The sequence below is a fragment of the Gallinula chloropus genome (assembly GCF_964237585.1).
Source record: "Gallinula chloropus genome assembly, chromosome: 4".
Classification (NCBI taxonomy): Eukaryota; Metazoa; Chordata; class Aves; order Gruiformes; family Rallidae; genus Gallinula; species Gallinula chloropus.
The window spans coordinates 45,313,243-45,436,092 of NC_140088.1; the positions used below are offsets into that span (position 1 = coordinate 45,313,243).

Genomic DNA, 122,850 nt, shown 5'->3' on the forward strand with positions numbered 1-122,850 from the left:
AGATGAATTCTAACTATTTCTGAACTCTTACCTTAAAAAGCAAGCAGCAGGTAAGTAACTCTCTGTAGAAACAAGAAGTTCAGGTCTAGGACTAAGATTCTAAAGCCTTGCATATAGTAATGGCTCCAAGTCTTTTTGAGTTGCCTGCCAATACTTAATCCATTTCAATAGTAAGCTACCAAATGAAACGGCAAGACTTATTTCACCTGTTTTGGGATGATATGCTCAAACAGAAACCAGCAATGAAATCTTACATTACATAGGTGAATTTAATACTAATCAGCAGAGATTGTTCTGGGAGAGGAACCAGCTCTTTAATGACCAGAGACATTGCTTACTTCTGTGACTTCAAATACAACGCATGATGTAGAATCATGACTAGGAGAACAAGAAGGAAGGTAGTTGCTAGCAAGTACTAAGGTGTAGTGACAATCATTGTGAAGACTATAGCTATATTGCATCATTAGATCTTTGTTACATACAGTACACACTAAACTCACTGTCAGACTAAGACATTGAAAAAAACATTCTTTTGAGGTGAGAAGTTGTATTCCTGCTTCTTGCAGTCTGTCTTCACCTGTGATTCCATTTCCATTGCTTAAGACACCTAAGGCTTTAAAATTCTCTCTTGAGATCCTAGAATTTTGCTTGTTTACTCTTCCTTTGACAGCACATTTAAGAGAAAATTCACACTTTTGAATCACTTACCTGTTGCTAGAACAAGTTCCGGCTGAATTATGTCAATTGTTTCAGAACAGAATTTTTCCAAGTCAGAAGCTCGTTTGGGATCACGAAATCTACTGATGTGAATATCTGACACCTGCAAAAGATGAAAATGAATTCCTGAGCAGAGGGTTAGTGCTGCCCATGTTGTTCTGCAGAGCCGAGCACCTAAGAGTGCAACATAAGAGCAGTCATAGTCATTGACAGCAGTATAAAGGATACAGGGAGAAACAAGTGGATAACTAGGGGAGCACAAAAGCCAAGCAAGCATATGATATTGCATCTCAAACCCCTAAAATCACATTTACATCAAGACTATTTCCTTAAATCTAAGGATATAGAATAATATGGGGAAATATTTAACTATCTACAGTAAGCTTTGATGGCTCTCAGTGGCCTGTTGACTTTCAAATCCTGCAACCTTCTGGTCCAGTGCAGTGATCTTGCTGCACAAGGGAATACTCAGTAGTTCTGTAAAGCAAGAATAAGTTAAAGTTACCTAGGACTTCAAGCATACAGGTAATCAGTTTCACACCTGGTACAACATTTCTAGTAGCTGGGTGGAAGCATTTACAACATTCAATCCTTGCATTTTACCAGAGCTAATGAGTGTGTTTAGGTCCCATTCCATGTGCCTTCATGAAGGCAAAGATTGCCCAGGAAACAGTGATACCACTGCACATAACTGTAAAAGATGTTGCTCATTTCTGAACCACTCAAAGCCCTCACATCCAAAAAGCTGTATGGGCCAGGATGGGGAGAGTAAGAAAAGTAAGGTTTATTTATTAAGATTTCAGCTTTTCAGCTATGTCCAAAATAAATGTCGTGTGAATGCTTTCAATTCCACTTCAGCCAATCAATTAGTGAATAAATTATCCTCCTTGGCTGAGACAAATGCTGTTCAATGGTCAAAAACCAGTGAGCATATATATGGTCATGGCCATCTTACAGTATCACTACCTGAGAAAGAAAACCAGTAACCTTTACATTCAATTTAATAAACCTGGCTCTTGTAAAGCTTCTTCCTTTCTGAAGAATCCAAATAAAAAGACAAAAAGCCTTAGCTTCTACTTATTAAGTCATTTGAGTATGTAGAGAACATTGCCTGAATACAGTTTTTAATTCTGGTTGGGAGAATTCCCTGTTTGTCTATATGGAACCTTTTCCTAGATTAGATGTGGATGCTATAAAAGGGAAACCCTTTTAAACATAACATTAACTTCACTTTTATTGATACATTCAAGCTACTGTGAATCAAAAACACAGTAAAACTACCTCAGTACATCAAATCATTGACAAGGACATGACATCTTATTTTGTTCTTCTCAGCCTGTGGATTTGCAATTCATTTGTTTCATCAATTAAACAGAAAAAGCAAAAACTTCCACTGTTGCTGTCTCCAGATTCTTGAGCAAAAAGTCTTACAAGAAACCATAATCCTGTTTTACCAACTGTGAAGAATATAAATTGCCAACTAAAACCCATGAGGTATAAAGACCTTGGAAGTGGAACTTATCTAATTTTTTTTAAAATTAACTGCAAGAGATGTCCCCATAAAAGGGCAGTCAGTGGGCAAGGGGAAAAGTTTGCAACGTTCTTATTTAATTTCCCAAAATGTAAGTAAAAGCCCACTTGCTGCTTCTCTCTTCCCCCTCCCTCTGATTGATGTGGTAACCTAGCTTTTCTCACTGCATCATAGACAGTATCTTTCACCAAAATGGGTTGAAAGAAACTTAGGAGTGAGGAAAAGTCACCATTCACATTCCTCATCTATAGAAGATGCGGCTCAGGATAGGCATTAACAAGGGGGAACTACAAGGGCTACAGCAACAGTAGAGTGCATCCAGCTGACAGAAACAGGAGAAAAATCAAAGGTAAGCTTGTCAAATATTGAACTAGAGTGCCTATTAGGCACTGGGTAAGAGAGGAAGTGCTGTTATAAGAAAGGTGGAAGAGCCATTGATACAAGGCTATAGCACAAAGAGTGCAATTTAGTTCAGTTAAAGAAGCAACAGTCCTGCAGATGGGAGGGAAAACAAGGCAGGAACTCTTGGGGGAGGAACTGATCATTTTGAGCTCTATCCAGCAATTGAGGCTAGACCTATGAAGTAAGTCACCAGGAAGCCTGAAGCCTGTTTCCCACAACATCATCAGCACAACACTGGATTTTCAAGTCAGGTGAATGTTAAAGCAGCTGTTGAAAGGCACGTCTGAAAGAACATAACCACTTGGAAAGTAAAGCCAAGTCTCAAAAGAGCTGTGCCATGACCTATCCTTGGGAGAATCCTCTCAAAGTAACACAAACAGAGAGTACATGGCAAAAGAAGCATGGAGCTGTGCACGCTGCATATCAGCATAGATCTGCAGCTGCTGTATGGTGTTGTAGTTCACCCTCTTCGAGATAGCAACTCTAGATTGGGGCTTTATCTACATTAATTCAAGCATATCACTCATCCTGAAATCTGCTCTGCAGTAAATATATGCCTACGGAAAAACTACAGGGACAACTGACTTTGAAAATTTGCAGCAACTGGAGAGAACAAAAGGACTAATAATATGCCAGCTTATATACTACGAGCACTGCCTGCAGGTAATGTGTTTAGGCAAAGTGTCCCTGAGCTGAAGAACAAGGCAAAATAGTAAAAGTAGCCTATTTGTTAGAGGGGCCACAAAGATGATCGGGGGCTGGAGTACCTCTCCAATGAGGACAGGCTGAGTGTTGGGCTTGTTCAGCCTGGAGAAGGCTCCAGGGAGACCTAATTGTGGCCGACCAATACTCAAAAGGAAAGTGGGAGAGGGGCTGTTCACCAGGGAGTGCAGTGACAGGACAAGAGGCAATGGCTTCAAGCTGAAAGAAGGCAGGGTTAGGTTAGATTTGAGGAAGAAATTATTTACTCTAAAGGTGGTGAGGCCCTGAAACAGGCTGCCCAGAGAGGTTGTGGGAGCCCCCATCCCAGGAATTGTTTAAGGCCAGGTTGGATGGGGCTTTGGGCAACCTGGTCTAGTGGAGGGTGTCCCAGCCTATGGCAGAGGTGGGGGGGGGGGGCAAGGTGGAACTAGATAATCTTTAAGGTACTTTCCAACCCAAAGCATTCTATGATGAGGAACTGCACAGCAACCCCTGTGATATCTCAGCCCTCGTTTACCAGCAAATATGCAAACAGCTTGTGATTAGCTACAGACAAGATTATGACAGGCTAATTTGGAATTAATGTTTAACCTGGAAACAAAGCTGTGTAGGTCTAACCTAACATGCATCACTTCTTTCTCAGTCATACAACTCTTCCGAGTTTTGGAAGGGGAAAGGAACAGGCAGCGCCTTCACTTCTCACTGGAGCCTTAGATAATACCGCATCAGGCAATAGACAGGACAGTGTAATTAATTAGGCGAGTTTTAATGACCTGCTTCCACCTGCACATCTGAGGGCTGGGGCAGCCTAGCAAACCAGCCAAACACCCGTCCCTCCGGTTTGGCTCCGGGCAGCAGAGGTGGCCGTGTACCGGGAGAAGGTGACACAGCTTCTCACCGAGTGCGGGAGCACGGCTGCTGGGGCTTCCCCATTCGCCTCCTCACCCAGCTCGGGAAGGGGTGTGGGGAGCACCGCCACCCCCGCCGCTACCGAGCCCCGAAAAACGGCGGGCGGCCGTACCTCAGCGCGGCGGGCCGTCAGTCAGACGCGTCCCTCTCCCCGGCCCCACTCACTTGCACTACCCACAGCAGATTGGCGGCCTCCGCACCGGGGACGGGCTCAGGGGACCGGCGGCGGCGATGACCCACCGGCAGCGGTGCCGGCGTGGAAGGCGCGTACCAATCCAGCAGCAGCGCCAAGGCGGCCGCCGTCAGCAACCCCACGGTCAGCTTCAGCATACTGCGCCTCGCTGCCACCGTGCGCTCGCCCCGAGCGGCCTCTCTCGTCCGACGCCGGGCAGCTCCGATGGCTTCAGCACTTCCGCGTCGCGGCCCACCTCCTCGGCTTGTCGGGCCACCCCCGCCGGTCCTCTGTGGTTGGCTCGGAGAGCCGATGCCGGCGAAGCGCCGGGGGTGGGGGGGGGAAGAGGGAAATGGGCGCTTGCCTGCTTTCGGCGAGGCTGAGTAGCTCATCTGACGCTTCCCGCCCGCCTGCGCAGGCAGCTATAGGCGGCTCTAGGCCGCCCCGTGGCTTGGGTTCTGAGGGTGCCCGCTGCCCCTCTGGCTGCTGGGGTGCCTGGGCTAAAGCAAAACAGGCCGGAGCCTCATCTGAAATTCGGTCTGTGTTCGTCCTCAAGCCCTCTTCGTGATCTGGTGTGGGCAGGGTGCGCTGCAGGGAGGCCTCGGGCCAGGAGAAAAACCGTGGAGAGACCAGTGTCCCATCCTGCTTGCTGCCAAGTGCAGCTGGGAAACATTCTTTTCTCCCCTCTCGCCTGTATTTATAGTTCCACCTTCTCATAAATCCAGGCAATTGACTTTTTTGTCTCCTGGTGTACTTAAGAAGTCTTTCCATGCGCTTTTGAATGTATTTTATTTTCATATGCATTGATCTAAACCTTACTACAGCAACTATACAGTTTCATAATTGGTAAATTATTCTTTGCTATCAACTCTCTCATTTTCCCCTAACTACTCCTCACATTTACTCTTGAGGGCCTTTTTTTTCCTTACCATTTTAAACTGGAGTTTAGCTGAAAAGTCCGTCGCTTTACATCACTGTTTTCTTTGACGGTTGATGTAGTGCTCTCAGCTTTTCAAATAGTTAGAAGCTTCTGATTGACTATTGCTTAATTTTAATTATATTTCCTCCTGTATTTTCTCATATGACAAAGATTTAATTTTTAACACTGATCAAGAGAAGCACTTTTAAGATCAGTTACACTTTATTAATATATTACACCACTTTTCAGCTGTTCTTGATAATGTAGCTGCTTTTTTTCTGGGATTTAATGAATGTTTGCTTGTTGTTGGTTTTTTTTTCAGCTGCCTTCCATTTTGGTTCCTACTTCCCCACAAAGAACACCTCAAACAGTCACTTTTAAATCAACAGCAATCAGTAACCCTGGTAATCTTGGGGAGTAATATTGAAAACAGTGGTTTGCTCAGTTTCTTCCTGGCGTTCCACCATTTTGTTTTAGCTCTAGCAGGATTGCTAAGCTTCAGCATTTTGTTTCTGTTAAAATTTATCTGAGTTTCTGTTTTGTTCTTCTAATTTCTTTAGTATCCATGGAGATCTTAGTGTTTTGTGCCATTTCTGCCTCGGTAGCAGTGCCAACTTGGGTTTTTTTCCCTGAGGTTTGCTGTCACTTATTTTGCTGTCTTCCAGCATATATGGGTTCCAATTTTTTGTATTAATATATTTTTAAGAAGTCCATATTGTTGTGCAACTAAAGCAGATGGTTTAGATTAGCTTATCTTTTACTAAAAGTCCCACAGTAAAGTCAAGCCTTACTGATACCAGTCTACCCCCTGCTTCAGTGCGTTTGCTGCTGTCTTGGAATCACTGCCTTGTCCCTCTTGCTCAACTGCATCAGAAGCTGGATAATACAATTGCTACTCTTGATGCTAAAACATGAGGAGGACTCTGGTAACCACAGTCTAAACTTGACTGTTGTGCAAACATTGCTGGGTATGCAAACACTGTTGGCCATGCTATCGGAAAGGGTTGAGTACAGATCTGCAACACAGAGAGATGAGACTAGATGAAGCTTTGAATTGAGTAGTTCAATGGCAAAATTCGCTTTGTCCTTTTTTATGTCTTGCACCTAAACCTTTCACAGTGACAGTATCTACCTGGTAATTTTAAATGACAGGTTTCAATAGAGTAAGTCTGCAGTGGTTTCTTAAAGTGAAGATAAGTGATAGCTACTACAGAAGAGCTACGGTCAGCTGTTCTGAAGACATGAGAACTCTGTGGACACCTGTGGCCAACTACAGTGAGAAAAATATATTGAATACACCTGAAAAGGTAACCTGCAAACTTTATCCCATCCATACTGGTAACTAAGGAACACAGAAAAGCTGCTTGGAGGCTTGAAGACTATGATGGAAAGAGGCCGAGGTAGGAGGCATTTGATTGGATGTAGGTATGTATGCCTGCAAGGTCCAAAGCCATGGCCATTTGCCTATTTCACAGGCCCTGCAGAGGTACAAACAGGGGGAATTGCGCAAACAGACTGACTTGCAACACTCTGGAAAACTTCCAGCAGTACTTAGGCCAGGTCTGTCATGAATCAGCCAAGTTTCCAAGTGCATCAATATTCTGTCTGAGCAGCAAACTGGGCAGAGCACCCAGGATGTTTATGCTGTAGCAAGGAGGCCTGGAGGAAACAAGTTGACCTGGGAGACAGGTATGTGCCTAACGCTATCGCCGCCTCCTATGCAAGTTTTCCTGCCCGACTGTGCTGACGGTGCCGGGTAAGCGTTGTGCTTCGGCCTCCCGCGGGAGGCAGGAGGCGCTACCGGACGGGCCTGGGCCTCCCGCAGCCCCTCACAGCGCTCCTGAGTGGGCCCAGCCGGGCAAGGCGACCGCGGCGGCCTCACCCCGCCTACCGGCCTTCAACCTCCGGCCGCCTGTGCCCCGCCGCCCCGGGGACGGTGCTCGCGGCCCACTCTGCCGCCACCGCCCCCTCTCAGTCCTGACCGAGACAGCCCTACGGAGCATGCGCGCAGGCCGGGTGGCGCCTGCGCCGTGTGGTTCGTGCCACCCGGGGGACTGCTTGTGGAAGCGACGAGGCGCAGCGGCCCGATGACGGCGTCGGCTCCTTCCGGGTGGTGACGGCGTCGGCCGGCTGCCTCTTTCCCTCTCAAAATGGCGGACGAAGCCGACCGAGGACCCAGAGCGGTGGGAGCAGCGGGCGGCCGGGTCCCCGTACTGCCCCAGGAACGAGCCACGGTGAGGCTGCAGCCCGGCGCGGCGGCGCGGTTCCCCATGCCCCCGCTCGGGGGCAGCCTGTGCCCTGCCCGCGCTGCGACCTCGCCGCTCGGTCGAACCTTTCCGGCTGCGGGGCAGCCCACTACCGCCGTGAAGGGAGCCGATGCCCCTTTCCCGCCTCCCCCCCCCCCCCAGCCCCCTCGCCCGAGATGCGGCGCCGCGGAGGGCCTGTGTCCTCCGTGGTGGGGCTGCCGTGTGGCGCCGCTCAGGAGAGGGACGCGGAACGGGTCGCGGCACTCGCTGAGGCGCGTAACGGCCGCGGGTTGTGGGGCACGCAGGGAGGAGAACGGGCAGCCCGCTGTTCCCCCCCTCCTAGCGGGGCGGGAGCGCGCACCCGGTCGCTGCCCGGCACGGCCCCGGTCCCGGCGGCCTGAGCTGGCTGCGCCTCCGGTGGCGGCCGGCTCTGCGTTGGGGAGCCAGCTCTGCCCGGAGCCCGGTTGTCAGGCGGCCCAAAGGGCAGTGGTTTGTCGCCAGCTCCCCGCAGCATCTCCCACCCCCTTGTCCCGCGTCTCCATTTGACCTCTACGCAGTTAAACCAGATCAAACGTTAGAACGTGTCGGTGACTCTCCTGCGCCCTTAAAGCTCTGCACCTTTTAGTTCGTGCACCTTTTGCCCTTTTCTGAGTTCATTAAAGGTGACTTTACTGTGCAGCAAAAAAGGCTGAGTAGCAGATCATTGTTCTGCAGAATGTGAATGAAGCAACAAATAGTTAATTTTAGAAGAGATGTAGATGAAGGCAGTTGTTTATCTGCTAAACAGAAGTACCTGTTTTCCCCTGTGAATTAATTTAATCACCTGTGGATTTAATATTCCCATACTGAACACAACTTAGTGTTCAGGCTGTCTAGTGGTAGTAGGCAAGGGTCTTCTGTCCTTTTCTTCACAACCTTGTGAAGTGATTACTATGTTATGCTTTGGCTAAAGGGGTTTAGAACCCAAAGTCTGTCAGTTTAAAAAAGTGAGTCTGAATGCGTATGGGAGCCCTCACATTCTATGTTACATTTCCCTGCAATAATCTGGATACATAGTATGTTTTTGAAGCTTGATTGTGGCTGTGTAATGGGTGGGCACTGGCAAACCTGTAGAACAGCTAATTTTTGCATGATGCTACACACCATTAATAAAATTAGCAAGGTAGGTACAAGTAGGGAATTGTTTATTCATGGAACTTCTCTTGCAGGTGATTGTGCTAAGCCAACAACAATGATTCATGGTACCTTTCCTTTCATAATTGTAAGGGTATCTGCAAATCATAAGGATGCAGTCTATGACTGCAGAGCCCGTTTCTGAAGTCTCTTTCTGTGGCCATATCAGGCCTATTGTGGATTTTTTTATATGTTAGAAGCATTTTATTTTTTGAACTAGTAAAAATGTAATTTGGTTGTATTATAGTGTCAAAAATGCAACCTGAGTCATGCAGCTTCTTGAGAGCCATGTGTAGAGTCATGGAGGTACTGAAGCGGTAGTTGCCATCAGCAGAGAAGCAGTGCAGTCAACCTTTTGGTTTCTGGAGACATAAGAGGCTGAGCTAGCTCTGGCAGTGTGTAAAACTGGTGATAGTGGTATTGTGAGAAACATGGGGAAAGATGTTCAAGACGTTCTCAGCTGAGTGAAGTCAGCTCAGTTGGCTTCAACCAGTTGAGAGTTTCTGTACCAAAGTGACTGTTATTCCAAGAGAGGTGGGGTGGCCACCAAGGCTGTGTTGTCTGTCATATAGCCAAGCAGGAATTTTGACAGAGTATGGGGTGGGGGTATTATATTATGGGATAAGGGGAGCTAGGGATATGGACTTAGGTTGGGCCTGACAACTTTCATGAAGTGTGATTGGCAACATGACTGTACTACTGCCAGAGACAGCTGTAATCTGGAGCAGCACACCCAACGTACTGCTGTGTTAAAGAGGTACTAGTTAGGTGGAACTAAAGTATCCTGAGTTGTGTTTTCACTGTGCACAGCTGGTCTGAATGTCCTTTCACTGTGATGCTAGAATCAGGACGTGGAGTGAGTGTGGAGCAGAAACAACTGGCTGAATGATCTTATTGACATTGTCAACTCTGTCTCAGAGCGTCAGCCCAGTCCGACTGATTCTTGCTCTCCTTTTTCATCTCTGGCTCTGGGTGTGGCTGGTTTGCAGTGCAGCACTACAGCTGGCTGCATGACCAGTAAGCTTCCCAGAGTGCTGGGTGTGTGATTCAGGATTACCTGAAGGAATAATTCTGTAGGAGCCAGCCTAGTTTTGGAATGGATGGTGATGACTCAGGTAATAAACTCTTCTGTACTCAGCCCAACTCCATGGTTTGTTCTGCGCACTTAACTCCAACTCTTGGGTTGGATGCCCGTTGTTGGAAATATCTAAGCTGGTGTTTCACTGCAGTAGTTGAAGTCCGGTCCCTTCTTTGCCCTGTTCTTCACTATAGTGGCTGTATTGCTGCCCCAAAATGGAGAGGGCTAAGTTTGGGCTGCACTGGCACTGACCTAGAAGTAAACCCTAACAAATTTGTTTTCTTTCCTAACAGCATCCACAGTTTGCTTGGCTGACTAATGGGATGGACTTGGCTTGTCTGGCGGTTGGCTATCAGGCATTGCTGGTGGCCTAATAAAAGCCTGCTTTGCAGGCTGGATCCAGCCCTTTGGTTGTTTTTCCATCTGTATTCTAAACAAATTCCAGTTAGACTGCTGCCTGCTTTGGTGGCTGCTGTGTGGAATATATGAGCAGTATTTAGATATTGAAATAGTTCCAAGGTTTTAATTTAAACTAAATCTTCACATTTTGATGTATGTTCTTAGTAACATTTGTGAAGAAAAGGGATTTTTTTTTCAGAAATCCCATCTTTTGCCATCAGTCCGTACTCATATACAAAAGTATAGATGTGAGGTAGTGGCCTTCAAGAAGATAAAAACTTTATTATTAGAATATTTCCTTTACAGGCAGGTTCCTTTCTGTCCTAAGGAACCTGCTTTGGCAGAGGGATTGCACTCGATGATCTCTTGAGATCCCTTCCAACTCCTACAATTCTGTGAAAGTAGTAAGCCCTGAACTGCATGGAGTCCAAGTTGCTGTACTTAGAACAGTGCAGAGTATTAGCAGAGCGGTGTGTAAAGTATACTTGTATCAGTGCCCGAGAAGTGAAGTCGGTGAAGTTGCAACAGGTAATGAGCATTGCTAAGGTCTTGCTTACATCGCTATATATGTAGCATATTATTGAAGTGCTTTGATTTTGTTATGGCATTGAGCAATGCTGTGGTTTTTACTTCTGTGCCTGCTTTCATGTTTACTTGTATTTCTTATAATTTTTGTGGCTTTTGTTAGTACATGAGCGAACTATGACTGTGAAGGTATCTGTCATCTTTGCTCAAGTCCATGTAAAGTACACAAATCATGGTTACTGTAATACTGCTGTAATGCTCTTATGGTGCCGTGAGAGGTACATGGCTCCAGGAGAATGTAGCTGCATGTGGATGTTCCTGATAGCATGCAACTGTGTCTTCAGAATCCCAGAGCAGTAGAGAAGCTAAAGAGGTTGGTTTTGGTGTATAGGGGAAAGTGTTTAGGAGATGCTGAGTTTAGTGCTAGATACAGACGGGTCCCGTTGAATTTTATTATGCATTCATTCACTGCAGAATTAAACTGCATATATGATGAATCTTATAATTCATGATAACTGGAAAATTAAACGGGTGCAAGATAAGTTGGAGTACGCAAGCCTTAATATGAAAATCTAATACACAAATGTCAGGTTTTGTGGTTTTTTTTTTTACATAATAACTATACCAAATTAATTAATTGCTAGTTGATATATATCCGCTGTAGCTGCAAGTTTTGAAGGGCAGTGTGGTGCTAAGAAATTTGATAGATTCTGTTCGCTCAAGGGTAGGATCCACAGCATGGATGCTAAGCAACAAAGAATCAAAGCCTGTTGTTTCTCTAGAAATAGAATTAAATGTCTGTCAAACCACTAGTCAGAACTTACAAAGTCTTACAAAATACTACAAATAACTCTGCAAAGGTGATGATTTTGCTGTTTTTCTAGGGAGAGTTACTTTCCCCCCTCCCCAATGCATGTATTTTGTATGTTGTTTTGCTTTAATGCCTGATGTTGAATTAGTGTTTCCCATAGTGTTGATGTGTTAATTGTACATTGCTATCTACCCAACATGGTTTTGACCAAAAAATTTGGGACATGAAAGTTGTGTAGATTGCATGCCTCAAAGACTTGGGAATTATAGAATTTCTGGCTGCTTTGTTTTGCCTGTTGCTCCTTCTTAATAGTATCCTGCTAATTTTATAGGATATTTAGGCTAGAGTGTGGTGTGATTGCAGTATGGTATCTACAGCATGGTAGAGAGAGAACTACAGGCCATTTGAAACATCTCTTGTGCACCTGTTTGTGTCCAAGTGCTTATCCCTGTGAGCTGAAGCTGCACTCCAGTCATTTTGGAGATGAGTGTGATCTGACCTGCAGATTCAAAGAGGTCGAACTGCCTCGATCTGTGTATTATTTACACTGAGGACAACATTAGTTTTACCTGCTTTGGCTGTCACTGGTTTGCTGTGGTTTAGCTAAACTAGTAGCTGTTGGAGACTACTGGAATCAAGGTAGATTATACTGAAGACAGAGTTTTAGTAGTCTGTGGTGTTACAAGTCTCATTGCCAGTGGGCAAACACCTGCATCATTAAACATCTTTTAACATTAATTGGCACCCAGCTTTGGCTTGGGGGTGAAAGTTTAAATGAGGGTAAAGATCAAATAGCTCTTTTATGTCTTCAGGTCAGAGTTGAAGTTTTGTTAGGACAACGTTAGACGGTCTTGTGGGTTACCTGTATTGTGCCAATAGAAAATAACTTTTGAAACCAAATTTGCTTCTTTCAGTGTATATCTGATAGCCAGAGCAGACCAAAGTTTGGTACGTGGCTGGTTACCAGTAATGTTATATAAAGGAGCCATGTGAGTGACGTGTCAGAAAACGGGTTTTCTGTAATTGAGTTCTAAGTGGTCATTTTTAACCTTAGATTCTGTACTAAAAAGTTGACTGTACTTTGTTGGGGAATGTGAAACGTGCCCTGAACAGCTACATATGTTTATGTGACAAAAAGCTAGAGTAAGCTTCCATTTTTAACTCCCTGAACTGTGCTGCTCCTGAGATAGTAGAATTTATGCTCCTAAAAAAGTTCAGTTTGGTTTAAGGCTGGGAAGAACAAATATGCTAATGATTTTCTAGTTGTTATTTTTGCAGCTTCTTCTTTGGGGAATATATATCTTTAAGGTTGAAATAGATTGCCTCGTCTCTTTGTTATTTTTGGTAAAAATAATTCCTAATTGTTATGTGCTGCAGTTGAATCTTATTTTCAGTGCGTTAGAAACCTGGTAATTTCAAGCCAAAATAAACAGAAGGAAAAATGGAACAAAAATTTTAAAAGCAGAACCTTGCATGAAAATTTTAGTTCAAGACTCTCTTGAAGGTTGCTTCCTAAAGAAATTTTAAGTATTCTGCGTACTTATCTGCATGTTTTTCTTTCTAAAATGTCTTTATGGTTGCTCAGTTGGATAGCCAATATTAGAATGAAAGTTTTCTGGAATCTGTTGTTTTACTAATCTCTGTTTAATTATTAACAAGAGTTCTGTATGTTAAAGTAAAGCAGCCTTTTGCATTTGGTATTTATGTTGAATGGCACCTTCTGGAAATCAATATGTCCCCAGCATTTTATATAATTACTTTTAAAATTCTACTTCTAACAGCTGTTTTGACAGGCAGCTGGGATTGCCATCTTATGCTTGACAGATCTATGTCATGTACAAACTAAGCTTTTTTTACTACTCCTTTAAAATGGAATATTGGACCGGGTGCAGGTTTTAGTTTGTGCTACTGGCAACATCTATTCCTTCATGTTCTTTATCTAATGTTTAAATAATAATATTGTTTTCATTTATTACATTAATGTGTATTTCCAAAAAAATATAGTATTGAAATTTGTGGAGTCCCTTGTGCTCTAAAAGAGTAGTGTGTCAGTCAGGGCAATTAAAATAGAGCCGCTTTTTATAGCGGTGCCTAATGCAAACGGTTAGTTTGAATGGTTTGACCTGAGAATTCAAGCAGAACGGTGCTTAGAATGTAAATCAAAAACTGTCATGGAAGTGATGGCTACTGACTTTATGTACGTAATAAGCCTGTTGCAAGGGTTAGGAAATTCTCTCATAGTGGTGAGAAATCTCATTTGATGCTTGATCTATAGGTGAAAAGTAATTTTTGTTCTCTTTTTCCTTATATACTTCCTTAGCTCTCATTCCTATTATTATTTGCAGTATTCGTAAATGAATGCATGTGTGAGTGACAAAATTGGATCTACATATATTGGATATATCAATGACGTATTTTGCTCTTTTTATAGCAGTATTTGTAGGCAAATATAATTCTTCATCTTCTGACCTTTTCTGACATGAAGTTTATTCAAAGGGTTTGGAAAAAGCCTACAAACTGTTCATTTTAGATGCAGGAGAAAACCCTTTTGATTGGAATTGACTTCTGGGAAGAACTCTGTAAGGTTACAAATGGAAAGAAGTACTGGTAGTTGGATGTCACAGAGGAGGACCCGTTTCCAATGCAAGATAAAAGATTATCTCTTAATGATTCTTTCTCAAGTGGCATTGTGAGGTATCTCTTCTGTAGTCCTATTCTTCTGAAGAGCCATTAGAGATCATAGATTGCTGCTTTTCTTATACAAAACAAATAAACAATCTTGGACAAAATGGATGCTGTCTCTGCTCTTTTGACAGAAGCAGTTACACTTGAGAAACATTCCCTACCTTGCTTTGCAATTCCTTCTGGTTGTCTTTGTCTCCCTTTTCATGTAGTTGGAGAATGATGATCACCTTAAAAAAGAGAATAGGATAGGAACACCTGGTTAAAGGAAGGAAAGAGATGGAGCTGGAGAAGTTTAGAGATGCAAAGTGTAGAAAAGAGATGGGAGGCAATGCGTGTCTTTTACACAAGCTCTTAGTTAGTGTTGGTTTCTGTGTGTCATCTTTGCCTGCTGTTTTCAATACCTGGGAATGCCGGTGGACATGGTGTGGATGATGGTCACACTCCCTGCCAGAAGAGTGGTGGTGTGCTGCTGCCATAGTTACTCCTCGAGCTTCTTCTGGTCATTGGTTTTACTGTGACAGCTGTATTTCTGGACTGTCCCTGTGCCTGTGTGGCCCATCTGATGGCATACATGTTTCTTCAGGTAACTTAATACAACTGAGAAAAAAAATTAAACCACTTTGTTAATCCAGATATTTTTAAGGGAAAAAATGTAAGAATTAAAATTTGAGGTGAACTCTTAGTTCACGCTGCATATGTGTGGAGGTGATTTGTTTTCTAAAGGGACCTCTGGAGATCATCCTGTCCAAAGAGGTATTGGACAGTCAATCTTAAGTTAGGCATGTGCTTTATTTGGTAGCTTCTGTATTTTTGATAGCTTTGAGTGTAATTTTATACAGTTAAATTTAGTATATTAAGCAGGTTTTGCCGCAGGGAATAAATTACTTATCCTAGGAGACACAGAGATTATGGGATAGATCTGAAGTTCATCCTGACACAGCTTTAGAAATATGAAAAAGGATACTCTTGTTTCTCTTGTGAATATAATGGACAATTTCCTCGATGATGTATAGGTTGAAGATAGGATTTAGTGTGCTTACCAGAAGATGGCTAGCTTGCTTGAGAGAGTTTACTCCCTTTCTTCTCTCTCATTCCCCTATTTCCTGTCTTTCCTTCTCTGGACAACATTTAAATAGAATTAAAAGCTTTGTACAAGAATTCTCAAAATGCTTGTGAGTTAGACAGTGTGAGAACCCATTCTACACTTCTGGCAGATTTTCAGGGAAGCTTAGCCCTGTGTTTCTTGAGGCTATGATGTGCTCTGTTCCACCAACAGAAGCTAAACTTAGACCATCTCCTGGGAGCATGGCTTATTGAGAGAGAAAAGCCAGAGACTGGGATTCTCTTGTGCATTGGAAAGAGAGCATGCCAAGGGGTCATGCACACCCACCTTCTGCCATTTAAATAAATACAGTAATTAAATTGGGAGGGGAACTTGCTAAAGCCATAACACAGTGTAGTTAAGTTAAAGCAACAAACAAGTTATAGGAGGAAATGTGTTTAAGGGGTAGGATTGAATTACGGAGTTTAATTATGGTAGGAATAATTTACTTCCATTCATCTTAAATCAGCCATATAAAAAAATAGACACTTGTGATCAAGGTACTGGGTTTTCAGTTAGTTTTAACAATTCTCTATCTTTCTTTCAGCCCCAGTGTTGTTATGCAAGCATTTGATAAATTTGTATTTAATTTCTGTTGCTTTTTACAATTTGGTGTCTTTATGCCCCAGGCAGGCACAATTTTTATTAAAAAAATTTTGTTAAGTAGTTGAAAAATTTCAGCAAATTAATGTAAATTAAAACATTGTCAGCTCATGTTTCCTTTTCCCTTGTTCCTTAAGACTGTGAATATGTGAAAATCAATACATACCTATGTGTCTGAGTGTGTGTGTGTATACAGAATGCGTATATATTATATGCTAAAGTTTTTGTGACAGACATAGTCATCACAGTGATGCTTGCTGCTTAAATAATAAATCTCTTCTAGATCAAGATTTTTTGTTAGAATGGGGTTTTAAATAAGTGATTCCCTTCATTTCATGGGTGGATTTTCATTTTCAGATTTTTGAGGATCAGTTGAATGCTTTTGTCATTCAAGAAATCTGATTAGACTGGTCAACCTGCACTTCTAAAATGAGGATGTTCTAGGATGATTCAGGACACATTTGCTCTCCTGCTTGACCACACTGTCCATAGCTTCTCATGTTCATCAGTGCCCGCCATGCAGTTTCTTCCATAACTTTGAGTTCACTGATAACCATGATAAATGACATAATGGACTACCTAAGGGTAATGCTAAGGAAGATTGATGGTCAAAATATCAATAGAAGCCTCAGGCTAAAAGTGACTGACACAAAATGTAGTGTGTCATCTTAAAGTCATAAAGCAAGTGTTTCAAGTGACTACAATGTGGAACAAATCTCCTTTAACACATTAGTGTTGGGTTGTCAATATTATTATTAATCTAGGATGTTTCAACCTGGTGTCTTATTTCTGTTTCTTCTCTTCAGGTTTTGTATGTAGACAGTTGTTTATATTGGGTAGGCATACAATTTTTTAGGGAAGAAAAATCATTTCTACATGATCCTTTTAGATCTGGCTTTCAGAGTTCTGGGATTGCAGCATTGTGGACTCAGCCTGTTCTAGATGAATTTCTTTTTTCAGACAACTGTTCTAATCTAGGTAGTAAATTAGGAAGCTGTAGCCGTATAGATTTATTATTTAATCCCTTATCCCCATCAATTTCTGGAGGAAATCCATTGATTCAATTGATGTAGATTTATTTTAAGTCTCAAATTGGTATTTCTTGCATTTCACATAAGATGATGTGCCTTTGCATCCTTTTAAAATAGTAGAATAGCGTGCGACTTTGAACCTTCTCTCAGTCTGAACTGCTTGGTGGATCCTTTGCTCATTCTCTGCTTGCTGCCTAGAAGAAATTCCCTTTAGAGTCATTTGTGAAGTTACACACCATTTTTTTCTTGCAAAAATAAATTTGTGGGCATAAATCAAGGCTATGTCTGAAAGGCGCTTGTCTTTAAGAGACTTGATGGGTAAACTTGTTATCTGAGTTGCAATGAGCAAAACCAAAAGGTATTTCTAAATAATGGAAATAATGTGAAAGAAAGATTATTCAGACTTGAAGGAGAGAAATAGAGCAATTGGATGGAGAGAACTGACCAGAGAACTAGAGTAGCTGCAAGTGAAATTAGGGACTTAATTTAAGAAAACGAAAGTACTTACGTTTTGTCTTGTGGTTCTTAGTTAAATGTCTTATAAATATGAAATTACATTTTAGTCTGTTTTCACAAGGGCATTAAGGTTATATAATCAATTTGGCTTCTTTCTTCCTCAGTAACTATTGAACCCTGATCACAGAATCGTAGGGGTTGGAAAGGGACCTCCAGAGATCATCAGGTCCAACCCCCCTGCCAAAGCAGGGTCCCTAGGGCAGGTTGCACAGGGAGGCATCCAGAGAAGGAGACTCCACACCCCCCTGGGCAGCCTGTCCCAGGGCTCTGTCACCCTCACTGTGTAAAAGTTCTTCCACATGTTGATGCGGAACTTCCTGTGCTCCAACTTGAGGCCATTGCCCCTTGTCCTGTCCCCACATACCACTGAGAAGAGGCTGGCCATTTCCCCCTGTGTCCCACACTTCAGATATTGATAAACATTGATCCAATCCCCTCTCAGTCTTCTTTTCTCAAGGCTGAACAGCCCCAGTTCATTCAGCCTTTCCTCATAGGCGAGATGCTCCAGACCCTTAATCATCTCTGTAGCCTCTTCTGGACTCTCTCCAGGAGATCCCTGTCTTTTTTATACCAGGGAGCCCAGAACTGGACACAATACTCCAGGTGGGGCCTGACCAGGGCACAGCAGAGGGGGAGGATCACCTCTTTTGACCTGCTGGCTATGCTCCTTTTAATGCCCCCCAGGATCCCATTGACCTTCTTGGCCCCCAGTGCACACTGTTGGCTCATGCCAGCCTGTCACCCACCAGGACCCCCAGGTCCTTCTCCACAGAGCTCCTCTCCAGCAGGTCATCCGCAGCCTGTACTGATTCAAACGGTTATTCCTTCCCATGTGCAAGACTCTACACTTGCTGTTATTAAACCTCATTTGGTTTCTCCCTGCCCAGCTCTCCGGCCTGTCTAGGTCTCACTGAAAACTGATGACCAGTTTCAGCAAGATTTTACTGAAGGGTAACCATTCCAGAGACCATTAAATTACTGGATGTTTTGTAACCATCAGCAGGTTTAGGAATGAATCCCAAACTTACTTCCCAGCTAAGACAGAGAAACAGTCAGCTGCTTCTCTTCCCATTTGTTGGCAGATGAACAGACATCAAGATTTTTGCGGTGGCTTTCCTGTTGGCAAGAAAATTAATTAGTGTGTGGGTTGCTTTACAGTAGCATAATACTTGCCTACTCTTGCCTTGGAGTGTTTTAGTAGAAGCTTCAAGGGAACAGAGGTTACTGTGGTGGGGTACTGAAGGGAAAATAGCAGGGAAATTCATGGGAAGCCATGCTTTCTTGGGTTTTATTGCTCTCACAACTGACTTGTGATGCAGAAAAAAGTTCTAGATTCACAGTAGAAGTGCTTAATCCTGTTTTCTTGAAATTTATTTATTCATTTACATTTATCCATGGATGTGTGTTTCTTGCAGTGGTGTGATGAAAGATTGGACTTCCAAGCTACATTTTTACAGTGCTTGGCGAAACATGTGCCAAATATTTATTCAGCTGAAATGGACCCCTTGCTGGAGAAACAAGAAGAAATGGTCCAGGCAGCAATATTATACCCCCTGGAATGTTATTTGTTTGGGGAAGACCCTGATATATTTCTAGAGAAGTTGCAACAGAGTGGAACCTCCCAGCTCTGTGGGAAGGTGTTCAAAGGAGGGGAGACAACATACTCTTGCAGGTAAGAATGAAGGTATGTTATCATGAATGTATCCACGGCAGGTAATGCAGAGTGGTTTAGTTAAATTAGTCATGTTGCTGACTAGTCATTGCTGGTACCGTGGTAGGTCTTTGCTTAACTGAAATGGAAAGCATGCTAAAGATACTGAGAGCCATTTAAGAGGTTGGATGGTAGGGTATGAGTATGGGGTCTGTACCTGAATTGGGGGGGCACAGTCCTAAAAATATGTGTATTGTATAGAGCTCACCCTTTGAAGGTCTGAAACAGAATCCATCATTTCTGAACATGATCAGTTCTTTGCTTAAGCAATAGCTGTGTGACCAATGGTTGCTTTTTCATCTTCCTTCTCATACTAGAGTATATTAACAATGGCAGCCCATTGACCTGATAGTATTTTATTAGTTCATATTAATACAAATATATTAATATTAGAAAATGAGAAGTTATTTTAAAGTTGATGTAAAGGTTACAGCTGTGCTGGCACTTCATTCATAATACAAAGCTATTGTCACAGTTTGTTGTAGTTTCCAGTTTATTTTAAAAGCCCAGAAAATTTCACTAGAAATAAAAACATTATTAAGGATGAAAAATCTTATGGCCATCCCTTAGAATTTAGAAAATGTCAGTGTGAAAGATGAAAGCTCTCTTTAAATTTTGTGTTTGTGAATTACACTGTGAGGTTTTAATCAACCACATACTCTTCAGGTTTTTCTAGGAATAAGTTGTTATTGTGTACATAAGAATGGGCTTTGAAGAAGTCTTTGTGTGTTTGCTAGAAAGTGCATAATGAATGCAACATTGCATTGTACAAGGGAAAAGGATGGTCAAGGCAGTTCTGTGCTGCTGTAACAGGAGTGATTCTGTTCTTACCTCTGCAGAGTTCTTGTATGGTACTATTTTTACATAATACTGTATTTACTGCTGCAACTGAAGCTAAATATATATGTATTTACTTTAGGCTTCTAAAATGCTAAAAGTAATAGATACTCTGAAATATTAAGAGCTAAATGTCTTGAATTGGGTGTTTCAATCTAACAGATGCTTCTGGCTTAATTTTTCTTTCTTTCAACTCGCCTTGTGATAGATTTGCAGTAATAAATGCGTATTATTGAACTGTTGCATTATTGTGGTGAGGATTATAAATGAAAGCTTAAAATTTGAAAGGAAATTAATTCTGTAATTAGAATTACCATACTATTGTATTGTAAAAGAGGCTTGAACTAGATGTTGAAAAACTTTGTAAAACAAAGAACTTGTTGTTAAACACCTGGCATCTAAGTTTTGCATAGGATGAAATGGCATTTAAAGAAAAACTCACCATGTGGCCAGTAGGACTGGCTTTCATCTTCTTTTTGTGAGTCTGAGTAGCCAATGTTCTTATAATTTGAGTCTGTCAAGATTAACAGTATTGATTTTTCAGAGCAGCATTTTCTTTTGTACATGAAAATACCATGTGCTTGTTATAGAAAGTTTCCACTTACTGTTTTTGTTGCAGAGACTGTGCAGTTGATCCAACTTGTGTACTTTGTATGGACTGCTTCCAGAACAGCATTCACAAGAATCACCGCTACAAGGTAGAAAAATCTTGTATTAAGAAATTGTGCTTGTAGTTATAGAGAAGATTTTTAGTGGAGGATATAATTAATTGCATAAAAACCACTAGTAATTTTTATTTAAAAAAAAAATCTGTTTTTTACTAGTTAGTTAATTATCTCGCTCATATTTTGAACTACCTAAAGCTTTTTTTAAGAACAGTAGTTTTCTAATTCAAGAACCAAGTGGTAAGGGACTGCTTATGAATGCATACATTGTTCCTGTCTTTGGCAATATCACAGAAGTGTATGTCAAAGCAAAAAGCTGCGGCTGAGAATGACGGTCCTGTTCTGAGGCCCAGCCAGTACTGTTTGGAAATTTAGAATGCGTGTGCATACAGGGGCCATTGCTTCAGCACTTTTGTCACTGATGCAGCCTACTTTTCCACTCCGTTTCTCCATTTAGATTTCCACAAACTATTTTGCACTTAGCACGTAATTTTAAAACAAAGGTTAAGCATCCATTTTTTCCCTGAGGAGATTGATCTAGAACTGGATCATCTCTTTCTGATATCTTTTTGATTCTCTGAGTCAAATCTTATTTTTGAGACATTTCCATGGTTTAATTAAAGAAGGATCTTTTAAATCTTAACTCACTGCCTAAACTGTCACTGCTATTTAATTTCACCCCCATTTTTTTACTTGCCTTCTTCACTGAGAGCTCCATAATTTCACAGGCTCGGAAGCAGAAATGGAAAACAATATATTAAGTCTAATTTTTAAAGTAGGTCTAACTCTGTTGCAAGAAGCAAGAAAATACACAAAACCAATATGTATTACATTTAATTACTTTTCATGACCAAAGAGTGGATTAGATTATTATTTTTTTGCAGTTATTCCTTCTATTCATTGATATGACATCCCTTTAAGAGATTTCTCTCACTTGTATTACCAATTGGTCATAAATCCCCCTTAAGTGGGTATGTTTCAACAAGAGACAGTTTGGAGGAAGGTCCTAGCACTCTCAAAATTTACTGGGACTAAAACACAACATTCTTCCCCTCTGTGTGAGTTTTTGTATACTGATCTGTGAATATGTTATAAGGACCAATTTGAAGTTGTACAGAGCTACTTGGATAATGCAATTATAACTTCCATAGACACACACGTGCACACACAATTTATAGAGAGGTGAGGACTAGGGAAAATAGATTATAATGGCTATAGAGCAATTTGGAATCACAGCTGTACTGGGAAGTTGTCCTTTCCCTGTTTTTCAGTAACTTCTTTAGGCAAACCATCAGCTGTGGAAATATGTAGTCAGACGGCAGTAGATTTGCTGCATTTTCATTTTAAAGATGTGATTTAAAGAATACAGATGATGCCCTTCATAGATTCATAGAATAATTTAGGTTGGAAGGTACCTAAGGAGGTCACCTAGTCCAACCTCCCACTCAAAGCATGGCTAATTAGATCAGGTTATTTTAAAACTTCTCAAGTAAACAAATTTTCTAATGTCTTTTTATTAGGTCACTTAGTATTTTTATAATTCTTTTAGGATTGGGGATTTACACTAAGCTAAGGATGATTATTTTTGCCTGAGTTTTGTTGGAACTTTTTGCCCTGGTGACCAGCCAGAATTTGTACTTCCTTGAATGTGTAATGCAAAAGTAAAGTGGCAACAATATATTTAGATGCTGAATGTATCTCTTTGGTTAGAATTGGAGGTGCTAATAAGTAACCGTTCAGTATACACATTCTTGGTTTTTTTCAGATTTTACCAACTCATTTGTAGAGCAAACATTAAGCAACTTACCTATAATTTTGCTAGTTATCCCAGAAATTATTATTGTGCCATTTATGAAGTGCTTATTCATCAGTCATACCCTTTATACACTTGCTTTCAAGTCAAATTTGTTTAAGACTTGCATACATTTTTTTTTTTCCAGGAGCAACTGTATTTCCTCAAAAACATTTATACTAAACCTATACTCATCCCCCCTGCCCCCACTCCTCTGATGAGTCTCCTTTTATCTAAAAAAAAAGAAAAAAAAATATTGTGGCAAGTCTGTTGGTTGTGCAGTATTTCTTGTCTTTGCCAATAAGAAGTTATACTTGTGTTTGACTTAAATAGTGCACATTTCTATTTTTGTTTTGCTTTTTATCTGCATATTTTGGGACTGAAATTTTTTTTTTTTTTAACAGATGCATAGCTCCACTGGAGGCGGATTTTGTGACTGTGGGGATACAGAGGCATGGAAGGCTGGACCACTATGTACTAAACATGAGCCTGGAGCATCAGGTTCTGCAAAAGAAGTAAGAATATTGCTTAAAGTGAAAGAATAAATATTGTAAATACTGACATGGAAAAACAAAAAGCTTAAAAGGTTGAGTGAGCTGGATTGTTTGGCCTAGAGAAAAGAAGACTAAGGGGGGACCTTATTAATGTTTATAAATATATTAAGTACAGGATGCAGAGGGAAATGGCCAGCCCCTTTTCTGTGCTCTTTGGAGACAGGACAAGGGGCAATGGCCTCAAGTTGGAGCACAGGAAGTTCTGCACCAACATGCAGAAGAACTTTTACACAGTGAGGGTGACAGAGCCCTGGGACAGGCTGCCCAGGGGGGTGTGGGGTCTCCTTCTCTGGAGAGATTCCAGCCCCGTCTGGACGCCGGTCTGTGCAATATGAGCCAGGGAGCTACTTTGGCAGGGGGATTGGATGGCATGATCTCTCGAGGTCCCTTCCAACCCCTATGATTCTATGATTCTATGAATCCTGTATATCACAGAATCACTAAGTTGGAAAAGACCTTTGAGATCAAGTCCAACCATACCTGTGCTCTACATATGAAAGTATGTATTTTGTATAATTCATGTAGCTGGTCCGATTGAGTTGAATCAGGATTTCCTTGGTCAAGTTATTTGTTGAGGTCAAACTTTTGTATTGGACACCCTTTGTTTCCAAACAAAAGGGAGGCTTCAAGTAGAATAGTTCCATTTACCTGTCTTGTGCATTAAAATTGTGGTCTCTTGCTCTTTCCTTTGCTGTGTAATACTTCTTATTTACCAATAATTGGTTTCCTAGTGATTAGTAAATGTTTAGATACAGTACTTGATTTTAATAATATGTTCATTTCTGGACAACTTTGTTTTGACAGTTAGGTCTGGTGTGTGACCTGTCATTATGACTAAAAAAGACCTTATGCTTTAAAACTAACTTCTTATACTAGCGCATCTCATCCTTATTGTATCTCATATAGTATTGTATTAATGAGAAATATGCCATCTTGTAAGTAGTTTTTGAAGAGATTGTGGGCAAATCAGTTCCTTTAGAAAAAAAACCCTGTTTTTTCTGATTCCTACATTCTGACGAAATCAGGACAAAAAAGCCCTCATCGTTTGTCATTGTAGATAGACCCCTAATTCCTCCTGGTTCTGTTGCAAAAGTACTGTTCTTTATGATCTGGCAAAAAATCAAATGGTAAAGGAATAAAGAAAGAAGTATCAGCCTTACAGAAAAATGAGACAGTTTTCCTTCATTTATTTGTCCTTCTCAAAGATAAAAATAGTTGAGGTTCCAAGAAGGGGTCATCTGGTTGCCACTTGGAGCTTCTCACCATAATGTTCCCTTGCTTCTACTTCAATAAAGACTATTCTCCTGTGCTGTAATTATCCCCTAGTACTGAGCCATCTGGTGTATGTGTGGCTGATACCTGCATATTACTTATGAAAACCTGTAATCAAAAGAGCCGAATTGTTTCCCTAGTATTAGAATATCCCAAAATAGCTACAGTGTGGTTAATTTAACTGCTGTCACAATTACTGCATACGTGTTTAATATTTCCTCAGCATGTTCAGGAGGTGCTTCCAGAATAAGAAACTAACACAGTTAGTTCCTCTTTGAGAAATCTTAATTTTCATCCTTGTGTTGTGAAGGAAAATAGGATTTTTTTTTCCAATGCTAGATTCCTGGTGCTGTTGATAAAGACATGTGGGAAAGCAGAGAACTTGTGTCTACGAGCTTCAAAGCCTGGAAAATTTAGGTTACAAGATGCTCAGTATCAGATTTCCATCTGATTGCTGAAAGGTCCTTGTCATATTAGAAAGAGTATGTAGCAATGGTCTTAGGACAAAATGTTTGGGTCTTGGTTGAGAATTAAGTACAACAACTCTGACCAGAGTCCCTGAAATGGGTTATGAAATGTTGTCTTCCTGCTGAGGAATACGATATGGTATTGGCAGCTGTGACAGCATATTCTGGTTTCTAGTGCCTTATCCTTTAAAAGAGTTTTTTTATAACAATCAAAGAATCCAAACCCAAATGTTTGGGAAAAAACCCAAAACCTTTACCAACATTCTACCTAAAAGCTGTTTACCTCTTGTTAAAATCACATTGTTCAAATTTTGTGGGCTTTTTATCAAAACCATATTGAAACAAAGCTTGCAGGGAAGGCATTCAGAATCTGCAGATTCAGAAAATGCATCCAGAACCTGCAGCATTTTATTTCTGTTTGGATGAAGATAATCTGCTCAGAATATTCCTTTGGCCACTTGTGTCCAATGGAAATAAGGTTAAAGGATAGATCATATCACTACTGATGTATGTCTTGGATTTAGACTTTATCGAGAACTATAATCATACCTGTGATGGTAAAGAAATGGGGAGCCTCCCCTGCTTCTTTGAGTAATGTTTCCCTTCCAGTCTCCCGTAAGGTGTTTGATTGGTTTGCAGTGAATTTGTTTGATCATCACTTCGGTTACAGAGTTGTGCAAGTCCAAAGCTATGTTACAACTGCTGTCAAACTGGAACATACCCTTACAATGAGCCCTAGGCAAGAGTCATGAATGATAGAAAACGTATAATTAGATAATTATATGAATTTGAAGTAGAAAGTTAGTTCTTATCATAGTTCTTTGTTGTCAGTATATGTAGTTATTATGCAGTTAGTATATGTAGGCTCTAGTAAAAGGGCAGAAGTACAACCACTACAGCAATTAAATGCATCGGTATATTAATTACCTATTTGATACATTGCATTACATGACCGTCTTTCTTTTTTAATCAAAGACTTGTCTATCAGGGACTTTTTATGATGAAGAGGCTCATGGCTGTTTGGATTACATCATAGTTTGCTCACTGTTTTGAGAATCAAGGACAGTCATAATGAGGGAATTTTCTCACCATATTATTATCTTATTAAAAGAAATGAGTTGCAAAGCATGTTTGGAACAGACATCTTGCATAGTTCTTTTCCAGCTTGCTTTCTGATAGTATAGAAGTTTAGCACATGCTTGTCCAAAAGCACTCTGGCTAATCCTGACCAGTAGTCCTTTAATTTGCTCTCAGAGTTGAGGATTAATCATGTTAGGGTGTTGATAAACTTACTCTTTTCAGGTAGGAGCAAATAAGAAGAGGGGTATATTTGCAGTATGTTCTTCTGTTATGCAGAATGTGGTAAAAACGTGCTTAGGAGCTGGCTGCTATTTTTACAAGGTAGATTTAAGTTTAGGGTTTGATCTACAGAATGACCTCCTTTTAATATGAGCCCTCAGTACAGGACAGGTTTTAATCTACAACACTGAAGATAAGCACCAGGGTTTTTAACATTTCTGAGGTAATGAGGGGACCATTAGTAAAATACAGTATCCTTACAAAAATCCTAATTAAACCTTAGTCTATCCTCGTTGTGAAACTTTATTTTTTTATTTACAACACTTGTTATGTATGTAATATGGGGATCAGAAAAGCAATCCTTCATTTTAGAATCCCCTACTCCAGGCTTTTAGGAATGATCTGTTCCCTGTTGATTCCAAAATAATGTCTTCATTATGCCAGAAATATAAAAACCTTTCTGCCTGACTGTGTCCTTAAAACCAGATAATTTTAACAATTTGTGTCTGAGATAAGGCAAAACTTTCCAAAGTTGGTTGTTACTTATTTTTAAACTGTGATATCTAAATATACTTTATTCATTCATCCACAAGGTTTTTTTGGTTGGGTTTTTTTTGTGGGTTTTTTTTTGTTTTGTTTTGTTTTGTTTTGTTTTGAAACTTCACCTGAAGCCTGAATAATTATACATTTTTGGGAATACTTCTGAGTAAATTTTATTTTTCCCCTTTTGATTTACATTAGGGGTATCTTAATTTCATTTCACTGGGACTTCTGTTAATGTGGACAGCATGGGAGGTGGCATTGCATCATTTAACTTTTCACTCTTTCTATGAGTGCAATCCCCACTTTTAATACTTTATAAATCTTTCGATGTGGTTTCCTTTCATTTCTTCTACATGTTGAGAGAGAGCAGCACGTCTTACGACAAGGTTCTTGTTTGGGGTATTTCTATGCACAGCTTCGTACTTTCCTCCAGCTTCGCCATTTTTGCTCAAAATGTATTAAAGCTTAAAAAGTCAAACTCTTAAGAAACACTGAGAAAAAATTAGTATATTTACAACTCATTTAATTAGATTGTTCTTAGCACTATAGGTTGTTTTTTTTTCATTCTGCTTCAAACATTATGATGATGCTTTGGAAGCAGTTAGACATGTTAATGCATTTTTACTTCCACTATGTTTTTATCTTTTCCAACATATGGATGCAACAAGATTTTTCCATGATTTTTTTTTTCCTAAAAGCAGTCTGCTTCATAAACAATTAAATGGGACTGTGTAGTTGATTTAAGAATTTTTCAGAAATGTGATTCTTGGCTCTATTCAATACAGCACTCTTTCTATTCTTTTGTATTTAACATCAGCCAGGTTGTGTATTGCAGATATGAGTACCCATAGGGCTTTGGGATGAAAATTCACACGTGAAAAGATTTATCCTTGCAAAGCATCTCGGTGTCTCATCTTTTCTCACTCTGGCCAACACATACATATTCAGATTTTTAGGCAGGTTGGGCAATACTAAAATTATAGGAAACTTTGTCTAAATACTCCAGAAAATACCATCCTCTGTTTCTGTGTCATATTTGTATATGAAATTACTGAATTTGATTGCATTAACACTAATTACATTATATGCTATTTATATGTGTATATGCTGAAGGGAAAGAGGTATATGGAAAAGGAACTTTGGATTCAAGTCCTCTTTTCACACAATGCTGTTGCAATGTATCTCTGTCTGGTAGTTGGAATTGATTGCTTCATTCTTAAGTGCAGATTTGGTAATGATTTTCCTTGCTTATAACCTTAATTACTGTTCTGCATAAATGCTTAGGGAACAGATCAATAATGTTATATGATATAGTCGATTCACTTAATGAGCTTTTTCTGGGTGAATGGGAAATATGTCAGTTCACAGGGATATTTTGAATTATTTTTATATCTGGGATGGCATCTCTCAAATTAACCGAGTTAGGTTCTGTTCAAGGAGTGTCGTAAATGTTTGACAGAATATGCCTACAGAATAGCAAGCAGCGTAGGGAAAGAGTTTTGCTCTGGACTGCAAACTTTTCAGGGGTACAGAAAGCTGTTAAGCAGCTTTCTTAGAGTTAAAAAAATTAAATTGAAGTTTTGTCGCAGTTTTGTGTGGTTGGGTGCTGGAAGAGAACGGGGGTGCAGAAAATGGCTGCTGTGAGGAGCTGCTGGGATTCTCTGTGGCCCCAAAGTGTAAGCAATTCAAGGCCAAAGTCACGGCCTGAGAGATAGTCACAGCGCCTCTGAGAATCACATATAGGGGAAAAAAACCTGGCAGCAGCTGCATTTTGCCACCAGAGAAGGGAGCGAGAAGATGTAACGAGCTGTGCAGACACCAAGGCTGGGGAGGGTGGGGGAGGAGGTGCCCCAGGTGCTGGAGAGAAGAATGCGCTTGCAGCCCGTGGAGAAACCCATGGTAGAGCGTGTGTCCCCATGGAAAAAGCCAAGACCCCACCTGCAGCCCGTGAAGGGGCTCCATGCTGGATGGAACAGGTGGAGACATAGAGAAGACACTGTGACCCTGTGTTGGAGCAAGCCTCTGCCAGCACTTGCAACCTACAGAGAGAGAGATAGAGGGAGAGATTGATTTGCACTGGAACAGGCTTGCTGGGGGGAGGCCTGTAACCCTGTGAAAGATTTACTACCGCTCGCCATAGCAGTGATCCACGGCAGGGCAGCTGAATGAAGAGAGATAAAGCCCTGGGAGAAGAGACTCAGGTTGGAGAAGTTTGAGGAGGACTGTCTCCCATGGGTGGGACTCCACGGTGCAGCATGGGAAGGGTGTGGAAAGAATGTTCCGTCCCCATCCCCCCATCCTGAGAAGGAAACCAACTTGCAAGGGACTGACCAAAGCCCCCATCTCCCAGTCCCTGCCCCGCCCCCCCGTGCTGTGAACAGGAGGGAAGAAGGGAGCAAAATTCTGACTAAAGTCTGCTGAGGAGGGAGTGGTGGGGGGAAAGTGTTTTAAGATCTGATGGTGCTCCCGACTCCGGTTTTCACTGTTTTTGTAGCGTAGTGTAATAAATTAGATAGTTTTTTCCTTCATTCTGTGTTGAGTCTGTTTTGCCCATGTCATTGCTGACAGAATGATCTCTTCTTGTCCTTATCTTGATTCCTGAGCCTCTTGATATATATTTTCTCCCCTGTCCAACTAAGAAGGGGAGTAATAGACTGACTTTGGTGGGCATCTGGCCTCCAGCAAGGGCTAAACCACCACAAGTTTCCTAACACATTTGGTGAGACTTTTCATAGTCAATTCCTAGATAAAAAACGAATGTGTTAAAAAAATGTACATGAAACTCTTGGAATACTACTGAGAGTCCTTGGGATGGAGTAATTTTGAAGAAAAGAAATCAGTTGAGATTTTCTTGCAAATAATGAAAAGACTAATTTTTTGAAATACCATAATAAGGTATTCTACAACCCTTTTTAATTTAAAAAGCCATTTTCCATGTTAATATTATCACCTGTTTTGCAGAATTCCAAATGCCAGTTGAATGAAGAAATTAGGGAGCACTCTAGGAGAGTGTTTCCCTCTGTGATAAAATACATTGTGGATATGCTTATATGGGAAGAAGAGAAGGAACTGCCTCCAGAACTTACAGTTAGGTAAGGAGTATTTCCAACTTTCTCTTCAAGGCACTAGACACTTTGATAACAAATTTGACTGTAGTATTCTTACACTCATGCAAACATATCAGTGCCAAAATGCCTGTTAAATGCACTGTAACGTTTTTGACCTAAAGTTACATTGAGAAAAGCTCTTGATACTTCATGGATCAAGTAGTGCGCAATCGTGTGTAGTGATAATCAAAATAGAGAAAGACTGTTGGAAGTCATATTTAAAAGACAACTGGGATCATAAAACAGCAGAGAAGGGAAATAATAATGGAATAATGAAATAATTTAAAATCTCTTTTATACTTGGTATACGTTTTCTGGGCCATTTTTTGGTGAGGGAACTTTTGAGTGTGCTTTTGACATGAAGAATGTACTTCATTTTCTTCAATAATTGTTTTGTATTTGGCATTTCTCTAAATCTGTAAAGTGAGCTGTTGCTTGTATTGTATAGGACATGATTTACAACTTCATTTGTGTGCTGATCACTTTTTCCCAGCAGAGAGAAGGTAGACAGCTACTACTGTGTCCTTTTCAATGATGAACATCATTCTTATGATCATGTCATCTATAGCCTGCAGAGGGCACTTGGCTGCGAACTTGGTGAAGCCCAGTTGCATACTACTGCCATAGATAAAGAGGTTAGTGCATTCTACATATGGGAGAAAGTAACTTTTTAATCCTTATAGCCTCTTGATCATAGAATCTTGGTTTCTGGGATGCCAGAGCTTGAAGAGAGAGAAAGTTATGTTGCAGAGTAATAGTAATTCAGCACTTGCTTCGAGAAAGTATTTAAACTGTATTAATTCTTTTTCTTCAGGACAAAATCAAGTATCTAGTGAAAATGAAGAGCTGATTTGTCTGGAATCGCTCCTTGCCTGTTTGGCATATTTTCCTTACATCTATTTTTTATCCCCACAGCTGAGATTAATGTTTTATTTTAATGGTATTTGTCTGGAAAAAAAATCCCAAGTCAGAAATATATATATTTTCAGTTATATTTAATCAGCAGTGTAACTTACAGTTTGCAAGAGCTAGTGCTCATTCTGGCTCAGACTTAAATTTGAAAATCTTAAAGCTTCAGGTTAAGCAAGTGAAACCAGGAAGAATCAATGAAAGATGTGAATGAACATGACAGTTTTACTATTTTTCAAACTCATGTCCTGTGTAAAGACCTTACACTAGTAATGTGAGCTTGTTTCTTCTTCTCCCCCAGTGGGGGGAAAAAAAGGGTGAGTGAATTATCTTAACTGCAACCGTATTTTTTTACCTCACAGAAGTAGAAAACTTACACATTTGCACATCAAGAAACTTTGTCTACAGCTGTATATGTATTTGTTGTATCTTTACATAGAAAACATCTTACTCCTTAGTATCACTAAACATCTTACTAATCACTTTTTAATCTGTAAAAACCATGCTTTCTTTTTTGTGTTCCCATTTGTTCAGGTAGTGAAAGTTTATTTGCATTTTGTAGTCTTATGTAGTTACAAGGCTTGTCCTGAAATTGCATGGGTTTTAAATTGTGTTTATCCTTGCATACTTACAGAGTAACTTGTAAAGGTTTCTGTTTGAAGATTCCTTTTGATTGAAACCTAAATTTGAGATCCAGAGTTGATCAGACTTTCTGTTCTACAAGCACATAGCTAGGTTATATTGTTTTAATTACAACAGTTCTACAATATGCAGCTACTTCCTCCCTTGTGTGAAATTCTGCTGTGTGGAAAACTTGTTTTAGAAACTTGTATCTCTCATTTCCTTTGAGTGGAATTTGAGGTTTGAGCTGGATCTGTTCTTGAAAGCGCTATCAAACCCACGTTTAGCATATACCTTGCTATTTCGTATGCAGAAGTCAGAAATAGTAGGCAAGATTGTAGACAAGCAAGTAAGGATGAGTGTGCTTTGAAGTACAGAAGAAGGAACAGAAATTAACTCCTTTCTTTAAAGGAAGGAAGTTGATGGTGGTTTGTATTTAAATCATTCCGCAGAAATCCCACTCATTTGTTTTAGTGTGTACATGAACATCCTTATCTAATTAATATTAAGATACCTGGACTTGACTTTGCTCTTCTATTGTTTAATTAAAATAGCTTTTTTCTAAAGATAATTATGTTAATTTTGATTTGCTTCTCTCTAAAAGCACCATAGTGATGTCGGTCTCTGCTTTCTGTATAAAAAAACGTAGTAGGGACCAAGCTTGTGAAATTTTGGGTTTGTTTTATGTTGGTCTCATGCTCAATATTTTCTTTCAACAGGGTCGTAGAGCTGTTAAGGCAGGACATTTTGCCTCTTGTCAGGAAGCAAAAGAAGAAATCAAGGTAACTTCCTAAAATATTTTTTGCATTGAAAAAACACAACATATCAACCTCATAATTATTAATACTGAAGACTTATTTGTACAGTCTTTAAATTAGTCTATCTGTGTTTTCGTAGCCATGCTGTGAACTTTTTGACATTGAATTTATCCCACCACCTTTGGTATGGATAGGTATATTCAGAAATAAAACATCAAACCGATTTCTTTTTTTTTTTGTTAGAGTTTGCCAGTAACATGTGCTTGGGAGAGGTAATGGGTGGTAAAGGCAAATGTGAAAATTCATGTTATCTTTGTTTATATCTACTAATATTTACCTGACTCCTAGAGACATTCTGAAAATGTTTCTCAACGACCACTTCATGTGGAGGTTCTGCATGCTGATGTTATGGCTCACCAGAAGTTTGCCTTGCGCCTTGGTTCTTGGCTGAACAAACTCATGAGCTATTCAAGTAAGCATAACTGATTTTTTTTTAAATTAATGATAATGCCATGACAGAATTTGAATGGCTAATACTCTCTCAAAAAAATGCCTTTACCAGTGTTATATATGATATTTCCTTATTAAAACACTTCCACATTTCTCATAACTAGAAGATAAATACTACAGTAGTATGGTTGCTGATATCCATCAGTATGGTTATGAATATCAATCCTTTTCTGTTCCTTCTTGCTAAAATAAATGTCTTTCCCTGCTCGAGCTCTGTCTGTTCCTCTAGAAGTTTATTATTTTCAGTTTCAGCATTTCAGGCCTATTTTAGTGACTTCTTTGCTTAAAAGCTGCTGGTGGAAAGATGCAGAACACCTCCATCACTGAAAGCATACATCCTCTGCTTGAATTAATTCCTGCTTCAGATTTGATAGCAATGATTAATTAGGCAGTATCAGTAGAACAAACAAACAAAAGCTTTAATTAAAAAAAAATATCCAGTAGTGGAAGGTCTATTGTAAGCTTTCAAGCATTGTTCTGGTGTTCAACGATGCTCGTGGTTTTAAAGACGACTTCTGAATCAGTGTAATTTTTATTTCTGATACTGGTTTTCTTTCATAGCTGTGTTCTGCCAAACTAAAGTCATAATACAATTTGGTTTCACCATACAAATATGCTCTGCTTACTGCTTATCTTCCTTCTTGATAGGGAAGTCCATTAGTCTGCTTTAGCCTTTTTTGCAAGCTTGGATAAAAAAGCTAATTCCTTATTTTCTTTTCCTGAACAATTTCCAATTTTTCCCTTGAAATACAAATACCAGAATTTTACCTTTTTGTAATTCTTTTCGACATTTTAAAGGATTTTCACTTTCTGTTCTTTTCAACTTTGTATTTATTTTACTGATGGTATTTTCTTACTCAGGTCCTCAGACATTTCTAACCAGTATGAATTTTTGACTGTGTGATTTGTTTGTAGTGAAAGCTTGATTTTTGTCAATGTTTTTATTCCTAGATAATTTTTCTTACTATTTTCAATTTTACAAGGTTACTCTATTTAAAATACTGACAGCTAATGATTCAGCTGATGACTGTGAGTATTTTAACTGACAAGTTGGTGTCAGTGCCCCAGCAAATCCCCCAAATTTTAGGATTTTAAGCATTAACTTTTTGCTGATGAGAGAAACTAAGAAGGAGTTAGGAAATTCTTATAGGTTAATTGTTACTTTAATATGTTTTATGAGATTGAACTCTAACATTCCTGTCATTGTTCTTTTGGATTATATACAGAGATGTGTTAAGAGTCTGATGTTCTGTACTCAGTTGGAATTTTTTGATGGTCTGGTGGTTCCTGTTCTTTTCCTGGTTTTGCTCTGAGTAGTAGAACATGGATCAAGAAGCATTCAACACTGTTTCTTTCCTGGTTGTCCAGAAATTGATTTGTGACACTCCACGTTTCCTTTTGAAATATGTATTGTAAGACCTTATTTCTGAACATAAGTAATCCATGACTGGCTCTGATATGTTGATTCCCAAAAACTGCTTCAGCATGTAGTGTATTTACTGATAGGTACAAGCAGATCATAGAATCATAGAATGCATGGGTTGGAAGGGACCCCAAGGATCATAGAGCTCCAACCCCCCTGCCACAGGCAGGGACACCAACCTCCAGCCTGGATCTACACAAGGTTACCCAGGGCCCCATCCAACCTGGCCTTGAACACCTGCAGGGACGGGGCATCCACCACCTCTCTGGGTAGCCTGTTCCGGCACCTCACCACTCTGTAAAAAATTTCCCCTTAATATCTAATCTAAACCTTCCTTCCTTTAGTTTTAATCCATTCCCCCTTGTCCTGCCAGTGTCTACCCTTTTAAAAAGTTGATTCCCCTCCTGTTTCTCTGCTCCCCTCAGGGACTGGAAGGCTGCAATGAGGTTCCCCCACAGCCTTCTCTTCTCCAGGCTGAACAAGCCCAGCTCCCTCAGCCTCTCTTTGTAGGGGAGGTGCTCCACCCCTCTAACCATCTTCATGGCCTCCTCTGAACTCTCTCCAACAGTTCCACATCTTTCTTGTATTGGGGGCCCCAGCTCTGGACACAGGACTCCAGATGGGGTCTCATGAAGGCAGAGCAGAGAGGGACAATCACCTCCCTGTCCCTGCTGGCCACCCCTCTTCTGATGGAGCCCAGGATACCATTGGCCCTACGAGCTGCAAGAGCACTCTGCTGGCTCATGTTAAGTTTCTCATCTACCAGAATCCCCAAGTCCTTCTCAGCAGGGCTACTCTCAAGGAGCTCTTCTCCCAGTCTGTATCTGTGTCTGGGATTCTTCCAGCCCAAGTGCAAGACCTTACTTTGCAGTGTTGAACCTCATTAGGTTCACCTGGGCCCACCTTTCCAGCCTGTCAAGATCCCTCTGGATGGCTCCTTTCCTTCTATTGTGTCAACCACACCACTCAGTTTGGTGTCATCCGCAAACTTGCTGAGGGTGCACTTAATTCCATCATCAATGTCATTGATAAAGATGTTAAAGAGCACCAGTCCCAAGACAGACCCCTGGGGGACACCGCTTGTCACCGGCCTCCACCTGGACATAGACCCATTGACCACCACCCTTTGTCTGCATTCTGTCAACCAGTGTCTTATCCACTGGATGGTCCACCCATCAAATCCACATCTCTCCAGTGTAGAGATAAGGATGTGGTGGGGGACTGTGTCAAAGCCCTTGCACAAGTCCAGGTAGATGACATTGGTTGTCTTCCCTTTATCTACTGACACTGTCACTCCATCATAGAAGGTCACCAGATTGGTGAGGCATGGCCTTTCCTTGGTGAAGCCGTGCTGGCTGTCCCAGATCACCCACTCATCCCTCGTGTCATCCAAGAGGATGTGTTCCATGATCTTCCCAGGCACAGAGGTGAGGCTCACAGGCCTGTAATTCCCTGGGTCTTCCTTGCTCCCTTTCTTATAAATGGGAGTGACGTGAGCTTTTTTCCAGTCCCCAGGGACCTCTCCTGACAGCCACGACTTTTCAAATATGATGGAGAGCGTCTCGGCAACCACATCAGCCAGCTCCTTCAGGACCCTGGGATGCATGTCATCCGGCCCCATAGACTTGTCTCATGACTCAGTCTCATGAGGCGGTTTTGGACTTGCTCTGTCCTTACAGTGCAGGGGGATTTACTCCCCCAGTTCCCACCTAGAGGTCCAGGGATGCAAGGTTCTGGGACTTGAGAATTATGAGAATCCTGGCTGCCAGAGAAGACCAAGACAAAGAACTCATTCAGTACCTCAGCCTTCTCCACATCAGTTGTAGCCAATTCTCCTTTCTCATTTACCAAGGGGAGTATGTTCTCTTTGGCCTGTCTCTTCTGGCCAATGTACCTGTAAAATGCATTCTTGTTGTTTTTAACATCCCTCACCAATTTCAGTTCCATCTGCGCCTTGGCTTTCCTGATCCCATCTCTGCAAGTCTGAACAGCATCCTTGTATTATTTCCAGGCAACACACCCTTGTTTCCAGAGCTTGTATTTGCCTTTCTTTTCCCTCGTTTTGGCCTGCAGGTCCTTGCCTAGCCATGCTGGCCTCCTGCCCCTCCTGCCCACTTCCTTATTCAGAGGGACAGAGAGCTCTTGAGCTCTCAGAAAGGCATCCTTAAAGAGTAGCCACCTTTCCTCAATGTTTCTGTCTCTAAGGACCAACTCCCAGGAGATCTTGGCCAACAAGTCCTTAAACAGCCTAAAGTTTGCTCTCCTGAAGTTCAGGGTCCTGATGACACTCTTTGCCAGGCCCACATTCCTTGAGATCGCAAACTCAACTAGGGCATGGTCACTGCAGCCCAAGCTGTCTCCAACCTTAATACCTTTAATGATCTCCCCCACACTGGTGAGCACCAGGTACAGCAATGCATCACCTCTGGTCAGTCTGTCCAAAACCTGAACCAGAAAGTTGTCATCTATAGACTCCAGGAGTCTCCTGAATCTCTTGTAGCTTGCTGTGTGGTATTCCCAGCAGATACCCGTGTGGTTAAAGTCCCCCAACAGGATGAGTGCCTGCGACCATGATGCCTCCTGCAGCTGAAGGAGGAAAGCCTCATCAGTAGTCTCACTTTGATCAGGTGGCCTGTAGTAGACCCCTATCACCAGATGGTCTTTATTAGTCCCATCCCTAATTCTGACCTACAGGCTCTCAACCTGCTCCTGACCACTTCTTAGAGAGAGCTCCTCACAGTCTATCCTCTTTTTAACATAGAGGGCAACTTCACCACCCTTCCTACCTAGTCTATCCCTTCTAAAAAGGCGATACCCTTCTACAGGGGTATTCCAGCTGTTGAAATCATCCCACCATGTTTCCATGATTGCAACTAGATCATAATTTTCCAGTGACATCACGGTTTCCAATTCCTCCTGCTTATTACCCATGCTGTGTGCGTTTGTTTAAAGACACTTCAGCTGGGCTTTCTGACTCGCTACCTTTTTTAAGGAGCCCTCCCTCAAACCTCTGGGAGGAAACTGAAGTTTTACCCCACTGCCTCCTAGAGGGACGTTAGAAGGTTCTGGAAGGGAGGTCAGAAATACTACCTCCTCTGAGCAATCCCCAGAAGTTTCTATGGGACACTTTAGAGGTATTTCCCTACAATCTTGTAGAATTTCAGCATCTCCAAGCCCTTCTCTATCTCGTTGAATTTCACCCTCTTCATCCTTTGAATCTAGTATAAAGCTAGAGGCTACTTGCTCTACCCTAGCAAGCCTCACTGTACCCCCTCCCCCCCTTCCTAACTAGTTTAAAGCTCCATCAATGAGACCTGCCAGCTCTTGAGCAAGGATTTTTTTCCCTCTTGGAGACAGGTGGCACCCGTCTGCTGCTGTCAGGCCAGGCGCTGAGTAGACTGCCCCATGATTGAAAAACCTAATTTTCCTAAGGTGGCACCAGCCCCTCAGCCACCTATTCAACACCTCTACTTTCTTAGCCCACTTCGTGTTCTTTGCTGCCCCAAATGGGGTAGAAGAAAACACCACTTGCACTCCCGCTCCCTCAATCAGCCTCCCTAAACCCCTGAAGTCTCTTCTGATACTTCTCAGACTTTGAGAGATTTCATCACTGCCTGCCTGAACAATGAGTAACAGGTAGTAATCAGAGGGGTGAAACAGATCCGGGAGTTTTCTAGTTGTGTCCTTGATCCGCGCCCCAGGGAGGCAGCACACTTCCCTATGGGTAGGGTCTGGTCTGCATATCGGGCCCTCTGTTCCCTTGAGAAGGGAGTCCCCAATCAAAATCACCTTTCTGTCTTTCCTGGTGGAGGCAGTCTTGAGGTATGGAGTTGACTTCCTCACTCTTGGCCTCCTATTAGGGGGATTGACCCCCACGTTCCCATTTGCCTCCTCTTCAACTCCCAGCACCTCAAACCTATTGCTTAGGGGGACCTGGGGAACCAAGGTAGGCAGGGAGGAGGTTTTCCCATGGCGCCAGGCCAGGACTATCTTCCAGCCCTCTCCGTCTTTCTGGTCACCCACTTCTGCCTGTTCTGCCTGATAGGGCTGGGGATCCATCATTTTTTAGGGAAAATTTCCCTGGTGACTTTCCTTCTGGCATGCCAGCGAGTTGCTCCACCAATCAATCTCTCTCTCACACTCCCTAATGCTTCTTAGTCTCTCCACCCCTTCTTTGAGCTCTGCCCCCGTGCTAAGCAGATCTTCCACCTGCTCACACCTCACACAGGTGGAATTGCCACTACCATCCACCAGCAGGAGCAGGCTCAGGCACTCCCTGCAGCCAGAGACTTGCACAGCCTCCTGGGCAGGCCCTCGGTCTGGGTCTCCATGCTGTTAATGGGGCAAGCCCTCTGCCTGGTGGAGGCCATGTTAATCTGTGGTTGCAGAGACTGTCAGTAGGTGAGACAGTTCCCCACGTGTTGAGAGCAAGAACGTACCTGCCCTGCCTGGCTACATGAGCTTATAGGTTCATCACTGCACACGCACTGACCTCCCTTCTCTGCGTCAGGTGTCGCTGCCCTATCTATCGCTACAGCTCTGGCTATGCCGGTTCTGAGCAGTCGACTTCGTGGACTATATATAGAATCATAGACTCATAGGGGTTCAAAGGGACCTTGAGAGATCATCGGGTCCAACCTCCCCCGCCAAAGCAGGGTCCCTAGGACAGGTTGCACAGGGAGGAGTCCAGATGGGTCTTGAATATCTCCAGAGATAGAGACTCCACCACCTCCCTGGGTAGCCGATTCCAGGGCTCTGTTGCCCTCACTGTGTAAGAGTTCTTCCGCATGTTGGTGCGGAACTTTGTATGCTCCAACTTGCAGCCATTGCCCCTTGTCCTGTCTCCACAGACCACTGAGAAGGGGCTGGCCATTTCCCCCCTGCATCCCGTACTTAAGATATTTATAAACATTAATAAGGTCCCCCCTTAGTCTTCTTTTCTTTAGGCTGAACAGTCCCAGCTCACTCAGCCTTTCCTCATAGGGGAGATGCGCCAGGCCCTTAATCATCTTTGTAGCCCTTCTCTGGACTCCCTCCAGGAGATCCCTGTCCTTTTTATACCAGGGAGCCCAGAACTGGACACAATACTCCAGGTGGGGCCTGACCAGGGCAGAGTAGAGGGGGAGGATCACCTCCTTCGGCCTGCTGGTCATACTCCTCCTGATGCACCCCAGGATCCCGTGGGCTCTCTTAGCCAGCAGCGCACACTGCTGGCTCATGGCCAACCTGTCATCAACCAGGACCCCCAGGTCCTTCTCCACAGAGCTCTTCTCCAGCAGGTCATCCCCCAGCCTGTACTGATACAAGCGGTTATTCCTTCCCATGTGCAAGACTCTACTCAGCTTTGTTATCAGGATGTCATGGGAGACAGTATCAAAGGCCTTGCTGAAGTCAAGGTAGATGACATCCACTGCTCTCCCTCCATCTACCCAGCCTGTCATGAGATCGTAGAAGGCTATGAGATTGGTCAAGCACGATCTCCCCTTGGTGAATCCCTTCTGACTACTCCTCATGTCCTTCTTCTCTTCCAACTGCTTGGAGATGGCATCCAGAACAAGCTGTTCCATCACCTTTCCATGGACAGAGGTGAGGCTGACTGGCCTATAGTTGCTAGGATCCTCCTTCCTGCCCTTTTTAAAGATCAGAGTGACATTGGCCATCCTCCAGTCCTCAGGCACTTCTGCTGTTCTCCAAGACCTGTCGAAGATGATAGAGCGGCTCAGCAATCACTTTTGCTGGCTCCCTCAGGACATGTGGATGCATCCCATCTGGGCCCATGGATTTGTGTGCTTTAATTAATCCCTTTGAGCCACCCCTGGACCCCCCCCACCTCAACCAGAGGGAAGCTCTTCATTTCCCAAACTCTATTACTTTCTCCAGTGTCTGTGGGTCCTGAGGGGCCTTCGAAGTGAAGACTGAAGCAAAGAAGGCTTTCAGTATCTCCACCTTATCGTAATCCCACGTTACCAGGACACCTGCCTTGTTCAGCAAGGGACCCAGATTATCCCTGGTCATTCTCTTACTATTCACATATCTAAATAACCCTTTTTATAATCCTTTATGTTCCTTGCCAGTTTCAATTACAAGTGGGCTTTAGCCTTCCTAGTCACATCCCTACAGTCCCTGACAACATTCCTATGTTCTTCCCAGGTGCTCAGACCCTTTTTCCACAGTTCATGGACCTGCTTCCCTTTGAGTTTACTCATTCGCTCCCTGCTCATCCACGCAGGTCTTCTGCCTCTCTTTCCCGATTTCTTGCTCAAAGGGATGCATCGGTCCTGTGCTTGGAAGAAGCGCTGTTTAAATGCTACCCAGCTCTCACAGGCTCCCTTACCTTCTAACAGCGTAGCCCAAGGGATTAGGTTGCGGAAGAGATCAAAGTTAGCTCTTCTAAAATTGAGGGTAGCTATCCTACTTTTGCCTTGCTTCTTCCACTCAGGATCTTGAACTCTACCATTTCATGGTCGCTTTGTCCCAAGCTGCCCCCAACCTTCACTTCCTCAGTGAGTCCCTCCTTGTTGGTAAAAACAAGGTCCAGTACCCGCCTTCCCCTTGTAGGTTCCTGCACCATCTGTAGCAAGAAATTGTCTTCAACATACTGCAGAAATTGTCTAGACTGCATACGACTGGCCCTGTTGCTTGCCCAGCAAATAATCTGTGTAATTGAAGTCTCCCATAAGGACCAGTGCCTGGGATCTCGAGGCTACTTCTAGCTGCTTGTAGAATGCACTATAACTCGCTCCTCCTGATCAAGTGGCCTGTAGTACACACCCACAACAGTGTCACACGCACTAGCCTCCGCCTTGATTCTTACCTACAAGCACTCAACTGATGGATCATCCTTCCCCAGGTGGAGTTCAATAGATTCTAGCTGCTCTCTTACATAAAGAGCAACTGCTCCACCTCGCCACCCCAGCCTATCTTTCCTAAAAAAGCACATAGCCATCCATGACAGTGTGCCAGTCATCCAGGCTGTCCCAATACGTCTCTGTGATTGCAATGAGATCGTGGCCCTGCGACTACACAAAGATCTCTAACTCCTCTTTATTACCCATGCTACGCGCATTTGTGTATAGGCACTTTAGGGGGGCAGCAGATGCAGATAACCTCAACAGGTCACAGGGACATTTCCGATAGGGATGGGCAGTGGTGGCTCCACTGAGGAGTTCTCAGGGCACTCCATAGTATTTTCTTTACTATCACGTGAAACAACATTCCCAAGTCCGTATACTATATATATGCACTATATATGTATGCACACACTATATATATATATATGTATAAAAAAAAATATATACATATATAGTGTATATATATATTATATACTATAATGTTCTGAAAACCTACAAAAGACTGCCTTTTAAAGCCCGAGATGGAGACCAGCGTAGACTTTGCGAAGATGATTAAGGGCCTGGAGCATCTCCCCTGTGAGGAAAGGCTGAGTGACCTGATGCTGTTCAGCCTTGAGAAAAGAAGACTGAGAGGGGATCGGATCAATGGTTATCAATATCTGAAGTGTGGGACACAGAGGGACATGGCCAGCCTCTTCTCAGTGGTCTGTGGGGACAGTACAAGGGTCGATGGCCTCAAGTTGGAGCACAGGAAGTTCTGCACCAATCTGGGGAAGAACTTTTACACAGTGAGAGTGACAGAGCCCTGGGACAGGCTGCCCAGGGGGGTGTGGGGTCCCCTTCTCTGCAGAGATTCCAGACGGGTGTCTGGACACCTCCTTGTGCGACCTGTCCTAGGCACCCTGCTTTGGCAGGGGGGTTGGACCCGACGATCTCTTGAGGTCCCTTCCACCCCATATGATTCAGTGATTCTGTTACTTGCCTAGCCTGTGCATTTCTGTACTGACTTGGTGAACTCTTCGTATGGATCTGCTTTGCAAAGCTTTTTAATTTTAATTTTTAAAAAGCTGTCTTTTAATTTTAAATCACTCTTGTGCTTTGCTGGATTTATTAAATAAAGAAAGTAATAATAATAGGAAGAAATTAGTAAAGGGAGAGTATGTGGGGGTTTGTTCACTGAGGAAAAAAACTGTTAGAAAATAATTCATACAGAAGTGCCGTCTATTTTCTTTATTTAAAGAACAGAATTCTGTCATTCTTATCTTGTTGGCTCATACCGTTTATGTAACAAAGCATTCTTGTACAAATGAGTGATTTTATTCCTATAGGTGACTTTCGCCAGATCTTCTGTCAGATATGCCTCAGAGAAGAAGCCGGATCTGAAAAGCCCTGCCTCATAAGCAAGTTGATGTTATGGGATGCAAAACTTCATAAAGGTTCGTGTATGCATGATGCTGAAGAGGCAAATTAATTTTTCCAGTGTGTAACAAGTGTGTAAAAAGTAAACAAGTGGTATGCAGGTGCGGTTACATTTCTTTATAGTTATTATACTGTGTTTTTTGATATAGCCTTTATTTTTATGATGGAGATAATTGATATTTTGGTATGTATTCACCTCCTAAATGTTTTCTGCATTATGTAGATTGAAAAATCTTTTCACAAGATGTGATCTGATGCTTACTTGCATTTTAAATATATACCAATAAATGTTAAAAAATATAAAAGAAATAGGAGTAATTTTATTCATGTACTTCATAACCATTTCAAGGTTTTTAATGATTTTTTAGTTATAAATAATCGTTCCTCTCTTGTGCAGGAAGCTCATCTTAGTACAATAAAGTGATGTGCTTTGTATTGACTCTTCACAGGGGCAAGGAAGGTTCTTCATGAACTTATCTTCAGTAGCTTTTTCATGGAAATGCAATACAAAAAACTTTTTGCTGTGGAATTTGTGAAGGTAAATGGTTGGATTTTTTTCTAAGAATTTTTACTGGTTTTGTAAAACTTCCCCCAAACCTGAAAATTGTTTCAGGATAAATAATGAATTTTCAACAAGCAGAACTTCTACAACTGTCTTAGCCTTTATGGAGTGTATTAATTCTGATGTCATTGGTTTGTTCCTTATAATCATCCAGGGATATATGCTGTTTCTGAATGCAGTAGTCTGTGTATCTTTTGAAATGGCAGATGAACTGCAACTGAAACTGCTCTGTTTTATTTTTAGAAATTTGATACAATAGTTAAGATATACACAAAACATAAGATCAAGTGATTTTTTGTTTTAGAGTGAGACACTAATCCTGATAAAGGTGATTGACACTTCATGTTTTTCACCGGACTGAAACAAAGCAAACAGACTTACTTACCATGCCCATCTTTTATAGAAAGCTGTTGAGTAACAGTTCACTGCAGGAGCAAGATGTGTTGTTATATGAAGTTAATGTCTTTACTGATCCTTTTTGACAGATATTTAATTTTCTTGGGGAAGATTAGTTGTAAGAGAAAAAATATTTTGGTTCCAGTCTGGCAGAACAATTAAATATGTGCTGATCTTTCGTATTAAGGCAGCAGAGAACATGTTTAATTGCTTTGGTGCATTGAAGATGCCATGCCATTTTTGTTGTTTCTATTAGAAAGGAAGAAGGGCATTGGTACTTAATTCTTGCAAAGAAAAAAGGTAATAAACATTTTAATTAACACTTGTTTTATTTATTTCCCCAATACTCTTTCTTTTTCCTAGTATTACAAGGCATTGCAAAAAGAGTACATCAATGATGATCATGACAGAGTTCTTTCTGTGACAGCACTCTCAGTTCAGATGTTCACTGTACCTACTCTGGTATGTACAGCCCATCTCTGCTAGAAATGTAAAATACATTTGAGAATTGCTAGTGGTCCCAGCTTTGCAGACTCCTGTACTTGACAGAGAGTCTGTGCATTATTGAGTTGAAAATGAATGATTTGGAGATTTGTTAGGGCCCGTGTGAAAGCAGGAGCTTGAATTTATGTGGAAATTCATTATAGAAAACAGAGGGAATGGAAATAAGTGGAAGTTTTAGACAGCATCATTCTCTGCGTTAATTTTCTGTATTCATTTACTGTACACGCTTGCTTTCTTAGGTAACTTCAAAAACTTGGGGGAACGGGGCAAAAAATGGTTAAATATCTTTATGTGGAGGTGAAATATGTTGAATCCTATGTGGGAGGAAGTATGCCTGTAGGATTTGAAGTTTCTTGCCTGAAATACTAATGTAAAAGTCTTTTTCTATGTGAACTTTTTAGAATAAGCAGCATGTGTGTTAAGTTGAAGCTATCAGAGGGAAAAAGCATGCTAAGATGATAGAAACTGTACATAATAAATACTGTGGAAGTTTTTGTAGCTTGGACTCCCTACAAATGCTGAGAATAATTTCTAATCAAAAAGAAAGGAAAAATTATTTTGACAGTCCTCTTCAACAAAAACAGGGAGAAAAACGTTCCATTTTCTTCTTGCAGGCCCGACATCTTATTGAAGAGCAAAATGTCATCACCACCATTACAGAGACACTCCTAGAAGTGCTCCCTGAGTACCTAGACAAAAATGACAAGTTCAATTTCCAAGGTTATAGTCAGGACAAACTGAACCGGGTATATGCAGTAATATATGACCTCAGGTGAGTGTAGAGGTGAGAAGCTTGAGCAATACTTACAAAGCTGTCAGTAGGATGAGGTGTTTCAGTTCAGTAATCTGATGATGAAACTGCTTGAAAAATAAACCCATCAAAAAACACACACTAAACTTTAGTGGTTTATTTTTCTGTGGAAACATAACATTTTCAAATACTAAAATTATAATCTATGAAGACAATTTTTGATGATTTTTCCTGATATCATTCCAAGTAACAATTGAATTAATAAAATGCATCTACTGTAAGACAGCATGGGAAATCTAACTTCTATTCATTGGCATTCTGGGAAAACTGCATAACCTTCATCTGTAAGAGTGCAAAACACTATTGCAGGTCCCAAATTGCTCCAATAAACTGAATAATGTGAAAGCAAACCACCCCCACATACCGTGGAATTAAAAAAATTCTTTTAATTTCAAATGATGGGGCCACACCAAGCAACTCTGGTGTGTGGTGAAAATTTTAAAAGGAGTTTGAGATAGGGAAGGTGATGTAATGTGATGATTCAGTTGATTATTTTATTACAAAGAACAGGTTAAATAGAAACATAAGCAGAAAAGAAGTGTTAAGCAAAAGGTGATAATGTTTTCTTTGGGGACAGGTATGTCTTAGTCAGCAAGCCTACGTTATGGACCGATCGTCTGAGGGAGCGGTTTTTAGAAGGATTTGTCTCTTTCCTAAGGATTCTAACTTGCATGCAGGTACAACACATATAAATAATTTCTTTCTACTGTTATAAAGATGCTACAGCACTTCTGTTCGCTCATCTTTTTGTCCATAACAATATTGTGGATATAAACATGCAATTAAGGTGGTAATTCTTCGATCCCTTTCTTGGGTGGATGAAGAAGTCATGTTTTCTTTGCAGAAGTAATATTCATCAATTTCTAACTACTTTTATTTTAACAACCTGTATTTTCTCCTTTGCTTATGGGATTTTTGTGATGTTTTAAGCCTGCAATCACTGATTTACCTGGAGTATTTTGTGGCATCTCTGTTTCAGGGAATGGAGGAGATAAAAAGGCAGATTGGTCAGCACATTGAGGTAGACCCTGACTGGGAAGCTGCTATCGCTATACAGATGCAGCTCAAGAACATTCTTTTGATGTTCCAGGAGTGGTGTGCCTGTGATGTAAGGATATGCATTTTCTGGGGTTCTTACATGCATGCCTTTTTGTGAATATTCCAGAGTACTTTTTAATTAGTGGCTTTAAAAAAAGCTCCTTATTCAATACAGATCTCCATGAATAAGAGTCTGGAAGAATTAATCTGTGATATGACAAAGAGAAGGGATCTCAGAAGAATATAATCTTCTAGCTGACAAAGCTGCACAGGGTGTCAGGGTTATGAATTTTAGAGTACTGGACTGAGCAGCTTTTTTGAAGAGAGCATGTTTTCATTCAGTTTCTGTGGATGCTGCTCCGGTCTAATAAACTTCAGTATTAAGAAAGAGAGTACTAATTACATTGTGGATTTTTAGTAACTGTTTATGCTATCACAAAAAATGTGTGAGGAATTCTAGTGCATGTATATGATTTTTAAATGCAAGCTATGCATTCATTTAAAATTCTAGGAAGAGCTGTTGCTCAGGGCATACAGGGAATGTCATAAAGCTGTGATGAGGTGCAGCACGAACGTCCGCTCGCGGGAAAAGACAGTCTTTCACTTGTGTGGCCATACTTTGGAGAGCAAACCTTACAGAGTGTCTGCAGATCCTATCAGCATACATTTACCACTGTCTAGGACTCTTGCTGGTAGGTAGTGTTTCTTGTTTTGATTAGTAATTCATGTTTATCATCCATCTCTATTTCATTATTCTAGAAAGAATTTAGGTTAAGCGCTTCACAAATCAGTTGCACTCTGACTTTCTGACGTTCTCATCGTCAGGCAGCCCTATTCCCCAGATGTCCCACTAAGGGAAAATGTTTCAAAGAAACATTTGCTGTGGAGGTTGGAGGACATTTTTTTAAGCAGGAGAGACACAAGAGAGGCAGTCAAGAAAGAAGTTTCATGTTTTAATGAGATCTTAATTTTTCTCTGGACTATTTGCGTTAATGTAGTTCTTTTTGTATTTCTATCTGCTTTACCTAAATAAACGTTCGTTGTTACTCTACCTTGTGTTTATTTTCCAGCCACATAGTCCATTTTAGGACTGTTAAAATGGTCCTTCTAAAAGACATATGTTTGCAGGGTGTCAGGACAGATTTCCAGTCAGAATATGAAGGACCACAGCAGTGGGTGAATACAAATGAAATCATATGCTATTATTAAGCTGTAGATTCTTTACGACATTATTAGATACCAAGATACCATCTGTGAAGGCTTTTAGTCTTGAAATTCAGCTATCACTGACTTAAAATTTAAATAGGAAATTAAAATTTTGCTAATATTGTTTAGTTTAAATGTTTTTAATTATTTCTTTACATTATTAACTAATGAACTGTGAGACTGGTAACTGTTGCAATAACGTAATAGAACTATCTTAAAGGTAACAGGTCTTTCTAAGTAAACTCTGACTTTTTTTCTGTAATTCTGTTATTCATAGATGATTTAGCTAACACTTAGAATGGGTTGGAGGAGAACCTACTGATTTTGGTTTGGTGGTTTTTTTGTTTTGTAGGTCTTCATGTACGCTTAAGCAAGACTGGAGCCATCTCAAGATTGCACGAGTTTGTTTCTCCTGTAAGATTTTTTCTTTTTCCTCCCCCTGCCCTCCATGCTTGTGATTTATTCTTTGTGAGGGAAAAACCCTAAATCTCATGACACACACATAAGTTACTTAGCAGCTTTCAATGTCTTTGTTCATTAGCATTTGTACTCCTAAAATCCCTGTCAGATTTATTTTTGCTCGATTTTTTTAAAATCTTTTTTTCTCCTTTTTTAAATTCTAGGAAGAATTTCAAGTGGAGCTGCTAGTAGAATATCCTTTGCGATGTCTTGTCTTGGTTGCTCAGGTTGCTGCAGAGATGTGGAGAAGGAATGGGCTCTCCCTGATAAGTCAGGTACTCCCTACAATATTCAGTAGTGAGTTAATCCTAATGGTTTATGAAGGCATTTCTCAGAAATGCTCCCAGTGGTGGTTTCATCCAGTGCAGAAAGAAGTCACTCCTACACTAAATAAAAAGGCTTTGAGGTGGGAATTTAGATGATTTGGTTTTATTTCCAGCTTCATCAGTGGATTTCTTCCCGTATTAGACAAGTGTTTTTTTCATCTCTTGTGACTGTTTGTGACTCTGTGAAATGGTATTAATGTTACTGATGTCTACTGTAAATTGGTTTCAGATCTGATAAAGAAATTAATGCATAAGTACTGTTAATACTGTTGCTTCTAACATAAAATGTTAGAAGTATCTTTTAGTGTATGGTCATGATTATGCAAAGGTTATACTGTTTTAATCTCATAGTACACTTTTGACTGCTATATAAATGGACATACCAGACATTTTATAATATGTGTGTGTTTTTTCATTGCGAGGGTTGAGGTAAGATTCTACCCTTAAGTATCTGTATTTTGCCTGCTTTGGCTTAATTTTTTTTTCCTTTGACAGCAGAAAATTTTTGTGTTTACCTTTCACAGGACCTTTTGGTTAAGTCAAAGTAAATATTGGTAGCCCCCTGTAGGGTTGTGTCTCTGAGAACTGAGCTGGGAAAAGGAGAATGTTTTGACTTGACTTAGTAGCAGCCATTAGATTTATGCTGTCTTGGAAGGAGGTACAGTGTAGACTTTCTCTGGTTAGATAGAAAACCATTTTTCACTTCCATCAAAGTACATTTTTGTTTTGAAAGAAGCACAGGACTTGCTCAATAAAAGTGCTGTACAGTTAAAAAAAACATCAGACTGTTGATGAGTGCATTATTTAACTTCTCTACTTAATATTTTTTCCTATTTCTCAGGTATTCTATTACCAAGATGTTAAATGCAGAGAAGAAATGTATGACAAAGACATTATCATGCTTCAGGTATAATCATCTGAATCATTGCTTGCTTGACTCACAAAACTTTCATGAAAGTTATTTTAATTTAGTTTGTATGATTTTATTTTTTTTTCTCAGTAAAAGACTACTTTTTATAATTAATGAGCAACTGTAATAGTAACTAATGTTCATATTAGTTTGGGTTTTTTGATAGGTAGGTGCATCTATTATGGATCCAAACCAGTTCCTCCTGCTGATACTGCAAAGATATGAGCTTGTTGATGCTTTCAGAAAGATCAAGCCCACGAAAGATCAGGTACGTGGCAAGTATTTCTGCTGATTAATTCGTTTGCTTTGAGTTTATGGAACAGCAGTATGAAAAACTAGCTATTGTTGATAACTGTTGTTTTTTGTGACCCTACTAAAGGTCAGTGAGCACAGGACCTAGTAGTTAGATAAATGACTATGTATTTGGAATTTGTAGAGGCTTACTCAAAATTAGCAAAGAGATTTTGTGCTCTTGGACCTCTATGTCATAGGGCATCTACCAAAATCCACATAAGTGACTTCTCTGTAAGCCATATTATGTGTTCTTATTTTGGCTGGAAGTTTCTTTATTTTCATGTTACTTTTTGAGCGTTGAAATTTTCATGTAATGCTTCATTTGGGCTGCACTGTTGTTCCTTTTCCTGCATGTGAATTTTGCACTTCAGTTGCAGAGTAATATCTCCTCTACAAGTGCAGACTTTTTTTTCCAGCTAGTTAGATCAGAGGTTTCTTCTTACAGTGAGCCCTTCAGCAAAGTAATGCATCTGAATGCTGAGCTTGGTGGCATTTGGTAGATGTTACTGCCTGTTTGGCTTTTTCTTCAGCTGGTTTCTCCAATTCTTGTAGGATTTGATCAAGCAATGTAACGTGCTAATAGAAGAGATGCTACAGATTCTCATCTATGTTGTGGGTAAGTTTTTAATTTCTCTCTCCTGTTGTAGTAATGGATTGTTGTACTTTGACAAAGCAGGCTTGATGACTTTCTTTAACATAGATGGTATGGAGATGGTACTGGAGAATGCCTTCTTTATACAGATGGTTCAGTAAGGTAAGTATTTTTCAAGCAGAAGCAGTAGGGATTGCATAGTGAAATAAAGTTGTTAGATAACTTCATAATTGGCTATTAACGTAGAATATAAAGAGAAACTGCATCTCAGCTCATTTTGCTGGGAAGCTAGGATAAAACCCATTTTTCATCTCAGACACTTGGGATAGGTTTCTAGCAAATGCAAACTTATTCTATGAAATAGTTCAGCAATAGCATTACCTCTGTGCAAACTTCAGAATTGCTTTGTAACTGTCATATTTCCCATTCTTCTCTTTTGTTTCACTCTGATAGGGGAAAGATATGTGCCTGGATTGAGTAATGTGACAAAAGAAGATGTTATTATGAGAGAAATCATCCATCTGTTATGTATTGAACCGATGGCTCACAGTGCCATTACCAAGTCCTTGCCTGAAAATGTGAGTTCTGTTTTTTTTTGTGTGCTTAATTCACTTTTTCTTGTTTGAAGTGTTTTTCTTCTTTAGCTTCCATATCTTCCAAGTGGAGGCATTTAATTTCTAATATAAAGCTCAAATGTTGGTTTCGGAGTTATAAAAGAGCATAACAAAGAAGCTTAGATACTTTACTGATGTAAACGTCACAGATGCAAGCATGGTCTAATTCAAAAAGGTTTGTATGGGGAGTGGTTTTTTGATGAAGAGGTGAATTTTTTTAGAATATTCAGCTGTAGTTCTCCTAGATTCAATAAGAAAAGGTTTAAATGATTTTTTTCTTTTGGCCCTGTAGAACTTTGCAGCTGGATTCTGTTCTGCCCTCTGTACCATCAATAAATTCGATCCTGTAATTCTGATCTTAAACCTGTGCAGATCCAGTGCAAGTCCAGTATTGCACAGGTCTTATTTGAATTCACAGATTTCCCTGCCATTCTCTTCCAACTGTTGACAATTCAAGCAAAGGAGAGGCATGTGGCTTAGATTTTATAGCCTGTGCGAGCTTTCAGGGTTGACAATCAGTGCAAAAAACTTGGAGTTTATTAAAAATTAAATAGCTTGGAATATTATCAGAAACTAATAATGGATGATCCACAAGAGACTAAAAGTTTTTTCATCTGTTTCTGGAGATCATCTCTGTTCTAAATAAAATTTTACATGATTAAATTAAAGTATAACTCGTGCTTCCTTGTAACTTGTGAATGACACCAGGCAAAATGTATTAACAAATTAGGGAATTGATCTAGATTTGTATGTTTATTTTTCATATACCTTGCATATTACTTCAGCTATTTGAATTCTATATTTTTATCCCAAACTTTTTTTTTTACCAGGAAAACAATGAAACTGGCTTGGAGAATGTAATTGATAAAGTGGCTACATTTAAGTAAGTTATTAATACTGTTTTATAAGTAGCTTGAACACAAAGTAAGATGTCGTAAATTGTATTGGTTAAACAAGCTGCACTACACAGTCTCTGTTCAGCTGGTATTTTGCTGTCTTAAAATATATATGCTTTCAAGTATTAAAGAAAAGGGTTGGAATAGCCAAAGCTGCTGCTGCTGCTATCCTTTTGTCTCCTTCCTTTGAAATCTATTTGGGGACCCTCGGGAGTTTACTAATCTCTTGTCCTAGTGGGAACACTTTCAGAAGTTCCAAGTTTCAAAGATGGTTGGGAACCTTAACAACTCATTGTACTTTTGACAATAACCACCTAATCTTTGGTTTAGGTGGTGTTTAATTGCTAACTTTCTATAGCTTACAGATAGGAGTTAATTTAAAAAGAATAACAACAATAAATATATATGCCTTGTAGCACAATCAGTTGTAGCAGTTGAGGAAAAATTAGGTAGAGAGTCTGCTATTTTTGTCACAAAAATGTCTTTTAATTATTTTACTAGATTTTAAATTTCCTATGGCTCATCAAGGGCAACTATAGGTGTACCTAGGAAATTTGCTTTGGGAATTATATGGAAGGTTCCAAAAATACCTCACTGTCTGGAAAGGAGCTCTTTGTGTATTACTTGTGTCTTGGTTAAAGAAAGTAATGAATTTTATACATCAACATCCCACGTTTGAAACTCTAAGCCATAAAGTTAAAAAGAATTTACCTACCAGAGGCTATGTGATGTGCTGTAGGTGGTATAGACTACAAATGTTTTGCTGCTGGGTAAGATTTACAGTAGTAAACAGTTGTGAAAACTAAAGACTGAGAACTGGACTCGATGCACTTTAAGTTAATGAAGCAGCCATCATTGTTCCACTTCTTATTAGCACTTCCTTAGGAAAGAAATTGTGTTACTGGGATTTGGTTTTTTGCAATCAAAGATGTGCTGAAGGTACATTATTAATCTGGATGTCATGAAATATTTCTTTGAAAGGAAACCAGGTGTGTCTGGCCACGGAGTTTATGAACTGAAAGATGAGTGCTTGAAGGAGTTCAATACGTTCTTTTATCACTATACCAAGACCCAGCACAGCAAGGTAAGCACTGTAAGATTCACTCTCAAAGGCTAAAAACTAGGACATGCTTATCAATGTCTAAAGAATTTTGCTGAATCAAAGGAATTAATGGAATCTAAAGAAACTGATGCGGTCAAGAGTATGCGTAGCTAGCTGCAAAACTAGGCTTCTAATGATGTTAAAATTGTAGTACAAATTGATGTAGTAAGGTTTATATTGATATTTTCCCTATGGTGACTTCTGTATTAAATGCTAAGAACAAAATATTCCAAGAATTATCTTTGAATTGGAAAACCCCAAACTTTGCTTTCATAACTCTTATTGAGGAAACAACTATGTCAAATTACTATTCTACTACAAATTTAAATGTGAAATGCCATATTGTTAAACATATTTCAGGCAAGATTCTAATTAGCATGACCAAGCCATATCTTTAGTTTTGGGGTTTCTCATTCTTTCATTGCATACTTTTGTATGCTGATGCTGATATAACACTGCTATCTTTTCTGTAGGCTGAACATACACAAAAGAAAAGAAGAAAACAAGAAAACAGAGATGAAGGTAAAAATTTGAAACTGACTCAACAAATACGATAATTCAGTGGTGTATGTAGTTGTGCGTATGAAATGAGCTTTGAGAGATCTCATGACTTTTAATTGTGGATAGTTGTGTTCATGTTAAGTTTTTTTATTTTATAGTAATTGTACGTGACATCTCACTTCTTTTATTTTTAGACAAAGATAGGAATTTTGGAATTTTGAGTTTAATTTCTATGGAGAAATAGAAATAGTACCCATTATAAAAATGAACAACTTTGTGTTTTTATGGTGGACTAACTAGGAGCTAAAAGTTGTTTTTTTGTGACTAGTTTCTCTAGCACAATGTTAAGACATAACAACGTCATGTAGAGAAGGTTACCCCAGGAACTAGTGTTCATATCCATCCTGTAAGTAGCTCAGTATTTAAGTTTTAGAAATGAAATTTTCTGTTCTAGAAGCTACAAATATATGTCAATAAAATCCCATATTTCTGTTCTAACACAAGCGGTTTTTTTCCTTTTGAGTTTACTCATTCAAGAGTAGTAATTGAGTTGTTTTGAGGGAGATTTTGCAAGCTGAACAAATAAGTCTGAAGATCAATGTAGTAAAACCAGCTGATAGCAACAGATAATTATATTTGTCTTTCCAGACTCCCCTTCCTGTTGAATACCTTAATCTTTACTTCCTACTCTAAAGCATATTTTGATTTTTGTTTCCAGTCAGTAGGAGTACAGCATTTCATACTGAAGATGGTTAAAATTCATTCTGAGGAAATTTGATTTGTTCTGGGTTCCTTTCAATAGGAAAACTGTTGAAATGAAAAAAAAATAAATTGGCAATGGCCTTTAGGAGAGCCACAGTTAAATCAGATATCCCATTCTCTTTGAAAAAATTTCGTTTCCTTCCCTTGTAAGTAACTCAGAAGATTGACAGCTGGAAAATAATGAAGGAAAAAAAATAATCTTTGGTTTCATGGACCTCTGTTTATTTTATGCAGCTGACAGATTTTCAGTAGTACTTCCTAATTTCTTTTTCCCCTCCTGTTCACTTTAGCAACGTAAAATGTTAGCAGAGATGGTTATTTTGTAGAAATTTGAAAAAATGCAGATAAGTAGATTTTTTTTTTTTTTTTTTGGTCGGAAACTGATATTCATGTAATCAGACAATAGAGTTCCAAAATACAAAAGTAATGCTTATGTTGATGTATATTCCCCTGAGGACACGTGTTTTGTTCCAACTACTCAGTGCACGGGGCTTTGATGGGGCTGTTTTGTCCTGGTCCATTGCTTTTTATAATTCATTCAGACTAAATTGTCAGAAGACTGATGGTTTCAGGGACCTCAAGGAGTGTACAGTTCCAACCCCCATGCCACGGGCAGGGCCACCAACCTCCAGGCCTGGATCTACACAAGTTTGTCCAGAGCCCCATCCAACCTGGCCTTGAACACCCGCAGGGATGGGACATCCACCACCTCTCTGGGCAGCCTGTTCCAGCACCTCACCACTCTCTCTGTGAAGAACTTCCCCCTCACACCTAATCTAAACCTTCCCTCCTTCAGCTTCAATCCATCCCCCTTGTCCTGCCATTATTTACCCTTTTAAAAAGTTGATTCCCCTCCTGTTTCTCTGCTCCCTTCAGGGACTGGAAGGCTGCAATGAGGCCCCCCTGCGGCCTTCTCTTCTCCAGGCTGAACCAGCCCAGCTCCCTCAGCCTCTATTTGTAGGGGAGGTGCTCCAGCTCTCTGATAATCTTCGTGGTCTCCTATTAATGCTCTCCAACAGTTACATATCTTTCTTGTATTGCGGGCCCCAGATATGGACATAGTACTTCAGAAATCATTCTCTCTGATGCAAAACACACTGTATGTTAGTGATAAGGCAGTATTAAAGATTTCAATTTACAGTTGTGACTAAGTACTTGTGATTGATTGCTTAGCTTAGTTTGCATGTGTTTTGCATAAGAACTTGCGAAAAAATACTTAGTTTTGTTAGAGGCTGACTGAGATGAGAAGCTGTGTTTGAGCATGGCTTTATTAATCTGAAGTTTCAGTTGTTCTTTCACTGGAATTAGTGTGTTTGTGCACTCTGGGTTTTGCCCGCAATCTTTGGGATGCCAGTTTGTTAATACATTTGCACGTCTCCATCTTCTAGCGTTGCCACCACCACCTCCTCCAGAATTCAGCCCTGCGTTCAGCAACGTGGTGAGGATTCTGAACTGTGATGTTATGATGCACATACTGCGGACTGTTCTTCAGAGAGCAGTAGAAGTAGAAACCCACTTGTGGACTGAAGCTATGATCCAAATGGTATGATTACCTTTGGTCTTTCCTGTGGTTATTCTTGTGTTGACCACAATAACTGCTTATCATAAGAACAAAATGTGTAAAGATTAACTTAGAATGATAAGAATTTACCTTTTGTCCCCAAACCTGGTTTTATAAATCTTACCAGAAAAGAAAATACTTCTAATTCTTCGTCTGCACTGTAAAGTAGAAATGTGAAATACAATAGTATTAAACTTGGAATATTCTTCAATTTTCTATTTTGCTTTCGCCCTTGTGTTGCCCCTTCAGCAAAGCTGTGTGAATATGTAATTCTTACCCTGTGGTTTTCTTGAAACATCACATGCAAATAAATAACCTTTTGATCATTATAAAGAAACTGAGCTGCTTCATGTTGCAAGCTGCAAAGTCTTCAAATGCATCTTTGGGGAGTCTAAGTCATACAGAATATAATTTTGGGAATATTAAAATTGTTCATATTACCACAATGACATTCTGCTTAAGAAGAATTACTGACATTCAGGTCCTGAATGTACTGCCTGTTTTAATGAATCAGTTTTATTAATTGGTAATGCATAGATAATTGCATTGCCTTACTCCTTGGTATTATGGAGTTAACCAAATATTCATAGATTTACATCAGCAGAATGACAAGACTCCTAAGTTACTAATGGAAAGAGCGTGCAAGTTTGCTAATTTTACTGCGAGTAATATGCAGGGAAATTATCTTGGGCTTTGTTATTTCACTTACTGTTTACAATCCCTGTACTTGTTCTCATTTCTTTGTTTTAGCCTGAATATAAGCAGCATATAGTACAGAAGTGTGTTAACAGCCAGCCTTATTTCATGTTAGTTTTCTAGACCCCTAACAGTCATTGAGATTTACTTTTTTCCTTTTTTTTTTTTAAGGTGCTTCATCTCCTTTCTTTAGGGTTATTAGAAGAGAAGCAGCAGCTACAGAAGTCTCCAGAAGAAGAAGTAACCTTTGATTTTTATCACAAAGCAACACGTATGTTTCATTTATTTTAAAAGAGCAGAGTCAGTTAGGCTAACTTGGTTTTCTAAGGAGAAGAGTAAGTTTGAATGTAGTACTCAGTGATTTCAGTCAGAAGGGATTTACTTTGTGCTATAGAATTAAAACCCACCAGTTTTTTTTTCTATCTTTAAACAGTCAAGAAACTGGAGATATACTTCTCTTCCTGGGAAAGAATGGGAAGAGTAATACTTCTGTTAAGTAACTGAAAATGACTCTTCCTTTGCAAGAAGCTAAGAACTTGAAAAATGACAGTGGATTTATGTGCTGTCTCCATCTTTTATATTCCTGAGCTGTGCAATTACTGATTTATGTGCAAGTTAGTGTCTTTTGCTATGGCAGTGATAATAGAAGCAAAGCTTAGTGGCTATGAAATGAGATTATTCCCCCTCTTTGTTTCTTTACTTTCCAACTCCATTTTTTTTTTATTTTTAACTTCTTGCTGTTGAGCAAGGAGAAGTAGTATTATCACGCTGAATGTATTTCTTTAAGAAGCTTCATGTCAACTCTAGGAATACATGAAAAGTAATTACATTTGAGATGTCAGAGAATTCTTTGCCAGCTTTAGTTTTGCATTACCAGAGAAAAACAGATCCCCATTTATACATAAGGGATGCAAAAATAAACAGGATTTTTGTAAGAAAACTCTTATTGAGAAGTACTTTTTAAAAAAAAAGAATTTTGTAATGTATTTGTCTAACTTAGAAGATTCTGCAAATTAATTTCAAGTAGGAAGTGCTGCAAAAGAAATAGAATTGAAGAGAATGCTCTCAGTTTTCAATTTCTCTCTTGTGTTAGAGAATAGCCTAAAACATGGTGAACTGTTACCAAGGTGCGAAGAAACAAATCATTATTGTTTTTAGAATAATTTTTCTGATAGAAAGAAACTTGTGCACACAGAGCTGTTAGCAAACTTGCAGGAGCTGTAAGAGCTTTGCTGCTGCTTCTTGCAGCAAAAGGCAATTCTGGTTTTGTCTGTACTTCTGCTCTTAGAAGAAGCAAAAATTATTGATCTGGAAGGAAGAGATATTGTACTACATTTAACTGGAATAAACAGATGAAATTAAAACAGAAGTGTTGTGTTCATGGAGGTGTGCTATATAAAGGCATACTCATGGTTGTAAATACATTAAAATGTTGAGCCTTTTTTTTTTTCCTGAAGACACATGCTTTCCTGTTTTTTCTCTCCTTTGTAAAGGAATGGGAAGCTCAGCTTTGAATGCTGTGAATGTTTTGATGCTTCTGGAAAAACTAAAGAGAGTTCCTCAGTTAGAGGCGCAGAAGGACACAGTGAATTGGATCCTGCAGGTACACAAGGAGGGGATAAGTATTATCTGATTTTAGTAATTTAGAAAGGATTTATGAAAAATGTTATGATTCCTACAAACAACTCCCTGTTTACAGCTGCAGTGATTTATTGTGAAGCTTAATCTGCTGCAGTACCTTTTTCCCCACAAATGAGTTTTCTTGAATACTGTATTAACACAAGTCACTGTACTTGTTACTGCTGCTTTCAAGTATTGGGTCAATTTCTGCTTAGATAGCTCTTTCCAGTAATGACATTTTTATACACAAACTTTATTTCTTATAGTTCTGTTGCAAAATAACAGCAAGAGATAAATAAAACCTCATTAATTGGGAAAGCATTTTCAAAGCTGTTTCTATTGCTACTTGAGCCATACAGATCTGACTAATGGCCACATCGTACATTTGACCTGTGGAATTTTTCCATCCAGCTCCACGCCGTTACCCAGTAAGAGATAGGACAAGCTTCTAAAACTGTGACACCTCCTCTAACGCTGGAGGCTGCTGCTTCTGCTTACAAGGAACTGTCCTAGTACTACTGCTTAGCACTACTGTCCTGTTCCATTTTGGACTTCTTGTTTTAGCTGGTGAACACAAAACGCTGTGCTATTGGAAAAGAATAGTACAGTTCCAAAACTATTCTCAGCTACTAAAACTGGGCTATTATGGTACATTAGGGAGGCAGGTTTGAAAGATTTTTTTTTTTAAATAAGTTATTCTAAAATTCTAAGGGCAAAAGTAAAAATATACTTTAAAATGTATATTTAACTTTTTAATTATATGTAGAGTAAATGCAGAATATTTAATGTAATCAAAACTTCAAGATGCTTATCTCGAAGCTGGAGAAAGTAGTGAGTGAAAATCAAAGGCTCAGTGTTAACTAACTGGGCGTATGCTGGAAAGCTCTCTGTTTCAGATGTATAGGGTTTTGCATGATTTTAGCGACTATTTCCATGTGAACATCCACAGCTCACCTACTTGAAATAAGCCAGCAGTCTCTGTCCATTCTTCTGATGTAGCAATGCTTCAATTGCTTAGCAGTGTTAGTGCTAGAAGCTGGAAAATTTGGAAGATTTTTACTTTCCTTCATACTGAGCAGGGATCGACAGGTTTAGGATACAGGCACAGCTGTGTTACAGGAGTGCAGATCTAATACCAGATATTTTTGTTCTTTAGGAGTATGGCAGTTGGTTTAATCCTTTTGAAAATCTGAAAATAACATGAAACTACCAAGAGTTTTAATCCTGTCTACATTGTAGTAAGAGCCAAGTTGAATTTTATTTTTAACATTCCTAGATGTTTGACACTGTGAAAAGATTGAGAGAAAAATCTAGTTTGACAACAGGAGCAGCCACATCAGGCTCAGAAGCTACAAAAGGTGATGAGGTAATACAACAAAACTTGAATGGAAGCTTTGTATTTAATGTTTTGAATGGCTGTTTCCAAAAAAGTACATGAATGTATTGTTACCTAACTAAATGATAAATTTTAAAATATTAATTTCTGATGTACAAATGAGATTTCAGTTCCAAGATGAATTTAATTTATTAAAAACATTAATGCTAAGCATATTTCGTGGAATTATGAGCAAGTAATGTGGTTTTGGTTGTACTTTGAGTTAAGTGAAATGACTGAAGGGGGGTGATGAGATAATTTATGTTCATTTCTTCATTTCTTACCTTTATGATTTGATCACCTCTTTTATTGTCATTGTGCAATAATTAGAATTACAAATCCACTTAAAATTCTGTCTTGTAACATTTGTGACCTACCAAGAGGTTAATCTGCTTTACCTTGATTATGGAGTTACCTTGATATTATAAAGACACCTTGATATTATAAAGACATCAGGCTTAGGCAGTTAATCTGTTTATCAGTCTCTGTGCCCTTCCCTCATAATAACTTTTCAATTCAGTGGCCAAATTACACAGGGAAATGGAGATTTCAGAAATTACTACTGTTCCATGAGGTGGGTTGTTTTTTTTACAAATTGGCAGTTGAATAGAAAAGAAGAATCCAGTTACCCTTAGATGGTGTGCAAAGACGGCCAGTTTGCTCTTACATGTTCTGTTTGGCAGCAGCTTGCTGCCAGTTTCTTGGCTAGTTGTTGCACGCATAGCTCTCAACTTATCACAGCATATGTTGTGGTTTTTTTTGAGGAAGTTGTCATATGATACCTGGTAATATAAGGGAGCAAAGTACAAAAGTCAGTAAGAAATGAGACTCTTACAGCTCCACTACTTTTGGAGGGATTTATTGATTCATTTCCTCAAAAAGTAATGATACCGTGAATGGAAGCAACATGGATTGCATTGAAATTGTGCTTTTAATAATTGAATAATAGGAATTAGGTTCAATATGTTTTCATTAAGTCTCCCTGTGCGTTTTGAATTCTGTATTTCCAAAGCATATATACAATTTCTACTTTTTGGAAACATGATAGGTGCGGAAATACTGGCAGAAGAATAGTTTTCCAGTTTGCAGGAAAGAAGAAAGGGAAAATACAATCCTTACAAAAATGTAGGAACAATCTGTTTACTGTGTTGTCAATAGACAGTTCGAGATAAAATTTTAATAAATTCTCCGAAGGGAGATACAGAATACTCAGTAGGGGTTTCACTTGTGGAGGGAATAACAAAACAGCGGAGGAGTCTTGTGATGTTCACCTCACTAAAGTTTTGGAAGAACAGACCAGTACCCAATTAAAATAACACCTAGGTGTTATTGATCCTGCCTTCAGGCCAGGGATTGTACCTAGTGACCTTTGATGAAGCCCTCAAAAATATCTTTATCTTGTGATTAGGCTAATGAACCTAGACTTTAGTTTTACATTTTTCCGATAGCAGTTATTTTTTACTTAACATTAAAATGTTGTTAAGGAATTTGATGCCACTGGGAAGAATGCATATAGTTGGGGAGAAATTATTCTCCTTTTTTTTATGTTCTCTGTTGCCTGTGATTTCTTTACTCCCTTTGATTGTAAGACACAGAGCACTCAGGATAAGGAGAAAGCTGAGCGAAAGAGAAAGGCAGAAGCAGCTAGGTTGCACCGTCAGAAGATAATGGCACAGATGTCTGCACTGCAGAAGAATTTCATTGAATCCAATAAGTTCCTGTACGAAAACACACTGGAGGCACAGGGGAAAGGAGATGCTGTTATGGAGGAAGAAAGGTAAAAAACCCAGGTTTCCAGAGTTTTGATGGGAACAGTTCATTACCTGTTACATAAGTTCATTATGCTGCATAAAAAAATTAGAGAGTTTGTTTATGGAACAGATTGTGTCATTCCACTCAGCAAACTTATGTCTCTATGCACTTGGAAGTGATCTTCTGTTACAGAATGATATGTAAATTAGCATGTGTACACTAATGTTAGAACAGTGAACTCACATTGTAGAGCAGCGTAAGATAAACAGTAAGCAAGTTAATTATTTCTTCAAATGGTAGATACTTACATTGCTTAACATTTGAAAAAATGTCATTACAAAGCTGCTGACTTGATAGCACTAGAAATTTGGAGGTGGTTGCTTACCTTGTTTGAAAATTTAAGTATTTGATTTGGAAACGACTTGAAAGCCAATATATATGCCTTAAAGTTAAGTTGTGACAAAGAAAGTGCTGTTCTTGTAGTTCAAGTTGCAGATATTTCTGTTGATTACTTTTCAGAAGGAATTCCTTACTTTAGATGTTTGGTTCATATTGGTTATAGTTTTGTTTGTGTGGATTGTTCCTGTTCTAGAGATGCTTCAACAATATAGCATACTTTATACAACACTATTTTGACCTGTTTATGGCTGCACAAAAGATATAAGAAAAATAGATATAACTGCAGAAAGAGAGTACAAATCTCTTCTGTGCTTTGCTCTTTAGTAAATGATGTTCTATAAATCTTGAAGTCAGCAATAAGGAATATTTAAACAAACACATGGAAACCTATTGTGTCACTGTGGTGGTTTAATCCCAGCCAGCATCTAAGCACCATGCAACTGCTTCCTCACTCCCCTGGACCTTGGTGGGATGGGGAGGAGAGTGGAAAAAATGGTGAAACCATGGGTTGAAATAAAACAATTTAATGGGACAGCAAAGGAAGAAAAAATAATAATATAATCTACAGAACATGTGATGCATAATGCAATTGTTCACCACCCGTCCTTGAGCAGAGATTGTTGTAACCCCTTCCCACCAACTTCCTTTGACCAGTTTGGGTCAGCTGTCCTTGCTGTGCCCCCATCCCAGCTTCTTGGGCACCTTCTGTGGAAGGCTCGTGCTTCCTTGCTGGCAGGGCCCGGGAAGCCGAAAGGTCCTCAACTTAATTGTAAACATAGCTTAACAACAACTAAAGCATCAGTATGTTATCAACATAATTTTCATCCTAAATCCAAAGTGCAGCACTGTACCAGCTAGTGGAAGAAAATTAACTCTATCCCAGCCAAAACCAGGACAGTCACACAGCACAGAATTCAGGTAGTGGCATTCATTTGCAGTATGTTTTCTTCAGGAATAAGAAACAATTTTATTGTGCCTGTAAGATTAAAATATATTTAATCCAATCTACATTGGATACAGTTTACTGAATTTCCTGCTGTCTGAATCCGTGTCATTGTGTTGATCTGTGTTAGCTGGCTTCTGCTTTCTATTTTTAAAGAATATTGCATTTTAGTGAGGATTGAGGTATTATTATATTGTTTGGTCATCATTTGGTTTTATAAAGCACTTTGGTATAAAACCAGAAATGTTAATAGCATGTGACACGTTTTGATGTCTGGAAGTGTAAGTTTGTTTAGAAAAAGCCATCTGATTTTTTTAATCTGTGTTGTTTATGGTCTCACAGCATGTCTTCAGCAGTTGATTACTCCAGAATTGCTTTGGGTCCCAAACGAGGTCCATCTGTTGCTGAGAAAGAAGTTCTGACCTGTATTCTTTGCCAGGAGGAGCAGGAAGTAAAGTTGGACGGTGCCGCCATGGTATTATCCGTCTGTGTCCAGAAATCAACTGCCTTAACTCAGAACAGGCGCAGAATTCTTGAACTCTCAGGGGGTATGCGACTTTACTTCTTTTAGACTACAAACACTCCTGTACCTACTGCTCATACCCTTTGAATAACAGACTCACAGAATCATAGGGGTTGGAAGGGACCTTCAGAGATCATCGGGTCCAACCCCCCTGCCAAAGCAGGGTCCCAAGGACAGGTCACACAGGGAGGTGTCCAGACGGGTCTGGAATATCTCCAGAGAAGGAGACTCCACAATCCCCCTGGGCAGCCTATTTAAACTCTGTATTCAGAGGGCTGTATGGCTCACCATACTTAATAAAAAGAAAGTGAAAATTTTTAAATTGTTCTAAAATCCATGCACTGAAACCTAAAAATGAGACGCGTATGGAGAGTTTGGTTTCTCTTTGAGAAATAAGAAAATGCTTTGGAGCACTTGGAGATTTGGTAGGAGTGGTCACTCTGGGAAAAAATCCAAGGACATTAACAGTTCCTGTTTATTCAAGTACAGCAGTAAACTTTCCCAGTATGGCCAAATACATTCTTTTGTAAGTTAAAGAGTTGTTTAAACATGAGAGATCTTGGTCAGTTTTTAAGGAAAACAAAAAAAAAAAAAAAGAAGAAAAAGCAAAACTTCAGTAGTTCCTGACTTTTTTGGTTCTCTTTTTGGAAAAAAAAAAAAAAGTAATTCAAGATCAGATGCTTGATGGCTTTAAATTTTAACAAGAGAGAAATGTAGTCCAAAATAGGATAGGAAAATTTGAAACAAAGTATAGATAACTTCCATGTAATTGTGTTGGCAATTATTAAAATAATATTGAAAATACTATCAAAACCATTGTCTTCAGTATAGTCTATTTAAAATACATAGAAGATAGTTGAGATCTCAGGAAGCTATAGCAATGTCAAATAAGTATATGTCATGAAAAAAACCGGAAGTGAAATGAGAAAGTACTAAAAACCTGAGTATTCTATCCAGCTGGATGCTTAGAAGTATGTTGGATGATAGTACTCATTATTAATTTATAAGTCACAATGAAAAATACACACAGACAATAGAGCAGTATGAAATGCTAAAGGAAGGACTTTTCCAGAAAGAAACTCAGTAAGCCACCCTAATTCTTTGACCAGGATAACTGGTTTTGTTGATAAAGAAGAAGATAAGTTGTTTATTCTCAAGTTTATTGGAATTTTTGGCCCTGTCCTACTTGATACATGGCCTAGGCAAATCTTGTTTAGGTGAAATCATCCCAAGGTGGATATACATCTGATTGTAAAACTATGCATTTGATTCAAGCTCACTATAATTTTAAAAAATAATAAATAATTTAAAATTATGTTTTTCCATGTAAATTGAATTGCATTTATTTTATCACAGTTATAAACATTCATCATAGCTGTTATCTATTAAATGTTTATTAATCAATGTACACTGTATCTTCCCATATCTGAGTTAATTTTTTTCAAATCCTGCTTCTTCAAGCTCAGTAACATACAGAATAAGGATTCAGTGTTGAAAGGTAATCAAGCTGAAGGTCTCTTAAGTGCTCTCAGGATGTTTTCTAGCTTGCTGCCTTTGCACTGGAAGGATGTTAAAATCTGTAGTTTAAATTCCCACTTATTTTCAAATTCTAGATAGATAGTAGAAGATGGTATGTTGTTTAGTGAACAGCTCATAGAGCAAAATGAACCTGATGCCTTTTTTTTTTTTCAAAATAGCAAATAGTTTAGGATACTCTCAAATGTTATCAAACAATTCTAAAGCAAAGGATAGTTTAGCATTGGTTCTCATGTCTCCAGGGTATTATTACCCAGTTCTCTCTCATACTTGCAAACCTTTACCAAATTGTTCCCCTGAAGACATTTCATGTTTCCTTCTCTGGGTCATTAACAAATACTTAATAGTCTTAGAGCCAGGAGAGGCTCCTGTTTGATCCGTGGTTCTTTTGAACAGTGATACGGATAATGGTGATTTTGAGCCAACTATATAAAATTGTAATCTAGGCTATGAACTTATTGCATGCATTTTGATTTTTCCTCTTCTGTGGTACTCTGAAGTACAAATTAATTCCTAAGCTCCACCCACACTTGTAAGCTTTCTGCAGTAACATACTGAGCTATTGAACTAATTAAAAAAAAAAAGAGAATGAAGTTCCTTTTCCTAAAGCCATTTCTGGTTAGTATTTATAGCACTTACTCTGTACTGCTTGGTCCTCTGCAGCTCATCACTTAGAAGGTGGCCAGCAAAAGGTGGGTTTTTTTTTCCTTTTGAAGACCTAAATAAGTGGAAAGATGCTTGTTCCTGCAGAAGCACAGAGAGCAGCAAATTAGTGTTATACCAAGGTTCACTCTCTTATTTCAGGCTCTATTTGATTTAGAGCAGCTTCAGCCACTGTCAAATAGAACTACGTTTTCAGGGCAATTTGGGTGTTTTGGGGTTGGTTTTTTTTTCATTTTCATTTTGCCAAACTCAGGTCTATCCGTTCAAAACCATAAATAGCTCACTGGATGAGGTTTGCAGGACTGCTATTGTCCAGTTGGGTATTATTAAGTATTTTTAAGGGGAAAAATGGAATCTCAGTTTGTGCATATGCAGCACAAAGACACTGTTACATTCTCATAATGGTTTTGCTGGTAAGAACTTTGCAAGATTAGTAAAGACAGACTCAACTGTGTTACTCAGTAGTGCTGTTCGTGTTGGTGGCTTGGATTAGTTGGAGAAGTACCTAACTGTTCTTGTCCTGAGTATTATTTTCTTCCATTTAAAAACACAATAACAAATACATTAAAAACTAAAGTGATAGTAAATCTAACACAGAGCTATTCCAGTACTGAAGAAACCTTTTCTTTTTTTTATTTATTTTTAAACAAATTTACTATTGCTTTTGGATTTTTTTTTCTTTGTAATTAATGGGAAGCCTTCAATGGTTTAAGTGGGCTCTGTCTTTGTGATACTTTGCTGGAGTATTGGTCTGGGAAAGCTAGCTAAAGGGGATTTTAATGGGTCTGTGGGGGAAAAAAAAATCTGAAGGCTGTGTTTTTTTGTGTAAATGCAATGTTCATTTCTGTTCATGTTGATGGGAAGGTATGTTATTGTTTTTTTCAATGATTTCTTTCTGCTGTGTCTTTTTAGATATGCAGGATCCTCTCTTCATGCACCCTGACTTACCCTGTGGGACTCACACAGGAAGCTGTGGGCATGTAATGCATGCAGCCTGCTGGCAGAAGTAAGGATGTGTCTTTGCAGCCTTTTCATGGTTTTTTGTGGTTTTTTTTATTAATCCATTTTCCAAAACATCTAAGTGCACACTGCAAACACAGTAGAGTAAGTGGATACTTAAGGAGTCAAAAATACAAAAATACTCATCTAAAAATGAAATATGGCACAAGACAAGTTTTGATCTGATGAAGAAAATCATCAGAAAAAGTTTTTAGTGTCTTCCGTGACCCAAAGCATTTTATATCAGCGTTCTGTAGCAACAGTATGTGAACACTGAAGTCTGTGACCAGGTCGGTACTTAAAGCATGAAGCTGATTTAATCTTTAGGCAAGAATCTGGCATTTAGAATAGAATATGAATGGTTAAATCTACTAATATTTCTTCCCCACCCTCCACCCCTCATCCAGTGGTGAACAAACTTAATAAAAGGTAGAGGGAAGAACTGATACTGTGCTTTACTAAGTTTCTTTACTAGTACTCCTCTAGATTTTTGTTGTTTAGGGGAGCCTCCAATTTAGACTAAACATGCTGCAATCTGAGATATTAAAAGACCAAGTTACTTAGCTTGCAGAATATAATCACCCTGGTTGCAGCTTTGTTTGTAGGATTACAGAGGGCAAAGCTAATGCGCTCTCTGTTTGACACCACATAGGTCTGGCGAGTCTAAACAAGCTAAATAGAATGAAATAACTATAGAAATAATCCCACTGAAGTACTATCACAGATAGTTGGGTGGTGCAGTGGCAAGCTACTTCATACTGTTATGATATAAACAGACTCTTGAGGTTTGTTGTTTATACATGTGCCATTTTACTAACTTGTAGTGCTTATCACTTTTCTGTATGTATGTGCTTATATATATATGTATTTTACAGTAAAACATCATTTCAGAATAAATAGGTGCACACACTTAAATGATGTGGAAATATGTTCCTTGAGTATAATACATCTGCTCTTGGCAGATCCATCTACGTCTGCGTAGATCTAAGTAGTGCAACAGTGGAGCTCAGTTCCCTTGCTCTTTTTAAGAACAGATGACTTGCTGTATGACTAAATGCATAAAAATGGACCACAGGCTCTTTTCGTACAGGATGGCACCGAAGGTTGAAGTATAGTCTTTTATTTATTACATAACAGATATTCTAACTTACTAATATGCTTCCAAGCAATGCCTGCCACACCTTTCTAGAGTATCTGTGCAGCCTAAGCCCACTGCAAAATACCCTGCCAAAGTAGTACAAGTTCAAATTAATGCAATATCTTTGTTGTTGCCATGTATGAGGAAGAGATGATGTTTGCAAAAACAAAGCTGTGTGAATGTGGGAAAATAAATGTATGCTTATGTTGATTGTAACAGAATACATTCCTAAATATTCTGTAATGATTAGAACTGCTTCAGGTGACCCTGAACACACACTTTCTATTATTAAATAAGTGGGATTTTATTTTTTCCCTTAACGTGTGTGGTTTAAAACAAGAAAAAAAAAAAGGTCTAGCAGAAGCTAGATAATTTCATACCTGTCTTTAAGATCCTACATACCCAGTCTGAACATGAGTATTGAATTTAGTTGCTTGTATCCAGTCAAGGAGGTAGGTTTTACTGAACTGGTAGGTTTTACTAAAATTAAATAAAAATATATACAATCCCTGTTTCAGACTTACTGTAACAAGTTGCATATGAGAGATATTAGGACAATTCTTCATTGTTTTGAAGATGATGTGAGAAGAGAGTAGAAAATTCAAGGCCTGTTTGTCTGTAAAAATGTTAATGAAGTTTAAAAGCATCTTAAAAACAAGGAGAAGTTGCCATCACTTTTCCATGAGTTCATGTATGTGCTGAAGCACGTGAGAGTTGTAAATCAAAGGAGAAGATTTGTTGGCTTGGATAGGCTGGAAAATAACACGTTTATTACTTGAGCATTTGTGTTCATGTCACATTTGAGCCATTCCACAATCTAGTGATTTTCTTTTTCAATGTTGTAGGTACTTTGAAGCCATGCAGCTGAACTTCCGACAACGTCTGCATGTTGAACAAATATTTGACTTGGAGAATGGAGAGTATCTTTGTCCGCTTTGCAAATCTCTGTGCAATACTGTGATTCCTATTGTTCCCCTGCAAGCTCAAAAAATAAACAGGTGAACTACCAGACTGCATAACCTTTAATTAAAAAAACAATCTAAACTCCCCACTTCGAAACAGGTTGACTCTTTAGATATTTGGAAGGAAAACTTGGGCTGACTTTCCGAACCTGTATAAAAGACTGCACATCTCCTTATTGACTATTCAGCCAAATAGACTGCTGTTGGCAGCCAACCTGTTCTCTTTTGTTTTAAAAGCATTTTTGGTTTGGGTTGGTTTTGGAGTTGATAGCAAATGAGAAAAAGTACTGAGATCACAGAATAACAAGGTTGGAAAAGACCTTTTAGATCAAGTCCAACCTTTCCTGTCCTGTGCTAAACCAAATCCCTGAGCACCTCATCTGCCCGTCTGTTAAACACACCCCAGGGTTGGTGACTCAACCCCCTCCCTGGGCAGCCTGTTCCAGGCCCTGACAACTCTTTCAGGGAAGAACTTTCTCCTAACATCTAACCTGACCCTGCCCTGGGGCAGCTTCATGCCATTTCCCCTTGTCCCATCTCCTGTCACCTGGCTGAAGAGACCATCACCCACCTCTCTACAACCTCCTGTCAGGTAGGTGTAGGTGGTGATAAGGTCCCCCCTCAGCCTTCTCTTCTCCAGGCTGAACATCACCAGCTCCTTCAGCCTATCCTCCTGATAGGATTTGCCTTCCAGCTCCTTCCCCAGCCTGATTGCCCTTCTCTGGACTCGTTCAAGGACCTCAATGTCCTTCTTATGGTGAGGAGCCCAGAACTGGACACAGCACTCAAGGTGTGGCCTCACCAATGCTGAGTACAGGGGCACAATCACCTCCACAGACCTACTGGCCACACTATTTCTGATACAAGCCAGGATTCCGTTGGCTTTCCCTGCTGCCTGGGCACACTGTTGACTAATACTCACCCTGCAGTCACCCAACACCCCCAGGTCCTTCTCTGTCTGACAGCTCTCCAGCCAGTCTCCCCCAAGCCTGTGTTTAGTATTTGGTCTTCATGTTCACACTTCGTGTTGTGTAGTTTGCCTAAAATTTACAAAGCCAGCAAAGCTGTGCAAATAACGACTTAATGTGTTTTGATTCTAAAGTGGCCTCTGTTTTTAGCACATTTTCTTTAAAGTAAAACATGCTTTCTGTTTCTGTTTTCAGTGAGGATGCAGAGGCAGTAGCTCAAATTCTGTCCTTGGCCAAGTGGCTGGAGATTATCATTGTCAGGATATCAGGCTACAGTGTGAAAAATGCTAAAGGTTTGTTCTCTTAATTTTGAAGCTATTCTGTAGGATATCTAATATACCAGTGCATGTTTTAACTAATACTAAAAGAAAACTTCAAAGAAAGAATACACTTTGCTATCAATCAATCAAGACACTGTCAAGTCAAACTGGAGATAAGGTCATGGTCCCTTTTGAGCTGATGGTCTGATTTCACAGTACTCTCACCAGTTTTCTGGCTTCTGTTAAGTTCTTTCCATCTTCCCTGTTAGACAAAAATTATGTACTCTTGGAGAGGAGAGCCACCAACTAAAACTCCAAGGTCATTATTGAGAGTATTGACTGTGAGGTAATAAAAAGAGAAAAAATAAATCCAAAGGGCCCAAATAAAAACATTTGTAGTGTTTAGAAAACAGAAGGTACAGAGGATCAGCGTATCCTTGCAGTCTTAAAATGCAAGAAAGTTCTTTCTCCTTACCAGCAAAGCATTGCTTTTAATCCTGACTTACTTCTGGGAATAGAAGCAAATGTTACTGAAGGAAGAAGGTTAGAAGACAGTCTTGGCTGATGAGATCTGCTCTACAGTTATTTTCAAAGCAGTTTAAAGTAAAAATAAGTCTTCTGATAGACTGCTGTAAGAACTTGTAACACCTTCTTTGTTTTTTAATGTGGATCTAATTTTCTTTTTTTTCCCTGGAAGGAGAGAAACAAAATCTCCCAGCTTTTGCCAAGAAGGGAATGGGGAACTCTTCTTTGGAATTCCATTCCATCCTTAGTTTTGGAGTTCAGCCCTCGTAAGTGTTACTGGAAGTGCTCTCTGCGTTATGTTATTTCTCCTTAAAATAACCTAGGTATACTTCAGGATTTGGATTGAAGGCAAGACACAAACATAGGATTTGATCTGAATATGGGCTTACTTACGCTTTTCCTTAAGCATTCATTGAATATCAGGTCTGTCTTAATTTTCCTGCTGTATGTCTGTTTCAGGGATAGATTTCACTTGGGTTTGGTTGTTGTAATGCAGTATAGGTTACTCAGAGGAATAGGGCTGTGTTCTCTTGCTTTTCCAATGGACAATAGCACTCTCCTACTAAAACAGATTGAATGGATAGATACTTTTCAAGTGTACTCAGCTGTTTGTCTTTTTGGATCACACTGTAAGTATTCTGCTTCTGACTGACATCATAGTCTGCTATATGTCAAAAGTGTTGTCAGAAAGTTGAATTAAATTCTGCCTTGATAATTCATTTCTATGGAAAAGATTCCACAGTTTGCCTGTAAACAGTGTGGTGTTAAAGTATGAGCCTGGCTAAACCCCAGACTTTGTGGTACAATTGTTTTGGCTGTAGAGATTTGGAGTATTAACGTGAATGTCAAATATTTCTGTAACAAAGTTCTTTGTATGACTTTGAAATAGTCATATTCCAGCCTGGCAGCTCTTAGTCTCTCCATTTGTAGAGCCCGTTATGTCAAGGTACTTCCTTACTGCTGGAAACCAGTAATGATTTTTTTTTTCTCCTCTGGACCAACAAAGGGCCTTTGTATTCAAGAATTCTTTCAGAAATAACTAGATGTTGTTAGTGGTTGACCGATAAGTTAAAAATACTATTAATACTTCAGACTGAAATTATCTTGGCTTGCTTTTGCAGAGTCAAATACTCAAGCAGTATCAAGGAGATGCTTATTCTCTTTGCCACCACCATTTATAGAGTTGGGCTAAAAGTTGCTCCAAATGAAGCGGATTACCGGATTCCTGTGATGACCTGGAGCACATGTGCTTTTACCATCCAGTGTATAGGTAAAGTATAATTTGGGTTTATTCCTTCTCATGTCTTGAAAATCTTAACTGTTGTTTGACTGTACAATCTTATATAGTATAGTTGTACAAATGACGCTCTACATAAATAAGAACAGTATGTATAACCACATACATTATATGTAATTACAAGTATAACAATTGAATCATAATCTATCATCAAATATAAATAATAGGATGTTTTTGTTGTATGGTAGTTTATAAAATAAGGCTTGAAATGCCAATGTTGAATTTAGTCTGAGAGCAGGGATTCGTCATGTTCCACGTTATTAATTGTGACATTAAGCATGTTCAGCAAATGTCTTCAGGCTGCCAAAAAATCATTGACCTGCAGGCATCTCCTACACAGCTAAAGATCTAACAGCTATGAAATATTACTTCCTCTCATTATTTGTCTCTATTCTGTAAGAATTCTTATGAACTTTGCAGAAGAAATTGCTAAGCAGATACCACCCCCCTAAACAACCCAAATATTCTATAGCATTTATCTCTTTTTGAAAGCAAAATAATTGTCATAAAAGTGATAATGATTTTTTTGGCGTAGTGTGCCTATTTTAGCAATCTCATTTTATTGCTGTACTATGTACACGAAGATGTTTGTGTAATGAATGTGAAGCTGTAAATCAATTTGTAGCAGCTTTCCAGCAGAGTAATACCTGCTGTTGGAATTGAGAATATAGCTGTACATCTCCAGAAATATTATTTGTCAAGTATGCCCTTTTCTCTTGATGAGGCTGTTGAGTTACAAGCGTAGTCTGCCTTAAATCTTTAGTAGAGACCCAACTGGAGTATCAAGAGCTCAAAAGATTTTTAGGAGAGTTGAGAATATTCTAGGTAGGGCAGGAAAACTTGATTGGTTCTTTTTAGTGTGGGATATTATCAGAGTTTTCAAATGGATTGTGAGAGGACTGGACACCACACAGCTCTATTAATATTAGTGGTCTTAATGCTGTGCAGGTTGTTTTCACTTAATACCGACAAACAAGACCTTGTTGGCTGTCAGTGATGAGTTTGCCAGCAAGTGTATAAACACAGTAACTATTATCACAGATGTGATAGCAAAGACATATGTCAGAAGGAGAAAAATTAAATGCTTTATTAGGCCACAATGATAAAACCAGAAGAACTCCTGTGACAGTGTGACGATTCCTAGGCCATGCCACTTCCTTGGGTTAAGTTTTGTTTACAGAGAGAAAATTTGTAAAGCAAAACTGCTCCGTAGCTTCTAGTATGGTTGCTTTGAATTTAGTCATAAGGTGCACTATTAAAACCATTTAATGGGCGGGTAGCCAAGCTGCCTAGGCAAGGAGCCTTAACTACCTGGCTTAGTGGAGTCTGTAGAGGAGATTTAAAGCATTGTTGATCCAAAGGACATGAATTGCTTTTATTGCCTAAAGCCAGACACTCCAAAATACAAATGTGATTTTTCCCATGTTTCCACAGTACCAGCAGGTGGTGTGTGTTAAAGTGGTGTGTGTTAAAGTGGTGTGTAGAAGTGCTAAGTTAGAACACTTTCCTTTTTTGTTAGAGGTGGTAGAAAACCCAAACCAACCAAATCAAATGTTTTTAAAAGCTTGTTGCAACCACGTATCTGGTAAATGAGAAGTGCTGTTTAAGCTAGATATTTCAGGAGAATTCTCTTGCCAGGATAAAGTTGAGCTTTAAAAAGAAGTGCATGTACTAAGAAGAAATTAATCTTGGATGAAGCGTATTCTAACAGTAATGTTGTGATGGTTCCTGTAGAACAAAGCAACTTTTTTTTTTTTTCCCCTGTGTTTAATTTTAAGAAAACCTTTTGGAAACAGAGGGCAAGCCTTTATTTGGATCTCTACAAAATAGACAGGTATGGGCAAGTAAGTTATGCAATACATTTTAAAGAAAAAAGGGCTTTTTTTATAAGTATATACACACATATAAAAACCTTACTGTTAAAACTGCTACCATCAAGGTCATTCTGTGCTCCTAAAACATTTAGATAACAAAAAGAGAACTCTTAAAAGAATAATGTTATTACTTACACATGAAAGTTCACATTAAATTCATGCACTGATGTATTTTCTGTATGTAGATATGTTTTTACAGCTTGATTTGACGATTTTATTTCCTTTTTCACTGTCCAACCATTTTCTCTTGCGCTCTAGCACAGTGGCCTTAAAGCGTTAGTACAGTTTGCAGCTGCTCAGAGAACAACATCACCGCAGCTCCTGATTCAGAAACATCTGATTCGTCTTCTAGGAGGTATTGTATTCTTTCTCTTTAATATCTCTTTGTAGTGCAGAGGATTCTATTGCAAAAGGGCACACACATTAATAGAAGCAAAGGTTAGACTACTGACAACAGTGCCAACTTCAGTTTCTCTAATGGTGCCTTAAATAATGGAGTATTCCTTGATTTTGAGTAATCAATAATTCTGTTAACCCAGCCCTGCATTAGTGAAGTCCCCCAAAAATCCTAGATTTCCTAGGCCTGGAGATACTCAGCTCTGGAACACTTAGAGACAGTTAGCAATCTTTTTCTGGTAATGTTCAAAATTACCCGAATTAAGAGTGCTGTACAGCTGGATAAAAAACAGGTATCCCTCTTTCTTAATGGTGACACTTCGCCTTTTCAGTACTTTCAAAAGGCTACTTCCAACCTAGTTTAAGGTATTTTGTTCCCAGGGAGGGCTCGTTTGAAACACATAAATACTATCCTTCATGATTTTAACTGATAAGGTTGGCACGGTGGTCTTTGTGAATCACACTCTTTGCCTCAAATACAAGCAGTACACTGTTAATTAAGTAGATGCTTCTTTAGTTCAGAGACTGGACTTTTTGTAATGAACACTCAGAAGCAATAGAGGCTCTCATACCAGTCTGATATTGCAGAAGAAGAAAATACATATCAAGTGCATAACTGATATTTTTATTTTGTAGTTCTTCTACCAAACTTTAAAGTGGAGGATACTCCATCCCTCTTAGAAGTAGACATGTTCCATATTTTGGTAAGCAGGTTCCTTTTGTTCTTTATATTAATGCTCTTGAGCATGGATTTTTGTGTACTCTGTGGTGGATAATCCTGCATTATCTGTTCACTTTCATGAATTAAATGATTATACATGAACACTGTGTGCAAGCAATTGCTGGAGCAAATAATTACTTATGGCTGAATAATTACTTATTCCTGATTCCTTTGTGTTCACTCCATCCTCTTCACTCTTCTTAGCTGCTTCTTCCTGTTCTTAAGACAAATCTCTATTACAGTTTCTTCTACTGTTAAAAAAACCCAACCCAACCCAACCACCAGAAAGCAAACAAACAAAACCCTAAATCCACCAAAATAAAACCCATTTTGCTCTGGTTGCCTCGGTCTCTCTTCTCACTTTTTTTTCAATGTGCTTTGTCTTATGTCAAAACCCAGAAATGAAGCTTTCTAGGAATTGGACATGCTGCCTTGGTGTGTCTCTAAACTAGCAACTGCTGTGGAGCTGTGTCTGAGTTTCCTGTGTGGTAGAGGGACACAAATGGTTCACGACGCTTTGTGAATTAAAACTAGCAAGATACATCTCTAAATTGACCACGGAAACGGAATTTAAATGTATAGTGAGAGTATAATTTGCATTCCCCATGTAGCTAAAACCGAATTTCTGTTCCTTCAATCTGAATTCTTTCCCTTTCACTGTAGGTAGGAGTTGTGTTGTCATTTCCATCTTTATACTGGGACGACGCTGTAGACTTGCAACCTTCATCAACCAGTTCAGCCTATAACCACCTCTACCTCTTCCACCTGACCACACTGGCACACATAATGCAAATCGTCATCTCTTCAGCAACAGGTAGAGGTGTGTTTGGGTTGGATTATTCTGGCATTTTTACACAATTACTTAAAAATAATGGATGGACACCATTAGTGCCTTTCAGGTATAAACTGCTACATTCATAAGTTTAATAAATCGCAGTGCTAGATATTAATCACTGTTTTCTGGTAAAAAATAAGTAGCACGACCATCATTTCCAGAGCATTTTAATTGTATCACTTCTCCGTGCTTAGCCTAAGAAAACAAAATAGTTATTGGTATATCTGTACTTGATCAAGTCAGTCACTCCAGAGTAGTCCCTCTTTGCTCCTTGTAGGAGAAGGAAAAGACTGGCCCTGCAGCAGCACTCTGAGCTGTGCAGTGTCAGTGTGGATTTGGGAAATAACTTCTCTTTGCCCTTCAAACTAGTACACACCCAAGAGCCTGAAATACAGAAACCTGTAAACAGATAGGAAAGAATTTCACTTCCCCCTGTATTTTATACTACAGTTAAAACCTGCCAGTCAGTAACCTAAATGCTTCCTAGCTGCTACTTTTTTCTGCAGCACCATGGGAATTACAAATAAAAATAAAAAAATATTTTAGCTTAAGCTATGTAGGACAGGAACTTCAGAAGTTCAAGCAAAGGAAGTGGTTTTATGTGAGGATAAGCAATGAGACAGTAATCGTGATCCTTTTCTACAGCATGCAGTTTTAGGACAACATTCGTTAGGTTAAAACCAGCAAACACAAAAGAATGAAGTAAAATAAAGTGGAAATATTGATGTAATGCAACTTTAGGAGGAAAAAAAAAAAAAAGCAGAGCTCTTATATGTAAAGGAAGAGAAGTGTGTCACAAATGAAGAGTATTTATTCTTCTTTTCATGTGCAGAATCCCCGACTGCTCGATCGTATGAGAACAGTGAGGAGGCACACTCTGCACAGTCCTTCTGCAGAGAGGTTTCCCAGTACACCAGTGGGTAAGCAGCAGTTCAGTTGCAGCACTGTGTTTTCCTAGAAAGATGGCAATCCACCAGGATTGACCTGAACAACACAGAAAACAGAGGAAAAAGTATCTGGTTTGTACAGGGAGTTAGCACAATGCCTTGTGCTATCTTCACCAGCAAACTGGTGAAAGAGCACTTCTAGTTGAAACAGAGGAAATTCATAGTCAAAGGATGAAAAATACTGATACCCGTTCTAGAGAGAAATACAGTCGATAACTATACTAGTTATTTTTTATTTTGTCATAATTGTTTTTTTACATCTCACAATTATAGATGGAAACCAGCAAGAAGGAAGTGGTTCTACTATAAAAGGGGGGAAATGATAAAGCTAAACGCTGTTGCTTAGTTGATGGAGTGTCAGTGCCTGTCTTTTCAGATTTTATTGACAGGTATAGCTACAAACTCTTTAGTACTTCAGTATCTGTGTGTGAAATAAGCTAAGTAGTAGAGATGCACCATCTACAAATTCTGCCTTGATTTATCACCACCAGGGCTAGTTGCAAAGATATGCCAGTGCTACCCACTTATCTAAAAGCCTGAAGTCTAAATTTCTAAAGATTTACAATTTCATGTTTAACTAATAAGAGTAATTTTTGTGAGGCCTGAGCTTAGAATCAGAGTAGCTGTGTGTTTTGGAAGATCAGCTCCCTGCACTGAGATGCCCAATTACGAAGTCTAGGCAACCAGGCCCTGAAGCTTTGTGTTTAATTTCTGTGTATTACTTGTCTTCTAAGAAATCTGGTTGGTCTGTACTTAGACAGCACAATCTACATAATCATTTTGCAGTAATCTATGGTGTTATAATACAGCTTTACAGGTTACTCCACCACATGTCCTGGTCAACCCCTGTGTGAACATCCTCTTCCCTTGTGAAATTAACATCAGTTGAAAATTTTTAGGAAACAGGGATGCTGGAGAAGAGCTGAATTTACTATGAAATTTAGACTAAATGCTCATAGAGCATGAGCTGCAAGAATTATTACTGAGATTATTATCACTCTGACATTTTTTGTAAAAAAAAAAACCAAAAAGGTTTTGCAAGAGCTTTATGAAAACTGAGTGCTACTGTTGTGACTTCCCTAATGAAGTACGAGGTACTGGTTTTTAAGTTCTCTTGGTTTTGTTGTTCTTGGGGAATATTTATGTTTGTGGGCATTGAATTTTTGAATTGAATTCTGAACACCAACTGAATGAAGAAAGAAAATGCTGGCTTTTGGTGATTAAACCAAGCGGCATAAGAATCGGTTGCTCTCTGTGTGGTGCTGTATTGCACAGTTTAAATCAGGTTACCTTGAGTTGCCTGGAGATGGAAAGCTATGTTTCTTTACAATAACTCTGTAAAATGAAAGTTGAGATAACTCCATGGCTTAATTTAAGTGTTCTACATAAACTCAGTGCTCATTCCTTACGGGAGATTGGAAGTTAGGTGCTGGTGGCTGTGTTTCACAGAATTTTGGATATATCACTGTTGATCCTACACAGCTGCTATTCTATATTCTATAGCACTAGCCCAAATGTGCAAGTGCTAGAAGATTTTGCACTGTGAGTGACTGCAGCTGTTTCTCATTTGTGTATTACAGTTGCTTTAGCCAGGATATTCCAGGCTGGCTTGTGTGGGATTGCATTAAAAAAGGCATCATGCCTTATCTTCGTTGTGCTGCTTTATTTTTTCATTATTTGCTGGGAGTTTCTCCACCTGAGGAGCTACTACAAGGTAAATATGAGAAAACAAATGTATCTATATATTGATGTTTACTGTTTTCGTGTAGGTGGAGTTTTTCAGTGTTCACAATAACTTAATATGTTAAAGTAAGACTTGGAAAGAAAAGGAAATACTGATTTGTATTGGATGGGGTAGGCATGAGAAGTTCGGTTGTCTGGCCCCTCCCAGCATGGAAAGGAGTTACTTCTCAGTATGTACAAATTGTGAATTACCAATGATTCAGTCATAGTAAGTATTTGTATATACAAATGTTCTGTGACTTCAGGATAATTCTAGGGGCATAGATTGCAGCTCTTGAGAAATACCCTAGAGTATATTTTATAAAACAACCAAAACCTTTTAGTGCAGTTGCTATTGTTGGCAAATGCTTAAAAACTTAGGGATCCAGCAAACCAGAGCCTAGCAGAAATAAAGCACATTATAAAACCTAAAACTCTTCCTTAAAGTATCCTAACACGTTACTGATCCTAAAGGCCAAAATAAGTATTTTTGTCTTCTGTCAAAAGGCAGTGAAACACAGAATCAACAACTATTTGGAAAGGAGGACCACAATTGTGCACAACTGAGACAAAATACAACATCTTAAATGAATTTGTATAAACTGTGAGCTAAGTTTGAGTTTGATTAGAATTGATTAGTCAGAATCTCAGCACTTTGGGGTATGCTGTTTAGAATCATAGAATAGAATCACAGAATGTGTAAGGTTGGAAGGGCCCTTTAGAGGTTGTCTAGTCCAACCCCCCTGCGGTGAGCAGGGACATCTTCACTAGATCAGGTCGCTCAGAGCCCCATCAAGCCTGACCTTGAGTATCTCCAGGGATGGGGCCTCCACTACGTCTCTGGGCAACCTGTGCCAGTGGTCTACCACCCTCATAGTGAAGAACTTTTTCCTAATATCTCCCCTTTTCTAGTTTAAAATTGTTACCCCTCATCCTACTGCTCCATGCCCTCATGAACAGTTCTTCCCCAGCTTTCTTATAGGCACCTTTCAGGTACTGGAAGGCTGCTATAAGGTTTCTCCGGAGCCTTCTCTTCTCTAAGTTGAACAAGCCCAACTCTTTCCACCTGTCTTTATAAGAGGGGTGCTCCAGTCCTTAGATCATTGTTTTGGTCCTTCTCTGGACATGTTCCAACAGGTCCATGTCCTCCTTGTGTTGAGGGCTCCAAAGCTGGACACAGTACTCCCACTGGGGTCTCACAAGAGCAGTCTAGAGGGACAGAATCCCCTCTCTCAGTCTGCTGGCCACACTTCTTTTGATGCAGTCCAGGATGTGGTTGGCCTTCTGGGCTGCAGATGCACATTGGTGGCTCATGTCCAACTTCTCATCCATGAGTACTCCCAAGTTCTTACTGTTTCCCTTATTGCTAGTCTGGAACTTTATCAGTGAAGGAGTTGGCTCCCTGCAGTGCCACTTTGTGCAGCAGAGCCAATAAATGACCACCCAGCAAACAACTAACTTAGCCCAACTTTATGCTGACCAGATCATAGCAACATCAATTATGATTGCAGGCCAAAAGTACGGTGAACAGCTAAAATGCCTTAAGTACAGAAATCTGCTGCATTAACATGGTAGATATTATGCAGTGAAATGAAATTTAAGCAAGAAAATCTGTTTTTACAGTGACTTATGCATGACTTGATATAAAATATGTCACATTTGTTAATTTATTAAAGCTAAAGTAGATCCTCAGCTAATGAAAATTATTACAGCTTTGATAAATCAGTGGAGATATATCCACCAGTGCTGGCTAGGAGCTGTGCTGAAGTTTTAAGATGCATATTATTCAACAGAAAAGGAATAAGGGATTAAAGTTTAGGGTGAATTATTCAACAATGCTGAATGATTTTAGCAGTTGTTCATGTTTCTGTTTTCCTTTTGCAGTTTCTGAAGAAGGGCAATTTAAGGCGCTTTGTAGTTATTTAGCTCTGCCTACCAATTTGTTCCTGCTCTTCCAGGAATATTGGGACACAGTGAATCCACTGCTTCGAAGGTACTTACGGGGAACGGATGGGACATGTTTTTCTGTTGTGATGGCTCTATTGGAATACTGCATCCAAGTTGCTAATAAATGATGGAACTCAAATTCCTACTACAGTTCTAACCATTCGCTCGATGCGTATGGCTATACTGAATCTCATAAAGCACTTCAAAACAGTAACAATTGTGGTTCTTATAGTCATCCAAACATTTCAGTTCTGGGCTCCTCACCATAGGAAGGACATCGAGGTCCTTGAATGAGTCCAGAGAAGGGCAACCAGGCTGGGGAAGGAGCTGGAAGGAAAATCCTATAAGGAGCGGCTGAAGGAGCTGAGGGTGTTCAACCTGGATAAGAGGAGGCTGAAGGGAGACCTTATCACTGTCTACAACTACGTGAAGGGAGGTTGTGGAGAGATGGGCAATGGTCTCTTCAGCCAGGTGACACGTGATAGGACAAGGGGAAATGGCACGAAGCTGCCCCAGGGCTGGGTCAGGTTAGATGTTAGGAGAAAGTTCTTCCCTGAAAGAGTTGTCAGGGCCTGGAACAGGCTGCCCAGGGAGGGGGTTGAGTCACTGACCCTGGGTGTGTTTAACAGACGGGTAGATGAGGTACTTAGGGATATGGTTTAGCACAGGACAGGAAAGGTTGGAATCAATCTTAAAGGTCTTTTCCAACCTTGTGATTCTGTGGTAAGACAGTTGTAGCTTAAGGGAGTAGTGCTTGAGACCTGCATGGAGTCATTCATGCAGAGAGAAGTTATATTTTTTGCTTTCATGGTGTGGTCGCTTACTGTTTGGTGGTGGTGTGGATTTGCCCCAGCCAAGAGCCAGTCACCGTGCAGCCGCTTGTTCTCTAAGAGGGAGCATGAGGGGAATTGAGGGAGAAGAAAACACAAGGAACCAGAACCTCGCGGGTTGGGATAAGGACAGTTTACTGGGATAGCAGAGATAGATATAATAATAATAACAGGACTTTATAGCAAAATATATGAAATTGGTGATTCACAGTGCAGTTTCTCACTGAACCACACAGCTCAGGCCATTCAGCTCAGAGCCATCCTGAAACCGACCGTCCCCAAAACCATGGGTCCTGGATCCGCCTGCTCTTCCCCCCTCTTATGCAGAGCATGATGCAATTGGCATGGAATACCCCCTTTGGCCAGTTCGGGTCACCTGTCCTGGCTGTGTCCCCTCCCTTCTCGTTAGTGGGGAAATACTAACAACTGAAAAGTCCTTGACTGCTTGGCAACAGCTAGAAACTTCCAGTGTGTTATCAGCACTGCTCTCATACCCCCTCCCAAACACAGCATTCCATCCACTGCTAGAAAGAAATTAACTCTGTCCTAGCCAAAACCAGGACAGTTGGTCTGTTTTTAATCTGTCTGCAGGAAAAGTGCCGATACATGAGCTGTAAAATGAGAACATTGAAAATTGTGTAGCTGGGCAGGGCGAGGCTTGGACTGCTGCTCTGGTTTTCCAAAATACATCCATGAATGTAGAAGTTAGCTTAACGGTTGAAAGGTACAGCTCGAGTACTCTAGGTACAGCTCGAGTACTCTGTACCTTTCAATCTATCAGTAAAGAAATCATTGGTACAATTTTCCATTTGAAAATACGACTTAAAATAACCATCCCCTTCCCCCAACTCTGAGAACGATCCTGCCGTGTTTTCTTGGAGAATGCCTCCATATATTTAATGTGAGCACATGGTTGCATTCTTATTCGTGAGGCTTGGCAGAGTTTTCTGGATTATGTTAGGTTTTCTGGGGTTTTGTTTGTTGTTTGGTTTTTGTTTTTTTAAGTATGGAGGTTTTTTTAATTGGGTTTGGTTTTGGGTTTTTTCCCACTTCTGGTCTGTTTTGGTATCTTTAATTTAGTTGACATTTTAGTTGTTGATGCCAATGTATAGTCCCTGCAGCTGGCCCAAACAATTCCCTAAATATAATTTCACTATAACTAATTGCATTTACAATATTTATAATTACTTATAATAATATTTGTTGGTTTTTGAGGAGTGTGTTAAGTGCAGCATACTGTACTGACCATCTGCTGCGGTTCTCTCTCCCTCCTCCTCCTCCTCTTTGTAGAAGTAATTTAAAAGTATCTTAGATATACCAATCCCTCTGGTCGGTAACTTGCCAATACCTGCCACTGTTTTGGTGGATATGTTAGGCTGCTTTAAGCAAGCACACACCACACAATAAAGTGTTGTTAGATAATCACCGAGTAATGGTTGTTAAAGGAATAAATATTTCCCTAGTAGAATATGTGATGTTTTCTTTCAAAGTGGCTTTCAGCAGAGATTCCGAAGAGACTTATGTATTGTAGCCCACTTCTACTGTGAGAATTTCAGTATGTCCTGAAGACTGCTCATGTTTTTTAACTGTTAACAACTGTTAACATTGTGTTTTCTTACTCATGGTGATAATTTTAAGCGTTGTTGGGTTTTGTCCAGGTTTTTCTCTTGCATACAAACTTAAATTCTTTTCCTGAGACAAGAATATTTGTTTCTCCTTGTGGAGTTTTAGCCAGAAATGTCGACACTTCATCTGTGCTCTGTGTTTGCCCATTGCTTACTACTTTAGTGATCCTGAACATATATTATTATCGAACACTCACTTCTCCACATGTTTGCAATAGGTGGTGTGCCGACCCAGTGGTGTTAAGCTGTTTGAAGGGGAAAAGCATTGCATTGAGGTTAGTTTGTTGGGGTGGGGGTGTGTCTTGTTTTTTTTCTTCTATTTTTGACTTAAAACTGTTGGAAGAATGAAGTGCTTGTTGTGGGCAAGTTAGCGAGTGCTTGTATTTTCTTCTTGCTCTACTACCAAAAGTATATTTCTCTTTAAATGGTTTTGTATTATTCCTCATGCAGTCACTGTTCATTGCAAACAGCCAGTGTTCTGTTAGACAATTATGTAGCTTAGCCTAGGAAACAACAAACACTGACTGAAACATGAAGTATCTTCATCCATACATATTACATGAGAACTTTAATTTCAGCACCTCTGCTGGAATATCTAAAACTGTTGAAGCTCTCCCCTACGGATCCTCTCACTTCGGCTTCTAGGATTGAGAGCTCTTCTAGAACTGCAGAAGCTTGCAGAAAGGATCCAAAGCTTAGCAGGATTCACAGCTAGCCCTTCTGTTCTTTGCTGCAAACTTCATTATTCAAATAACAGTTCCTTTTCACTTACCCAGGTACCCTAGGAAAAGAAATCGTCTAATAGAGCTTCCCGGAGACTATAGCTGCCTTCTGAACCAAGCCTCTCAGTTTAGGTAAGATGTGACATATTTAGTTGTCTTCTGAAGCATTTGGTCACTTCTGTATTCTTGTGGTTACTGCAACTGGTGCTAAAACTACGTAGAGAAATTGTTTTGCAGAAGTAAAGGCACTGCTGTGGTTATACTGGCCAATACTTGCATGGGTTCATTTTGAATCCGAAATGCAGCAGTTTACTACATGAAGTCACTTGTGTCTGATAGGATAGCGTAGAAAATTATTACAGCTTAATCTTCTGGTCATTTTTCCATAGTACAGTGTGTATTTCCTTGGGCCATAAGCCTGCAAAATTATTTTACACAACAAGCCCAGGAGGTTGGCACTGTTTTATGCCAGGAGGAGTGAATCATAGGATAATTTAGGCTAGAAGGGACTTGAGCAGATCATCTAGTCCAGCCTCCTGCTCAAAGCAGGTATCTTATAGATAAAATACTTCAAGCTATGTAAAAACATAGGCAGAAGAGGCAGATGCATGAAATACGGTTATGACATAGTAGGTCTTTGGTTCCACTTGTTTGCACATTGGGGTCTTGATGAGTATTTTGTTGGTGGTGTTTTTTAAGGAACATTATCTGTAGTTAACATTTCGTTTAAAGCTTTAATTCCTTTCTGGTTACACTTCTTCTAGATGCCCACGGTCTTCTGATGACGAACAAAAACATCCAGTATTGTGTTTATTCTGTGGGGCTATGTTGTGTTCCCAGAATACTTGTTGTCAGGAACTGGTGAATGGGGAGGAGCTGGGAGCCTGTACTTCTCATGCTCTTCAGTGTGGAGCTGGAGTCTGTATGTTTCTCAAGTAAGTAGGTAGCCAGAATTTATTGTGTTAAAAGAGTATTTGAATGTCAACATTGACAGCATTGTCAAAGCACATGGTTCTTTTTGTCTGAGATGATGAAGCATTGCTTTGACCTAAAATGTAGCTCACCAAAAAGTTAAGGACTGGCTGGGAGTTGTCTTGTGTTTTAAATGTAGCTGTTTTTTCCTTAAGAATCAGGGAATGCAAAGTTGTCCTCATTGAAGGTAAAACCAGGGGCTGCTTATATCCTGCTCCCTACTTGGATGAATATGGAGAAACAGATCCAGGTCTGAAGTAAGTAAATGTTGGGCTTGCTTCCTTTCTACATGTCCATTTTGGTATCTCTCCCTTTCTGATACCTGCTAGGCAATGTGTTCCTCTGCTAGCATGTGCAGCGCTGTCCCATGTATCTTGGCCTGGTGAACTTTAACTTCACACCCCTGATGGGGGTTTCCAGTTGTGAATGGTTCATCCATAATGGAAAAATACTCGCTTTTGGTACTGTTAAACTTTCTCACTTTTCTGATGAATATTTTGTATGCTTTTCATCAGAAGCCCATCCCAGCTGCTGTGGCTGGAATGGCCATTGGCATCTTGGAATGGCGATTGTTGGTTGTTGCATGTAGAATTTCTTTCATTTCCAGTAGTCTTGTTGGAATTGGTGTTCATACAAGTATTTTATATTGTCTGGCTATTGTTAAGGATGTTAATGTTAAACTATTAATGGAACAGCTTGTCGGTTGGTCTTTTGAAATGCTCATTGGGTCTTCTCCTTTTTGTTTCCCTTCTATGTAGAAGAGGCAATCCCCTGCACTTATGTCAGGAGCGCTACCAGAAGCTCCATCTGCTGTGGCAGCAACACTGCATCATAGAGCAGATTGCCAGGAGCCAAGAAACCAATCAGATCTTCTTTGGATTCAACTGGCAACTGCTCTGAGTATCTTGATTTTTAGGGAATACTCTTCCATTTGGCAGTGCTTTGGACAAGGAAAGGAGGGTGTCAGTAAATAGTCTACTCTCAAGTGGATTCTGGAGTGCAGACACAATTGATGGATTCTCTCGGTTGGATTTATTACCGAGACACTGAAACAGAAGCTCATGTTGTATGTTTTGCTCTTTTGGCTTATTTTTCCCCAAAAAGGGAACCCCATATTAAGTAATTATTACTGAACGTTCAGGTCAAGAAATAGTTCCACTTTTTTTTTTTTTTTTCCTTTTTGAGAAGTTATAATTGTTTCACACCTTTTTGATGAGGAGAGCTTTCCAAACGCTGTGCTTCAGGGCACGTTTCTGTCTCTTCCATGTCTTGAGAATACACCTACATGGTGTTGATAAGGAAAAGCTTCTTTCACTTTCCTCCTGCATTCTTTTCATGAGCTTACAAAGCTGCTACATAGGTCAAGATTGGAGTGGAAGCGATACTGGGCCTTTAGCCATCTGTAGCAACAGGTACAGCAACCAGTGCATTGTACAGAAGAAGCCAGATTTCGGCTGTATTATGGGATTTAATGAAGAGTTTTCATTAATATGAACTCTTGCAAGAAGTATGGGATAGAAAGTGCATGGGGGAGTTACCATCTTGCTTGTTGCATAAAAAAAAAAAAAAAATAAAGTCTGTGCTTTTTGCATTGCCAGAACTGCACTTTATCTAATGAACTTGTGCTCTGTTAGTGCTGTATATCCTAAGAGGTCCAGGGCTACACCATTTGGCTGGGTTGTGGTTAGTTTTACTTCTTTTAGTTTGTCTTCTGAGGTTTTTCCCATGAACCAAACATGAAAACACTGTTATGTAGTTGTAGTGTAGCTGTGCAAGTTGAACAAGAGCCAGAGACTTCAGTAAAGTAGACCTTCAAAGCTATCATTGGACTAAAATGAAGGCCCAAAAGCAGCAAATTTTAGAGTCAGAAATAAGTTTGCCCATATTTGAGGAATTTTTCACTCTTCATACTCTGTCACTATTCTTTGGAGTCCTGCCTGCAAAAATGAAGCCGTGTGTTTTGGGCGGGAGTGGGTGGAGGGGGGGAGTTGTGTGTGTGCGTGTGTGTGTTCGATGGTTCAGTGGCAGAGCAAAAAAGGGAAGAAAAAAGGGTGACTAAATCTGTCTCTCTGTCCTTCAGTAGTTAATAGGAGGTTGTGATTGAACTCTCTCTCAGTGATACGTGACTGTGCTTCAGCTCTAAACATCTGTTGTTCGGTTTTCTGAATTACAACCATAATACATGTGAGAGAATTTGTAATGTGATGGGTGGGTAAAACTGCTTTCCCAGGAAATCCCCTTGCTGTGTGGAAGTTTGATGTTGTCAGTACTCAACATTTCCCCACCCCTTTGCTCTTTGGTTTCTTTTGTGTCCTTTTACTAAGGCCTGCAAGGGAACACTGTGGAATTGATGTCTGAGAGTGTGTTTCTGTAGGATTTCTTTCTGGCTTTGTTTTTCTCTGTTGGCTTTTTTTTGTTGTTGTTGTTGCTGCTGACTGTATGAGAGAGAGCAGAATCACAAATAGAGATTTAGATTTAAATATTGTCCTAGTTTTTTAAAGCTTTTAGAGTATGTATGAGTACACTGAACAGCACCGTAACTCATCTAAAAATGTAATATTGACGAACTAAAATACTTGTTCTGATTTCAAATCCTTTATCACTTTTGCAATAATTGTTCCCTGGCTTTGGTATAATTTTCTGGTATTCTGTTCCTTGCAATTGAAACCATTCTCCTTAATTTGCGTATCTCAGATTTTAAACCTGAATATGAAACTCTTTAAAGACAAATGTTAATTCTGTTGTCTTCTCAAACGTGTATTTCAAACACCTCCTGAATTCAGAAGAACAGCTCTCATGAGAACTTACATGCACTGATGTTTTCTGGCGGCGTCAAAACACTTCTTACCAACCAAAATATTGGGTTAAGACGAGGAAATATATGCCTCATGGATACCAAAACCCTATTTGCCTACTGTTCCCCTCTGACATTTACTTATTTGTGTATCAAAACCTTCAGTTACCTTGCACTTGGCTGATACAAGATTTCTGTTACCTAGTGTGCAGCGAGTCGGTGTGGTTTCTTGTCTGAACTGCAGCACGTGAGGGCAGGAGCTGATTTGAGCAGGTGAGCTTGTTTAAAGCTCTGGAAACCTCTGCGGCTGGAGAAGAGGGAGAGGAAAGTTGCATCTTTCAGTACATTTGCACATAATGAATTAGCAAAGGGGCTCCCATGTCATTCACTGACTAGCGTAGTCATCTTTCATTTCATGAATTACTATGCAGTTCTGTTCACTGTGAGTATAATCTGTAGTTAGTGACCACAAGATGCTTATGCCACTTGATTTCTGTTCCATCCAAGCTGACAGAAGGAGTGATTTGATAATGCACATATTGGTATCTTTAATTGCAAAAATGTAAATTTCAAACTTGTATAATGTTCTCGTGCTTTTGAAATAAACTATCTTGTATATGTATATTTAAAAAAAAAAAGGAAATAAAGTAACTTCTCATAGATTATTCAGCTTTTATTTGGAGGAGCTTTGCCACTTCACGGTTCATTTTACAGGAGCATTGTCGCAGCATCTGCCAGGATGGAAAAGGGGAAGAGTTAGTAAATGGTGGGTAACCAATACCAGTTCTTCCCATGGCCAGTATCATCGTTCTTCCAGTTAGTAACACTGGTATGCTTTTTCTTACTTAAAGAAACTTGTCCAAGTGTTTTACAGGTGCAGCTTCCTGCAGTGACTGCCTCAGTTGGTAGAAGAAGTCGTTAAGTAAAGAATTCGGTAGTTGCATGTCCTTAAACCGATTATTAGAGTGATTCTGGGTTTGTAGCTTCTCAAAGAAGAACTGGTTTTACTGTCTGTCAGGTCCTTAATCTCTAGAAAGGGAAGGTTTGTGGTGTTGGTCTCACATCCTGTGTGTACATATCAAAAAAAAAAAAGAAAAAAATAAGTGTTTTATTACAGAGCTAAGAGCCAAGAAACCTTTTACATAGAAGCAACCAGTACTTCTTGCCCCTTTTATGTCACAGGCTGCTGCTGTTGTCGTGTAGTTGTGGGCACCGTTACACTTTCAGCATTTGCGTGGTAGTGGTGTTGCTCTCCATGCTTATCCTTAGCAAAGCAAATGTTTTTAAAGAAAGAATTCCTGAAAAGATAGAAAGGTAGATAGATGAAAGTCTCCTAGCAAAAGTGTTCTGAAGAGCGTAAGAACAAGAAGTGCATTCACTTGATGGGGGAAGAACAAAGGAAAAAAGCCAGAGCACTGTTTCTTGCCGTAGTGAGAATCTCCAGGTGTAAGGCAGAAATGTGCAAAATTACATGGGGAGGATTTTGGCCATCACATGCTTTGCTTTATGGTTGAAATCCACTTTATTTCCTAGAGAACGCTCTTGCATAGCCTCCATTGTAACCCAGTCAGATTGATGATACATCTGACTTGATTATTTAGATTCTTTGAATGTTGTACTTGACAAGATCTACAGAGATACTTTCTTCAGACATGAAAGTTGTTTCCTTTCTGTGGCACAACCACTTTTATTCATTTTTATCGATGTTTTGCAAGTGGGCTGAACTGGGGGGGTGATACTGAACATAAATGTGCAAGGGTCTCAAAGCCAGGTGGTTCCAATCCCAGCTATGTTTCTCTGAACTCCCATTCAGTATGTTGAAAGCAAACATGAAGGAAGCTAAGGAAAGGAAAGGTGTGCTGAAGGAGGGTAAGCTGAGATTCAAAGGGAGTATATACATTATTTCATGTGATGGTGACTAAGAGGAGACCAGGTATAAAGTTAAACATGAAATGTTAAAACTGGGCCTGAATTTACTTTTGATTACTGTTTGGCTGCTGTTCACGAGATCAGTGTCAGAAACAGGAGTATAGTTCGTGTCACAGAATCACAAGGTTGGAAAATACCTTTGAAGATCATCAAGTCCAACCATTCCTGTCCTAAGATAAACCATATCCCTAAGTACCTCATCTACCTGTCTGTTAAACACATCCAGGGAAGGTGACTCAACCCCCTCCCTGGGCAGCCTGTTCCAAGCCCTGACAACTCTTTCAGGGAAGAACTTTCCCCTAACATCTGATCTGACCCTGCCCTGGGGCAACTTCGTGCCACTTCCCCTTGTCCCATCTCCTGTCACCTGGCTGAAGAGACCATCACCCACCTCTCTACAACCTCCATACCAGGTAGTTGTAGGCAGTGATAAGGTTTCCCCTCAGCCTTCTCTTCTCCAGGCTGAACACCCCCAGGTCCTTGAGCGAGTCCAGAGAAGGGCAACCAGGCTGGGGAAGGGGCTAGAGGGCAAATCCTATGAGGAGCGGCTGAGGGAGCTGGGGTTGTTTCGCCTGGAGAAGAGGAGGCTGAAGGGGGAGACCTTATCACCGCCTACAACTACCTGGTACGGAGAGGTGGGAGATGGGTGTGTTTAACAGACAGGTAGATGAGGTGCTCAGGGATATGGTTTAGCTTAGGACGGGAATGGTTGGACTTGATGATCTTCAAAGGTCTTTTCCAACCTTGTGATTCTGTAACTTCCATAGCGTCTTTCCCAGAAACTGAACATTAAAGTGTTCCAAGGATTTTTTTTAATCAAGAGCTTCATCAAGAAGATTTATGCATAGGTGAGTTCCTCATTCTGGAAGCAGCTGCTGCGCAAATGTATTGTTATTACTTCTGGATGGATTAAGGGTTAATAACAAATAGGATAAGAAGTGTCCCCTTAGATCGTATTTATTTCTGTATCCGAGCAGATGCTCCAGCTTAAGGGCTTGGCTGGCTAATGCCATCTTTGGCTTTATAAATTACAGAGAATTAAAGAGGAGTCCATGCTGCTACCTGGCTTTGTTTTCTCCATCCGCTGGCTGTAGTGTGAAATACACCAGGAAACCCTAACTGACGTGACAGGAGCCGTGATGAAGCTCCATCCATAGGGTGCGCTTTCTCTGGGGAAGCTCAGACATCCAAAACAAAGGGGGAAAGCGTTTATTTAGTTTATTGGTCCTGCTTCCTGTGAAAGGAGCTGTCATGTTTTGGTGGCATGTCTGTGTCATCTAGACTCAGATCATCTTTGTGGGGTAGGAATGAACAGTCTAATGACTAAGTAACTACTGGTAGTAGTCAAGATGACTGCTCCCTGTGAAATGCATGTGATACTCTGCTCCTTTCACAAGTGATGACATTGCTGGCTGCAAGACTGAGGTTACCTTGCCCAACATTAACTAGTTTTTCCTGGTAAAATGTGTTCTCTTCATTGGAAAGTCAATGAGCTGTGTGGTGGGACAGGGAAAACATGTAGCTGGACAGTCACACATCTGCTCTTTCTCCTGACATGTTACAGCAGCTGCTGTGTGGAACTCCTGTGTCGTTACAGAGGCACTCAGGCTGAGTGATGGGTTTAGTTCACCCTTCCTTCCAAATCTACTTTTTCAGAGCAGATTCTTGGCAAGTCCATCCTACAGGGACCTCAACTAGAGAGTCACCAGAAGAGTAAAGCTCACAGCTCTTACCATCCTGCAGTAGGTGACCTAGAGAGACTTCAAACGATTATCTTATACTTTCTGGTTATTGAGCAATCTAGAACCGTTTTTCCAAATGCAGATGGGCTACAATTGCACAGGAAGTTATTACTATTGACTGATGCCCCTGGTGCCTTCCCTTTCTTCAAACTAGACAAGCCCAAAGTCCTTTGTTCCCTCCTCTGGATGTGTTCAGGGACCTTCACATCCTTTTTAAACAGTGGGGCCCAGAACTGCGCGCAGCACTCAGGGTGAGGCCGCACCGACGCTGAACACAGCAGGGTAATCACCTGGCTTGCGGTTACGCTGTGTTTGACGTGACCCAGGATGTGGTTTGCCTCATGGCACACTGCTGACTCCTACTGAGCTGCTGCTGACCAGCAGAAACATTCACATCCAGGATTTTCCTGGAATTGTTATAGCTCGCTCTGTCAAAATGTTATCTCAGTGCTCAGGTAAGCAACGATGGGAGTTCTTAGGAAAAGGAGAGAAAACCTATTTAGTTCACAGTGTCTTTGGCTCCGCACGGTGTTGTCCATTTGAGAATAAGACATGGAGGAGAAAGATGAAACTTACCAAGGGGGTGAAACAACTTCCACGGACAAAAAGGTTAAACAGCAACTTCTTCAACTTGGGAAGATGGGACCAAGAGAGATAATAACAGAAGACTGTAACATCAGGGAGGACCATTGGGTACGTCCTACAGCAGGAATTAGGGGATATCAAATTAAGCTGTCAGGGAGTCAACAAGCAAAGCGAAGCAGTTTTTCAAACCCTGCAGAACTTAATTGTGAGAAATTAAAATCCGCAGGTCATTGTTTAAATATTTTGGATATCAAAACCATGAATGGGTTTGAAGAAATATTATACAAATTCATAGGAACAAAACCCCACTCCACTGAGATTCATTAAAACACAGCAACACAAATTCCTGGGGCTTCCCATACGGAGCTCCAGGAAAGAAGTCTTTTCTAATGGTCTTGCCCCGTTTGTGCCTCTTGCAAAACCTCTGCCACAGGCCAGACCCCATCAGTCCATGTTTATCTTTAACAAACTCGTGTATATGCCTCAAATTGTAAGTAGCAATTGCGTTTGAAGTGATGATCATGCATATAGCCTGCTCGAGTTCCAGTATGGACTTTGACATCACACACTTTATTTACAATATATTCTTACAGCACAGTTCTTGCTTATTCTAGTCTTATAGAAAAAAAAAAAACATTGTTTAAGTGGGCAAAGGAATTTTTCACTGTTAGTTTTGCATGGCTTCAAGAGCAGGAATAGTCCTGCTTTGAGTATCCCGGTGATATGACTGCCTTTTACTTTATTATGCACAAAGAACGCACAAGGTGTCCAAAGTCATATTCAAACAAAGTATTATTTACAACAGTAATAAGCAAAATATTTAGTTCAGTCTTTCATGCTCTATTTTGTATCAATATGTTTTTTCCTGCTTGCTACTTATGATGAATTAGAGTCACAGGGCATCCTGTAACTAGAGGTGTCTTGGGTGTACACACATGGACTAAGCTCCAGAGCGCTGTGCTGGGAGCGTGGCAGGAGATATTTCAGCCTTCATCGGCTCCAAATAACCCCTTATCTTCCAGCCCTTACGTGGATATATGTGAGTACTTTGGAAATTAGGAGCTCTTAAACATCTAGGGTCATCAATATTTGTTTTACGGGAAGTAACTGCTTGCTTTTAAACTGGTGCTTTCACATCCTGTGTGGAATTTGAAATATCCTGACCTGAGCTGTCGGTGTTTTCTCGAGCAGTGAGCTCCTGGCAGCAGTGCCTGCCAGCTTTCAGGGAGGTGGGGTGATTCAGTGGTATGTGATAATGCTGAGTAAATTGATGTAGATGTAGCCATCAGTGGCATACAGCTTCCTCTGGATAGCAGAGTGGGAGGAATGAAGAGATACTGTGGGCTGTTTTGGGGATGTGGGAAAAGGTGGAACAGATTATGCCAACTCATTGCCTTCAACTCGAATTCACATAGCTAGGAGGTTCTTTTCGAAGGGCTGCAATACGTATCTAAGTGGTTAAAATTTGCCCTATCCTACCTTGGAATTACAGAGCTTTCATTTCAGAGTTACTGTGTTTCTTTAATGAGCGTTTTATCCAGTGTAATAATTCCTTCTGGGATTTCCCTGCTGCTGGGATTTCTGCAGGTGTGATGACAATAGTAGACCATTCTGTATGTGCGTAGAGGTAGACCATCCTATCTGGAATGTTTGCTTCTGCATAGTGATGTATTCTCTGACGTGTTCAGACCATGACATAAGTTTGTAAGCAAAGGAGAGGAGGTGGGGAGAAGTCAGAAAGTTTGGTTTGTGCAATGTTGAAAACCAGGGATTTCATAAGAATGAATAAGGATACATCCAGCCAAAGAGGTACCAACATCTTTGGAGCTGTCACCAGCCCATGGCTTGTTCAGTTGTCTCACTAGTTTTCCCACCTCTTTTTTTCCCCACCAGTGAAAAATCTGGTAAGTGTAAGACTGCAGTATGTCAAAGGTACACTTACGATGTCATTTCTTGGAAGACCTGCCTAGCTAGCTGCTGGGATGGATTTTGTTGTAACATTGGTTTTGCCACAGTTGGCGTTCTGAATGTTAATGTTGGGGTCGTTCATGCCTGAGATGGTGGAGATCTGATTGGCTTTGCCAAGGTTCTTAATGATATTGATGTTGTACTTGGCGGTTTCCACAAAGCTGTTCTCGAGTAACCAGCCATCGGATTCCCCCTCCAGATCCCCCAGCAGCAGGACATTCTTCATCGCCGTTTGTAGGTACCGGACACCAATAAGCACAGAGAGCTGTAAGAAACAAGTCAATGGTTAAATGCAGTTTCAGTTACAGCCTCAATCCTACAGCTAAGCTGGCTTTCTGACCCCTGTATTTAATGATTAATATCGAGTAAATCAGACGTGTTTGTTTCCTCCAGCAAGATACTGTCCTGATTAATTACAGTTTTAGAAAGAAAAGTACTAGGGAGAGATTCCTTCTCCCTTCTGCAGGTAGCATTCCCACTTGCATGCTACTGGCACATAGGTATCTAGAATTCCTTGGGAACAGTGCAGCCTCAGAGACTACAGCTATCTGCTGCAGAATGGATGATCGATTAATGAGCCATCACTGGGAAAAGGAAATGAAATTGTAGTCTGTTAATTTCTGTAGATTTTTTTTTTCCACAGATCCTGAGTAAATATTTCCTCTGAGAAGTTTAATCATTCAGTGTAAGCCATATGTGTCCTGCACGCCGACTGCACTGAAGTGCAGAAGGACGGCCTGCGGGAGAGGCTCAAGTGTCAGTTCAGGAAAAAGCCGCGCTTCCATGGGGGGTGAGTGTGTCCAGCTTGTCAACATCTAAGGGAGCACAGGAAGCTGGCTTGCAGCTCTTCCATGTGCTGCCAGAGGCCTCCAGTTTCTGGCACCCTTCCCCCTTCTAGCACTGCTTGAGGGCTGTTATGAACCCTTTTAATTAGAGGCCAATATTTATGCAACAGAGCAATAATCAGAACACAAAAACTCCTCACAAGGGGAGAAAGTCGTGTTTTAGCCTATGCCACCAGGTTCCTCTACCTGCAGATAACAGCTTTCCTGACAGGCACCAGAAGAAAGGGGCCTCTTTTCCGGGCTGTATGCTTCCCTGTGATACACTCACTGGCTGCATAAGCAGCAGGTTAAGCTACAGCTAAAGAGGCTAAAGTGCCATGTTAGCAAGTACTGTCCATGGGGTGAAGCTATAGCATGGAAACGGAGGCCTTCTGATAGTAATGCTTACGCTCAGTTTTTACTATAAATAAAACTAATGTGTTCATAGAATCATAGAATGGTTTGGGCTGGAAGGGACCCCAAGGATCATAGAGTTCCGAACCCCTGCCACAGGCAGGGCCACCAACCTCCAGGCCTGGAGCTACACAAGGTTGCCCAGGGCCCCATCCAACCTGGCCTTGAACACCTCCAGGGACGGGGCATCCACCACCTCTCTGGGCAGCCCGTTCCAGCACCTCACCACTCTCACAGAATCACACGGTTGGAAAATAACTTTGAAGACCATCAAGTCCAACCATTCCCATCCTAAGCTAAATCATATCCCTAAGTACCTTATCTATCCTATTTTTGAACACAACTAGGGAAGGTGACTCAACCCCCTCCCTGGGTAGCCTGTTCCAGGCCCTGACAACTCTTTCAGTAAAAAATTTTTTTCTAATGTCCAATCTAAACCTGCCCTGGGGCAGCTTCATGCCATTTCCCTTTGTCCCAACTCCTGTCCCCTGGCTGAAGAGACCATCACCCACCGCACTACAACCTCCTTTCTAGTAGTTGTAGGTGGTGATAAAGTCCCCCCTCAGCCTTCTCTTCTCCAGGCTAAACAGCCCCAGCTCCCTCAGCTGCTCCTCATAGGATTTGCCCTCCAGCCCCTTCACCAGCCTGGTTGCCCTTCTCTGGACTTGCTCCAGGACCTCAATGTCCTTATGGTGTGGACCCCAGAACTCCACACAGTACTCAAGGTTTGGCCTCACCAATGTCGAGTACAGGGGCACAATCACCTCCCCAGACCTACTGGCCACACTGGTTTTGATACAAGCCAGGATGCCATTGGCCTTCTTGGCCACCTGGGCACACTGTTGGCTCATATTCAGCCTCCAGTCAACCAACACCCCCAGGTCCTTCTCTGCCTGACAGCTCCCCAGCCAGTCTCCCCCAAGCCTGTAGTGCTGCATGGGGTTGTTATGTCCCATGTGCTGCACTCTACACTTGGCCTTGTTAAACTTCATCCCATTGGTCTCAGCCCATTGGTCCAGTCTGTCCAGATCCCTCTGAAGAGCCTCCCTACCCTCAGGCAGATCAACACTTCCTCCTAGTTTAGTGTCATCTGCAAACTTACTGAGGGAGCATTCAGTCCCTTCATCGAGGTCATTGATAAAGATGTTGAACAAGACTGGACCCAGGACTGAGCCCTGGGGGATGCCACTCGTGACCGACCTACAGCTGGATTTGGTTCCATTCACCACCACCCTTTGGGCCCGGCCATCCAGCCAGTTTTTAACCCAGTTGAGGGACCACCTGTCCAGGCTGGTGTCAGCCAGTTTCTCAGTCAGAATGCTGTGAGCAACCGAATCAAAGGCTTTACTGAAGGCCAGGTAGACCACATCCACAGCCTTCCCCTTGTCCATTAAGCGGGTCACCTTGTCATAGAAGGTGATCAGGTTAGTTTGACTGGATCTACCTTTTGTAAACCCATGTTGGCTAGGCCTGATCCCCTGGCCATCTCTCTTTGTGAAGAACCTCCCCCTAATATCTAATCTAAACCTTTCCTCCTTTAGCTTCAATTCATCCCCCTTGTCCTGCCACTGTCTGCCCTTTTAACAAGTTGATTCACCTCCTGTTTCTCTGCTCCCTTCAGGTACTGGAAGGCTGCAATGAGTTCCCCCACACAGCCTTCTCTTCTTTAGGTTGAAGAAGCACAGCTCCCTCAGCCTCTCTTCATAGGGGAGTTATTCTGCCAAAGGCCTGCTCCTGGTTTTTATATTCTTTGATAAAACTGACTTAAAACAACCCTTAGATGTTCTCACCTTGCTTTGTGGTTGTGTCACTGCATACATCATCCTATAAATGCTTCAAGGAAGGGGATGTGCCACAGTCTATGGGAAAAGCTCTCTAAATACACAGAGCTACATACACAGATACTGTCTAATGGTTCTCATCTCCAGTGAGCTTTGCTTCTGCTCTGGGACCTTTAGGAAAGCTGTCTATGCTAAAGGAAGTCCTGCCACCTTCTTGAAGTGCTTGTGGACTTTAATAGCTACCAAAGCACCTCTTGTATGTTACACTGTAGCAGCTTCCCACCCTGGAGAGGAGGAAGTCTCCAATTAGTCTGATGCAGCCCGTTTTGATGACACTCACCTCAAATAACCAAATGAGCAACGCCGTGATACCAATGGATTTCATAATGGCTGTGTAGTGATCCAGCAGGGCCTCTCTGCACCCCTTCACCCAGATATTGAGCTCCTCGGTCAGAAAATCATAGTTGTAGTGAGCACTGTTGTTTGTCAACTGGTACTGGATACAGGGCCGTGGGGAGCTTGGGTTGCAGCAGCTGAAGGGAACTCCATCCACCAAGAACTTTCCGTCAACGTTGCTCTTTAGACGGCTGCAAGAGGACAGAAAGTTTGGGCAGATGTGGTGTCAGGGAAACTACATTTTCCATTTGGTGTGTTGGTTAAATGTGGTATGAGCACAGCATCTCACATGGTTCTTGGTACCGCATGTGCAAGGTGTGGACTCAGCGTTCACAGAGAAGTTGCCCTTTTAGGTATCTTTGCACTGAAAATACTAAAGACAATTCCTGAGCTTGCTTATCTTGGTGGAACTCAAATGGAAGTTACAGCCCTGGAGATGCCATGTTTCACTACTTCTGGATTGATTTTCAACACAAGCATTCCTAAGAAAGAACTGAAGAGCTTTGCGTGCCTGAGGAACTGCTGGAAATTGTCCACTGGCATTTTATCATTGTGCCCTGGCATGTTGTGAGGCTAATTTGCAAGGGAGTTTCTACATCTTGTAAATACACTTTTTTGTAACTTTTGAAACTGTATTTATTGCTAAAAAATTAATCCCTTCCCTCCACTGTAAGACCAAGAGAAAAAGGGGAGGGAAAGAAGAAAGATAAAGGAAAAAGATAAAGGAAAGATAATAGGAGGGGAGGAAAAAAAGATGGAAAGAGAACAGAGTCTCAGGAGTTTCTGGAAATGAAATGAATCCTTTACATCTATTTTCCTTGTACTGCCTGCTCTTCAGCTAGCACATCCTTGTTGAAGACATCTGTTTTCAAATGGGCTCTTCAGAGAAATAGATTTTCCAGACATTGGAGAGCAAATAAGGTGCTGAGAGATGATCTCACGCTTTGGGGAAGCAACTTCTAGGCATGTGTCTATTTTCATGCTGATTGGAAAAGGCTTATTTTCTGAGACAGCCCTGCAGGTGAGAACCACGGCCTGTTCTCATGAAGCCCATGCCCTTTGTTAGGGAGCTTTCTTTCCAGGAGTCAACTTTCTCCTAGATATCCAGCTTCCACCACTTGCTAATAGCAGAATTTTTAATATCTTCCAAAGTTTATCCTTATTTATGGATGTCTACAAATCTGTTCCACTACAGATGGTTCAAATTAAAGGGAAGGAAGTAATCACAAGAAGCTCATCGGGGGAACAGGGGAAGGAGAAGTTCTGTGGTCCGGGATTCTTCTAGCATTTTGGTTCAAAAGACCAACAAGCTGCTAGGAAGCTCAGTATTTCTGGCAGTGCTGGCATGGCAGAGTAATTCCCTTCACTTCACTGCTGTGGGCCTGCTAAATACAACCTCCTTTCCTTTTATTTTTAGGGGTGGGTTGGTGGTGTGTTTTGTTTTGTTTAACTTTCTGTCAAAAATACCTTCCTCAAAGATCTTTCCAAGTAAGCCAGAAAGTTCACCTGCCATTTCCCACCTGGGAGGGGGTAAGGCATTAATGCATTACTCTCCATTTTAAAGCCAATCTCTTTGCTTTGTGGCCATCATGTTCCTGGTGATGGCAACAGAAGAAAACCAGTGCAAAAGAACCCCACTGTTCCACTAAAACCAGAGGTAAGTGTACAAGCAGCCTGATGGGCATACATAACACCGCTCCCAGGGAAGGGAACGAGGAAGGGGTTCAGAGTGGAAGAAAAAAGGAAGGCTTGAATGTGAGAGGAGAAAAGAGACCTCAGAGAGGGAGGAGAGGAAGGCCGGTATGTTGTGAAAGGGAAGCTTTTACCTCGGCCAGCAAAATGCCAGAGGGGAGGGAAGAGGATGTAAAGGACAGGAAAAAGTTCAGTTTGGTAAAGGTTACACATGAGTTAACATTATGTCAGTTCTCTGCTGCTTTGCCTCTTCATCTGCCAAGTACTAATATGGTAGAAGACAAATCCCAGAAGAAGATTTGTTTCCTTCCCTTCTGGACATCACCAGCTTCTAGTGCTTTCACCTCAAATGTTTCACCACCAGTTTTTTTGGAAATCCTTGTATAAATGGGTTATAGAGCATCAAGTTGGATTCCAGCAATCAAGGCTAGAATTATCCACCTTAGATACAGTAGCAGAAAGTCAGCCCAGTAGTTCCCTCTCTCAGGCACGTTGCACTGGCCTCTTCTGCTTCCACAGGGCAAACATTAACCACCAGTGTGTTTTCAAAATAATGGCAGGGCACAGGTGGCACTGCAGAAGGCAGCAGAGTTTAGCTGAGGCCCTGGGTAAAACATTACTGTTCCTGCCTGTCTCACAGGAGCCAAAGGTGGTGTGTTTTCCTCCTGCCCTCACAGTCAGACACTGCTCTTCCCTTTCTGTGAAGTGTATTTGTTTGTGTGTCACTTTCCGGTGCAGAACCAGGACTTAAAACACCTCTTGGCTCACGTCTGCTCTGTGCCACCGTTGCTTTCCAAGTTCTCTCTTGAGAATGCTGGTTCTAAAGCTTGCTTTGTTTCCAAGCCAACTGCCTTATACATGCTGATGCCCTCTTGTCTGTACTCTCCTGGGTCCTGTCCTCGGCTTTACTGGGAGCTTGGTATGTCCACTTTGCTGTAATGGCAGTTCCAGGCTGCAAATTTGGGGGAAATAAGATCTTTGGCCTCCCTTCACCTGGCTATATTGACTTTTGAGTTCAACAAGACAGAATGCTGGACATATGCCAGTCAAACTTTTTGTGTTTCCCAGGAATGTAGAGCGCCTTCGCTCTCATCAGCAAAGACCTTGTTTTGGCTTCAGAAGAAGAGTTACACAGTGGATTGTCTACTTCATTATTTTTTTGTAATTGTTACGTTTTCAATTGTAAGAATTACTGTGCTTTCTGGCCATGTGGTTTCACAATCACTACATCATGTGAAGTGCCACCAAAAAGAAAAATAACCTAACCTAAATTTCAAGGGATTTTCTCCTCTGTTTTCATGCAGTGTATATGGTGTTGGCAGTTCACATGTGAATATATAGACTTGAACCTGGATTTGCAAAGTCTAGTATCGTGAAGGAGAAAGATCTGCCAGAGTTTAGCTTTGATTGTGCAATGTATTGATAGTACAATCCTTTTTACTTTCCATCAGCAGCCCGCTATAATTGAAATTTTGAGATATATAAATCACACATTAGGGAAGGAAAGCTGCACCTTTGCTTTGCTTAGCATTCCCAGAAAGTTAGGAAAAGGCAACTTTGTGCATGGAGGTGGCATATTCTGTGAGTTGTTGTACAGTTTTTTGATCAAGACCAAAGCAATTAGCATCTACTTGGCCTTGTGAGGTGTATGCTAGAGCTCCAGAATGATTAAATGCAAACAGAAGGATGCTTTTTGGCTTGAGTCCTTAAGTATTTTTGGTTTTAGAGGGAGGATATGGTTTTAGAGAAAGCATTATTCCCACTATTTAACTACTAAAGATTACTATGTTAGTTAAACTATGAAGGTATTTGTGAATCTGCCTATAAACAAAGAAATGGGTTAGACCCATTATTTAGCAAGATCTTTGAGAGAAACCTTCTACCCAGAAGATGCTGCTTTAATAAGTTGGAAAAACACTGCCAGAACTTCTGGCTGAAGGCAGAGAACAAACAGATTTGCCATATTCTCTTTAATGTCAATGCATCTTGAGATCCTTTGGCATTTCTGTTACTTTCTGTTCTATACAAATTCTTCTCGAATGAGGCTTTTTCACATCATTTTTTGTTACGACTGGTAAATACTTACTCCAGAACTTCTTTGGAAGCCATATTCAGGTAACGAGCAGATACCCACTGAATTTCAAACCAGTCTCTGAAGCCATTGTTTCCGCAGCACTGGAACCCAATTTGTAACATATCCACTGTTTTCTTTAAGAAACATCGTCCAGGTATGTCTGTGTCCTTATAGAACTTAATAGCATCCCTCAGCCCCAGATAGAGAGACTCTTCCAGCTCATTCCTCATGGTATAGCACATGAGAGCACCCACCAGGATGCAGAAGGTGAAACAGAAGGTGCATACGATGTATGGGAGCATAACTAGTTTCCATCGAGAGAACTTGTTGGCATCTGAGCAGTCATAGCAGATTTTGCCACCCAGAAAGTTGATGATACACGCGATGACTCCTACAGAGATCAGCATGTTGGGGACAGAGTTAATGTCCCCTTTCGCCATCACTTCGTTGCGCTTCTTGATCTCTATCTTCAGAAAGAGGCCGAGGCTGAAGAGAATGATCCCGCTCACCACAGAAATCCAGTTGAGGATCCATAAGATCTGAGCCAGTTTGTCCCTCTTCGTTTTGGTGAATTTAACTTTGAGGACAGCCATGGTCAGATCAGCATTAGGAAGAGCTGCGTAGGTCAAGGAAAGCTCGTAAGCTGATCAGGAGCATGTATCCCAGGCATGCAGGAGACCTCTGAAGAAGAGGGAGAGAGATTACTGTCTGTTTGACTAGCTATTTATAGAGACAACAGAAAACTTCCTGTGCAGCCTCACACACTCTGAGACCTGCCAAGGGACTGCCCCAGTGAGATTCACTGCTTTGATTTCATACAATATGAATCACTTAGGAAATTAATTCTACGGACCAACTGCAGCAACTAAAAATAAGTAAATAGCAAAATCAAGGAATTCTGGGTTCCTAGAGATTTTTGTCTTGAGCAATTTTCTGTGCAGGTTTTCTGACCTCTAGAAGTGAGATGATGTGCTGTCTTTCCCTCCGTGAGACTCGTGGTGCCCTTCCCTTTTACTCATTGCCCCTATTTTCCTCATGATTCTAGGAATTTATAATTCTTAAGATTATTGTATCATTGGTCAGATTTGCATTCAAAAGTTGCTAAACCCCATGAAAATAGCACCAGACACATAGTGTCCTCCTATAGGTGTGTTTAGGCATTTAATTGATTATGTGCTCACAAAAAGGAGTCTTATTCCTACACTTATGCTACTAAGATATTGATCACTCTGGCAAAAACTGAAGGGGGAACTGACCGTGGTTATCCACACACACAAAATGTTCAACAAATAGTTAAACTGTTAATGACTGTGTTGGTTGTCTAGAAAATACTGTTAACATTTTATTAGATTTTAAGTGCTATGATCTGGATATATTACTGGTGAGCATTTTTCCCTTTGGTCTGGCACAAAAGCATCATTTTTATGGGAAGTAACATATCACCCTACCAAAAATAACCCAGAAAAAAGCACAACATTTTCAGACCTTAAGAAAAAAACCAGCAGTTTAAGATGTTCAATTTCTTTCTCTACCTGGTTGCCTTTCCTTCCTTTCTGAAAGTTCTACTTAAAAAAATAGGTTTTGGAAGAGCATGATGTATGAAGCAAGGCCTGTTTAATCCTTAGGGAATCATCGTTACTTGCTTAACTTCTGCTCCTGCAGCTGAAGTTGCTTGTTCCTTTCCCTTTGTCCTGAGAATGGTGATAATCCCACCTTATTCCAACCCTCCTACCACCTGTTGATTAGGTTTCTTTCTGAGGCCCCCTTATTCCAGTGAGAACTGTAAACTTTGTTCCTGGTTGCATGTTCTACAATAAGCTTGACTTCACTGCCCACTGGAACTGCTTCCATTCTGCCCTTTGTAGAAGGCTGCTTAGCCCCAAGGGACACAACAGTAGGTTTTCGAAGGGGAAGTACTTGAAAAATTACAGGAAACAACTCGTATGTTGAGTAATTTTTAACTTGTATATTTTTTAGGTTGTTTTTCATATACCTGCTCTTATATTACTGACAGTCCTTTAATAAGGTTTGTTTTTCTTTCCAAATACCACAATAATGGGTATAAAATATATTCAGAGATACTTCCCCCCCCAGCCTCGAGTTTCAAATCTGGTATTTCAGACTTTCACAATTGAAGGAGGATTTCTGTGTTTCAATGTTTGTCTTCTTTTCCCCAGTTATTAGTGGACCTAAAAGAGCATCTTTCCCAGCACTTTTAACCCTGCTGCTCTGCGGTGCTACTACAAACTTCTTCTTTGCACCTCTCCAGTTATATCACAATCACTGGCAGGGAGCAGCTAATGACATCCAAGAGCTAAAACCTGTTAGAGCTAGAGACAACGTATGTGATCGTACGTGATAGAACTGTACTGCAGCACCTCAGGATCAAACCATGAACCTCTGCCACTCCTTCAGTGCTTCCCATGCTTTGTGACTGCCTTTCCTCAACACATACAAGATACATGGAGCTGCTCTTCCTCCCTCCCCATGAAACCTGCTCTCAGCATGGTCTTGTACTAATTCATCAATTTTCAGCAGAGTGCTTATATACTATACAGCTTCGTATTTATATGATTATACAGTCATCTAATTCCAGTTAACACTATGGTATTTATAAACAGTAAAACAGAATTCTGTATATTTTGGGAAATACAGAAGTAGAAGCAGCTTTATGAATGTATTATTGTTCTTAAGCTAGTGGATTCTACTACTGCACTTCATCGGAATAAAGCTGGTCTCCACCAAATGAGCAGGAAAACTACCTGCAGACAAGCTGTATGGAAGTAGGGCTACACCTACCCACTGCAGGATCCACAGCTGCAGTGAAGCTTAACATTGAGTAAGCAGATTGTTATACAGCAGGGTTTAAAAAGGTCATGGTATCCCGGTGTCTTCATCTGAACACATTGGAAGGAATCAATTCTATTTGTACATGCCAGGAACGGTTTAGACGTCTTCATGCATTTGAATAGTAAAGCAGTTTAATGCTTGTAAGATCTAATTAATTCATGTTGCTCTTTAAAAAAAAAAATATTCTCTTGTATTTAGGGAGGAAACTAATCCATCTCAGAACTATTAATTTCTGTGTCTCTTTTGTACAATACACAGTGTGCAAAATACATGGTGTTTTCCCTTATTGGTCTTATTTCCAAAGGTGTTGAGGCCAGCAGCTCTCTGACTTAATACAGGGTCATAATTTTGATTGGTGAGGTTTTGATTGTTAAGGTTCATTATCATCAGTTATGGTTGACTATCGGTTGTGATCATATTGTGATAATCATATCAATTATCAAGATTAATGTCTGATTATTGATAAAAACCTTTGTACAAACAAGTCCAGAGAGTAGTCATTTATAAAACGACACTTTCTTCACTGTGTTCTTCTATGGTACCCTTCAGACCTGATTTAGAAGGATCATTCTCTGCTGGCACAGAATTAAGCCTCCATATAAATTCAGCTGACAGCCTGTCTACTAAGCCCGGAGACAGTATCTTTGATTGCTTCACCAGTTAAGCAGTTCATGACTTGAACTTAAATAGCTGTAGATGGCTGCTGCAAATAGGGTTATTAGCCCCTGATATTGAGGTCTCAGAGCTCACAGTAGAGAGAATCTGCTGTGGGGTTTCCTAGCCACCAATAAGCAGTTCAGGTTCTGTGGCCAGTGTATACAAGTCCATTGCTCACTGCTCATATATATGAAATACATGTATGTATTTGCAAAATACCTCTAAGTTGTTAGGCACACATAGTTACAGTGTCACTGAGAACACCCTACTTCCCAAACATCTTTTGCTTTAAAATTTGAACAGGAGTTGTAAACAGTTCAAGCTTTTCTTAAAATTCAACTATTCAAAAGGTGTTGTTGATTTTGGAAGAGGTAAATTTAAGAATTTCTGTCATATTCTAGCTGTAAGGAAATTTGAAGTTGAATTCTGTAAGATGAGAGATATGCAGTGTTGTGTAGGTATTCTGATAGAGCTCACTCTCCCACTTTCAGATGCCTCAAGTTAAAAAAAAAAAGATGAAATTACCTGCAAGAGCAACTCTCCTAGTAATTCCTTGCCTCCAGTAATCCCTGTACAGTATTTCCAGTCTCCTTGGTGAAATTTTAGTATTGTTATAAGATCAAACTTCATGGAATATTCACATTCAACTCTCAGAGGTACCCACATCATGGTCCTTCAGTGGTATAAGATATGCTATTTCATATGAGCCAGAGGAAAAGGGGGGTGGTGTAGTGTGACCACCTGCTGACTGACCCTGGCTGTCACTGACATATCTGAGGCTGCACAAAGGATCTGTGGGACACATGTGCTTGAGTGCATCAAGTCTGGGACAGGAGAACAGCTTATCCACCCTGCTCCTGACAAATTAGTCTATGGGAAACATTAGGTCTAGTATTGCCAACTTCTACAAGGATATTTCTCTTTAAAACATTCTTTCCAACACTTGCACTTTACTGAATTTATTTTAGGTAATGACAAGGACCTCTTCCCATCATAACGAGCTTTGTAAATGCACCGTAAAGTTATTCTGTCCTTAACTGTTACATAAAGTATTGAACGTATTTATTAATGTAAGATGTATTGCAACAGCATACTGCTCCATAGTAACGTATGTTTGAGCATCACGAAGAAATTCCTTCCAGCTGAAAGAACTGAAGTGCAGTTATGAGCTAAAAACGTCATTGTTTTGCTCTGTAATATGAATCATTCCTTCTCCAAGTTATATTTGCCAGTAGCCAGGCAACTGTACAGGGCTACTGTAAAGCCACAACCGCTCCTAGTAGTTCAGAGGAGCTAACACCTCCATGAAAACTCTCAGAAACACACCTCACCATTGCATACCAGCCAACTCCAGAGTTATGAAGCATATACACACAGACATTTTTTTCCCCAGCTACGGGAGAGGAAGCTGAATTTTATTCTGTAAAGAGAGAACTATTTCTTTCAACAGAAGGCAGTCAATAGCTGTGGAAATCTCTTCCATATTATCAATACTGTTCTCAAGCTTTCCTTGTCTAACTCACTTCAAACACAGCTTCCTGCAGCATACTGTAGCTTTTTGCTTTCAAGATGGCACTTACCTGTTCCTTTGTTATCAAATTCCCCTAAGTGCATAGAACAAGACATAGAGAGCTATTTATTTGTTTATAAAATTTACTTAGTAGATGCAAATTGTCAAAAGAAATTTGGCTTGCAATTTTGTCATAAACAAACCACTTCTTATCTCACCAATTTCACTAAAATCTGCCATTTTAGCTAGAAACACATTCCTGCCTATGACTCAGTGTGAAAGAAGCCACTAACCTGCTTCAGAGGACTGAACAACATCTCAAAATCAGTAATTTAATAAGTACAGGGTAGAAAATACCTGGATCAGGCATCCTGAGGATGAATGAAGTAATGATTTCCTGATGTCAGTGTAGTTCTTCTGTCTTTAGACTGACTCACCAATGGAGATGGAGAAGACAACTTCAACTCTCCTGCCTGTGCTAATCTGCCTTTCATCTCTAATCGTAGCTAAGTGATTTATTTCAAGGCTCTTATGCCACCAGGTTAAATCCTGAAAAACAGGCCAATTATCTGCATGTGTACTGAGATCTCACTAACAAAATGGATTTATAGTAACTTCTTTTACCTTTCTACCCCCACAGTGGTTTGGGCTAGTGAGCAACAGACTTCTTCAATACCTGCTAATATCTTCATTGGTTCTTAATTTCTTCTTAATATGGGTACAAGAGCGAGAACAATGAAAGTAACAAAACTCTGCTTCTATGGGAAGGGAGAATCTATCTTAGACAATCATAATTTACATTCACTATTATGCGCTTAACCCATGTTTTGTTGCTGTGGATGGAATTGTCTGTCCTGTATGTAGCGATTGTGTCTAAGAAAGGAATTCAAGCAACCAAGAGCAATTGAATCACCCTGTATGAGTCATGGTAGATTCTGGTTTGAGAACCTTCCCAGGTTCAAGAACAATCTACTAGATGCCTCTGTCCTAGACTCTTAAAAGCTTTATCCAAAGCCAGAAGCAAATGCATCTTGTCCTTTGGCATTTCTGAGCCCATACAGTAATTTGTGGGATGGACATAGCTGAGTTGAACTAGCAACAGTAGCGGCAACAAGGCATGTCTGCACTAATACTTGATCAAGTTTGTGGTGGTGTAAGTACCAAAACTGAGTCACTATGCAGGACCACGTTTGGGCTGTGGGGTCCGGTACCTTGATACTGCTGGGATACTAACTGTACACCTGCTCACCTCATTTACAGTCTCATGCTTTTGTGAAGATAGACACCCCTTTGCATGCATCAGTGTTATCACACTTATTATCAGGGAAATATGAAAGATCAGTTAACAGTGCAAGTCTATCAAAGGCTTGAGTAAAGCAAAGACTGGAATATCTACTACAATATTCTAACAAGAAAATACAATTCAGACTTGTTCACTTGCCAGAAGTCATTTCATATATTACTCTGTGGAAGAGGGAGGCTCATAACTGCCAGTGTCACTCTGTGCCTTCACGGGGTGGAAAATCCCAAGGACATGTCACAACAGGATGAAGTCATAAAGTGAAATTCTCTCACTTTTCATTTTTTTTTCTGATACCATCAAACTCATAACTAATGTTTAAGCTGAAAGCTGTATCCAGCAATGCATTGTCTAGCACTGTATGGCAAACTTACAGAGAGCTGCTTCCTTGACATGTGGGGTGTCCCTGGATCCATACAGGCTCCGTGTGCCTTTTGCTGGAAACTTCAGTTCAGAAAAATACTATTTACTGTTCCTTCACCTTCTAAAAGAAAATATCTGAAGTCAGTTTGTCAGCTTCCTATGTTGCTTATGTGCTGATGCACAGCAAATCCAGGAAACTTCAGATCAGGAGCATGTGTGATATATCTGGGACCTGTTGGACTTCCTGTATATGGACCACACAAATGCTTGTAAATGATCAAATATACTCCAACTGCACTGAATTAATCCTACGCACGTGGATTGTCCACGCTTTGGGCTTGCTGTACTTCTGCAGACCACAAGGAATATGCTGGATCCATTCAAATGTGTACATTTGTGTACAGATCAAATCTACAGGGCATATTTGACAGGTATAAGGTGTTCCTTGTGGACAGCAGAGGTACCTTCACCTGGGATTTTTGAGCTATTGCTCTGATGTGATATATTAGGAATCCCAGACAAATGTCTGTAGTCCTTTTCTAAGCCCAGAAAATATTCATGTGTAGAAACCACACACATCTGAGAAATCCCAGATGTTATTGCTGAGTATTAGAAAATGTTACCGCCACAGATACCTACTAGTAGAGGAATGCACCTTCCCGGTTGCTTTGCAGTATAAACCTAGTACTTGCATGCATGAAAGCAAGCGAGCAGAAGATGGCAGTGGTGCTGCATGTAGTTTTTTCCTACAAGGCAAAGTAAGTTTTCTTTTGCTTCTGTTAGAAATTAGAGGTCCCTTCCACAGCTAGTGTAAGCTCAGGAATGCATCACTACTAACTAACTAATGTAATGTATCTTAATGTAATGAGAGGTCAGTGCTGCCTGTATGGTTTCAGCTGCAAAGGTAATATTAAAAGTTGAATTATTCAGAAATTAGTTTTGGTTTATGGCAATCTGATTATAACTGAATGTGATGTGCTTTCTTACAGACCTGCTAGGAAGCCTGGACACCAAGACCATAATCATAGAGTAGTATTTTGTAACTCAGCAGAAGTGGTTACATATCTGGTTCTGCCATCTATGTCCCAGCAGTGTAGAAAGAAAACATACACTGTCCTACTAACAAACAGTGGAGATGGCTGTGCTGTGGCTTTCGATCTGAAAGAGGTAAATTTAATAAACATTTGGCCAATTACTTACCTGTCTAGTACTATTCATACACAAGTCCACAAGTGAGGACAGATGTGTTATCAATTAGCCTAATTAAACAGCTTGTTGGGATGCTGCATGCTGCAACATTTATTTTTACACCAAGTTTCCAAAAATTATTTCATTTTTGTATTTGGATGTCTTTCCATTACAGCTTGTATTTAATGCAAATTATAACTAATGATAAGAGATTTTTGGAGTAATGAACTAAAAATAGAGGCACTCATTAAGTCTGACATATGCAGGTGCTATATGACCTTCCTTCAACATGTCAGGAAAGGCCTTAGCCCCAGGGTCAGAGGGGCTGCTTGTGGGCTCCATGGGGAGTTTTCAGGCCAGGTATGTCTTTCAGTCCTGGCTCCTTTGGTTTGGGAGCTACTGCTGGACGTTTGGCATATTTTTTAATTCACTGTGTGTGGATGGTTTGTGGGCTACATGAAGAGGTTTCAGGGCAGGAACCTCTTTCAGTCCTAGGACCTTTCTGTTTGGAGCTATTGCTGGACATTCAGCAATATTAAAGGTGGGTGCTGCTAAAGCTTAAAAAAGACTTAGGGCTATGGTAATCCAGTTTCGAACTCTAGGAAAGCATGGAGGAGAAAGGTGATGTGGATTGTTTGTGCGCTACATGGTCAGGTTTCAGTGCAGGAACATCTTTCAGTCCCAGCACCTTTCTGTTTGGAGCTATTGCTGCATGTTTAGCAATGTTGATATTGGATGCTACTAAAGCTGAAAAAAGACGTAGAGGTAATGTAGTCCATTTCCCTTCTCTGGGAATGTCAAGAGAACCAGGCTGAGAGGGACTGTTTCTGGGCTACATGTGGAGTTTTCTGGCCAGGAACATGTATCAGACCTCGCACCTTTCCTTTCAGATCTATTGCTTGACATTTAACTATTTCGAACATGTCTGATGGTGTTTTCAGAAACTGACTTGGTGCGTTAATGGAAAAGTTCCCTTGGTTACTAAAGCAGTGAGCCTCAGAGTCAGAATGGCAGCTCGTGGACTACATCAGGAGGTTTTGATGCCAGGAACATGTTTCAGTCCTGGCACCTTTTTTTTCAGAGCTATAGCAGGACATTTAGCAGTATTGAAGGTGGATGCTGCTAAAGCCAGAAAATGACATAAGGCAAATACAGTCCCTTTCCCCTCTATAGGAAAGCACAGAGAATGAGGCTGAGAGTCACTGTTCCTTCCAGAAATAGCTCCCAACATCGAAGAGATGTTCCCGGAACTGTGTGGGAAGCCCACCAGCAGCCCAACTAATATGACAGATCAGGGATTTTCATGTCTGGTGAAATACCTTCCTTTTTATCAATTTCAGGTTCTATGAATGCACATTGTACTAAATAGTTTGGTTCCAGCAATAGCTGGAAAACCAAACTTGCTAGCAAGGAAGATTGTTCCTGGCCTGAAACCTGCTCAGGTAGCCCATAAGCAGCCCCGCAGTGAGTCTAAAGCCTATTGGCATTCAGGGAAACATATTACTTTCCATCCCTTTCAGGCGCTAGGATTGCCCACCATTGTCCAAAATGCTAAGCATCCAGAAATGCTACCCAAACTAAAGGTTGCAATCAGTGAAAGATGTTTGTGGCCGAAACCTACCCAGGGAGCCCAGCAGCAGCCCCACTAACATTGGGGATCAGGTTTGCCTCTATGAGGAAACTGGATTCCTTTAAATCACTACAAAACCCCACTATCCAGCATGGTAAATGTCTGTCACTTCCTCCCAAAGCAAAAGCACCAGCACTGAGAGATGTTTCCGGGCTGAAAACTCCACAGGTAAAACATCTTATACAAATTGGACTGTGGATGATATAGATTGATGTACAGCTCGAATTTGTTTAACTCCATCATAATTGCATATTAGTGACAACGTGTTGAATTAATTCAATAAAACATGGGATAACACATGATAAAAACAATAATGTAGCTAAACCACACAGCAAGTAGAATAAGACTTGTGTCAGCCAATGACTTTCCAGAAGCCAGGAAAACATATCAACATTCCAACCTTCACAAGTTTGGACAGGGACATAGGGTAATTTCTGTATTCCAGTGGTAATTTGTTTAACAGCCTTGCCATTGTCATCAATTTTTAAACAACAATTCCAAACAGTCAACTTCGCACAGACCCCGCCCTCTTCGGTTAGTAGGCAGTAAAGAAACACACAATGTTGATAAATTTTGCATTTGAGTTGCTTGATCTGCCAATAGGTCAAGGCCATCAGTCGTTTGATTAGTAATGATCTCTAGTATGGCTTGCAATTGGATAATGCGATTGAGGTTGTAGATAGCTTCTCAGGCACCACTAATCTATTCATTAGGATTCCAAGTTGCAGGTCCATAATGTTGTATGATATGTTGAGGGGTTGGAGGACAACAAAACAACGATGGTTTATATGAAAGTTTACAAGATTAACATTCGCAAGAACAAAACATATGAATCACAAGAACACGTAAGATCCATAATATATCGATACCATCAAATTAATGTATTCTATTGGTTTTTGTGGTTTTGGAAATGCAAAAACTGAGTGATTTTTGGCATATGCAATGCAAGCAGTCAGCTGGAAATGTTTCTGGTTTATACTTAAGCAAAGGCAGATAAACAATAGCATTTAAATTGGTCGCTAGTTCATACCACAGTTTTCCTACCCCATCACCCAATATTTTGTAAATCAAGCTTTAGGTGGGTCTCCAGGCCTGGTCAAAACCGGATGGAGCCCTCCTTTGCCAGTTATGGCCTTGAAACCAATTCCTTTTCTGTCATGCATCACTATCATGGCTGAATTACTGGAGTCATGCATGCTTGAGCTTCTTAGATCCCTTTCCAGTACTTTTTGTGGGGAGGGGGGAAACAGGCGCATTCCCAGAAACACACACAGATAGATAAGCAAGCACTCAAGCAGCAGGAGATGGCCGGCATCTACAAAGATGAAATCCCAGATCCATTCCCTGAGCTTTCTAGCACACCTGCAAGTCCACAAATGGTAGCGTTTCCTCTCTACAGCACTACAGCCATGCAATAGGGACAATGTCTTGCTGTGGCTATAGTGGTGACCATTAGACTGTCAGGTCTTTCCTGTCACCTACTGGAGAGGAAAGGCCCAGACAAGTGCACCTTTTCTCCCTGGAGCAACCAGAGAGGTGGGTGTTACTGAGACTGAGAGGTCTCCTCTAACTTACACAGTTGGTTTAGAAGAGATCAAGATTTTTCTTTTTATGGTATTGCTTTACTTTTAGGTGGAGGACTCGTGCTGCTCACTGTGGGTTTGCAGCCGAGGTGGAGGTGTATCAGAGGTGCCTAAAAATCTTAGTTTATACGCTGTTAGGAGTTGCTGTTCTTGCTGTTTTTTCTTATTTTTAACTGATTTCCTTTGTTGTTACAACAGTGTATATTAATAAAGTTTAGTTTTGTTGTTCAGTTATTCAAGAATTCCTATATATATATAGGATGCTTACAAGAAGCTGCACTATTCTACTCCTGGTTAGAATCTCACAACTGGTGTTGCCTCATATACACCAGTAAATAAAACAGATGAGAATCTATCCGGCACAGTATGTCTCATGTCTGTGTAGGTAATTTCTCTTACCTTCCAAACCAGAAAGTTTGCAGCAACAATACCTGTTGTACATAGTCCCTAACTCGTATGCAGACTAAGCCTGGTAATTGTCTGGGACATTGCTTACTGGCATGAGACAATTATCATGCCAAGAGCTGTGCTTATAACTTAGCAACTGTGGGAAATGGTCCAAGACCATGCCTAGGCACTATTTTGTTTATCATAAAGAAGCAGTTGATAAGCTTAGGTGTATGAACACAGAATAACATAAGGAACATAACCGATTTTCTTAATCTTTCTTGAGTGTCCTGGTTCTGGTCAGGATGGAGTTAAATTCATTTGTAGCAGCGGATGGAATGCTGTGTTTGAGAGTTAAAATGGGAGTAGTGCTGATAACACCCTGATGTTTCTAGTTGCTGTCAGACAGTCAAGGACTTTCTCAGCTCTTCATGAGAAAGGAGGGGCAAAGCCAGGACAGGTGACCCAACTGACCAAAGAGAGTATTCCACCCCAGTTACGTCCTGCCCAGGATATCGAGGGGCTGACGGGAGGAAGGCCGAGGGCGGCTCCGGGACGTGCGGTTCTTGGGGGACGGTCGGGTTCTGGGACGGCTCTGGGTGGCACGGCCTGAGTTGTGTGATTTGGTGAGAAACTGCATTGTGTATCAACAGCTTCATAGATTTTTGCTCTGAAGTCCTGTTAGCATTGTTATATTGTATCTTTCTGTTATCTTAGTAAACTATCCTTATCCCAACCCACGGGCCTCTTAATTTCTTGATTTTGGGGTTATTTGCCCCTTCCTCTTCCTTTTCCCTTCCCTTACTTCTCACACCCACCCACCCCCCACCCCCCCACCCCCTTCCCTTTTCCCTGCTCTTTTCCAAAGGAGCAGGCAGCTGCGTGGATCTTGGCCCTCAGCCGGGGTGAAACCACGACATTGAGAAAAAAAAGTATTAATAAATATTATGACCTACATTATCAGGACAGAACTATGAACTTCTCACTGAGCTGGTGAGAATGGTCTGAAGGGGTCAAAGAACATATTATCTTACTTTGAACTGAACTGTGTTAGCATGATTTCAATTATTTGAGGAAAGCTATTCTTAATCTGCTCTGATAATACAAAGAAAATAATCCTATCCAGTTATCCAGCCATTTATAGAGAACAATGACTAATTTCTTCCCTTTCCATATTATTCTGAGATGCAAGTGTGTCTTTCCTCTGTTAATATGCCTTTCTCTGTTGTTACCAATGAAATCTGCTTCTCCTTTAATTGATTTCTATCACAACTTTGTTACACACATCTGACGAGCTTTTCATGATGCCAAGCATATTGTGTTATAAATTTCCAGGAGAGAAATGCAAAGTATGTTTGCAGAGAATCAGATAGCATGTTCCTTGAGCTATAAATATAAAACATGTTAGGACATTTCTAAACAACCATTTTGTCACTTATATGACAATAGCAGTAGAAATTCACCCCCCTCTGAGATTTCACAAACTCTAGAAAATTCTGCATTTTCAATCAAGTCACTGTACATCATGCAACGTCGAAACTGTGCACAAGGTACCTCTGGGAAGCTATTAGCTCACACACTTTGAGGTGCTTTGTCTAAAAATTATTCTTATACAGGCCTGAAGAATTCTGGTCCTTTGAGCTGATGCAGATTCAACATCTAAAATAATCAAATTTCTATAACTTCACGCTGAACAAATCTTTTCAATACCTTTTGTCTGAAACTCCTTTTAGCTGAATCTGTAGCTGTCCTGCAATTTCAATGTAGATCTCCCAGGTTTACACTGGCAGATGTGCAAAAGGGATTTGTTTGGCTCAATGGACTAAATGTTCTTCTATAGTCAATGAAATGTGGAACAGTAGATGTTGCTGAAAACTTTAACCTGTAACTCTTAAAAAAATATATCTCATTATCTTATTGACAAAGTCCTATCTATAATTATAGTTCAAAATTATTGCTACAGAATCATGTGCAAAATTGGAGGAACATCTTTTAATCATAGAATCATAGAATGCATGGGTTGGAAGGGACCCCAAGGATCATAGAGCTCCAACCCCCCTGCCACAGGCAGGGACACCAACCTCCAGCCTGGATCTACACAAGGTTGCCCAGGAACCCATCCAACCTGGCCTTGAACACCTCCAGGGACAGGGCATCCACCACCTCTCTGGGTAGCCTGTTCCAGCACCTCACCACTCGCTCTGTAAAAAATTTCCCCTTAATATCTAATCTAAACCTTCCTTCCTTTAGTTTTAATCCATTCCCCCTTGTCCTGCCAGTGTCTACCCTTTTAAAAAGTTGATTCCCCTCCTGCTTCTCTGCTCCCTTCAGGGACTGGAAGGCTGCAATGAGGTCCCCCTACGGCCTTCTCTTCTCCAGGCTGAACAAGCCCAGCTCCCCCAGCCTCTCTTTGTAGGGGAGGTGCTCCAGCCCTCTGATCATCTTCGTGGACTCCTCTGAACCCTCTCCAACAGTTCTACATCTTTCTTGTATTGCGGGCCCCAGATCTGGACACAGGACTCCAGATGAGGCCTCACTAGTGCAGAGTACAGAGAGACAATCCCGTCCCTGTCCCTGCTGCCACCCCTCTTCTGATGGAGCCCAGGATACCATTGGCCCTACGAGCTGCAAGAGCACACTGCTGGCTCATGTTAAGTTTCTCATCTACCAGAATCCCCAAGTCCTTCTCAGCAGGGCTGCTCTCAAGGAGCTCTTCTCCCAGTCTGTATCTGTGTCTGGGATTCTTCCAGCCCAAGTGCAACACCTTTACACTTGGCATTGTTCTTCACATTGAACTTCACTAGGTTCACCTGGGCCCACCTTTCCAGCCTGTCAAGATCCCTCTGGATGGCTCCTTTCCTTCTGTTGTGTCAACCACACCACTCAGTTTGGTGTCATCTGCAAACTTGCTGAGGGTGCGCTCAATTCCATCATCAGTGTCATTGGTAAAGATGTTAAAGAGCACCAGTCCCAAGACAGACCCCTGGGGGACACCGCTTGTCACCGGCCTCCACCTGGACATAGACCCATTGACCACCACCCTTTGTCTGCATTCTGTCAACCAGTGTCTTATCCACTGGATGGTCCACCCATCAAATCCACATCTCTCCAGTGTAGAGATAAGGATGTGGTGGGGGACTGTGTCAAAGCCCTTGCACAAGTCCAGGTAGATGACATCGGTCGTCTTCCCTTTATCTACCGACGCTGTCACTCCATCATAGGTCACCAGATTGGTGAGGCACGACCTTCCCTTGGTGAAGCCGTGCTGGCTGTCCCGGATCACCCACTCATCCCTCATGTGCTCCTACATGTCGTCCAGGAGGGTCTGTTCCATGATCTTCCCAGGCACAGAGGTGAGGCTCACAGGCCTGTAATTCCCTGGGTCTTCCTTGCTCCCTTTCTTATAAATGGGAGTGACGTGACCTTTTTTCCAGTCCCCTGGGACCTCTCCTGACAGCCACGACTTTTCAAATATGATGGAGAGCGTCTCGGCAACCACATCAGCCAGCTCCTTCAGGACCCTGGGATGCATGTCATCCGGCCCCATAGACTTGTCTCATGACTCAGTCTCATGAGGCGGTTTTGGACTTGCTCTGTCCTTACAGTGCAGGGGGATTTACTCCCCCAGTTCCCACCTAGAGGTCCAGGGATGCAAGGTTCTGGGACTTGAGAATTATGAGAATCCTGGCTGCCAGAGAAGACCAAGGCAAAGAACTCATTCAGTACCTCAGCCTTCTCCAGAATGCAGAGAACAGTCCAGCTACAAAGTGCAAACCAGCTGCAGACGCATTAAAACAAACTGATTTATGGTGTTCTAGAGTCCAACCCTGCTGCTTCCTCCAGTCTCTACTCCTTACAGCAGCTGGGTCCTGGTTCAATTGCCTCCACCAGACCCAGGTGGACTTTATCAAATCTCCTACTACAGTCTGTCAGACACTGCTAATCCCATTAGTGATTTCCCAACATATAACATGAGTAATTATATTATTAGACTTGTGTTTTTTTCTCCCAATCTGAAATAAAATTATGTCTGCATATTAATAACTTTTCTATCACGAGACTTTAATGAAGCAGAGTATCAATGAGATGTGATGGGGTGAAAAACTGCTAGTGATATAAAAGATGTTCACATTCTAGAATAGATTTTGTTTCTATTTCCAAATATCATTTGTAAATCAAAGAATAAATTATCTTGATGTTCTGTCCCTATCTCAGCACACGAGTTAGGGTTTTTTTCCCATTCTCCTCCCCATCCCGCGGTGGGAGGGGACAGAGCAAGTGGCTGTGTGGTGCTTAGCTGCTGGCTGGGGTTAAACCTCGACAGTGCCAGATTACACAAATACCACCTTCTCTTCTTTATATTACAGAGAGCTACCAAGGAATGTCTCTGTGTTCATCTTTCATGCTTGCAGATGAGGATAAGCCCAGGAATTTCTAGCATTTGACAGGTAGACAAATACCAGCTATCTTAACAGACTGACTTACCCGAAGATTTAACTTAAAGGGAGTTATTAAAAAACCCTATATATTGCATGCTCATTAATAGGAGAAGTAATGAATTCAATTATCAGGAAAAATATTCACAATTACTACAGTAAGACTCGAGGAATTCAGAAATTATTCAATTAGTAATTACCAGGTAAGTGACTACCACAGTATCTTCCTGCCTCTTTCCACATTTAAAATGAAATGTGAAACTGAAGCACTTGTAAAATGAAGGAAATGGGAAATGACAAATGAGACTCCTCCCCTTCTATTATGCACTTGAATGGATATCCAGGAGGGCATAGCTTGAAGGCACAACTAGTTTATCTTCTGAGAAACAATACAATTTACAATTCCTAAAGATGAGCAACACTATAGATAATAGCAGTCATCTCAAGAAAGGAGAGTTGACTTTTGTTATAGATGCCACAGCTCCTCTTACAAATTCAGCAGTTTGACAGAAAAGGAGAATTAACCTTCTGAGAGGTAGCCACCAAAAAAGTCTCCAAATGGCAGATCTGCTCTACAGAAATTACAGAAATATGGACTCGACTATTTGTCTTACGCTTTGGCTTTGCTACCTGATGGCAGAGGTAAACAGCAAAAAGAGAAATTATATTGTTGGCATTGCTAGGCCTCTTTGAAAACAGATAAAACAAAGTAGCACCTTGCATTTTGAGGGCTTTTATCTATTCCTCTGAAATTTTAATTATACTTCCCAAGCATTGGGCATTTTAATTTGATATTACATTTTTCTTATTTATTGCTTTTATTCTCACTGTATTGCCCACAGGCTCTGCTTTTTCCTGTTTAGAATCTGCATATAAATTATTAGATGATATTGATTTCATACTACTATTCATACCTCTCTTACTCTTAAAGCAGTGATTTTCAGATACACCCTTTTGGCTTCAATTTGTCACTTCTTGCCCAGTCCTTCTCTCTCTGTCTGATGTGGCTGACAGTGCCCATGTAATTCCACGGCGCCTGCTGCTCCTGGATGCTTCTCGTGTTCACAGAGCTCACAGAGCTGATCTGTATGTCCAGCCTGAGCTGTGGCTGGGATGGACAGGGCGGCTGGGTCAGCCCCAACCACTTTGCACAAGGATTCCCCTGGGTGGAGAGATAAGCATTACATAGGATCAGGGATAGGGATCAACTATGGCTGGAGACCAGGGAAAGGTTGGAAAACATATGGCCGCTACATCTCAACAGCTGTGTAGAAAAGCTGTGAAAAGGAGACGGAAACAGAAAGGCTGCAATAACCAAGAGCTGGTTTTATTAGAATTAAAACCAAGACTGTATCAAGTAGTACTGTGTCCACTACTTAATTACCTCTTATGAGAAAGGCTCCCTTCCAGTACATACTAGTGTTACTACATCCATCAGGGTACAGGCCAGCATAGACATCTACATCTCCAGACCACAGCACCTTGAAGCATGCAGCCGGGCCATGAGATAGTTGGTATCAGCCAGTGCGCAGCCCCAAAAAGCTGGAAAAACCTGTGTGTGCTTGTCTTGCAGAAATACCTTAGTCACCTTCCTTTCTGCCTGGAACCATCACACAGCTTTCCCTAAGGCAGACAGCCCTACACACACTCATCTTTCTCCTATAAATACTTTTTTCTCAATTTTTCTCCTTCCCTACGATCTTTTCAGTCTCCCTAGAAAACTGCACACTGCCTTCTTTCCTGGCCCATCTGACTTCACTCATTTCTGCTTAGAAGCACTACATGCAGCCCTGTGCCTAGACTATTCTAAGATTAGAGGCCTTTGCAGCTTCTTCTCTCTGCTTTCTCATGCAAGGAAGAGAATGGGACTGCTGGTAAAAAGGGCAAAATAGGAAGCTGCCCAATCTTGTGAAGGACAGAAACTAACCTGCACAGATTATGCAGTCTGATCATCTGGTATTAGAGAATCCAACATGAAAAGATGCTTCCTTTGTTTAAGTTGTTTACAGGGGTGCTGTATGTGCACTGCAATGAATGGAAGCTTTGTAAACTAAGTGCAGGTCTAATGAATATGCAGAATTTGTAACAGCAAATGTGAAACATTTTCTTAAAGCTCACATTATAATTACTGTCATTCTTTATGGAGAATGCTACAAACAGCAAAGAACACTGCGGTAATTCAATGCTGCCCAGAGGACTAGATGATCGCTTGTATCATTGTTTCTATCATTGTTACCAGCATCCCAGCGATGTAAGTGATGTTTGAATATCTTGCCAAAACACCTCATGTATGAATAACTTGCCTTACTCATATGCATATTCAAGGATTTATGTTTTTTGAGAATTTTTGATAAAACCACTGATCTCTTGATACCATTTTTATACATTTTGTAAATATATAATCAAGGACAGTTAAAAATGTGCATAGATGAGAGACGCACAAGTCTTTAAAAGCTGTGTGCAAAAACAGTGGTTAATACTAATTTATCAGTGATGACACAGGATACTATTTGTGTGTAACTCACACATAAGTGCAGTTTTTTGTTCTCTTTTACTTTTTTTGTATCTTTATCATTCACTTCTGCTTTACTGTCTAAGCTGATTAATGCACACTGAACCAAAGCGATTTTGTTACTATTTTTGCTGGAGCTACTGAGCTCCCCACGTCATTCCAGCGTTCTGGCTTTCACACATCAGCTTCATTTACTGACTCCAGAATCCACTGTGCTTAATATATATATATATATATATATATATTTCGACTTTATCCAATCTGTTTATCCCTCTGGGATAATCAACAGACATAACAGGTAAAAATCAAAATGCAGCACGAGGTGTCGGTGTGTCTGGTTTCACAGGAGAAAACATGGTTACCACCAGAGGGCACTGAGCCCTGAGAAACTAAGTCGTCTATAAAAGGACAAGAGAGAAAAGTGATGATTTCACCAGAAGCACACAGGAATTTGCTGTGATGATCCAACTTCATATTTTAACATTGTCATTTAAGTGCCAGAACTGATAAAGTGGCCTTACCTCTTCCCAACCACACTCAAGAAGCTTTTATGTGAGGGTACCTACCAGCATACAGCCCATCAGAATTAAATACTGATCTTCACTCGTGCTGTTTAGGAGCAGCTTAGTGAACTCAATGGAACTATCCGCAGAGACATGATGAGAGTGAAGAATCACACCACAGACATTGCTAGTGAACAGATTTTGTACATATTCAAGTATCCTTAAGAACATCTCTGCCAGCAGGAAAGAGAATAATTCTCTCTACTCCACAAACACCAAAGTAATTTGTTCTCGTCATCTTTTTTTGTGGTTTGTTCGGGTTATTTTTTAAGAAGGCTTTGATGGCAGCTGTAAACCTGGCAATCCAGTTACTGGAGTGTAACTGCAAGATTACAGAACTAAGATGCCTGTCTGCTTCAAATGGGATACAGGCTTCTGTTAAGATTACCTTGATCTCTAGCAGCTCTCTCAAAACTGCTGTTGCTCACACAGAGGACACAGAGCCCGTATTTCCATCTCAGGCTTTCCTCCTCCAGCAGCCAGCACGGCTGGGATGTGTCGCTGGGCTTAGCTGGGACCACACCCATGCCGTTTCCTTGCCCTGGGGAGAGTGCAAACCAAGTACTTCAGTTCTACTGTTGCAAATGTGCACCAACTCTTGCCAAGGAGAAGGCAGATTATAGTCTGTAAAGTCATCTGTTTGTCTGGACGTCATAGGTGTTATTCCTTTCTTGCTTTCTGCAAACAGCTGACTAACTGAAAAGTCACGGACTAGGAAAAAAATGCAGTGAGCAATAATGAACTATGTCAAACTTCTAACTTCCTCTGACAAGTGTTTGCATCCTGCTGCCTTGCACCGCAACTCTTTACAGCGCTCTCTTTTCATTTCCTGACAGCATTAGGGCTGTGAGGCAACATGCACAAAGAACCAGGGGATACACAAATGATATGCAAATTCAAATGCGCATCCCATCAGCAAGCTTTGCTGCAATTCCCACTGCCTGACCCTGGAGCTGTGTTCCAGCAGCTGGGTTCAGCCTTAGGAACTGTGTATAGCGGGAGGGGAAGTGTCAGATGTCAGGCACATCTCTGAGTAAAATGCCAGAGTTTAGGGAGCCTGTATTGAATCTCCAGACAGACTGACTCTCTCCTCAGTGACTGTGACAGTCCCTTCCTCACTGTGGCAACCTTCACGGGAAAGCACACAGCACTTCCTCATCATCCCAGTCTCCTGCCTAGTCGCTCACTCCCCGCAGGCTGGTGGGGCCTCTTACATGTGGAGAGGCAGAACCCCCTTCAGACACAGAACTGGCCTGGGATCTTCCACACCCCAGGCCTGTGTTGGAACTGTCAACTGATGTTATGGCCCAGGAAACAGCAAATGCACTTCATCACAGGTGCATTTAAAAAGAAGAAAACCTGTGAAAGTTCCAAGGTGATTGGTAGTTTGGGCTATCAAAATGCTGATTTGGGCCCCTAATGTCCATCTGAGTCCCACTTTACCTTTCTAAGTCTGCTTCATACCTAGTCTCCAAAAGACTAATTTCTTTCGAAATGTCACTAACGCTTATAAAGGGCTGATCCAAATACAGGAACAGTAATTGGTTAACTCTTCAACTAGAAAGCCTCAATCGGTCGATAAAAGCATGAATATGACATGAAGATGTGGGAGGCATTAAAATTTGTTTCTGGGATGCAGCCCACAGCAAAGTGACAGTCTGTGCAGTTGTTCAGCCATCAGAGGAGAAAAAACAGATTGAAGAGGCTAGAAAGGAGATACACTGCTTCCCTTTTGTTCCCATTTCAGGTTCAAACTCCTGTTTTGTTACTGTATCGATTTCTGACAATCTGACTTGAAAACTTACTAAAACTCTGTGCATATACATATAACTTTAAAAAAAAAACAAACACAAAACAAAACACTAAAAGAACTCCATGCAATACATGTATCTTCAATAGTAGAAAGTTGCTGCACCTTCTGAGACCATGACATGGATATGTGGCATGTGCAGCTACACAGCAAATCCTGAAAGCATACTTGCATACTTTATCTGAAGAACATACAGGTAGGTCTACAAGTGGTAAATGCAAAAGCTGTATATATTAAATCCATTCCCAGAGGATACGTAATCGAGAAACAATTTTGTTGAAGCTTCTGATAGACACAAACCCTCCATTTTCCACATGATTTAGAACTAAGGGGTCACATTTTCAAAGATGCTTCAATGCCAAAAGGTTTAGACAATTCTCAAACAGGACTTCTGAAAGTTAAGATCTCAGGTTGGAAGTTTTGAGTGGTTTTGAATAGGCCCTGGGATACCTACCTGAGACAATGATGGGCACAGAGATAGCTTCAAAATCTGGCCTTCCAATCCCACCAATTTTCTGTGTTTAAATAATAACTGATTTTTTTTTAATATGAAATCAGTTCCATGCTTTTCCGTCTACCTGCTCTCTGTTAGCCCACGCAATTGAGGATTATTGGGTGCTGAACATCCTAATGTGATTGCTGCTAGTAATTTCTAGTGATACCTGTTACCTACACCCACAGCCTTCTGGCTATTTTTACCGTTACTTGTTTTAATTGAAACAGTGTTTGAACTCCAAACTACCAAAAGCAGAAACACTGCGGCATTCCTGGTTATTTTATTGATATTTCAGGAAAAAACTGGTCCTGCCGTTGTGTGGCTGTACACTTCCTCCTTTGTTTTGGCAGTACTGAAAACCCAGGGAGAAAAAGGTCTGTGCCTTTTGAAGGAAGCATGGTCCTGGATTGCTTAGGCGTACTGTGAAACTACCGAGGCAGACAACAGCTGCTTAAACTCTCAAAATACAAGAAACCTCAAGGATGGGTTTTGCACAGATCTCTGGTGAGTCTGCCACGGGTACAAGGCCTTCCATAGATGGCTTCTTCAGGGATAGCAGCCTGCTGTCCCATCCCTAACACTGGCCACTGTGTAATTTACACAGATACAGTGCCTCAAAGAACCAGGAGCCTCTCCAATTCCACAGATCTGCAAAAGCATCTATGGCATCCGAGATGTGGTACATGCAGAGCTTTAGGTATGGTTGGTGTTGGTGCCACACAGGCTGGGTGGAGTTGGGAAGAGTGAGTGTCTAATTAGAAGGCAAAACCCACCAATGGCTGCTGCAATTCTTGACGTTCTTGGCTCTTGTTGAGTATTGGCTCTAACTACAGCTTTTGTAAGTATAAAAGCATTTATCAGAGATATATAATGCTGCGAGGAAATAAAAAGCTTCAAAACCACAACTTTCATACCAAACCTTGTGACCTGGTGCACTGTATGCAGTTACAAGCTGTCCTTTGGTGCACTGTGCCCTGGCTCTTTGTTCCCGCCACCCTGCAACATGAGATTAAAACCAAAATGAGTCATTGAGACTTTGGAAAGCAACTAGACACATTTTTAGTTCTTGCTCCTGAATAAAATTACACTTCTCAAAGCAGTAATGCACGTAGTATAAATAAAGGCCTAATACTCTACCTAAACACAAGCCCAGCACCTTAACTGGCTCACTTCATTAACTTTATGACTAAGAAATCCTGTCATGAAACCACTTTGTGTTAGTTGCTCAAATAACAAAACTCACAATCAGTTTGGTGCATGAAACACTTACTTAAGCAGTAAAAGTTGAATATACAAAAAGTTAATTTGAAAGAAGGCCTCAAGTTCTGCCCTGAGATGGTATTGATGAACAAAAAATGTGTGAAATACATGTACTGAACAGTCCATTGGAAATTACCTCAAATTATTAAAGGAAGCGATAAGGAGACAACGTTGTTTCAAACACAGACATGGCACCAGCTCCAGGACATGGGACAGCAGCTGTGACTGGAGCTTCCCACCCTGCCTGGCACTGTCAGGCTCTGGTCCTGGGAGATCTCTGCTTCAAAGATCCTGAAGGAGCCTAGTCTGATTCACACAGACCGTCGGACCAAGATGACATTTCTTTTCCAGCAGCTAAAATGAAAGACTTACATTTCTTCTACCACCTTTTCATGCCTCATTTCTCTTCCTCAGCCTTTTCTTCCCCTCTCCCAACTACTTATAAAGAACCCAGGATTGTTAGCCAAAACAAAGCTTTTGGTAGCTCTGAATTCATATTCAGGGCACTGAACAGCATTATCCTTTATTGCCTGCCACCAGCTTAAATTTACTCTGTAGCCAGAAGAACTGTGTGCTGTTCTTAACATCTGTGCAGGATCAAAAGAGCAAATTTATCCTCAGTAAAAAGAAGAATCAGTGACTGTATTTGTTTTGGCTGGGATAGTTACATTTCTTCAGAGCACCTCGTATTGGGTGATTTGGGTTTGTGATGGAAACAGCACTGATAGCACAAGGATGTTTTAGTCACTGTGCTCACAGACAGCCCAGGCCTCTTCTGCCTCTCACACCACCCTACCAGCAAGGAGGCTGCAGCTGCACAGGGACTGGGAGGGGACACTGCCTGGCGAGTTGACCCTGACTGCCCAAAGAGATATCCCATGCTGTATGACATCATTCTCAGAAATAAAACTGCTGGGGGTGGAGATTGGCAGAGGCTGCCATCATACAGGGCCTGACTGAGTGAGCCAGTCAGCGGTGAGCAACTGTTCCCTTTAGCACCACTTGTTTTTCTTGGGTTATTTTCTTCTTTTCCCTTATTAAACAAAATTATTAAACTGTATTTATA

The 122,850-nt window shown here is 40.6% G+C and overlaps 2 protein-coding genes across 2 annotated transcripts; one reads left to right on the forward strand and one right to left on the reverse strand.

The window, feature by feature from the left end:
- Positions 1-7,502: 7,502 nt before the first annotated feature.
- On the forward strand, positions 7,503-86,499 carry UBR1 (ubiquitin protein ligase E3 component n-recognin 1; the record flags this gene model as incomplete). The annotated part of the gene is made up of 47 exons (XM_084263857.1): positions 7,503-7,586; positions 18,937-19,193; positions 20,689-20,767; positions 22,931-23,041; positions 29,623-29,753; positions 30,262-30,403; positions 32,018-32,080; positions 32,405-32,528; positions 42,169-42,276; positions 42,709-42,797; positions 43,581-43,679; positions 44,336-44,493; positions 45,110-45,209; positions 45,512-45,640; positions 46,082-46,262; positions 47,129-47,190; positions 47,400-47,510; positions 48,403-48,468; positions 48,638-48,739; positions 49,318-49,381; positions 49,811-49,935; positions 50,802-50,854; positions 51,849-51,951; positions 52,443-52,491; positions 54,621-54,775; positions 55,661-55,760; positions 56,983-57,092; positions 58,386-58,475; positions 60,074-60,261; positions 61,921-62,126; positions 65,213-65,306; positions 67,283-67,435; positions 68,563-68,660; positions 69,325-69,418; positions 70,274-70,422; positions 72,228-72,283; positions 72,582-72,678; positions 73,356-73,423; positions 74,104-74,254; positions 75,108-75,195; positions 76,803-76,936; positions 78,829-78,937; positions 81,565-81,621; positions 82,123-82,200; positions 82,833-83,003; positions 83,196-83,297; positions 83,799-86,499. 47 exons carry the CDS (start codon positions 7,503-7,505, stop codon positions 83,938-83,940), a joined length of 5,280 nt encoding a protein of 1,759 aa, XP_084119983.1. The 3' UTR covers positions 83,941-86,499.
- A 5,557-nt stretch (positions 86,500-92,056) lies between these two features.
- On the reverse strand, positions 92,057-99,832 carry LOC311190715 (photoreceptor outer segment membrane glycoprotein 2; the record flags this gene model as incomplete). The annotated part of the gene is made up of 3 exons (XM_084262722.1): positions 92,057-92,323; positions 95,418-95,664; positions 99,252-99,832. The coding sequence occupies 3 exons, from the start codon at positions 99,830-99,832 to the stop codon at positions 92,057-92,059; spliced, it is 1,095 nt and encodes a 364-aa protein (XP_084118848.1).
- Positions 99,833-122,850: the final 23,018 nt, after the last annotated feature.